General features: G+C 55.8%; 7 protein-coding genes across 11 annotated transcripts; 5 read left to right on the plus strand and 2 right to left on the minus strand.

Annotated features, from left to right (window-relative positions):
• The first annotated feature begins 907 nt into the window (after positions 1–907).
• On the plus strand, positions 908–2,454 carry CTXND2 (cortexin domain containing 2). The gene has a single exon (XM_090056014.1). The coding sequence runs from the start codon at positions 1,733–1,735 to the stop codon at positions 1,904–1,906; it is 174 nt and encodes a 57-aa protein (XP_089912140.1). The 5' UTR covers positions 908–1,732; the 3' UTR covers positions 1,907–2,454.
• Positions 2,455–2,726: 272 nt separating this feature from the next.
• SETDB1 (SET domain bifurcated histone lysine methyltransferase 1) lies at positions 2,727–37,633 on the plus strand. Of its 3 annotated transcripts, none has more exons than XM_090056012.1 (22): positions 2,727–2,893; positions 3,978–4,226; positions 4,957–5,117; positions 6,135–6,169; positions 9,308–9,407; positions 10,437–10,619; positions 15,067–15,268; positions 16,471–16,544; positions 17,174–17,364; positions 18,573–18,702; positions 19,413–19,551; positions 21,962–22,123; positions 23,448–24,062; positions 24,594–24,710; positions 24,817–24,986; positions 26,630–27,246; positions 28,233–28,261; positions 29,524–29,659; positions 30,825–30,984; positions 31,541–31,752; positions 35,732–35,820; positions 36,755–37,633. In XM_090056012.1, exons 1-22 carry the CDS (start codon positions 2,727–2,729, stop codon positions 36,870–36,872), a joined length of 4,056 nt encoding a protein of 1,351 aa, XP_089912138.1. In that variant the 3' UTR covers positions 36,873–37,633. The 3 variants fall into 3 exon arrangements, with proteins under 3 accessions (XP_089912138.1, XP_089912136.1, XP_089912137.1); XM_090056010.1 differs by having other exon boundaries at positions 2,802–2,915; positions 4,013–4,226; XM_090056011.1 differs by having other exon boundaries at positions 2,811–2,915; positions 4,010–4,226.
• Positions 37,634–43,221: 5,588 nt separating this feature from the next.
• On the minus strand, positions 43,222–58,473 carry CERS2 (ceramide synthase 2). The gene is made up of 11 exons (XM_090056013.1): positions 58,395–58,473; positions 48,455–48,628; positions 47,257–47,374; positions 46,790–46,908; positions 46,191–46,248; positions 46,052–46,102; positions 45,746–45,838; positions 45,398–45,526; positions 44,899–45,005; positions 43,958–44,111; positions 43,222–43,366 (listed from the first exon to the last, which is right to left on the minus strand). The coding sequence occupies exons 2-11, from the start codon at positions 48,625–48,627 to the stop codon at positions 43,238–43,240; spliced, it is 1,131 nt and encodes a 376-aa protein (XP_089912139.1). The 5' UTR covers position 48,628; positions 58,395–58,473; the 3' UTR covers positions 43,222–43,237.
• A 7,037-nt stretch (positions 58,474–65,510) lies between these two features.
• On the minus strand, positions 65,511–79,419 carry MINDY1 (MINDY lysine 48 deubiquitinase 1). 2 transcript variants are annotated; one of them, XM_090050977.1, is made up of 10 exons: positions 79,315–79,419; positions 69,970–71,567; positions 69,641–69,698; positions 69,280–69,344; positions 68,614–68,772; positions 68,194–68,296; positions 67,745–67,887; positions 66,938–67,117; positions 66,510–66,644; positions 65,511–66,129 (listed from the first exon to the last, which is right to left on the minus strand). In XM_090050977.1, the coding sequence occupies exons 2-10, from the start codon at positions 70,618–70,620 to the stop codon at positions 66,061–66,063; spliced, it is 1,563 nt and encodes a 520-aa protein (XP_089907103.1). In that variant the 5' UTR covers positions 70,621–71,567; positions 79,315–79,419; the 3' UTR covers positions 65,511–66,060. The 2 variants fall into 2 exon arrangements, with proteins under 2 accessions (XP_089907103.1, XP_089907102.1); XM_090050976.1 differs by lacking the exon at positions 79,315–79,419 and adding an exon at positions 78,350–78,811.
• Positions 79,396–91,060, plus strand: PRUNE1 (prune exopolyphosphatase 1). 2 transcript variants are annotated; one of them, XM_090050979.1, is made up of 9 exons: positions 79,422–79,543; positions 83,573–83,677; positions 84,167–84,271; positions 84,353–84,558; positions 85,995–86,179; positions 86,338–86,496; positions 87,314–87,408; positions 87,802–87,960; positions 88,669–91,060. In XM_090050979.1, the coding sequence occupies exons 1-9, from the start codon at positions 79,505–79,507 to the stop codon at positions 89,026–89,028; spliced, it is 1,413 nt and encodes a 470-aa protein (XP_089907105.1). In that variant the 5' UTR covers positions 79,422–79,504; the 3' UTR covers positions 89,029–91,060. The 2 variants fall into 2 exon arrangements, with proteins under 2 accessions (XP_089907106.1, XP_089907105.1); XM_090050980.1 differs by lacking the exon at positions 83,573–83,677 and having other exon boundaries at positions 79,396–79,543.
• Positions 91,061–99,159: 8,099 nt separating this feature from the next.
• LOC149861236 (uncharacterized) lies at positions 99,160–101,849 on the plus strand. Its single transcript, XM_090052249.1, has 3 exons — positions 99,160–99,681; positions 100,301–100,738; positions 100,889–101,849. The coding sequence occupies exons 1-3, from the start codon at positions 99,624–99,626 to the stop codon at positions 101,170–101,172; spliced, it is 780 nt and encodes a 259-aa protein (XP_089908375.1). The 5' UTR covers positions 99,160–99,623; the 3' UTR covers positions 101,173–101,849.
• A 3,684-nt stretch (positions 101,850–105,533) lies between these two features.
• Positions 105,534–114,258, plus strand: S100A10 (S100 calcium binding protein A10). The gene is made up of 3 exons (XM_090054261.1): positions 105,534–105,780; positions 112,401–112,553; positions 113,866–114,258. The coding sequence occupies exons 2-3, from the start codon at positions 112,422–112,424 to the stop codon at positions 114,025–114,027; spliced, it is 294 nt and encodes a 97-aa protein (XP_089910387.1). The 5' UTR covers positions 105,534–105,780; positions 112,401–112,421; the 3' UTR covers positions 114,028–114,258.
• The last annotated feature ends 10,212 nt before the right edge of the window (positions 114,259–124,470 follow it).

Consider the following 124,470-nt stretch of genomic DNA (forward strand, 5'->3'; position numbering starts at 1 on the left):
AAACATCTGTCCAACCTGCTCTTGAAAACTTCCAAGGATGGAGACTCCACCACTTCTCTAGGCAGCCTGTTCCAATGCTTCACCATCTTCAGAACCAGAAAGTTCCTCCTCATTTCCAACTTCAATTTCCCCTGCTGCAGCTTGAGGCTGCTGTTCCTAGTTCTGTTCCCTTTTTGTTAAGATCAAAAGTATCCATTAGATCAGGAGTGTCAAACATATGGCCCGTGGGCTTCAGCTCATAGCTGGAGGGGCTAAGAAGCTGGGGGCAAGGCAAGCCAAGTGTGGGGTCTGCTACACCTCATCTTGGAGGTGTTCAAAATGAGACTGGACAAGCACCTTGCTGAGCTTGTCTGAGCCCAATAACTTCCTGCCCATGGCGGAGGCCCGGACTTGGTGATCTTGCAGGTCCATTCTGGTCCTTCGATTCTATGATTCTATGACCCAGCGCTGCCGACCTGCCAGTTCAGATCCAGCCCTGTGCATGGGGTGTTTCAAACCCCTGCAGTAGATCATCTCTTCTGAACTTTAGCGTTACATCCTGGAACTCCTGCAGAGGTAGCAACACCTTTGGCTGCTTAACCTGGTCTTCCAGCAAGGCTCCAGTCTGGATCAGAGCCTTCCTACCCAGCTGTTGGTCTCAGGGGTCAAGCACCTTCACTGTTAAACCACTTACCTCATCTCTAACTGGAACATGCCAGCATTTAATAAACCAATGCCTGATAACACGATACTATCCAATTCAATCCAGTCTAATCTGCTAAGGATTGCCAAAGAAGCCCTAGTTATAATTAAGGATCAAGGAGATTTAGCAGCAACATCCAAAAGAGAACCAAAGTCCAACTCCTGCCTGGACTTCCCCAGACTCAGCCCTGGATGCATTGCAGCGTTGCCACGCTCACTGCTCACCTCTGGCCTGGGGCTGCAAGCAGCTGAGTGAAGGAGCAGCTTGAAGGCTGCTCTAATTTACCCCAATTCTCTCCTTGACTAAGGGGCGGGGAAGGGCAGATAGCTAGAGCAGGAGAGGGAGGCATGTGTAGGGCACAGGGCCATAGCCTAGCGGGTGCAGATTGGTGAGAAGCTCCCCACTCTGCCACTTTGAACTCAAGATGCTGTTCCCATCACCCATCTCCCATCATCTCAGCTGCCTTACCTGTCCCTGGTAACCCATCAGGGAACTTCACCTATTCCTGAGCACCCATGCCCATAGGTAAGTGCTAAAAGACAGGGTAGAGGTGCACCTTATAAGCTAATTCAGTGGTTCTCAACCTTTTTAGACTCAAGGCACCCCTTGACAGGCTTGAAGCCCTGCTCAAAAAACACCAGCTTTGTTTTCACTAATTTTTTAACTAAGGAAAAATACTACAGAGGGGCATAGTAGGTAGGGGTTGTCCCTTGCCAAGAGGCTGGGCACATGGCTGGCACAGCAGGCAGGGATCCCCTATCCCCTTGGGAGCTGCATCTGCAAGGGGCTGAGCTCACTGTCCTGGGAGTGCCAGGACATGCTTCTCAGCTGGGGCTGGAGATAATGGGCAATGGAGACAGTAGGCACTGCCACTTAGCTCTGTCACAATGCTCCCATTCCCATGATGACCAGGCTGTGGCAGGGACCTAATGCTTCCCCAGTACAGCTGTGTCCCACTCAACAGTGCTAATTTCCATCCCCTACTGTGCCCTGCAGGCATCAACCAGGCCCCAGGGGCTGCTCCAGGTGTGAGAGCACCTCCAGGGCCCTATGGAGACCGCCACTGCGCAGCCGTACATTGATGTAGACAAAGGCTTTGCCATCGGCTTTGTCGTGCTCATGTGCCTCTTCTTAATGGCCATGATGGTGCGGTGCGCCAAGCTGGTGGTGGACCCCTACCGTGCCATCCCAACCTCCACCTGGGAAGAGGAGCAGATCAACTGATCGGCAGCCTACACAGGTGGGTAGCTGGCAGTCAGGCTCTGTGAAGTGAGCTCTTCAGGCTCCTACCATCCCGGTCATCCCTGTTGCTACAGCAGAGGGATGATCCCCTGCTTTCAACTCTGCCTACAGTTGTGCCGGCTTTGAGGACAAAGCCTGTAGAGGAAGATGTCATGATGCCAGCTTTGTGCAACCTTGGGGAGGTGAGCATCCCCTGCCACAGCAGTCTGATGAGGTGGGAGAAGCTGGGTCTGGGCAGGGTGCAGGGACCTGGTGCCTTCCACTCTATTCTGCTGCACCCATTGCAATGGCAGCTCTGCAGGAGGTGACTGCATCCACCACACGAGGGTCTCCTCTTTCTCTGCACACGGGGCTCAGGTACTGCCCCACACCCATGACGCAGGGCCTACAGGGGCTTGCAACCCAGGACATCTGGGATGTGGAGTCCAGACCGCTTAAGCCCACAGAAGAGACCCAGCACTAGCAGCAGCAGTAGGTTGTTACCCCGGAGCAAGCCAAGCTCTATAGCAAGGGCAGGATGCACCCCTTGCAGGGAACCTACCCTGGGATCTGGTGTTTTTAGTCCTCTCCAGTGATTGGTCCCCAGCGACTTCAGGGAAGGTGCCTAAGCTGGCCGGCCAGGAGCTACTCCTGGGGTCCATTCCTGGCTCTACCACTGACTCAGTCTATCACCTTGAGCAGGTTATTTAACGCTCCCAATGCCTCGACCCCTACGCTACCCCTTCAAGAAGCCTCCTCCCTCCAATCAGACCGACCGACACCAAACATAGCTGCTACACCTTTAAGTCGCCGGCTTTGGCACATGCGCGCTGGCGCCGCGGGGGTATTTCCGCCCGAGCGCGCTTGCGTAGTGCTGTCCCCTGCCTTTGCGCCTGCCTCCCGGGGGGAGGTTTGGTCTGCTCGGGCCACCGTCGCCGGAAGTGGTGTCGGGGCCCCTCAGTGCAGCGCCCTGAAACAAGCCCGGCCCCTGTCAGCCTCGCTGCGGGGAGCGGTGAGCGTAGCCGGGGGCTGCGACTGGGCTGGCGGGGACTGGGGGGTCCGCTGCAGTGGGCTACGGACGGGGCCGGGGACTGTAGGGCACCCGAAGGAAATAAGAGGCGGGGCTGGGGGCGGGGCCTAAGGGCTGGGGGCGGGGCTTGGGGCCAGGGGCACTTGGGGGAAACGGGGCTGGAGGCGGGGCCTTTAACCAGGGGCCTGTAGGGGGCAGTCAGGGACAACAGGGGTGGGGCCTAAGGCCAGGGGCGGAGCTTGGAGCCAGCGGCTGCAGGGGGCAATAGGAGCCTGGGAGCACGGGTTTTGGGGGAGGGGGTGAGGGGCTTGGCCAGAAGGTTGCTGAGGGTGGAGAGGGCACAGTGGAGGAGGAAAGGGAGGGGAGACCCTGCCCAAGCTGGGACCGACTTCCTGGCTGTCTGCTATGCCCCCAGCTTTCTCGTTTGTCTGCCTACCCCCTGTTGTAGGCGTCTCCCTGGCCGTGGTGCTGGCCCTGCTAGGTGCTGCCTGCACCGAAACAGTGTTTCTCTTTGGAGGACTCCAGCCTGCTCTGGGGGCGCCAACTGCTGCTGTCTGAGCTGTCGCCCACGTAATGTGCTCAGGCACCGTTTCCAGAGTAGCCTCCGTAACTCCTGGGCTGGAGAAAAGCATTGTGCTGTGTAGCAGTATTAGATGTGTTTTGATTTTGTGGCCACAAATCATGCAGATCTCAGATTGAACTATTCAGTTGCACGAGACATTGCAAACCATCTGCGTCATAGGTTGCAGTATCCGCTGTCTCTCGTAGATGAAAGGATGCCATAAACAAAGCAGACTTCGTGGCTTGTTCCATCAAGTTGCTTTGAGCAGCAGTTCACCTTGATGCAGCAGCAGGCATTGCCAGGGCAGGTGGCTTTCACCTAGATAAAGCTACAAGCCTGGTTACCCAGACACCTTAAGTGAAGCACTTATCTGTTCCCCGTGAATGAGTTGAGGAGTCTGTGTGGTGTAGTCCATACAGCAGAGAGAAAAAATACTAAGGCTGCAGATCAGGGAATGTACAATGTAGTTTGGAAAGCTCAAGAGCTTCTTATCTCCTCCTGGCTTCACTCTCAGCAGAAATGGATTCCCAAGAGATTGGAGAGCTGCAGCAGGAAGTAATGGAGGAGCTGGGCATCTCCATGGAAGATCTCCAGCAGTTCATTGACGAGGAGCTGGAGAAACTCGAGTGTGTGAAGCAGCGAAAGAAGCAGCTGGAAGAGCTGGAAAAGAACGTTAAGCAGAAAGAGGCAGAAGTGGCTCATGTGGACCAGCTCTTTGATGATGCCTCAAGGTGGGCAGTGGTGGCTTTGTGCCGGTGTCTGGTGGAATGGGCAGAGCAAGGACTAGGGTGTCTGGACTCAAAGGGCATTTATACACGTGCTTAGGTGGAGGCGCTTTAATTGGAGCAGCTACAAGAGTCACTCTAATTAAAGTGCCCAGAGCATCTTGCACATCAGCATCCCTGCGCTTAAAAATGGTGGCAGGGGCTCATTCAACAAGCTTTAGATAAAGTGCCCCTGCCACCATTTTTAAGTGGGGGGACACTGATACACGAGATGCTGGAGGCTGCTGGGACGCAATAATTACCATGCTTCAGCAGACTCAGTCCAGTCTTACTCTGATGAGCTATAATTATAGCATGTCAGAGCAGCCTCACTGCTCGTATATAGGTACCCCCGGTTCCTATTTCCTGCTCTACCACTGACTTTTTTGGCAGTATTCCTGTAGCCAGACTTTTCCAGGAGGGGTTCAAGAACCATGTGGTGCAGTATTCAGCTGTCGGCATGCATAACTCTCAGAGATGGATGGCTAAGATCTCTTTGCCATGGCTTTGAATGTCCAGTTATGATTGAGGCTATGTCCTATTTCTGCTGAGTGATTTAAGGGAGCACCAGCTGCTGAGTAGCCCCAGATGCTGCTATGCACAAAATGTCTCCTCTTTTTGTGATTACTGGAGAGACAACAGCTGCACTCACCATGAATCGGTCTCTGCTTCCTCCTTTTTTCCCACTATACCACAGAGCCATCAATAAATGTGAGGTACTGGTAAAAGATCTCTACTCCAAGCTGGGGCTTCAGTATCGCGAGAGCAGCTCTGAAGATGAGGACTCGGCTTCCAAGCCCACGGAAGTGATCGAAATTCCAGATGAGGATGATGATGATGTCATGAGTGTTGATTCAGGTCGGAAACACAGTTCTGTGTTCCCTATGGCAGTGGGGTTTGTGGGGGGGGGAGATGTGAAGGAACAGTTTGATATACACTGACACCACTGTTCCTTACACCCAGGGGGCTCAGGAGGAAGGCTTTGTTGGGGCAAGTAAATAGGGTGGTGCTTGCAAAGTCAGTGCAGCCTGAACAGAATGGAAAGCTCTTATGTGCATCCCTTTTACCCTGCCTCCTGCTGCTCCTGGTCTTGCTAAGCTGCCTCCAGGATCCAGTGGCCATGGGGATGTTGAGTCATCTCAAAGGTGTGGCCTGCTGGGGAGCGGAGAGGGCAAAATAGGATAAAGCCTCACATCACCAAAAAAAGATTTTAAAAAAATCAAGGCAGAATCTGGACTATGACCTGCTATCCTGAGGGCTCAAATTCCCTTTGAAGTCAGTAAGGAGTACAGGCATTTGGCTTTGTGTTAAAGCTGTTTATAAGGTCTTCCTATGGCAAGGAGGTAGCTGAGTAGCCATCACCTCTGCTCAGTATATTAGAACTCCTTGGAACGCCACGTTTTAACCCTGGAAGGATTCACTCATCCTCCAATCCTTCTGCATGTTAAGTGGCATGCATTAACATGACTGTATAGTTGCTTTTTGGGGAGCCCGTGCAGGAAAAGATGCAGCCTGCACTGGTCCCAAATATTCCAAAGCTTGTAGGGTCAGAACTTGATTGGGTATCTTGCCTCCCTCCTGGTTGTCCCAGGTTTGTCTTCCCAAAACAGTGTCTCATGCTTCATAAGTGATTGTATTTCCATGGAAGTGCATACCTGGACTCCAGCAACCTGCTCCCCGAATCACAAATGTCTGGTTTAATTCAATGCTTTTCTGAATAAAGCAAGAGGAAAACTTAGAATCTGCCATTTTTTACACCCTTCCATTTGGTTTGATGTCTTTGCAGGAGGTGTTCTAATATGGTTTAGATTCCCCACGGGGGGATCTGTCCACATTTTAAATGGCTTTCTGCTTTGCTTTGTTTTTTAAACCCAGGTGATACAAGTAAAAACCTGAAGGATCAGACTCTGGTAAGTTGGAAAAGATTTCTGTTATAATATCACTTATTTGTATGGCAGTACCTTTTGGGGTGCTATTCATAGATGTTATGGTCAGAAGGGACCTCAGTAAGTCATCAAGTCCGCCACTCTGCCTTGGGGAGGAAAGAGCTCTGGGGTCAAATGACCCCAGCCATGTGCTTGTCCAGTCTCCCTGAAGACCCCCAAGGTAGGGGAGAGCACCATCTCCCTTGGAAGTCCATTCCAGATTTGGGTAACCCTTACTGTGAAGAAGTTCTTCCTAATGTCCAACCTAAATCTGCTCTCTGTCAATTTGTGGCCGTTGTTCCTAGTTTCTCCAGGGGGTGCCCTAGTAAATAGAGCATCTCCTATTCCATTGCCCTCCCCTGATGAATTTATAGGCAGCCACAAGATCACCTCTCCACCTTCTCTTACGAAGGCTGAAGAGCTCTAGGTCCCTCAGTCTCCCCTTGTATGGTTAGAGGCCTGCAGGCAAGATCCTACAAGTGGCCTCCTCTGAACCCTCTCAAGACTTTCTGCATCCCTCTTGAAGTGCAGTGCCCAAAACTGGACACAGTACTTCAACTGCGGCTTGATCAGTGCTGCATAGAGGGGAAGCATCACCTCCCTGGACCTGTTCATCATGCATCTGCTAACGCATGATAAAGTGCGGTTAGCCTTGTTGATCACTTCATCACACTGATGACTCATGGTCATCTTGGGGTGAACTATGACTCCAGGATCCTTTTCCGCTGCTGTGTTGCTGAGACAGTCATCCCCCAGCCTGTAAGTGTGTTGGTGGTTCTTTTGCCCAGGTACAGCACTTTGCACTTGTCTTTATTGAACTGTACGCTATTTCGTTTTGCCCATCTTTCCAACCTGTCCAGATCCGCCTGGATCCATTCCCTACTGTCTGGTATGTTAACTTTGCCCCATAATTTGGTATCACCTGTGAACTTGGACAGGGTGCTCTCCACGCCCTCATCCAAGTCACTGATGAAGACACTGACTGCACTGCCCATGTCTTTCCAGGTTGATATAGACTCACGTACCACCACTCTCTGGGTGTGACCCCCTAAGCCAATTTGTCACCCACCTGAATATGTAATCATCCACATCACAGCCTGTCCGTTTATTTAGGAGAACAGAATGAAATACTGTATTGAAGGCCTTCTTAAAGCCTAGGTAGATGACACCTACCTCGACTCCTGCGTCTAAGCAGTTTGTGACCTGGTCATAAAAAGAAACAAAGTTAGTTAGGCAGGATCTACCTGCAATGAATCCGTGCCGATTTTCCTTTCAGCATTATTTCCCCTGCTGGCCTCCCACAAATGTAATCCTTAATGATGTCTTCCCAAGTATAGAGGTGAGACTAACTGGCCTATAGCTTCCTGGTTCCTGTCTCCTCCCCGTCTTGAAAATGGGGACCACACTGGCCCTTTCCAGTCCTCTGGGACCTGACCAGAGCACCATGAGTGCTCAAACAGTCACGCCAGTGGTTCTGCTATGACGCTGGCAATTCCTTCAGTACTCTTGGATGAAGTTCATCCGGGCCCACTGATTTGAAAACATCCAGCCCCTCCAAGTGTCCCTTCACTAACTGCACTAACAGCTAGTGGGTTGGTATCTCTCCTGGGTCTGTCTATGATCCAATTGGGAGATTTGTCTGCAAAGAACTCATTGAAGAACTCAGCTTTGTATCCCCTCTCTGTCACCAACTACCCTAGTTTGTCCTGTAGGGGTCCTATGCAACCCTGCCCCTTTCTTTTGCTGCCTGTATACCTGAAGAAGGACTTTTTATTGTCCTTAATTTCTGTCGCCAGTCTATATTCTAATCCTGCTTTGGCCTTCCTAACTGATTCCCTGCAAGTGTGAGCCAGGGAGGTATGTATACTCCTCCTTGGTAGTTACCCCCTGTTTCCATAGCCTGTATGCCTCTTTCTTTGCCCTTAGGCTTTCCTGGACTTCCCTGTTCAGCCAAGAGGGCTTCTTGGCCCCTTTGCCCCTTTTATGTGCAACAGGATTGTCTCCTGAGCCCATAGGACCACTCCCTTAAGGAACGACCACCTTCCTGGACCCCCATTGTGCCAATGCTTTTGAGCTTTAACACCTCACTAACTAATCTCCTGAGCATACTGAAGTTAGCCTTTCTGAAGTCTAGCGCTTCAACCCTGCTGTTTAGTTTACCCACCCTTCACTGGATAGTGAATTCAGTCAATCAATGGTCACTGTCCCCTAGGTTACATTGTACCACGTCATCCCCTGTAGCTAACACCAAGTCTAACAAGGCGTTTCCCCTAGTGGGGGATTGTATACCTCCTGCATTAAGTGGAGGTCCTGTATGCAGGTTAAGAACTTATGTGAGCGGTTAGATTTGGCTGGCTGTTCCTCCCAGCATATGTCAGCGTAACTTAGGTCACCCATGACAACCATCTCTCTCGACCATACAGCCTCTGAGAGCTGTCTGAAAAATTCCAGGTCTAGCTCATCCTCCTGGTGTGGCGGTCTATAGTAGACCCCCACTACCAAGTCCCTTTCCCACCCTGACCCCCTTATATCCTGACCCACAATACAGGCAACCCTTACCATTCGTGGGGGATACGGTCTTGTATTCCCTGCAAATGGCGAAATCCACGAATAAGGCACTGTTCATGAATGCAGTGCCCCTGGGGTGGGGCATGGCTCTGGCGGTGGCAGCAGGAACCCAGCAGCAGCAGGAGCCCAGCAGCAGCGAGGGCAGAGCTGAGGAGCTCCTGTAAGTGTATAAAATGTATTTAAAATGTGGGTTCAGCATTCACAAATATTTGAAGCCACGAATAGCGAGGGTTACCTGTACCTCAGTTTGGCCCTCCTCTGATCCCATCTTGATTATAAAGGATGTACATTGTTCCTTAACAGAAAGAGCAACCCCGCCCCTCCACTCTATCCCATCTGTACAACCTGTAACCCTGTTGTATTGGCATATAGTAAAAGCCAGCTTTGTTTGCATTTGAGAGTTTGGTTTTTAAATTGTGTAGGGCTTGTTGTCATGTTTCCTTGAGAAACATGCAGGACAAGTTGGATTTGTAACTCCCAATTGCTCCAAAACTAGTTTTATAATATAGAAGAATATCTTTAGTGCTCTCTTACCCCGCCTGTCTTTCCCTGTAGCTTCGAGAAGCCATGGCCGCGATGAGGAAATCTGCCCAGGATGTTCAGAAATTCATGGATGCCATTACCAAAAAAAAAACGACCCAGGAAACGCAGAGAGGTTAGTGGCTGAGAGCTGCCCTCACAACTTGCCTTTTCCCCAGAGGTCTGTCCTAATGTCCAAAGAGGGAAAAATGATGGAGAATTGAAATTATAGGGCTGTTGGTTCTAGCTAGTTGGAGGAAACTAGCAGTTCTTCAGAATGGTAGAGAAAGGCCATCACCGGCTTGTCTTTGCTACTTTACTGCTTGAAAGAACTCTTGGGGTGGTTAATACTGAAGTGTGAGGTTGTGTCTTTTTACTGTTTCTCCCCAGCTAATATTATTAGTAGGGTTACCATATGTCCAAGATTTCAGAGGCTGGTCCCAGGTGAAAATTAAAACTAGTGTCGGGGGTAGGGGAAGGGGGGCACTACAGGAGCTGTGAAATAGGAAGACCTATTAACACTAATTGTTACTTCACAGGTGATTGTTAACAGCTGTGAAGTAGAGAACAATGTCTCATTAACAGGCCATTGATTCCCTGTAGCAGTGGAGGGCTGGAGGGAGGAGCAGGCAGTGTCCCAGGTACCACATTGTCCCATAGGGTCACCCTAGTTATTAGCAGCAGCATCTGGATACCTTTTAAAGAGGAAAGCCTTATATTTAATCCATGCCTGGCAGGTCTTGCCCCCCCCATACACTGTAGCACTGACCTGAAGTATGAGATACTGCAGGTGAGACTGACTAGAAGAAGTTGAGTAACTGACAGCTCCTCAGAACTCAGACAAGGTTCTTTGGGTAAATCTGATCTCTTTAATTAGACCAACTCAGACAGTTGGAAAAAAATATTTTGGCAAGCTTTCGGGCTCAAGCACACTTTGTTAGGCTTTGAAGGGCATTCATACCCGAAAGCTTTCTAAAAATATTTTTTTCCAACAATTTGAGTTGGTCTAATTAAAGATATCGGATTTACCCAAAGAACCTTGTCTTCCTATGACCTTAGATCAACACCGCTACAACCTACACCCCTCCAAACTCAGGCACTTGGTTACAAAGAAACTCCCCAACTTCTCTACCTGATGGCTTCTGATGTTTTCTTCTCTGGATAGATGGGGCTTCCTCTCAGCAGAGCTCAGCAAATGCATCCCAGCAAGCAAACTCTGGGGGCGATCTCAGCAAGGATGGTGATCTCACAGTTGGCATGCGCATCCTGGGCAAGAAAAGGACCAAGACATGGCACAAGGGAACCCTGATTGCAATCCAATCAGTGGGCGAGTCCCGCCGCCCTGGGGGTAAGTAATTTGGCTGCCTTTTACAGTGCAGGCAGCATGTTTGACTTCAAGGGGAAGTCAGCATCTATGATACCTTAGCTTTGCAGTGTTTTGTGCACCCAGCTGGTGCAGTGTGTGCTGTTGTTGTGCTGACTGGGGGGTGCAGTTACCTAGATTTGAAATGCCATCTTATTTGACTTGCAGGGGTTCAGTGAGCTGTGCACTGAAGTGCCAGCATTGCTCTTCCATGCCCAGACAGTCCTTGAGCTTGCCATGCACTGTTCTGTATTGCTGTCTGTTGCCACAGAATCAAAACTCCAGCCCTTCTGGAGAATGAAATGCTCTCTTTAAAAAGCCTTGAAATTAATTGTTTATTCATTCTCTCCAGCTTTGGAGCAGAAGAGCTTGCTTTGTTACTTACACCAGTCTAAGTTTCAGTGCAGGGTGGGCATTTATTGGGCTGGAAGGCCACATGAGGAGTTTTAATGAGCTGTTGTGGCTGAGTCAGCACCCTTCAACCCCCACTTCCCCTCCCATGACTCCCTATGGGGCTGCATGCAGGCGGGGAGCAGTGTTCAGGATTGGGGACAGGGGGTGAGGATGGGATTAAGGGGATGGGGTCGGGGGCATGTGTGTGTGTCTGGGAGGGGGGTGGGGGCTGCCTCGGTGCCAGGTCCCAGGAGCCTGCCATGGGTGAGGGGAGGGAATGGGGCATATGCAGCAGAGCTCACCCAGGCAGTATGGTCTGCACTGCCCCAGCAGCGCTCTGTAAGGCTGAGCCCAAACAAATGGCCAAAACAGACTGCTCACGTAGGTTCTTAAACTGCATGCAGGATCTCCACCTAACCCAGGAGGTGTTCAGTCTCACTGGGGCAATGCCTTGCTAGACCTGGTCTTAGCAACAGGGGATGATCTCATGGGTAACCTGTGAGTGTACAGTAACCTGGGAGATGGTGACCATCATTTGGTTGAATTCACAATCCAGCGAAGGGTGGGAAAAATAATCAGTGAGGCTAAAGCATTAGACTTCAGAAGGGTCAATTTTAGTAAACTTAGAAGGCTAGTTAGTGAGGTAGCTGAACTCAAGAGCATTGAGCTTATGGGGGGGTCCAGGAGAGTTGGCGGTTTCTCAAGGGAGTGATCCTTGGGGCACAAAAGAAGACTATTCCATTATGCAGGAAAGGGGACACAGGGACAAAAAAGCCCCCTTGGCTGAACAGAAAACTCCAGAAAAGACTGGGGGCAAAGAAAAGGATTTATAGGCAGTGGAAGTCGGGGGCAGCCACCAAGGAGGAATACACCTCCTTGGCGCGCTATTGCAGGGAATCAGCTAGGCAGGCCAAGGCAGGACTGGAGTTTAGGCTGGCTACAAAAATCAAGAACAATAAAAAGTCCTTCTACAGATACATAGCGAGCAAAAGGAAGGCACAGAGTAACATAGGGTCCCTGCAGGACAGATCAGGACAGTTGGTGGCCAACACGGGGAAAAAAGGTGGAGCTCTTCAATGAGTTCTTCGCTTCAGTATTCCTAAGTACTGACCAAGACAGTTCCCCCAATTTGAACATAGATAGATGTCCGAGAGGCACTAGTATGCCAATGGGTAGTGCTGACTTAGTTAAGTAGCACTTGGAGGGCCTGGATGGGTACAAGTCAGCAGGCCTGGTTGACCTCCATCCATGCGTGCTGAAGGAACTGGCCAGTGTCATAGCTGAGCTGCTGGCATGGCTGTTTGAGCATTCATGGTGCTCCAGCCAGGTCCCTGAGGACTAGAAGAGGGCCAATGTGGTTCCCAGTTTTAAGAAGGGGAGAATGGATGAGCCAGGTAACTTTAGGCCAGTCAGTCTTACCTCTATCCTTGGGAAAGCACTGGAAAAAATCATTAAAGAGCGCATTTGTAAAGGCCCAGCAGGGGAAATTATGTTGAAAAGAAACCAGCACGGGTTTATCACGGGTAGATCCTGCCTGACAAACCTTTGTAGCCTTTTATGACCAGGTAACGCACTGCCTTGACACGAGCTGAGGCAGATGTCATCTACCTGGACTTTAAGAAGGCCTTCTATACAATTTTGCATCCTATTCTAATAAGGAAGCTAGCAGGCTGTGGAGTGGATGTTTACACGGTCAGATGGGTGGCCAACTGGCTTAGGGAGCGCACCCAGAGAGTGGTGGTGGATGGGTTGTTTTCAACCTCGAAGGAGGTGGGCAGTGGTGTCCCACAGGGTTTGGTCCTTGGACCAGTACTATTTAATATCTTCATCAGCAATTTGGACGAGGGTGTGGAGAGCACCCTGTCCAAGTTCACAGATGACACCAAGTTATGGAGCAAAGTTAACACACCGGAGGGCAGGGATCGGATACAGACAGATCTGGACAGGTTGGAACATTGGGCAGAATGAAACAGGATGCAGTTCAACAAAGACAAATGCAAGGTAGTCCACCTAGGGAGGAGGAATCCCCAGCACACCTATAGGTTGGAGGATGACCTCCTCAGCAGCTGAAAGGGATCTTGAAGTCACAGTTGACTCCAGGATAAACATAATCTGGCAGTGTAACAAAGCCATCAATAAAGCCAGTTGCACCTTGTCATGCATTAGCAGATGCATGACCAACAAATCGAGGGAGGTGGTGCTCCCCCTCCAACTGCAGCCTGACCAATGCTGCATAGAGTACTGTATCTGGTTCTGGGCGCCACACTTTAAGAGGGATGTGGAGAAGCTGGAGAGGGTTCAGAAGAGGGCCACTCGCATGATTAGTGGCCTCCATGTAAGACCCTATAAGGGGAGGTTGAGAGATCTGGATCTCTTCAGCCTTCATAAGAGACGTCTGAGGGGGGAGACCTTGTAACCACGTATAAGTTTATCAAGGGAAGACAACAGAGAGTTGGAGATGTACTATTTACCTGGGCACCCCAGGAGCAACTAGGAATAATGGGTACAAACTAGTGGAGAGTAGATTCGGGTTAGACATTAGGATGCGATTTTTCACAGTAAGGGTGGCCAGAATCCAGAACAGGCTGTCAAAAGAGGTGATATTATCACCTAACTTGGAGGTCTTCAAGAGGAGGCTAGATAGGCACCTGACTGGGGTCATCTGACCTCAGTCCTTTTTCCTGCCTGGGGCAGGGGGTCGAACATGATGATCCTTCAGGATCCCTTCTGACTCTACAATCTATGAATCTCCCTCTGAGGCAGTTTGCACCGCATTCCTGCTGGCACCCACAGCCTAGCCTGGCCAGGTGCCATTCTGCTCCCTCAGCCTCCATGGCAGCTCCTGCCCCTGCTACACCATGCCGCACCCCCCGCCCCGCACAGAGCAGCTTCTGGTGAGGCTGTTCCCAGTGCAACTATAGCCAGCTGTGTTCTGCTTTGTTCCCCCTACCTCCAGTAGCAGCTCCTGCCCCTGCCATGCTGTAGTGTGCCGCTCCGGGGGGACTGGTGGACTGGCAACTTCAGCTGGACAGCTTCTCCCTCTGTGTGGGGCTCTGGCTTCAGCTCCTGGCCGTCTTCCGGTGGAAGGCAACGGGGAGCTGGAGCCAGAGCCCTGTGCTCTGGGGCAAGAGCCACCCAGCTAAAACTGCTTACCCAGAGCAGCAGGGGCAAAATCAGAAGCAGCAGCTGCCATTGGAGGTGCAGGGGAGCAGAAAAGTACCTGACTGGCTGCAGCCTCACTGGGAACAGCCCTATCAGAAGCTGTGCGTGCTGACTGGGACCAAGATGTGGACTTTGGTGGGCGCTTGGCATGGACTGCCCTGGCATGAGCTGGCAGGGCTTGGCTCCATGTGTAGAGCCATAGGCCAGATCCAGTCACCATGGGCCATATTTCGCCCACCCCTGTCTTAAGGTCAAGCAGGGGACCTGAACTTTTTGCTCAACATACCCTAGCTCAGCATTCATCACCACTTGGAATCCGGTCCCTTGTTAGAGTCTTGTGTGCTTGAGAGAGCTGAACCATGCTGTTAAGAATGGTGTTTCAGGTCAGAACAGCAGTTCCATTTCTTTCAGCATCCAGTATCGCAGGGACTGCCCAAGGAAAGGAGCGAGAAACTGCAGAATAATTTACCGTTGGAGAAAACTGCTGATTGAGTTAAAAAAGCAGCTGTCTTGTGCCCTGAAACAAAAGATTTTAGATTCTTCTAATCAGTGTTTTGGCAACTTAGTGTTCTTCCAGTTCAGCTAATCTCAGTATTGCCACGGTTTGGTTTTTAAATGGCTCAGGCTGCCAGAATGAAGTAGCCAGCATCCAGACTTTCTTGGGTTTATCTTCAACCTTGCACTAAATGGATGATCTCTTCCTTGTAGAAGCAATATACTATCAATATAACCATTAATGCCTCAATTAGTCTCTTTAAGAGAATCAGATTAATTTACTAACCTGGATTGCAGCCTTAAACAAGTTCTTTTTGGTCAGGGACTTCACATGTGAAGCAATAGCTGATCTGTAATTAGCCCTTTCCCAAACATCTTTCAGGTGCTGGCAAGAAGTATAAAGTGAAGTTTGACAACAAAGGGAAGAGCTTGCTTTCTGGCAATCACATTGCTTATGACTATCACCCCCTTCCCGAGAAGCTGTATGTTGGGAGCCGGGTCGTGGCCAAATATAAGGATGGAAATCAAGTCTGGTTGTATGCTGGTATCGTGGCTGAAACCCCCAATGTGAAGAACAAATTGAGGTAAAAATAAAAGTCTATCCGTAGCATCAGCCTCTGGCTGAGGGACGGATCTCTCTCAAATAGCCAAAGTGCTGTGAGAATGGCATCATGACTTCTAACCTTCCTGATAATCAGGGGTGTTAATTCTTTAACAGCCCATTTAGCAGCCTAGGGAGGAGAGTTGCATTCTGCTGATCACAGTCTGAATTCACATGTGCTGATGCTTCTTGCTAGGCTGTACACATCAAAGTCCCCACACAGGCCAACCCAAGAGATGTCCTAAACTACCAAAAATATGGGCTCTAATGCCCAGCAACATTTCCCATATCGCTTCCCTGTAAAATACTGGAGGAAGAGGCTGAACATAAAACTGAGTACACAAATGCACAGGTGTGGACACCAAGCAGGTCTCATACATATAATGCAGGGCGTTGCCTTTCTGAGAGATCTAAGGATAGAAAGCCCTTTTTCCATCTAGCCTTGTGCAAGAAATTCCTGCCAGCACAGGGCTGTCTGTCTATGTTCTCCTCCCCTAGACATGCGTCTCCCTCTGAGGATGGGGTACTGCAATGCTTGCTGTCCCTTGCAGCTTGTCTGGCTTAGGGGCCATTGCCCAGTCTTGAAAGATGTGCTGTGATCTCTCTGTTTCACAGAGATAAGGGGTGCAGCTGGGTGTTTCCCTACACCTCATTCACCTTGGTCTGTGAGTTATCATCATCATGATTTAGATGTATATCCTCCTTTATCCTGAAAGGCTCAGAGCAGCTTACAACAAATGAAAAACAACAGTAAATTCCACAAATCCCCCAGAACTAGAAAGCTCTGCAGCAAACCACCCGCTCCCGCTTCCCTGTCTGTCACCCTTAAGCAAACTCCCTAGCAAACTGTATGGCTGAGTGGGAGGTTTATATCCAGGGTCAGTCCTGGGGCTTTGCAGGATGTCTCTCAGATCCCTAATGGGGAAATTGATTTACCCAGTGACTAGTAAACTCTCCTGGGTAGAGATAATTGATTCAGGGCTCATCTGTACAGCACCAAAAAATGCTAGTCTATGGTTGGGACTCATCAGCATCCCATACTATAACTAAACATGCATGTGCTCTTCAAAACCAGTACTGCTGTAACACCAGAGGCTGCATATGGGGCATCTCCAGCTATTTTCTGGATTACTATCCCATCTCATGTAGCACTACCTTACACATGTCTCCTTTGCCCTGCTCCAGGTTCCTTATCTTCTTTGATGACGGCTATGCTTCCTATGTCACCCAGCCAGAGCTGTACCTGGTCTGCAGGCCACGTGAGTTAAGCTTGCATGTTCCCATGATTTTTTCTGGGGCAGGACCCTAGTGCTGGAATTCAACACTGCCTAAGACGCAGACTGGGAAAGTAACAAATAGTACATGGGGATGCAGCTGAAAGGACTTAAGCTTCCAGCTGCTATAAGCATTTCAAATACAGCTGCAGCAATTTTTATCCTTGCTCAAATGTAGTTGTGGACCATCCTGTAGGTTCCTCTAGTGCTAGTTATATAGCTCCAGCAGTGGAGGCTTTTGAAGGTCAGCCTGCATGACCATAACGTTCCCTTCTGGCCTTAATACAGAAGAGTCAGAACTTCCTACCTTCAAATCCAGTCCCTGATGCTGACTGTATGTGGCCTTGGAACAGTTGCTTCATCCTTCTGGTTCCCTGTGCCCATCTGTGAAATGGGGAAGAACAGTTTTTTCCTCTCACGTGGGCGAGTGGATTGAAGACAGGATATGCCAAACCAAATGTTTTCTTAATAATCCTTCAGTTACATGAGATGGTCACACTGCTGTGCCTGTTTGGTTGTTGTGTTAAAATCCATCTGGAACAAACTCCCAAGAAGAAGCTGAAAGCCTTGTGCCAAAACTCTTTTCTCTTTCTCTCTCTTCCTTTCCCAAACAGTGAAGAAGACCTGGGAAGACATTGAGGATGTTTCCTGCCGGGATTTCATTGAGGAGTACATCACAGCCTACCCCAACCGCCCCATGGTTCTGCTGAAGAGCGGCCAGCTGATTAAAACAGAGTGGGAAGGGACATGGTGGAAATCCAGAGTGGAGGAAGTGGATGGCAGCTTGGTCAAAATCCTCTTCTTGGTATGGTGCTGACATAGCTCCTGTCGGGGCCCACAGGCTGGCCAGCCTGAATGACCTTCCCAGCCTTGCAGTGCTCTGCAAGTCAGTCACCCAGGGCATAGGGCTAGAGGAGTCATAGCTTAGAGCCCGTCTGGACAGTTGTTGTGCTTTTGCCTAACATGCTCTAATATTGCCCAAGTAGCAGACTTGAAGATGTCACATGAGACTTCTGTTTGCACTGGGAAGTAGGTCAGACACTTCAGAAGTGCCTGGGTCACTTCTAAAATTGGGGTTTAACACTTGAGAGCAAGTCAGAATTGCTGGATGGGAAGGAACCAGAACATGGCACCTGGCAGAGTTGGTCTTGGTCTCGCACCAGCTGCAAACTCTGGTGGCATCTGGAATCCAAACACGAGCAAGAGAACAGGTTGGTGAAGCTGGGCAGAGGCTCTGTCACTTTCATCTTGTTAAGTGCCCTCTGCTTGCTCCCTTCTCAGCCTTCCAATCCCATCCCCTTCTTTGTTGAATCCAAGTAGTTCCATAGTGGGTTGTACTTTCCTAATGAGCTCGTTTACTAGTGAGTGTACTCTGGAATAGCAGGAAGTTTTCCTGTTTTGATAGATAGGCTGGAGGCCAAGGGTGACTGAGCTGCTTAAGGTCCCACTGTTAGTCAGCAGTAAAGCCAGGAGAAGCCAGCTCTCCAGGGGCTAGCCGGGGGCCTTGGCCCAGGGTGTTTCCTGGGCTCTGCCTTCACTTCCTCCACACACAGGTACATCTGTGGCCATGTGTGTCCTCTCCCAGATTTGTCATCCTCCACATCTGGAGAGCAACTGTTCTCTGGCTGTAGGGGACAGGACAAGGAGCAATGGCCTCAGGCTGCAGCAGGGGAAATTGAGATTGGAGATGAGGAAAAGTTTTCTTTCACTGAGGGGAGTTCAGCTTTGGAGCAGGCTGCCCTGAGGGCTAGTAGAATCTCTGTCCTTCATGATTACTTTTTCTTTTTAAGAGCAGGTTAGGTATGCATTGACTGGGCTGATTTGGTCAGGGCTGATCATGCCTGGATCAGGGGGTTGGACTAGGTGGGACATCCCGAGGGCCCTGGTAGCCCTGTGCTCTCATGATCCTATACTTCCATAGGATTGCTGTTGCTAATCCTTGGCCCCCATTGCATGTATGTTGTCTCCAGGCTGAGGTTGAGAACATGACCATCCCCCCTCTCTCTCCTGCAGGATGACAAGCGCTGTGAGTGGATTTACCGTGGCTCCACACGCCTCGAACCCATGTTCAGCATGAAAACCTCCACAGCCTCCACTCAGGAAAAGAAGCAGAGTGGGCAAGCGAGGACGCGGCCCAATGTCGGTATGTCAGTTGGAGCTCTACCCTAGGGCCTGATCCCACACTGTTTCTCAGGCCACTCCTGTAGAGATCTACAACCATCTTCATAATTCACAGCTTGGTCTAGTTGCCGCCTTAAAAGCAACATATGGAAGTTAAAATGGCATTAAATAGCTGGCATCTTTTGGAGATGGCCAGCAATGACAAATGTCCTAAGCAGTGGGGTTGTTGCTAGTTGCAGTGGACTAGATTGCAGGCAGGCTGACCCAGGGGGAGGGCACAAGCCAGACCACAGGCCCTGTCAAGGGGCTGACACTGGGGACCAAGTTACCAGATCCAAAGAGAGATCCAAAGTCAGAGTCCAAAACAGAGGTTGGGCCAAGGTCCAGGACATGAAGACCAAGTTACCTGATCCAAGGCCACAGTTGGGGAATCAGCTACCTGTTAGGGCAGGAGCAGAGACTTGACTTCCCTGAGGCCTCACATCTCCAGCCAGCTGCCAGACAGCTGTGAGCTAGCTGTTCTCTGTGCAAATGGAAGTCTGGAGCCTTTCCAAAGGGTGGATGCAGTGGGTAATGGCCTCGCTGTTCACCACTCTGCATGTACATCCTTCTGTAACAGGAATCCAAGTCCCATTTTGCAGCTAATGCCACAGACTTTGGTTACTGTAGAGATTATCTCCCATCTTGGTGTGTTTTTTTTCTTTGTTTGTTTGTTTGTTTTCTGCCAACCAGGCGCTGTGCGGAGTAAGGGGCCTGTTGTACAATACACCCAAGACCTGACAGGAACCGGCACTCAGTATAAGCCCATAGAACAGATGCAAGCAACAGTGTTGGGCTCTCAGCCTGTTTCTCCACAGCCTGCTGAGATTGAGTAAGTACCTCTTTCTTTCCTTGCTTGTTCTGTCTCTGCTGATGTCTCCTCTGCATTTCAGCTCTGGTTCTTGGCTGTTACTGGCTTCGTCCCTTCCCACATAGAGGAATCCTCTAACTGTGGGTTTCTTCAAGCGCTTGGCTCATTTCCTGGAGGCATGATGGTTCTTACCCCATTGTTGGGGGGGGAACTGTAGATGGATGAACATCTAGGGGTGGGGAACACTGACTATGCAGCACCCAGTGAGCCAAATGTCCTGGTTCTTGTTCAGCCCTAATGCTTCACACTTGATGTATTTCCAAGTTACAAAGTGCGCTGCTTCTCTTCTGAAAATCTGAATTGCTCCCTCATGTCACGATCCAGGCATTGGCCCCCTGCTGCCTTGTTCTCTTCACCCTGGACTGACCGGCTTGTGGACCCCAGTGACTTTGGAGCCACTGAGAGCTCAGGATCATTGTTTGGTCTTGATGGTTATGGACCAAACCCTCTAGAGCTAACGTCCGACATACCCAAACATGCACCTTACCACCCAAGAAGCATGGACTGGATAGTGTCCGAGGCATATACTGGTCCTGAGGGCAGACTGCATGAAGAAGGCAAAGAGCATTACAATGGAAGCCATATGCATGAGAACGCCAGCTCGCCCGAGCCAGTGTTTTGGGACTTTAAGATAAACTTTCTAGGAGAGAGAGATGCCATCCCAGTTCACTTCTGCCACCAGTGTGGATTTCCCATCCGAATATATGGACGCATGATCCCCTGCCAGCACGTGTACTGTTATGACTGCGCCAGCCTGTATGGGGAAAGGGGAAATAGGAAGTGCCCAGACTGTGATATACCTGTTCAGCAAATTGAGCATTACACACGAGAGTCATTCCAAGCATAGCAACATGCAGGAAGCCTAGGCCACTTGTTCTTCTCCTTCCCTGTCCATCTATCACTGCCCAAATGGCCATGTAGTGGGAATCTAACTGGCTCCTGGCTAAATGTTCCTGCTGAACTCTCTAATCTTGGCCCCTTTTCTTTGTTTTTAAGTAGCTTGACAAACGCAAATCTGCTTTCTCAGCTGTCTTCAGCCTGAGAAGGCTGCCCTGGGAATAAAGATCTTTGTTGCTAACACTAAAGTAACCTGAACTGATGAGGGGAAAGGAAGGAAGAACAAAGGTGCCCCCATAAATTGGGAAGTTGAATTACTCTAGTGACCAGGCCAGAGACTTGTGTTGTCTGATCCACAGTCTTCTGTTTAACCATCGCTGTGGCGATTGCAAAGATACCTTAAGGTTTTGCACTGTAAATCATTTTTTCAGGAGCCTGTTTTTGGTTCAGGTATAGGCACCTGGGTGGCTGGCACTGTCACTGTTCTTCCAGCCCATTTCTGGCGAAGCTGGAGTTTTATACATGGTTGTAATATTAACTGAAAGCCTCCCACGTTGGTGTTGCTGCTGTTAAAGTGGAACCCTGCTGGGTTCCAAAACTATGTTAGTGGAGGCATTTTAAAGTCACAATGCACTAGGCTATTAAAGCTAAAGGATTTGCCTTGTTCGCTGTGGTGTATGATTTACTCCTTGATGCATTGCTCTGCTGTTGTGTCTGGCTATGGGTGTCTTCAGGTTCTTGGGCTGAGATATATAATGCCAAGGCTATATGCTTCTGGACATGCTGCCCCTTTTCTTAGATCGGTGGAAATGTGTTAACTTGAAACTTCCCTCTTTTCTGAGGCAGATGCACTCCAGCTGCACTCCCTATCTCCTTTTCCCCCAAAACCACACTCGCATTCTAGATGTGTGCATGTGAAAGCCAGCAGTGCCTTCTGTTGGCAGGTACGAATGGATTGGAAGCCTTCACCACTGTCTCTGTAGAGCGAGGATTCACATCCTCCAAGCAGTAGTTTTCTTCCCATACAGTCATTGTGCATTTCACCTGGCAGCATGTGCTTTGTTGTAGAGCTGACTCTCACACAGGCAGGGTGGAGAGGAGATGTGCATTCCTCTCCTTTTGGTGCTTGCAGACCCTGGAAGACGAACATCCCAACTGGGAATCTCATTTGGATGTCTCTGAGCATCCACTGCTAAAGTTCAAGAGCTTTTCTTCATCTCTGCTATCTCAGGCCTTTTTCCATGTCTAGCTTTCTCCTGAACTACTGAAATTATTACTGTCAAACATGCGCATGAACCCCCCCCGCCTCTAAAATAAGAAACATCAAATGGTATTTTAAAACACCTGACTTTTGGCATTCATTGTTCTACATCCTATTAAAGTTGCACTGATTATATCACCCCACAGAGAAACCTTTGCTTGAATATTGCTGTGATGAGCCAGATCTTGGAGTGGGTGGGGGTACTTTTGGATGCTAAACCCTATTGGCACATACAGTCTCGAAATCATACCCCCTTCTTCTTCCTTTATGTAGAGGCTCTGACAGTCAGCTGGCTCAATCTAGGAAGCAAGTGGCCAAAAAAAGCACTTCCTTCCGTCCTGGCTCGGTGGGGTCTGGGCAGTCATCGCCTGCTTCTCCTGTCTTAAGTGAGACTCCCCCCATTGGAAGAACCGGAGTGAACCAGCAAGTCTACCGGTAAGCCAGGTCAAAGTCATCCGCCCTTAAGTGTTCAGCAGCGCATCCCTTGGGTCTCTGCATGCTTTGTGGGACATCTGTGCCTGTCTATGTAGTGCCTTCCATCTTGCATCCTGGTCCATGACTGATTCCGATGTTAATGATCATCGTTTGTACTATTGTATTCTCTTGCATACACACGCCCCTTGTTTTTGAAAGGGAGAATAAAGAAAACAAGTTCTTTCCCTGTAGTAAATAACTGAGTAGCAACAGCAAGGGATTGAAGCCTGCTCATTGTTCTGCCCTCTGTGGATTGTGTGCAGACTTTACTATTGCCTTTGCCCAGTAAGCGGCAGAAATGAGTCTTACAGTATTTTCCTGTGTATAATATACACTCCAGTGTCCAGCAGATGCTCTTTTTTAAAAATGCATTGTATACAGAGAAATATGGTAGCAGCTTTTCTAACACTCAAAGAGTGGATTGATGCACAGCTCTGCAGCTTTTAGAGGGTTGCCAGGGTCACCTGCTGGATTAGCTGGTCTGTGCCTGTTCTGCTGAAAGTGAAGCAAAACCTCAAGAATTTATCCCTGAATGAAGTGGAGGGAAACGTCATTATATCAGTTTGGCTTCCACATCTGGCAGATCAGAGTGGGCAGATGAAGTGGCTGTCAGTTGGAGTGGAAGAGTGGTAAGCTCCCTCCCTTTGTGTTCGAGGTGATGATATAACTGCTCAGCAGGCCACACCGTTGACTTAGACATGGATGATTTGTGACCTGCATGATAAAATGGCTCTGAGTCTGGCCTAGAGAAGGCTGTGGGGTGGGTAGGCACCAAGTACTTGTTTCTTTCACCTTCTGCTCAGCCCTGCACATATTTGTCCTCTTGGGTGGGAACAGTCTCATCGCTCTGTCTTCAGTGGAGCTTATCTCCAAAGGAGCCTCTGACAATCTCTACATTGTTACAGAAAGCTGGGAGACTTCTAGTTGGGTTATAAAAAAAGGGCAGGGGGCCTTTTAGTCTAACTTTGTACAGCATAGAGCACAGGAGGGACTTAGTTTGTCACATGGGCTCCTGGAGACTACTTCAGTCTAAATAACATGAGTTTATTTGTATCTCTTCACAATGGCACAGTGCATGTGAAGCAGCTCCCAGTGCAAAGGTTTTGTTCCTCTTCGGCCACCATATAGTGATCCCCATGCCATTTTGGCTCTTATGCAGCGTGGTTGATGCTGCTTCCCTTAGGAGACCCTTCTTGGTGGAGTGAACAAAACCCTTGGTGCTGTCTGGCCTCCACTAGAGACTGCTAGGTGTAATCTTACCTGCTGGACATCTCTTCCATGGCAGGTTCCCAAGCACACCTCTTCCATCGCAGCCAATCAGTGGGGTGGCACCATCATTCCATGGCATAATGGACCGGGTGCCCAACGAGCCCTCGTACCGTGCCCCCATGGAGAAGCTCTTCTACCTGCCCCATGTGTGCAGCTTCACCTGCTTGTCACGTGTCCGCCCCATCCGCAGCGACCAGTACCGCAGCAAGAACCCTCTGCTCATCCCCCTCCTCTATGACTTCCGGCGCATGACAGCCAGGCGCCGCATCAACCGCAAGATGGGCTTTCACGTCTTGTACAAGACCCCATGTGGGCTCTGCCTCCGCACCATGCAAGAGATTGAGCGCTACCTCTTTGAGACAGACTGTGACTTCCTCTTCCTGGAGATGTTTTGCCTGGACCCTTATGTGCTGGTGGACCGCAAGTTCCAGCCCTACAAGCCTTTCTACTACATAGCTGACATCACCAAGGGCAAGGAGGATGTGCCCCTGTCCTGCGTCAATGAGATTGACAGCACACCACCCCCACAGGTGGCTTACAGCAAGGAGCGCATCCCTGGGAAGGGTGTCTATATCAACACCAGCTGGGAGTTCCTTGTTGGCTGCGACTGCAAAGATGGCTGCAGAGACAAGTAGGTGACCTGTCCTATCACTTGCTCCAGCCCCAGGGCTTCCCTCAGTCACTGAGAGCACCCAGTTCTCTCTGATCCCTGCAGGGACTACTACCAAGGCCCTTGTGTCCCCCAGCTCTGGGATTGCTTATCTCATACCTCCCTAAGATGAAGCCCTTGAATATGTGCAACATCTATGAATTCTGTGTGCACCTGGGGCTCAGAGGATGACTTGGATCTCCAAACAGGCGTCTTCCCTTTAGGATGGGTCCCTTTTAAGGCTACGTATAAGACCCATTCAAAGCAGATGGGCAAGCCAGGAATAGTGTTTTGGACACGTGCAATGAGCTTTCAGGCTCCATTGTAAGCCGGCCTGTGTAGGGAGCCTGCTCCCAAGACAACTGGTGACCCTTGAATCCAAACTACACCTGGTTACTATGAGTTCGATCTCCTGACCCAGCCCCAGACCCCCAAATGCCTTTGCCCCCCGACCCTTGTGTTGATGCAACGTATCTGTAACAGTCAGTCTTGGGTGGGGGAATCTTTCTTCAGATCCAAATGTGCCTGTCACCAGCTGACAGTCCAAGCGACAGGCTGCACTCCTGGTGGGCAGATCAATCATAATTCAGGCTACCAGTACAAGCGGCTGGATGAATGCCTCCCAACAGGGTGAGTAGAACAGCCTTGGAACTTAAAGGCACTTCCATGGTTTGGAAGAGCTCGCTCCGGACTTCAAAGCTTGCAGAGCTAACGGCCTGCTCTCCCCCACTTCCAGGGTCTACGAGTGCAACAAGAGATGCAAATGCAATGTCAACATGTGCACCAACCGTCTGGTGCAGCATGGGCTCCAGGTCCGGCTCCAGCTCTTCAAGACACAGAACAAAGGCTGGGGGATCCGCTGCCTGGATGACATTGCTAAGGGCTCTTTTGTCTGCATCTATGCAGGTAGGACACCTGTCCTGCGAACACTCTAGTTCAAATAGTGTATGATTAACGCAAGAGGATTCCTCAAGGTGTGTCCAGAATTTTCCACCCCCTACTTCTTTCCCACCATGGTGGCCTTTCAGAATTGATCATCCTCTTGGAAACGTTAGATTTTTCCCTGGAAAGCAATGCTTCTTGTGAGAGTACTGGAGCCAAAACTTTTTAGATGGAAAAGCTCTGACCAGTCTCTCGGAGACAGGGGGCCCTGAGCCTACGCTCTACCAGTCTCATACGTTGAGGACATAAGAATGGCCACTTCCTAGGTAGACTATAGCTCCATGTAGCCCATAATCCTGCCTCATATAGTGGCAGAGTGGATGTGGAGAAGAAGAGTGAAGAGGGCATGCCCACAATTTTCCACCTGCTTCTCTACCTCTCAAGGCTTAGGAAGTTGTGATTTCAGAATCTGCTCCCTTGTTGACCACGTCCAGTGTCTCCCAATAGACCTTTCCTCTCACTCCAAGTATGAAACCAGCCTTTTCTTTTTATATGTTAGTGTTTTAAAATCTGACGGTATTCACTAGTCTTGGCCCAGAAGTGTGGTTTTGAAGTGGATAACAGTGAAAACCCGATCAGAATCTCTGAACTTTTCCCAGGCATGTTAAACGGTATTGTTCAGCCTTTGTGAGAACGTTACAATTTCACCATCACTTCTCCTTCCAGTGAAACAACACAGAGACCCCGGTCTGCAAAAATCTAGCTGTCTGCTTTCGAGATGAGGGCTTCTAATGTCATCTGGTTGCCCACATCTGCTTCCTGTTTTGCTTCTAAGGGCTGTGTTGTTGGCTGACATTGTAAAACACGGAAGCTGTCCACTGGGGTGGAGTCTGGCACTGAAGAGATGCCAGCTTGCTTGCTTGCGTAGAGAGTACTTACCCTTGTCCCAATGATAGCTTCCCATATGGACTTGTTCTTGGCCTATTGAGAGAACTGTCTGAGTCTGGAGGCTAGTTCTTGGGGTCAGGTCCTTCCTGCTGGCTGTGACACCTCTGAGTGACCTATCAGTGGTGAAACTGGGAGGAAGTGATGCTGTGGTTTCCTGGCTGTAGTCTTGCAAGACTCTTGTGTCTCTGCCCTTGAGCTGGGCCACATCTCTCATGGCCTCTTAGCTGACAAGGTACAGTGTGGCAGATGAGGCACACAGGGGGAGGAATCCCAGCCACCGTGGAGAGCAGGACATGAGGCACTTAATCCTACAGCTTTAAGGAGGCACCATGGTGACCTTTGAGAATTGATGATCCTGTTGAGAATATCAGGCTGTTCCCTGAAAAGCGATACTTTTTGTGAGAACACTGCAGCTGAAGCCCTTTAGATGGAAAAGCTTTGAGTCCCTGTCAGCAAGTTGCACAATTCCTGGTCAGAGACCAGGTGAACAAGGGCCAAGGTAGCCCTGCTAACTAACCACTCCCCCCCTGCTGGCCTGTGGTCCCACGTTGCCTTAGATTTCAGGATGGCATGGTTTCTTGTGAGAGCCCAGTTTGTGGTAGAGTGCTTTCTGTCTGGGTCAGCTTCCCTGAGCTCTCGGGGGCAGCAAACCCAGTGCAGAACTCCCATATCCCTTTAAAACAACTCTGTGCTCTTTTTATTCCTCCTCCTGCTCCCAGGGAAAATCCTGACGGATGACTTTGCCGACAAGGAAGGACTGGAGATGGGTGATGAGTACTTTGCCAACCTGGACCACATTGAGAGCGTGGAGAACTTCAAGGAGGGCTATGAGAGCGATGCCAAGTGCTCTTCTGACAGCAGCGGCGTGGACCTGAAGGATGATGATGATGACAACACGGGCTCAGAGGAGCAGGAGGAGTCCAACGAAGACAGCTCTGATGACAACTTTGGCAAGGATGAGGACTTCAGCACCAACTCAGTGTGGCGCAGCTATGCTACTCGCCGCCAGACCCGAGGACAGAAGGAGAATGGCCTCTCAGAGACAGCTTCCAAGGACTCGGGTCTCGCCCGGCAGGTGAGTCACGAGGAGAGCGCCGTGGCAGTCTCCTGTAAGCTGCCCGTGTCCGAAGAGACCTCCAAAAACAAAGTGGCTTCGTGGTTGAACTCCAACAGTATGGCTGACAGCTTCCAGGACAACGACAGCGCATCCTCCTTCAAGATGAACGAGGCTGGGGAGGCAAAGGCTGCCAAAATGGATGGCCCAGGCGAAAGGGAGCGAGCTTCCACCTCAGGGCTTGGGGGCTTGGATGCGGAAGGGAAGGGACAGAAGAAGGAGGTGAGCAAGAGGCACTTGGAAGGGTCAGTCTACCAGAGAGGTAGAATACCCTCCTGTAGCCACATACAGATGGGGAAACAGGCAGAGGAGGGACTTGCTTTGGCCAGAGTGCTGCAGCAGGTCTTGCTGTAGTCCTTTGTGCTGCTGTACTATCACACTTCTGAATTTCAGGGCTGTGCTCAGCTCTCCTGTGGGACCAGCCCTTACAGCCTTTGTAGCTAGTGTCCATTGAGGCCAGCTCTGTAGGCAAGGCTTCCTCCTGCCAAATTCACTCCTTTGAAAAGGCTTCCAGCCAAGATAAGAGCTTCAGTCCTCAGCACAAATCCCTTGCTAAGCAGTGACTGGGGCTATAGCAGTCCACAAGTACCCAAGCAGGAGGAGGACTTGAAGCCATACAAGAGGCATAACCAATACAGGAAGGGGGAAACTAACAGGACTTTAGGAATAGTGCCCTCTCCAACACTTCAGCCCTTGAGCAGTGGCTCTCAACAAGGGTCCGTTGAGATCCTTTCAAGGGTGCCACACAATGTTGGTACCAAGTTGTGCAAACATGATTCACAAGATAAACCCAGAGATTTCTAAGACAAATCCCATGTCCCAAACACTCTACCCTGCTGTGGTCTGAGTTCTTGCCACAGAACACTCACTTTATTCTTTTCCCTTGTCAAAAGAAACCAAGTGAAAAGGAAGATCCATCACTTTCCAAGGGAGCCTGGAGCCTTAAAAAGTGGAGAACCACTTCCCTAAAGAATGGTCATGGGGGAAGGGGTACATCACAGCTGTGCAGGGTGAGGATGGGCTGCACTGAGACCTACCGTCACATTCAGCCCATCCAGAAGGCCAGGAGATTTTGGACTCTGTGGAAGCCAGGGTCGGAGATGGCCTGTTTGGGGCATCTAGGCTGTACGAGTGGTTGTGGGGTGGATTTGCTGAAGGAGACCTGACACAGAGGGGGTTCTGATGGTCTCTTCCCTTTTGTTTTGCAGGAATCAGAAGAAGCAAACAAGTTCCCGCTGTGAGTTTCCATCCACCCCTCCTTTCTCCCCCCTTTGTTTAAATATTTGCATTTGAGTGAACTTTACAGCTCTCAAGTGCCTCCCAGGTCCTGGCCCCTGCTTAGCCAGCAAGCTCTGTGTTCTACCATCAAGCACATGCCATGTTAGAAACAAAAGCAGTAGGTCCAGAGACCAGCGAGGCCCTGGTGTGCTCATCAGTTCAGTTCTGTGGTCTGCATTGGCCACTAACCCCACTGGCCATGACAGACTTCCCTGCACTTCTTGGGAGTGGGACGCCAGCTACATGGCAGAGCTATAATATAAGCAGTGCCACACCAGGGCATACCCATGGTCCATCTAGCCTAGTATCGTGGTCTCCAGCAGTGGCAGAAGTGGGTGGTGTACAGGAAGAACATCAAAATGGGTATCTGGAGCTCAACTTCTGACTTGTAGGGCCAGATCTGGTCCACAGTGCTGTGTCATTTGGCCCACAGGGTCTGGAAATCTGGCACTGCTCCCCTCCTGCAAAGTCACTAGACTTGCAGGGGCCACAGGCATGGTGCACTGGATCTGACTTCCAATCCTAGCATGCAGGGGTAATCTGTGCAGGAGCAGTGCCAGGCCTCAGGGCCCAGTCTTGGTGTGGGGTGTGGGAGGGGGCATCACCTGACCCCCAAGATCCAATCCTGGTGGGAGAGGACAGTGCCAACCTCTTCCCCCCCTGCCTCCAATCCCAGGGTGATGGGGGTGGGATGCAATCCTGGCAAGAGGGGTGGGGAGAGAACAGTGCCAGCCTTGCTCCCCGCCCCCCAACCCAATCTCTGTGCATAGAGAGCAGGAGGGTGCGATAGCAGCCCCCTCGGACCCAATCCCAACAGCAGGGCAGGGAGAGGTGATGCCAGGCCTCTGGACCTGATCTGGCCTGCAGATGGATTCTGGGCCACTCATTTGACTCATGGGGCCAAAGCATTGAACGTCTCTGTTGTAGAGTGATCTGCCCCCTATTTAACACCCTCCCAGGCACCTATCATTTATTGGGTTAAAGGAAGCATCTGCAGCCCTTCTGTCCAGGAGCTATTAACAGATCTACCAGCATGAATCTGTCCAGTCCTTTGACGCTGGTTGTGCTGTCTACCTCCACCACCTCCTGTGGCAGTCAGTTCCATGAGTTAACTACACATGACAGTGAGGTATCGCTGCTAGCTTGCAAGCAGCCCTCAGGCAGAAGGAACAAGCCTGCCAGGAAGCAGCCTGCATGACCCACATTGTTCTTACCCCCTAGGCTGAGCGAGACGACAGGCAGGCTGTACGGCTATAATCCCAGCCCACCGAAGCTGGAGGGTGTCCGCAGGCCCCTGAGCAAGACCACCCTGCATCAGAGCAGGCGGCAGTCGGCCCCCCTGCAGCCCTCCACTGACGTAAGACTCCTGATCCCCAGGCAGTTTGCATTAGCCAGTGTCAGCCCCTTCCTGCAGTCCTCCTGACAGTGCAGTGGAGGCTGTTCATTCGTTCTTTCGGGGAGTTACCTTGCTTCCAGTTGTGGGCATCCTTGGTGTTGAAGGATTTAGCTTGGCAGAGGGAACTGGTGGGTTGGTTGCAATAGACTTGGAGTGCAGTGCTTATCTCCAGGGGTTCACCAGTTGCCAGAGCTGGAGTTAAAGCATTGCTCAGGACAGAGGCTGCTACTTAAGAATAGGCCTGGCTCTCTGAACTAGTTAGGGCAGGGTGGCACCATAAGGACTGCCTTCTTCCAGGATGCATGGCACCTGAGACACTGCAGCAACACTAAGCAGGACATGAGTTTCTGGGACCAGGTAGGCATGTGCCCCATGTCCTGTCTTTTCCAGCTTCAGGGAGGGGGGGTCCTTGTAGTGACCATGTTATCTCCTCTTGCCTTGTCCCATTTTCCAGATGATGGTTGGTGCCAGTGGTGCAGGCTGCCATGCTGTCCCACGACACTTAGCTCTGCATATGTAGTAGCTTCCTTCCAACATTGTATACTGATACGCCTCTCTAAATCAGAGCTTCCTGCTTTGTTGCCCTGGTGAAAGTTGACTAAGCCAGCTGGCTTGGGTTCTTTTGTTGGCAAGAATGGATGTCATCATGTGGATTATGAAACAGCCTCCCCAAGTTCCCCAGCTATTTCAAGGGAACACAGTGGGGTTCTCTCTGTTCATAAGCTGAGCTTGTTCATTTGCCTCAAACACCTGCCTTGTACTGCCCTGGAAGTCGCAGCATTGTTGGTAGAGAGGCTAAAATAATTCCTGTCCAAATCAGCCTTCAAGCCGAACAATGCGGTAGATGACATAAGGATGTCAGTACGCATAGGGGTTCCTGGCTTGGCCACTGACTTCTGCTTAGTTAAACAGCATCATAGCCTTGGTGCCTCTGCCTTGGCTTTCCCTGGATGTAGAGTTCACAGGGCTTTCCAGCACATTCATGAGCCTTTTCAGGCATGAAAGGGCTTTGTTCTGTAGATATGGGTGCTGTAGAAAGGCAAAATGCTGTCATCAAAGCTCAGTTCCTTGGAGAAAGGCCCACAACCTCCTTTGCAGCCCCTCTAACCCCACCTGGTCTTTGTAGGACGTATTGACACTCTCCAGCAGCACCGACAGCGAGGGGGAGAATGGGCAAACAGCCTCAGGACAAGCACAGGGCAATGCCAATGACAGCGATGACATCCAGACCATCTCCTCTGGCTCGGAGGAAGAAGATGATAAAAAGAACCCCTCTTCTGGCCTCGGTAGGCACGGCTGCATTTTGGGGGAGGTGCTCTGATGTGAGTGGAGATGGGACTCAGAAGCAGGTAGGGGGAGGCATTGAGAACACCAGTTAAATATCTGTAGTGCCATGGGCAGGTCTCAGTATTGCCACACATTGCTTCCTTCCTTATCACAACCCATTCTCAATGGGGACTTTACTTTGAGACACTTGGCTTCCCACAATGCTCTGGCAATCGGGCTTCCTGCAAGATGAGCTCTCACGATGACTGCTCACCCCAACCAGAAACTGAAGAAAAACAGCTGCCTTCTGTAGACTTCTGGGCACTGTTTTCAAGTAGTGCTAGTCCCCCAGCTTTGCTCCTGTTTTCTGCCCAGGGGAGTATTTGGGGCTCCCTGTCCATCCTCGCATGGAGTTTGTGAGGTTTAGAGGAAGCAGGGCAGCTTGTTGGTGGAGTTTGAAGTCAATCTAGCTCTGTCTCTCCCCAGCTGCCTCCTACAGAACACTGTCGTGGTCCATTAACTCTTTCAGGAGCAAATCCAGCAGTGTTCGTTTCCATCCCCCTCTTTTTTTGGCAGGTCCTGTGAAGAGACAAGTGGCAGTGAAGTCTACCAGGGGCTTTGCCCTCAAGTCAACACATGGCATTGCCATAAAGTCAACCAACCTTGCATCGGCTGACAAGGGTGAGAGTGCACCAGTGCGAAGGACCACCCGCCAGTTCTATGACGGGGAGGAATCCTGCTACATCATTGATGCTAAGCTTGAAGGAAACCTCGGCCGCTACCTTAACGTGAGTTGCCTGTTCTTATGCTCTTGCTGTGCACAGACCACAGCCTCGAGCCAGCATCTCGCCTATTACCATATTTTCTAACATACTACACATCTCCAAATAAGACACACATCTTGCTTCAGGGAATGAAGAAGAAACATTTCTAGTCACTGCCCAGTGCTGACTGCAGGGGGTCCTAGCTGTGGCTGTGAGAGGGTTAAGGCTAGCTCTGACCCTGAAGGATGAACTCCTCTCCTACCCTGCACAATGGCAGTCATCTTGCAGCAGTGTCTCCCTGCTTCTCTTCCAGCAAAATAAGAGTAGCTTCTCCACTTAAGCCATGCCCTTCAATTTTGGAGGCTGATTTTTGAGGGAAGAGCGTAGTATGTGGATAATTACGATAGCTCAGAATCAGCTACGGGCCTAGGTTTCTCCTTTATCCTTGCCTCAGACTTCACCCCTACTCAGAAAACATTACTCTTCCTGCTACTACACATCACCACAGGGGTCCAGAAGCTGCCTGTCGTTATCTTGTCAACACCTGTTCACAACACCTGGCACTCTAAGCCTCCATAAAAGAGGCTTAATTGTGTCTGGGTAGGATTTGAACACACTGTTTAAGGTAGTGATCCTTAAGAAGGGTACTAAGGCACTCTGGCATGGTGCAAGATCCTTTTTAAGGATGCTATGAAGCTTTTAACACTGCATGGTGTGTGAACACTTGCACATCATTCACAGGACACCTACAGACTTCCAGTAGGAATCCAGAAGGTTACAACCATCCTGCTAGCTGACTTCTTTGCAACAGAAGAATTGTTCTGGTTTTTGGTTTGTTCTTTTTTTTTTCTATAGTTGAGAAACAAGCAAAAGTGAAGAGCTGGGATTTTCAAAGTGGGGTCTGGAGTCTAAAAAGGTTAAGAACAATAAGTTTTATGCTCTTTCCCAGACGAGAGTGTTTGCAGCTTTCTCTCTAGTTTGTCTGCTCTTTCCCAGACAAGAGTGTTTGCTAATGATCTAATCGGCTCTTGAGTTGGAAATGAATGGAGGCTTGTCTGTGAAGCTGGCTTGGGAATACAGGAAGTAAAAGGTGGGCATCAAGCAGAGGTTAAATTCACAGTTCAGAACCAAGATCTTTCTGGAAACCCAGTGAGCCACATAATAGAGAACCGTTCCTTTTGAACAAACCTCACTGCTTTTGCTCACTTTGTGCCTTGTGACAGGCATACTTAAGGAAGAAGCAGATTGCCTCTGTGACACAAACTGGAACATCAATTAGCAAGGGGGTAGAGGGGGGGCACTCTGAGGTGCTCTGGGTTAGAGTAAAAGGCAGTCCAGGGGATAGAGACTTAACGGTGGGAGTCTACTATAGACCTCCCAACCAGGGAGAAGAGCTTGACCAGGAATTCTTAGGTCAGCTCACAGAGGCAGTGAGGACTAAGGATGTGGTCATCATGGGGGACCTGAACTTCCCAGACATCTGCTGGGAAGAGCAGTCAGCCAAGTCTGACCGCTCACGTCAGTTCTTAGCCAGAGTGCAGGACCTCCATCTAACCCAGGAGGTGCACAGCCCCACCAGGGGAGACGCCTTGTTGGACCTGGTGCTGGCCACGGGTGATGACCTGGTGAGGGGGCTGCGGGTGATGGGCCACCTGGGAGACAGTGATCATCGCTTGCTGGAATTCATCATCTAGCGTAAGGTGGCAAAGGGCTGCAGCAAGGCAACAGCCCTAGACTTTAGGAGGGCTGACTTCAACAAGCTAAGGAGGATCGTTGGGGAAGTGCTGAGGACCCAGAGGGGAAGGGAGCCAGATGTCCAAGGTGAGTGGTTGCTCCTTAAGGAGACGATCCTCCATGCCCAAAGGGAGGTAATCTCAACAAGGGTCAAAGGGAGCAGGAGGGCACATAAACCCCCATGGCTCACTAGGAGCATCCGGGAATGTCTCCTTGCTAAAAGGGAGGCATACACCCAATGGAGGGATGGGGTCATCACCAAGAAGGACTATGTTACAGTCGCCCGAGGATGTAGGGGGGCAGTCAGGAAGGCCAAGGCAGAGATGGAGATAGGACTAGCTTCCCGGATTAAGGACAATAAGAAGTCCTTCTTCAAATACATAGGGGGTAAAAAGAGGGTCCCGGGTAATGTGGGGCCCCTGCAGGACACGATGGGCAACTTAGTCATCATGCCAGATGACAAAGCTAACATATTTAACGATTTCTTTGCCTCTGTCTTCCTAAGTAGGGACCAGTTCAGCCACCTCCCTGCTGGGCCCCCCTCGGGCCCCAGGAGAGACACGCCTGGGCCAGGGGTTAGCGAGGAGTTAGTTAGGGTACTTCTGGAGAGGCTGGACGTGTTCAAGTCCGCTGGTCCGGACGATCTTCACCCTAGGGTTCTACAGGAACTGGCCGAGGTCATTGCGGGACCCCTGGCGCGGCTCTATGAGCACTCGTGGTGCTCTGGTGAGGTGCCGGAGGACTGGAAGAGGGCCAGTGTGGTCCCTATCTTCAAAAAGGGAAAAAAAAGAGGACCCGGGAAATTACAGGCCAGTTAGTCTTACCTCAATCCCGGGTAAGCTCTTTGAAAAAATTATCCTGGCACACATCCAGGAGGGCCTTGCGGGGGAATGCGTGCTCAGGGGCAACCAACATGGGTTCATCAGTGGCAGGTCTTGTCAGACCAACCTGGTGGCCTTTTACGATCAGGTCACCAAATCATTAGACGCAGGGGTTGCTGTGGGTGTAGTCTTTCTGGACTTCCGGAAGGCTTTCGACACTGTCTCTCACCCTGTCCTCATCAAAAAGCTGGGAGACTGTGGTGTCGATGCCTACACGGTCAAATGGGTCGCCAACTGGTTGGAGGGCCGCACCCAGAGGGTGGTAGTGGATGGGTTCTTCTCGACCTGGAAGGACGTGGGCAGTGGGGTTCCGCAGGGCTCGGTCCTCGGGCCCGCACTGTTCAACATCTTCATCAGCGACTTGGATGAGGGGGTAGAAAGCACCCTGTTCAAGTTTGCTGATGACACTAAGATGTGGGGGGATGTGGGTGCACTAGAAGGGTGCAATAGGCTACAAGCTGACCTTGACAGGTTGCAACGGTGGGCGGATGAGAATAGGATGGGGTTTAACACTGATAAGTGCAAGGTGTTGCACATGGGGAAGAAGAACCGGCACCACACTTATAGGTTGGGGAACTCCCCTCTTGCCAGCACGGAGACGGAAAAGGATCTTGGAGTCGTCATTGACTCCACGATGAACATGGGCCAGCAGTGTGGGGAGGCAGTCAAGAAGGCCAACCGTACCCTGTCATGCATCCACAGATGCATCTCGAGCAGGTCCAGGGAGGTGATCCTCCCCCTCTATGCGGCACTGGTCAGGCCGCAGCTGGAGTACTGCGTCCAGTTCTGGGCGCCACACTTCAAGAGGGACGTGGACGATATGGAAAGAGTCCAGAGGAGGGCCACTCGTATGATCAGGGGTCAGCAGGGCAGGCCTTATGAGGAGAGGCTACGGGACCTGAACCTGTTTAGCCTCCACAAGAGAAGGTTAAGGGGGGACCTTGTGGCCTGCTACAAACTGGTCAGGGTGGATCAGCAGGTATTGGGTGAGTCCCTGTTCCCCCGTGTGCTGCCAGGAGTGACCAGGAATAACGGTCACAAGCTGGCGGAGGGTAAGTTTAGATTAGATATTAGGAGGCGCTACTTCACAGTCAGGGTGGCTAGGGCCTGGAACCGGCTTCCAGGGGAAGTGGTGCAGGCTCCTAGCCTGGGGATTTTTAAAAGGAAGTTAGATGAGCACCTTGCCGGGGTCATCTGACCCCGGTGCTCTTTCCTGCCAAGGCAGGGGGTCGGACTAGATGATCTACCTAGGTCCCTTCCGACTCTAGCTACTATGAAACTATGAAACTATCACTGCCTGAACCAAGGTCCCAGCTTCCAGCTTGAGTCTGCTCCGCTCAGGGTCTGGCTCTAACTTGTACCTCTTGGCTTCTCTGGTCTCTCTGCAGCATAGCTGTAGCCCCAACCTGTTTGTGCAGAATGTCTTTGTGGACACCCACGATCTCCGCTTCCCCTGGGTCGCCTTCTTCGCCAGCAAGTGAGTGAGCTCGCACTTGGGTCAGCTGTGGGGATGGGCATGTTTGGGGGATGCTTTTAGTTCCTGATGGTTCAAGAGGTTTCAGGCTTTGCCAAGGAGGCAGGCTGCTCTGTCCTGGGCTTGTAGCAGGGGTGTAGGGAGTCAGGGTTAGCTCTGTTGCTGTCTTTCCAGCACATGCTCCTGGTGGAGAGGCGCTTGATGCCCTTAGAAAGGCTCCCATGGGGCCTACACCAGCTTACAGTCACAGAGGCTCAGCTCTCAAGGATAAGGCTCTTGAGGGAAGCCATAGTAGCACTACCAACACTGGGGGCGCTGCCAGGGGTGTGGTGAGGCCATACGTCTGGGGGAATCCAGCTGCAAGGTACTTCATGGCCCCTTTGACCTTAGCCTCTCAGCATCATGCTGGCCTTCCTTCATCCCCTCTCTGAGTCAGGGCAGTGCTGTTACCCACCTAGTACACAAAGGACCCAAGGCTGTGGTAGTAGAGGATCTGAGCAGGGACCCCCTTAGTCCCTGCTAGTGCTACCACCCCTCTGCCAGCCTCCCTAGGACTGAGAGAGCTGCCCTTCAATTCTCAGTTCATTAGGACTTTCTAGCTCAACCTACCCATAAGCAAATGCCGCACACAGCAGAGCTGGAAGCCACTTCTGTCCATAGCAGCCAGGTTCCAGCCTTCCCTTCCTACCTGCTGCTCCTAACACACACCGCTTGCTCTCTCCCCTCCCTGCCCCACCTCCTCCTCCTTGCCCCCAACCCCCCTTGCAAGAGGAGCTGGCACTACCAGAGCTGCTAATCTCTCAGGGCAGGGCAAAACCACATGCCTATCTGTCAGCCAGAGGGACGCGGTCCTTCAACGGGCCTAATCTCATCTTGGCTGTACAGCATTTCTTTCAACATGCCGCTGAGATGCCGGTCTCTTGCCCTGTCTTCTCAGGAGGATACGAGCTGGCACGGAGCTGACATGGGACTACAACTACGAGGTGGGCAGCGTGGAGGGCAAGGAGCTTCTGTGTTGCTGCGGGGCTATTGAATGCCGAGGCCGGTTGCTGTGAGCCTGCTGGGAGGCAGATTAATGCCCCCCCAAAGGTCATTCTCGCTGCCTCTGTCTGGTGGGGGAAGCACTGTATTCCTTCTAGGCTGGAGCCAGGAGGATTTCTAAGCATCCCTGTCAGACGGGCTTAGAGCTCTTGTTTCTTTACAAGGACTAGCAATAGTCCCAGGTGTAGGGGCAAGGACAGGTAAGATGCTGCCCTAAGCATTGCCACCTGTGATCTTTGCTCATGAGCCCAGGCTCAAAGAGACTCCATTGTAGGGGGCAGACAGAACCACTCCAGCATGACACACACACACACACTCTCCACCCTTCCATAAATGGCCTCAATTTCGCTGCCGCTATGACCAGGCTCTGACCTCAGAAGTAGCATCTGTTCCTACAGATACAGCCCTCCACCCACCCCAAGCAGCCAGAGGTAGACCCTAAATGCTAAACTCACTTTGACAGAGGGAAGCGTTTGGGGTGGAGACAGGCAAATCTTTCCTCATGGCAACTTGAGCATTTGCTCTCTCTCTGTCTCTCCCCCTCTTTCTCTATCCCTGTGTCTAAGGAAGCTTTTAGTAGCACTGCTGGAGGGTGTTGTCTGGTAACTCCAAGGCCTAGTCAGATTGGACCAGCACTGGATTTATGTCAGGCCTTTTGGGCTTAGGGAAAAGATAACAGCTGTGCTACTTCTTGGAGACTACACAAAGAAATCTTGCCAGTGTTTAAAAAAAAAAAAAAAGATGAAGCAATAAAGTCTGGGTTTTTTCTACCAAAGCACAATGTGTGGTGTTGGAGTGGTTGGAAGCTTGTGTGTAGAAGACTCCGGTTTATAAAACCCTTCCTGCTACTGCGAACTTAAGGTGCTTCTCTCTTGTTCCGACACATTGAGTCTGATGTGTTCATGACAGCTGCCCTCCTTTCTGTTGTCACCCACAGTCTTGCCTTGCTGTTTGCTGGAGCCCTTGAGCTTACCTGCCCCTGTGGTCATGCAGGCATGAAAGGATGGGCTTCTTCCAGAAGGGAAGTAAACTCTGAGAGAAACCAGGCTGGCAGGGCCCTCAGGATGTCTGGTGTAGTCTGTCCCCCCCCGCACAAGGCACATTCTGGGCTGATTCAAGCAGAGCCAAAGTGATGATTTAGCTCAGTGCTGGCTGACTTCTAAGGGGCCAGAGGCTGTCCCCAGACCTCTCCTCTCTGCCCTGTGCACCTCACACCTTGTTCAAGTCCTCTGCCATGGGCTCTCTCATTGTATGAGTATGCAAGACTGCTAGGTCCCCTGGCACTGCAGGCTGTGCTGCCCTTGTCCTGAGGTAGCAGCATGCAGCAGAAGGAGAAAAGTGGAGCCCCAAATCCTATTACAGCTGGCTTGATGGGGGTAGGGACTTCCTAACCCCAGTGGGGCTGGCTCAGTTATCACCCTCCCCTTCCCAGAGGCCCTGATAGTTATACAGCAGGGAATAACACGTATTTCACATGGGGGATGAAGGGTGAATTATTTCCCCTGGCTTTCAAGGCAGCAGTGACACCAGGGACTGAAGATGCCTCACTTGTTACTTCATTTCAAACATCTCCCAGGGTTTTATCAGCCTCCTGCACTTGGCTCTGTCTGACCTTAGCATGCAAAGTTTTTCCTGCTTTTTGCCAGGGGGTTGTTTAGTTTGCAGCCAAAATCCAAGCCATGCTGAGAGCCGTCGCTGGTAACTGTTCACTATAGCCGAGGCCAGCTTGCGTACAAGACACGTGGCCACTCAGCTCAAAACACACTCTTAACAAGTTTCCTGCCCAGCTCATTTCCTGCTTGAGCTCAGGCTCATTTCCGTGAGCAAACACCCACTTCGTGCCACCAGTGCTGGAGCCCTGGCTTGCAACAGCTGGCAAGAGGCTGGTGTTCAAATCTTTCAGTTCCTCTTTGAGGACAGACACTCAGATGGAAGATGCAAAGCTGAAAGCTCATGGCTTCTTGGCGAATCACTGAAGCTACTTGGCTAGATTTCACCCCCTTCCATTATCTGGATCGACTGGTACAAACTAAACTGGGGAGGGGAAATCCATGGCATGTCCCCACTCCGAAGGCAGGGCTCCAAAGCTGTGGCAGACTCTCCCAGCTGTGCTGAAAAGGAACTAAATACACTGAGAGGACATCTGTGTTTCTCAATTAGTCCCTGTGTCATTGGTTGATGGTTGATGAGTGGGTAAAGCAAGCCTGAATGTAGCTTCCTTTTTATGATGAGCTCTTCTTCAGCCTTCTCAGGGCAAACCTACAGCAGCAGATCTACTCGTCTTACTCCACCAAGCTCCTTGGATGAGAGGCACTTCAGGCCTGGGTGGTCCCTTCCCCCATATTTATCTCAGGAGGAGGTAACCTTGGCTACTGAGCCCGTGTTTGGACTTCCTGAGTCTGTCATGGATCCTAGTCAGCTCCTCAGGCAGCAAAGCACTGGGCACACAGACTGCACTCTGCAATCAAATGTTCTCCCTGGCAAGGGGGTCCAGACAGGCCAGGTATTGTGCCTTGAACATGCAGTCAGCCTATGTGTGGCTACTTCATGCCTCCAGTTGAGTTGCATGCAAGTGTCCCTGCTCAGACCAGCTGTACAAGCAGCCTCCCGTCTCCAAGCCAAGACAGGGGCCGCCTGGGCTGCATTTTCCTTCTCAAGCCAGCAGCTTCCTGCTAGGTCTTGTGCACCATGACTCACCCTGGAAGAAGGCAGCCGGATGGATGGATGGCTGCCACCTCCATAGTGGCCTGGGCTGTGTGCATCAACTCCTGTCTGAGCTGCTGGGAGGGAAGAGTTTATGGAAACTTCTCCATCACAATACAGAAACATAGTACAGTTAGACTGCCAGGACACTGCAGAGATCACATCTCATCCAGCCTTCTCCTCAGGGAGGATCAGTCAGATCTGAAGCATGCTAGACAAAGGCTTGTCCCGCCTATGGCATGAACTACCCTGTGCTACAAGCTGCCAGACATCATGCCCCAAGACACCTGTAGGGGAAAATAACCTCAATTATACGTGCACAGCACTGGGTTCTGAGGCAGCTGTTACGACTCTGGTGACAGACCTCAGGGTCCTTGTAGGTAGTTCTCTAAAAACCATCACCTCCATGTGGAGTGGTGAACTAAAAAGCCAATAAAATGCTGGGCATAATGAAGGGAACTGAAAACAAAGCCGAAATCATCACCATGCCAACATACAAATCCGGGGCGTGGCCACACCTGCGTGCAATTCTACTATGTCCTTTTTGAGACATGGGCACCAAAACTAGGAAAGGCAAAGAGGAGGACAACCAAAATGATCAGAGGCCCAGGGGAGTTGCCAGACACAGACTAAAAAAATGCTAAGAGTCTTCAATTTGAAAAGGGGAAAGCTGAAGGGGGAGAGAAGAGAGGTCTGTAAAATCATGAAAGATGTGGACCAAGTGACCAGGAACTTGTTCACCAAGTCCCAGAACACTAGAGCACTGCTCAAAAGAGTAGATGACCGATTTAACAGAAAGGACTTTCTTATGCAGAACATAGTTCACATGTGGAGCTCACTGCCACAGGACACTAGAGAGGCAGAAAGCACAGCTGGGCTCAGAAAAGGATTAGACAGATTCATGGAGACTAGATCCATTAAAACAGAACAAGCAGAGACGTTTCCTCTGGTGTCTCTAAACCAAGGACAGCAGGCGCCGGGGGGGTGGAGCCCTCTAGGAGCAGCCAACCTATTCAGATGCTGTCCCTCTAAAGCAGCGATTCTCAAGCAGGGCTTAGCACGCTGCAGCACAAGATCCTTTCAGGGGTGCTGCTGCACGCTGCTGGTACTAAGAGGCCTAGCAAACAAATTGCACAATAACCCCAGAGGTTGCCAATAGGAATTCTTAGTGTGAAAAGCACGGCCCTGCTGTGGGCTGAGCTCTTTGCAGCAGAACAATGGCTCTAGTGATTTGTGCACTTAAAACATGAGTGAGAACCAGAAGCCTTAAGGGGGGAGCCTCAGGTCCAGCAAGCAAAACCGCTGCTCCAAAGCACCTGCTCCTGCTATGGCCAGTTACTGGGTTAAATGGGCCATTGGCCTAACCCAGCACAGCTCTGCTTTAGTCGTATTCACCTGCCCCGGGTGAAGCAGAGACACAACAGCACTGACAATGTCCTGCCCCACCAAGGAGTTTGTCAAGACACAGACGGGTGCTGCTGCTGTCTCCATAGGACTCTGCTCAGGGGAGACAGGGCAAGCGCGCATGCATGTTTTAGCATCTCACGGAGGCAGACAGCCCTGAAATCCCAGGGCTCCTGTTCCCCCCCTCGCTCAGGCTCAGCCAGGTACTCTGTGGCACCGGGGACTGAACCTGCTTTTGAGCTAGGAGAACCCATTCCCGACCATGCCAACTCCCAGCTGCAGCCAGGGCCCGCTCCAGCCCCCAGCACTCACCTTCCTTTGGATCCTTCTGGGTGGGCCAGGCAGGGCCTGTGTTGCCCCCTCAAGCCTCTCACGGACCCGCATGCTGGGAACCTCCCCGTGGAGCTGGCCAGGGAGATCCGCAGCTGTGCCTGCAGCAGTCTTGCAAGGTGCCAGCTGCTGCCATTAGCTTCTCACTCAAAGCAGGGGAGCCGCCTGGTCCAGATGAACTGGGCTCCACCTGCATGAGGACAACTGAGGCAATGAAGCCACCAGCAGCAAGAGGTCTGATGAGTTAGTGGAGACCTACACCTGCCCTTCCAGGGCCTTCAGGAGGAACACGGGGATTTCTGCTACAGGAACACACACACACAGATGTACAGGCACCCACATGCATGCACATGAAAGGCAAACGTGCACACATACACTGCTAACACATAGGTGTCCACACATAAATGCAAACAGGCACCCACACACAAACCCAAACACACAACCAGCCACCACTCACATACTTAAGTGCAAGCACACAGGCGCACACACAGCCACCTACCACACACAAGCAAATGCAAACACACAAGCACCCCCCCATCCCCAACATGTACATGCAAACATACACAAAGGCACACAAATGTGCAGATGCAAACACGCACACACATATGTGCAGACACGCTGGGTCCATCTTTACACAAGTTTATTAGTTTCCATTCTAATATATTTAAACTTTAAAAAAAAAAAAAAAAAAAAAAAAGGAAAAAAAAAACCAACCAAAAAACCCATTTTGGTCTGCAGTTCAGTTACTGGTCCATTCTCCAACCCCTCTGCCCACCGCGAGGCAAAAAAACTCTCCCCCCACCCCACCCCTCCCGCCACCCCACTACTGCCTGGCCCCTTCGTTCCTGTCTGCACTCAGTCCTATATCAAAATAAATAGAAAAAAAACCACGTCCATCGCAAAGGTGTTTGTCCTTTGGCAGCCAGGGCAGGGCAAGGGACAGGGTGGGGACAGGAGGGCACCGGAGGGCCTGGCTTTTAATGGATGAGCCCAATTTGCTCAGCCAACAGGGGAGGCAAAGGGATTCTCTTTCTAAGGAAGCAGGCACGGGGAAGAGAGCGCAGATGCTCCGGCTCCCCCCACCGCTGCCTTCACTAGTGTTCTCGGCTATCCCGGCCGCCACAGCTTATAGCAGAAGGGCGACAGGCACTTGGATCCGCAAGCCAGCAGGGAGGAGGGAAACGAGGCCACGTTCCCAGCGTTCCTGCTAAGGGCAGCTGGCGGGAGGCACTTAGGTTTGGCTTTCCTACCACCAGTGGAGAGCCCGTGGCTGACCCAGGAGCTGGGCACAGCCCGGGTCTGCAACACAGTGTGGGGGTGGAAGGAGAGGCCAAAAGCCCAGCCCCGCCGTGGGCCAGACTCTAAGATCTCAGGCACGCGGAAGAAGCCGGGCGTTGGCTGCTCCGACAGCCTCGGAGCCAGGCGGCTCCACAGCTTCCCTGTGATTTCAAACGGGCCCCTCGCTGGAGCTTATGCCCAGGGAAGCAAGGGGAGCCTGCTGCAGGGAGACACGCAGTGCTGGGCCCCATAGCTGACTGGGGCAGGGGGAAGCCCCACGCCAGGCTCAGGAGTGGAGGGGGGGAAAAAAGGGATGTAAAGAACCAGGATTGAGAACATCTGCCTGGACCTGATCCCTGCTGCCAGGGGGGAGGCCTTGCCTGTGGGGTTGACATTAAGGCAGATGGGTGAAGAGGAATGCAAAGAGGGGGGCAGGAGCCCCCTCCCCACCGCCAGCCAGGCTGCACAGGGGAGGGGGCCACCTGGGGGCCGGTAACGAGCCGGCTGTTCCTGCTAGCCCGGGGGCGGGAGGGGGGGGGTCTTTGCCCTACAGGCTGTGGCAGGCTGGAATCAAGAGTCCTTGTGAAATCTCGGGCACCCGGGACGTGGCACTGGGGGGTGGATGGGGCGGGGCTGGGGGGGGTGGGGGGCCGGGCCGCACTGCTCAGTCGGTCTTGCGGTGGTTGTTGTTGAGCACAGGGTGGCCGTTGGAGACTGGCCCGTTCTTTGTCACGTCCTCCTCCTCCTCCGTATTGTCTGTCTCTTCCCGGTCACTTCGCTCATCCTCCACCACCTGGAGAAAAGGGACGGGTGGCGGGGAGCGGATTCAACATCAAGAGAGAGTCTGGGACCCAGGAGTCCGGGGGCACCACTGTCGCTTTGGCATCTCTGTTCCCTGCAGGTCAGGACCCCCTACTCTTTAGCCACCCCCATGGCAGAGACGGGACCACGTTCCATGCCCCCACCCCACCTACCACTCACCATATCTTCTTGCATACAATAAGCTTCCCCTCCATGAAAACTCAGCACCTGGAGCTTGGAGTGCACGTTACGTGCAAAGAATAAAGAGCCGGTTCTGCCTGGGCCACAGACCAATGAACAGGCTCCGCTCTCACTGCTGCTACTCAGTTACACACTACAACAAAGTATGGGGTGCCTCAACTTCTGCTTTTTAAAAGCAAGGTGCATATTATATTCTGGGGGCGTATGCGTGTGAGAAAATACAGTAGGAAGCTTTTCTCCATTGGAGACCTCTGTGCCAGTCCCATCCCCCCTCACCCTGCAGCAGCAGCTGCCATGTGACCAGTTCTGCAAGGAGGGGCAGAGTGTCCCCAGACACCCAATGGGAGGTTGTGGGGAGGGCTCCCCAACTCTGCCAACTCACCTTTCCAGTTATGAACTTCTGGGCCATGCGGATGATGAGGTAGGCCCAGAAGACATGGAGTGTCAGCAGCACAGCCATCATGGTGTTGAAGAAGTAGTAGCCGAAGAAGGCTGGGTACAGGTCCAGGGGGTACACCACCGTGCAGTGCATGATCCTGCGGGGGGAAGGAAGCAGTAGGATGGTCACCCTGGGGTGTCCCACCCCATCCCATCCCCTTAGCTGCCCACAGCACAGGGATGGGGCTCCGGAGGTCTGCCATGGTGGGCCTGTTGCTTTGCTGTTTCAGGCCTCAGTTTTCCTGTCTGTAAAATGGGCATGCACAGACCCGCAAGCTAAAGATCATCAGCATTCATACAGCCCCCGCTTTGTTGCAGGGACAATGAACTACCAGATCGCTGCCCTTTACCCCAAGCCTCACAGTGGGCTGCTCCCCTCATCCTCTTAAAGGAACCCCAAGCCCATAGCCTCAGAGGCCCCTGTGCTCTCATTCAGGTCAGGCTCTACCCTCCTGCAGGCAGAGAAGGCCAGAGCTGCCCCCAGGAGGCTCAGAGCCTGGGTATGAATAGCCCAGAGCTGGTGTTTGAGCTGAATTTCAGACCAGCTATTGGTCTGTGCAGCCAGGTTGGGGCAGAGCCCCCATCTCCTGGGGATATGGTGGAGGGATGGGAGGTATTTCTGAGCAAGCATGGGGGGTCCTGGAGGGGACAGGGAAGGCACAGACCAGTGTGGGGGCTCAGAAGCCAAAGCCTCAGAGGCTTCCAAGGGGATTTAGGCACCCGTACAGCTGCCAAAAACAGGACTCCGCCATTTGGATAAGCCCACCCACCACATGCTTCAGGGCTGCAGGGGTCAGGAGGGAACAGACCAGGATCCTCCCTGATGCTTTCTTCCCGCCCATCTCTGGGGCTGCCTCTCGCAATTGGTGCGGGGCCAGGGCTCACCAGAAAGGCAGGATGACCAGGCGGGTGACAATGAAGACGGCGGCGAAGACAATGAAGATGTTGTTGCACGTGTTCTTCCAGCCAGCATAGTTGAACATCTTGGCAGACTGGGAAGCAAGGGGACGGGTCAGGGGACCAGGGTTTGGTCCTCAGCTGTGCTGGGTCCCAGGCCCAGTCTCTTCTGACCACTGAAGCCGAAACCAGGACCTCCCTCCCGCAACCCTGAGGCTGCACAGACCCAGTGCACCAGGTGCTGTGCACGGCAAGAGATTCCCCCCACCAGTCCAGCCCAGAAGAGGCCGAATAGCCCAGGGATGGGAGTCAGGACTTATGGGTTCCCTACCTGGCGCTGGTGCTGTCATACCCTCTCCACCCACCCCCAGGTGCCCAGCCTTTGCCAGGAGGCAGCTTCCGGGCCTGGGATCTCCACGGCCTCCTGGCTATAACTGATGGCTGGAGGCAGCAAGCTGGGGAACCCAGGAGTCCCGGCAGGGTGTACCTCCAGCAGGTAGTCGGAGGCGTCATGCAGGGCCATGATCAGGGTCCCTGCTCGGATGTAGTTGGCAAACCAGGAGAAGCTGATCAGGATGATGGTTGCCACGTGGTGGATGATCTGCTCTTTGAAGTCCTGCCATGAGGGGAGAGGGTTAAATCCTGCCAAGCCTTGCACCGCCAGGAGGACCCAGGAGCAGGTTCTGGACACCAGCCTGGCTCCTGTCCTACCCCAGCACAAGGTGGGGGTATCAGATAGCACCAGCCATAGGGTGGGGCTGGTTTGGGGGGGCTGGCAGGGCCAGCCAGGAGCTGCCGGATCTCAGCCTCCTGCCCCGGATCAAGGTCTCCCTACCTTGCGCTTGACGTCGGAGGCAATGCTGAAGAGCAGGGACCAGTAGAAGGACAGCTCGATCATGTAGTACCAGTATTGGGAGGGCAGCATGCTCTGCAAAGCCAAGGGTGCTGGACTGAACCAGGCCTGGGTCCCCCAACACCCCAGCTTGTGAACCTGTGGTTATGTATCCTATACCCTGCAGTGCTCCATCCCATGGGGATTCCCCAGCTGTATCCCAGAGCAGGGCAACTCCATGGGGGGTGGGGCCTGCAGGCACTCACCTGGATGTGGTGGGGGTATGGGGGGCATCCTGCGGGCACTCACCTGGATGGGGTAGCCTTTCCACACCTCCCGCAGGTCGTAGAACCAGGGTTTCTGCCAGGGGAGAAGCAGAGACCAAGGTTGGCGCACAGCTCTGCCAGGCTGTGGGAGCCAGGGGCAAGAGGGGCAGGGTCCTACTTACATCCACTATGACAGCCATGCCAGCAATGAAAGCAAGAAGGTAAAAGGTGAATCGCCAACTGGAAGAAGGAAGCAGATGGTGCTCAGACCCGCACCAGCCAGGGGGGAAAACAGGACTCTAGGAAAGCCCCCACCCAGGAGCAGGGCCTGGAGCCGGAGGTAGTGCTGACTTGGACATCCCTGATGCCGTTTGCTCCCTATGGAGGCCCAGCCCAGGCTGTGGGGGCTGACATGGGGCAGGGAGAAAAGTGCTGGGGGCCCATGGGTGCTTCCTTCTCTCCCTGCCCCCGCTGAAGCTGGGGGCTGGGAGCCAGGACTCCTGGGTTCTCTCCCCGGGTCGGGGAGGGCTGCAGGGCCGGAGCAGGAGAGCCAGGACTCCTTGGCTCTTTCTCCGGCTCCACTCCCACTGCCTTGTCCTGTCTCTGCTCCTCCCCATGCCTCAGTTTCCCCAGCAGGGCCAGGCCCTTCTCCAAGATGCTGAGAAATTTCTGTCCTGCCATGCCCCAAGGGCTGGTACTGGGAGGGCTCTAGGCAGCTCCCTGCCCACCCCTGCAGCCCAGCTGGGCCCCTGGCCCCCCCAACCACCGGCCCGGCTCCTACCTGGCCTCCCGAAACTTCTTGAGCAGGCTGGGCCGGTCCTGGTTGCGCCGGCGCCGGAACCAGCGCTCCACCTGCCGCACTGAGCAGCCACTGCTCTTGGCCAGGAGCTCCACGTCCGTCTAGCGGGGGGAGACCCCAGTGGCTTATCATCCGTCTGTCCGGCTGCTGGGGCCGACTTGGAGCCCCGGGGCTAGGTCTGAGCCTCGATTTTTTTGGGTGAAACCAGACCCTGCCCCCCACATCAGTGCCCCTCACTCCCGACCCATAGCCCCCTGCCCCCTCCCATAATCAGGCCAGCCCAGGGGTCCTGCAGTGCCCAACTGCCCGGGCACTGGACCCCTTACCACCCCTCCTCCCCAGGGCTTCACTGCATGTGGAGACCCCCAAGTCAGACCCCCCCCAGGGGCTCAGGGAGGTGGGGAGGGACCCCAGCCTGCTCCCCCAGAGCCGGCAGGGGCCCCCCGTACCTGCTTGGGATGCTTGGAGGCCGTGGCGTAGAACTGCTCCAGTGTGGGGTTGGGGGTGGCTTTCAACCGCACCTTCTCCTTGACGTTCAAAAGTCCAGCCAATGGGGTGGCCACGTACCTGGGGGGTTGGGAGAGAGGTTAAACATCCACATGGCTGCCCCCCACCCCTGCAGAACAAGCAGCTCCTGCTCCCTTCGGAGGCAACGTGGCCTAGTGGAGAGTACCCCAGGTGTCCAGGATCCAAACTCGGGAGCATTACTGCCACTGCCCCGTGCTTCAGATTCCCCCGTGGCAGCACAGGGCACAGAGACCCCTGGGGAGCACTCGGAGACCTGCCGGTGGGCTCCTCATCCCCCCAGCCCTGAAATCACCCATGACAAGGGATCTCTGCACCTGTCCCCAACTGGGACCAGCTCCTGGGAGCAACTGGGAAGAGCCATGGAGGCCACCAGGGTGGGGGCAGGAGGGGGGAAGGATCAAGGAGTTACCCTGGGGCAGATCATGTGCAGTTATCCCAGGGTCACTGATATTTACCCCGATCCTGGGGTGGGGGGGCAGTCAGTCCAGACCAGCTGGGGCTTATCTGCCTGTGACAGAGGCTTTATCCCGGGGTACTGCTCCCACCCCTGCCCCAGAGGGCCCAATCCTGGCTGGGAGTGGAGTAATGGGGGGGCAGTGGGAACACCCCCCAAAGCCAACTGTTCTCAGTCTAGAGTGGGCAGAGCTCCCAGTGCCCCCCTCCCCCCCCAGCGGTGTCCTACCGTAGGTGCCCAACAAAGCTAGTCTGTGCCCATGGCGACACGCCGGCCCCCCGGCACTGCCACCACCACTGGGAGGCACAAAGCGCCCCATTGTGCTGCCTGCGGCCTGGCCCTACCCCCATGCGGGCTGGGGGGGATAGACTGCAGCTCAGTCCAGGGCTCAGGGCAGCTTGGGGATGGGAGGAAGAGGGGGTGTGCTGGTCTGGGGGGGGGGTTCAGGTACCTGGGTTAGTAACCTGGGTTACACCTGGCTTGGTGGGGTGGAGCAGTGGAGTGGAGCCCGGACGCCTGGGTCCCATCCCCAGCTCAAAGGCAGGGGGAGGTCTCACGAGGAGCCCAGACACCTGGTGCCTGGTACAGCCCGGCTCCTACCGCACCCCAAGATGGGTCCGCAGGACACCCAGGAGCTGACCCCCCGCCCCCTGCCCCATACTTACATCTCAAAGAGGTGCCGGACGAGAAGGAAGAGGAAGGCGAGGGGTAGGGTGATGTACAGGTCGGCCGCCTTGGCGTAGACCCGGCCATCGCGGTCCTCCAGATCGGCCCATGTCAGGTTGGCCGGCAGCCACAGCCGGTCCCACCAGAAGCAGTTGTACAGCATCTGCAACATCCTGCGGGACAGCGCGGGGTCAGCCGTGCCCCAGGCCCCCAGCCTGGCCTCGACACCCCCTGGCCCCCCAGCCCCACCTGTCCCCAGCTGCGGCGTGGAGATGCACGGCCGCGGTGAGACCCGCCAGCCCCATCCCTGCCCGGTGGGCGCAGATCCCCGTCCCCCAGGCGCCCTCCTGCCTGCCCCGCGGACGCGGCCGGAACGCTGCGGCCGTTTGAAGCCCAGCGACCGTTTGGGACGGGAAGTGGGGGTGGGGCCTTTGGGACTGGGTGCGAGGAGATGCCTCCGGCCTGGAAGGCACGATCCAGGGCCCCTGGACCCCATTTCACTCCTCTCCCCAGTCGATGCCTCAGTTCCCGCCTGATGGAGGGGGCAGCTCGTGGCACCAAAAGGCCACGTTCCCCTCGGTGTCCCTGCAGTCGCCGGCATCGGGGCTGGGAGCCAGCACGCACGCCCCCCAGCTCCACGCTGCCCTGTCCTGGCAGGGCCCACGTGAGAGGGAGCCCTGGGGAGAAGCGATCAAGGCATCGGCCCGCCCAGCATGGGGGCACCCGGGCCAGGGCCCGACAGCGCCGGGAGGGAAGGAGGCTGCACGTGGCTGGGACGAGCGCCCGGCCTCCCTGGAGCTCAATGGAGGCATTGAGACACCGGCAGCTGGAGCCAGGCTGGGGGCTCGGCCGGCTGCACCCACAGACGCCCTGGCTGCCCAGAGCCCGATGGGGTCCAGCCAGGGAAGGAGGATGCTCCTGTAGCCCTCAGCCACCCGCCAGCCTCACCGAGGTCAGCCTCGCCTGGCAAGGCCTGGGTGAGGGCAACCCGGTCCCTGCACGGCCCCGTCCCCATAGGCCCAGGCGCTGACGGCCCCCAGTTCCAGCCCCTTTGGGCCTCAGGGGGTTCATCGGCTCGCACCAGGTACTGTTCATCCCTCCCAGGTGGAAATGGGCGAGGTGGCAGCCCTGAAGCGGAGCCAGGCGTGTGCTGCGAATCCTCCCTCCGCCAGCGCTGCGTGTTGCAGCACAGCCCCAGGCAGCCCTCTCCCTAGTGCGGGCGGAGAGGCTTCATGGCAGACAAGCCCTGGTCCCTTGGCAGGGCAGGAGCTGCAGGTGCCTCACAGGCTGGAGGGGATTGTAGAGCAGCGGGATGGAGAGACAGACGTGGGAGGGGAAAAAACAATTAAAAAAATAAAAATCAAGTGCCTGCAGCCCCACAGAGCCTTCATCAGATCTACCCGTGGATCTGATGGCCACTCCCAGACATCACAGTCCCCGCAGGCTACAAGTTCAACCCATCGTGCCCTGAGCGTGGACAATGCTTGCAGCCGGGCAGACCCCCGATGCCGGCTGAGCGAGCAAGTTTGCTGTGTCCAGGAGATGCTGGCGCGTTGCTGGGAGAGGATCTGGGCACAGGAGCAGCATGCGGATCCAGAGAGACCTCGGGGGTGGTATCACTTGCTGGGACAGAGCCAGACTCCCAAAAGAAGGGACCGTCCCAGCTGCCGCTGGTCCTCTCTGTGCCAGGACAGGTGCCATTAGCACTGGTACTTAGGCTACAGAGGTCACCTTCATGCCAGGAGAAGCCTGAAACAAAGCCCGAGCACACAGACATCCGTGCCCGTTGCCCCAGGACGAGGAGCACTGTCTGCCTCGGGATACCGCAAAATGCTCTTACCCCTTCTCAGGGTTTCATAGTGCTATGAAACACCAGTCTACAACCTGGCTCACGTCCTGCCAGAGGTTTGCCCCCCTGTGTTGCTCATAGCCCAGCACCAGCATCTCACCAGACCGTCACGGCCTCCGGGTCCAAGAGGTGCAAACCTCTTCCCCAGCTGGGAGCATCTGCACGGCACCCCCAGCCTCCTCATCCTCCTAGCTGGCAACCAGCCCCTTCCCCCACCAGAAAGGCTCCCAAATCCCCACAAAGGGAAGCAGCCCAGGGTGGCGTTAGTAGCCCTGATCCAGATGGAGATGGAGACTGGAATGTGGCCTCCCAGCCGGTGCAAATCCCAGAGAGTTCAGACCGGGGGCACTGGGTGTAAGCGTGTGTACACACACATGCAGACACATGCAGGCCGACTGGATTAGGACATGGCCCATGTCAGGGCTTGTCTCAAGTACCACCCCTGGAAAACAAAACACCCCTGGGTAACCATGAACAGAGAGGTCTGGACAGCAGCTTGGGATTGGGATGCAGGAGTGTGGCTGTCTGGGCTGCAGCTGCCCCTGGCTCTGTGGCAGTGGGGACCTGCGGGCTGTATCACACACGTTTCACACACACGCACACAGAGGAGGGGAGGTGGCAGGGCTCGGTAGGGGGGATTTACCGGCAGCCCAGGGATCAGGACCCCCGGCTCTGCCCCAAAAACAGGCCGGGATCCTAAAGTCAACTCCCACTTTCCTTCTGCTCCCTCTGAGCCATGCCTGGGGGGCAGAGAGCAGAGCACTGGGCTGGGGCCAGGCAGGCACATGAAGAACCCCCATCTCCACCTCACCCCACCAGGCAGCTGGAAGCCCTGAGATCCTGGGCCCGAGACCCTCCAGCACCCCCAGGAGCTGGGTCCTGTGGCTGTACCCCCACGAGCTGCGGCCCCAGACCCTCCCCCCCACCTCCAAGCCCCGCAGACTGTGCTGGCCTTCGAGTACAGACTTTGCCCTGGCTCTGGTCCACTGAGTCAGGGCGGGGACACAGCCGGCAGGGGGTCTCCACAGCCCAGCACAGCCCCTGCCTACCCAGAGCAGCCGCAGGCCTGGGCCGAAGCCTTGGGGTCCTGGCCTGGCTCAGCCAAACCCTCTCGTGCATGGGCTGGGCGCCACTCGAACCCAGGACCCCAGCCCCATGGTGCCTGCTAGAGCCCAGGGCTGGTTTGGGCACAGCCAGGGTTAGGGCCCGCGAGGCAGGTGCCTGCAAAGCCAGTGAAGGAGAAGCTGGGAGGGATCAGGACCCACTGTGGCTGGGCACTGCTCCCCGCCCTGCCACCAGCAGGGACAGCCAGCCAAGCAGGCCTGTATCCCACCCATCCGCACCTGCCCCCTCCAGCTGGCTGGTCCAGCTCTGCTACACTCAGCCTGGTGCCAGGGCCTCCCAAAGGCACGTGCGCATCTGCTGCCAAGCCCAGGCCTGGTTGACGGTCACTAAGAGACGTCACCATGTCCCTAGTAGCCACGGTGCCAGCATGGGACCAAGTCCCCCAGTAGCACCCCCCATGGCTAAGATCAGCTCACCCCACAGTGCTAGGTGCTGCACAGACCCAGGACAAGAGATGGGCGAGACTGGAGCCTCCCCTAGGCTGCTGCAGAGATACAGGGAAGAATTCAACCTGTGCCTCAGAGCAGGGAACATGGGATGGCAAAACCCCCTGGAGGCTGCCCCATTTCCCAGCCCACCCTAAAATGCAACCACCTCTGGGTGGGACCAGGGCAGTGGCTGCCATGGATGTGGGAGCTAGGGAAGGGTTTTGTGGGGTGGCACAGAGCTCCCCTGACCATGAGCATCATGATGCAGCCGGGACTCTAGACACTGCTGGCAGAGGGGGAAGGGGGGACACTTGGCCGTGCCCTGTTCCCTTGAACTACCGTCTCCTGGAGCATCCAGCTCCCCCATTTCAGCCACCCAGCCAGCACCTTACAGTTGAGAAATCCTGACCTGCCAGCTGGGCCCGAGCTCCAGGACTTTGCCCCCGGCCCAGAGAGTCACAGAGATGATTAACAGACAACCCGACTCTGGGCAAGGAAGGAAGGGGGAAGGGTCCAGGGTTATCTCAGGGCCTGGATCACTCGGTCTGGCTCCTGCACCCACCTCCTGCCATGACCCAGGGGAGGGCGATTCCCAGGGCTCCCAACACCAGGATACAAGATACCCCCACAGGTGCCAGACCTGCCCATCTGCAGCTCAACCCCAGGCAGACCCAGCCCTGGTATAATCCACGCCCAGCACAGAGCAGAGGGGCAGGGATCGGAGCCAGCCAGTCTCATGGGAGGAAACCCCTGGCTTGCAGCTGGCCTCCATACAGTAGGGCTTCCCCCACCTAGCCTTAAATTCCCATCTCCTGGAGTCAGGGGAGAAGTCCCAGCCTCCACAACTGCAGAAGAGGCGGGTTTCAAGTGGAAAGGGAGAAGCCGGGAGCCGAAATCTGACAGCTGAGGCTGTGACAACTTGTGTCCATAGCGGATCAGCACAGAAAGGGGAGCAGGGCATCTTGTAACCCACCCCCCTGCAGCTTCATATGCAAGCCTGACCCTTTTGAGTCCCAGGGAATGACTGAAGTGCGAGCGACTGAAGATGCCTTCCAGATGACTAGGGTGTGAGGGGAGGGAGGACAAGGCAGGGAAGTCCCTTGGGGTTTGTCCGGTGCCGGCGTGAGGGGACCCGGAGCCATTCAAGAAGCACAAGGCCGCATGCTCGGGAAGGGGACGAGCTGTCCCCAGGGCAGGGAGCCTGTACTCAACCGTGTGTCCGACTGCCACCGCCTGGGTCAGAGAGGGTCCCCACAACCGCCCAGGCTGGGCCTGGTGCAGACTCCCATCCCTTCCCCCTGACCCATGGGTAACCAAGGAAGGTTGAAGCACCAAGGAGATGTGGAAACCCTCTGCCTTCCTGCTCCAATGCAGCCGGGCTCACTGGGGAGCCCCCCGCCCGATCCACATGGCCCCCTGGGATGGTGGTACACGGAGCCGTATGCCCACCTCCACCCAGCCCCTGGCATCCAACCTCCTCACCCCCCAAAGCCCACACACTGGGGTCAGCACCTCCAGTCTCACACAGAGGGAAACTGAGGCAGGTGAGTACTTATCATGCTCAGGGGCAATAAACTTTTTTTTGGGGGGGAGAGGGAAGGGGGAGGGAGGGAGAACTGCCCACCAAGGGGGCTGGAGCGGAAATCAAGGGGCGAGTGCCCAGCGTGGCAGGGCCAGGCTTGGCACAGCTGAGTGGGTGCTGGGCAGGGGGAGGGATTAGCAGGGCACTATGCTTGTGCTCCCCCTCCCCGTGCGAGATACCAAAACCTGGAAGTGCCAGGCCTGGCAGAGGCAGGGGAGGAGGAAGGGGCTGGGCAAGTCCCTCCCAGGCAGGCAGTGCCTGGCGTGGGGCTCGCCACCCCCCTCACCAGGCGGAAGAGGGAAGCAGATCATCTGACCAAACAGGCTCGGGCAGGAACTCAGACAAGCCCCAAGCGGCTCAGGTCCCAGCCGGGCGCTGGGACTAGGGGCACCCGCCTGATCCCCGACGGGTGAGGGGCCCCAAACCACCCCCAGCAGCTGCAACCTAGTAGGGAAGCTCACAGCCCAGGCCTGAGCACCCCCTCTGCCCAAACACCCTGCAGCTCTGACAGGTGTCCCATGCCACTGATTGCAACCCCACAAAGGGAGAAGGGCCCCCTGCATCCATTATACAGATGGGAAAACTGAGGCAGGACACCTCAATTCCACCACTGCCTTAGGCAGGCAATTCTCCTCCCCATACCTCAGTTTCTCCACTACCCAACAGCCACCTGGGACAGGGGACATCTCACTATCGCAAAGATGCAGCCCCACTCTGTGGGGGATGGGACCTGTTCCCCCTCAGGACCCTGACTCCGGGGTTCCAGAAGCAGCTGAGATCAACCCCTGCTGCCGAAGCCTGAGGCCAGTGGCCATGATGAGGATACACAACAGGCTGGGGCAATCAATATTTCCTTTCAGAAGCAGGCTGGCCCAGAGCATGGCGCCCCGGCAGCCCTGCCAGACCTAATATTAGCTCGTCTACTTGAAGAGGTAGCAGTTTCTATTTGCCTTCATCCCCTCCTCCTCTTCAGGCAGACAAAGCAGCTCTGTTGGGCTCCCACTCCAGGCCATAACCAGAGAGCCAGGGCAGTGGGCAGGGCTGTCCCCGCCCAGAGAAGGGGCCCAGGGTGACTCTTGGGGCTTTTAAAGGGCTGGGGGTGCCCGCTGGGCATTCAAAAAGGTCTCAACCCCTTCACACTGGCCTGCAAGTTACAGCCAGGGGAGCACATGGTCTCCGTGGCATGTTCATCCAGCGCCCGGCACTACCAAGGGGCATGTGGGGAAGGGCAAAGCAACTGGCCTGAAGCCAGCTGCAAGCGTGTAACCCAGGAGTCCTGCCTGCCTCTGCTAGCTGTAACCACTGCGCCACGCTCCCTGCTGTCTTCACAGGGCAGGGGGCTGTCCGAGCTTCCCTGAACCCTACCAGGAGGGTTTAACATGGCATCTGCCCCCTAAGATACCTGAGGAGGAGTCACCACCTCCTCCCCAGACACCAGCTGAGCTGCTGCAGGCAGCCTAGGAGATTTGGACACCCACTTCCTATAGATCAATGTAGGAGCCAGTGGCAACCCCTGAAGCATCCTGATCGGGGTGAAGCAACACAGCCCCCTAGCACAGTATAGCTGTAGGCCCAAGGGGGCTGGGGCTGTAGCAGCCGCAGAGAGTGGGTAGCAAGCCCAGTTTACTCTCCCACCATGGGAAGGGGCTTTAACATCCCCCCACCACTCACCCCCACATTTTTACCCTGGGGACCTTGCATCAGGGCCAGGCAGAAATCCCAGAGCAAAGGTATCAGCTGGGTCATACAAGGGTTAATGAATGCTGCCACCTGGGCACGAGGTGGGCCAGACGCCCCACGGCACCCACCCACACAGCCCCGACGAACCCCGAGCCTGGCGTGGGTGGGGCAATGGGTTTGCTGCCCTGTGTGGAAGGAGAGGGTCAATCCCACATGCCACCCCTTGCCCTGCAGTACATACAGCCCCTAGCACATGGCATCCCCCTAGCAAGCCCCACCTCTCCTGCAGGAATGGCATGTGGTCAGACTCTCTTAGTGGCACCCGGACAGGGCCCTGCCATCACCCCCGGCGGGTCTAGTTATTAGACGAACATACCCGTATCTCCCAGTCCTGAGCCGCAAGCCAGGCCAGGGCGGCCACTGCGACACACAAGTGGCAGGTGATGGATCACAGAGGAGATGGGCAGCACAGTGACAGGTGAGGCAGGGAGCAGAAAGCAGAGCAACGGATCAAGTAGGGAGCACAGGGCAGAAAGAAAGCAGAGCAACCAGTGGGGCTGGAAAGCAGAGGAACAGATCAGACAGGGAACAGAGGGCAGGAACAAGAAAGCAGAGCACCTGGGGGACACAGAGCAAGAAGCAGAAACCAGAGCAACAGATCAGAAAGAAGGCAGAGCAGCCGATGGGGCAGGGAGCAGAAAAAAGAGCAGCCGATAGGACCGGGAAAAGGGACGGCAGTTGCAGTTGGGGAGGAGACAGGGCTGGTTTGCCCCTACCCTGAGCTATGCCCCGGGCTCATCTGCAAACCGAGAGCCTTGGACGATTCCCAGCAAACGGGACCCGCGGCACGGGACGAGCTCCCTGGCCTGGACCCCCAGTGCGCCCAGATGGGCCAGGGCTCAGCTGAGCCATGGTGCCAGTGCCGGCCCCAGTACCAGGAGCTCACAGGGGGATGTTGTGAACCCACATGCCCTGTGCTTGGCTCCTGACTGCCCGACTCAGGGCCCAACAGCAGGGCAATGCGGGGAGCAGGACCCGGGAGGGGCGACACACATGCTGCACCTGGTAGGCCGAGACAGGCTGGGGTGGGTATGTCTCCTGGCATTGCCATCCCATGCAGATAACCGTGCAAAGCAGGCTTCAGCCTAGGCCATGCCAACCCACCCCGGCCTGGAGGAGCCCCCCAGAGACAGGCAAGCTGGGCCAGGACCCCCGCCAGTTCCTTCCCCTCTCATCCACCCAAGCACAGAGCCCCACAAACAGCAGCAGTTACTCTGAGAAAAAGGCTTTGTTACTCCCCCGCTTTGAAGATCACCTAGAGATTGTATTTTAATTAAAGCTGCTTAATTAACCCCAAGGAAAACTGACATCAGCCACCTCACACTAATTACAAGTGCAGGAGATCCTGCAACCCTGCCCATCCAAACCCACTGCTGAGAAGGGCTTTAAAATGAAGAGGCCTGGGAGGATTTCACCCCAGGATCAAAAGCAGGGTGCAATTATCAGCTGTGCCAAAGTGAGACACGAATGCTGCCCACCTGCGGGAACCTGGCTCCCCACAGGCGCAGCCTGATGGGAGATAAGGACGGAGCCCAGCAGGATCCACCGATTCAGCCATGGGAGCCGGCTCCAGTGCCAGCAACATGCCAGGTCCCGTCTCGTTCCTCACATGGCAGCCCTGGCCTAGCACATATGTGCACATGCACACGCACCCCAGGGGAACAAGGAGCCCATGAGGCCATTGGGCCCAGGCCGCTATCGTCACCCTGGCTCCATACAGCCGCATTCAGGATCATCCCAATGCTTTCAGCTCGCGCCATGGCAGCAGGGGAAGCGCGCGCCTCTGCCATTCCCCAGCTACCAGGTTTCTCCATCGCACCAGGAAGCCAGGGCAAGCAGAGCAGAGACGGGGAACCCGAAACCCGAAAGCCCTTGGGTTTCGCCAGCATCAGAAGCAAGTTCCGGGTCTAGAAGTCAATGACATGCCATTGTACGCATTAGAGGAGCATTACCCCACACACACGTGTGCTCAGGTTAGTCTACAAGGTGCCAGCCTACTCTGACTTCTACTCAAGCCACTACCTATGTCTCTTCCCACCTCCCCTCCTCCAAAACCAAGGCAGAAAGAAGCCAGCCAGAGCGGCTGCATAAGTAGCAGCAGGTCTCCCAATACCCCCTGCCCCTCAATTAGAGGACAGGTAGGGGCTGCACCGAGCTGTTGTCATCCCCCAAGTCCACCCTCCTCCCTTGCCAGACCTCAGCGACTCTGCTCCCAGCTGGAGGATGACCGAGGTTTTCCAAGCAATCCTGGAAGCCGAGCGCAAGAGGGCTTGGGTTTCAGGAAGCGCTGAGCGCCCGCCCCAAAAAACGCCCCCCAGCTCTTTCAGTGACCCACCTTGGGCTCTCTCCAGCACCTGGGATAATCACCCCGGGGTCTCCAACCCCTCTGCACCCTCCCTGCCCCCTGCACCAGGCAGCAATGCATTCACATGGGGGGAAACTGAGGCACACGGACAGCAACTAAGGGACTTGCCCTAGCGGCAGCTGGACAGAGGAAGGGAACCAAGCCTGGCACTTCAAGCCCATCCTGCCCTCACCCCACGCCCTGGGCTAGGCACAGCAGTAACACCCTTTGGCATGTCACCCCTTGGCTCCAGCCCAGCCAGCTCCTAAATCTCCTCTGTCTGGAGACCCCAGAGACCAGGGGCCTCCATCCAGGAGGCTGGGAGCGGGACCTCACCCACACCCTGGGTGCCCGCAGGGCCCAGCCTGGCACATGGAGGGGCAGACATCCCTGCTCCCCCTGCCCCTTTACACCCTCCGGGCCTGCTGCATCCCCCTCCAGCCCCAGAGAAACCTGAGGGGAACAACAAAGTTGCTTGGGAAGAAAGAAAAACAACCACCCCAAAAAACAAGGCAAAATGTAAGAGTCCCGGCTTCCCCGCCGGCCCCAGGCACGGGGTGGGGGCGATGCAAAGCCGTGGCCCCGGGACAGCTCCCAGCCCAGCTTGCACTAGGCAGGCGCCATCAAAGCAGCAACCCGCCCCCGCCTCCACCTTCCGTCTCTGGGGAGTTTCTTGCAAGGAAAACGAAGCCCCCCCCGGGGGCAGGCCTGAGGCAATGCCGGGGGGAGGGGCGGGGGCAGAGCCCCCCCCGCAAAGTTTGCGAAGTCAGATGGGGCGGGAGGGGGGGACACGCACCGCGACCCCCCCCCCCCAGTGCACCGCCTGGTCAGCTTCCCCCCGCCAGAAACTGGCGCGGCCCGCGGGACTCACTCCGGAGCGGCTCCGGCGCGGCTCGTGGCCCCTCTGCGCCTCGGCCCGGGCCAGCTCTGCCGCGCCCCGCTCCGCCCCGCCCGCGTCACGGCCCCGCCCCGCCCCGCGCGCCCGCCCCGAACCAAACCTGAGCAATCGAGGGCGGAGCGGCGGATGCGGCGCGGGCAGACGGGCGGCGCCGCGGGGTAAGCGCCGGGCCGCCAGCAGGCAGGTGGAGGAATAAGTAGAGTGGAAGGCATGCCTGGAGGGGTAGGTAGGTAGACATGTATAGGACTAGATAGAGGAATACCCACAGACATGGAAGTCGGTGGGTAGATGTAGGAATAAATGGAGTGGTACGGATGGGGGGGATAGAGGGATAAATAGGTAGACAGGTAAGTCGGGTAGGCAGATATGTATAGGACTAGATGGATAGGTACGTTTTGGTATAGATGAGTGTATATGGATGTATGGAAGTATGTAGGTAGGTAAATAAGTAGGTCAGTAGATATGTATAGCTATAAATAGAGGGATGGGGATGGAGGGAGAGGAGGATGAAGAGATAAATAGGTAGGCAGGTAAGTGGATACGTATAGGACTAAATAGAGTGCTATAAAATAGATAGATATTGTGTGGGGACAGACGGATGGCAAGAGCCCGCCTTTCTACCAGAGGAGATTCACTGCCTTATCCCAGAGCCAGGCCAGCCCGGAGAACCTCCCGCCTCCCAGAAAGCCCTGTGCCCCGACCCCATCTCCCGTAGCCAGGAAGGCCAGGCCGTGCCCCCTCAGCCCTGTCCAGCACAGCTGGTCAGAGCCCCTGGCACGTGCTGCCTGCACATCTAGCAGCCCTGGCTGCTGCGGGGTGCCTGAGCGCACACGCACAGGCCCCCGGGCAGGCGGCTGCCAACCCAGGCCCACAGCTCTCATGGCATCAGGACCCAGAGCATGGCCGGGGGGAGAGCTGGACACCCAGAGCCCCAGGGAAAGGCTCTGGAAGCTGTGGCTTGAACCCTGAGAACCAGGCAGGCCTCATCAGGACCCCCAAGGGCCATCCACCCCTTTCACACTCAGGTCCTCGGTGCATGGGGCGGGAGGCACATCCCGTCCTGGTGGGGCTAGGCAAGATCACGCTGTGCCTGGAGACTGGAGACAGCTGAAGTCCATCCATGGCGCTAGGCCAAGCTGAGACACCTGCTGCCTCGTGCTAACAATCTCAGGCTAGTTCCTGCTTGTTCCCAGCTGGAAGTAGCTGCTTCCCCTTATGCAATCTGAGCAGGGGCAGTGGAGGTGGGTGGGATGAACATGTCAGAGAGCACGGTCTCACCCTGGCATGGGCTTGAACCTGGGATGGAGACCATGAGAAACCTCCAGAGGAACCAAGCGGGGCCAGACACTATCCTGTGAACACACCCATGGGGTCTAGCTGCATCTTGACTGAACACGAGAGCCCTGTGGACCAGGGCCTCTGCACCCTGTGACATGTAGGAAGTGAGGAGAAGCAGCAGCTAGTGCAGGGGACGCTGCTGGGGGTCAGACAGGCTTCATCAGGCCCCGCTGCTCCATGTCCCAGCCCCTGCTAGGACACCCAGGCTTTCTTTCCCTCTTGCCTGCCCCATGGGTCTCAAAGCAAAGAAAATTGCTGCCATTTAGCCCCATTTTACAGATGGAGAGACTGAGGCACAGAGCAGACAAAGCAGCAGCAGAAGTAGGAATTGAACCGCAGAGTCCCTGGTCCCATCTCTGGGCTGCTGGGGTCAGAGCAAGGGAACCTCGCCCATCCACAACACAGCCCCCCCACAGGGTCCTCAACCTGAACCTCCATCCTGGGACTCCACATCCATGCCTGGATCTCCTCCTTGAATCAGGCTCTCTGGCACAGGCCATCCCTTGCCTGGAAATCAGCAGGGCAGAGGTGTCTAAACCCCCTGGGCAACAGCCTCAAGCAGAGTGGGAGACTGTATTGGATTAGCTGTGTAGTGGGCAGACAGCCTAGAAACACTTCTGGGCACCCTGTAGGTTTAGAAACCGCTAAAACTAGTGTCACTGCCTCCAGCAGGAAGATAAGTGCAGGCATTAGGTGATGCCAAGGGCATTCATTGAGCTTACTTGATCCAGGCTTTGCAATAGCAGATGCCTGTGGAAGGTTGGGCCGCCACCCGTGTGATACCTCACCGGACCGGATGTTTCTCCCCAGCACTGCACCGGGTTTGGGTGCCTGGGAACAACTGCATCGTGGCAGTGACACGTGTGTCAGTGCGTGATACATGTGATGCCGTGGGTCCTGGTGCTGCTCCGGCTCCTGCCGCGGCATGCCCTGCTCTGGGACAGAGGAGGTGGCTGGGCAGATTCAATGTGGATCCTCCACCTGCGGCTGGGAGGGGCCCAGAGACCCCGGCTTGATCCGCGCTCCCAGCCGGGCCGTACAGCACCACAGCGCCTGGCACAGCCACGCTGCGGACGGAGGAGCAGGGCTTGGGGCAGCACGGCCGGGGTTGCTGAGTCGCTTCTTTGCCTCTGTGCATGTGCGACTGTCTACGTGTGTCTGTGCACATGTGGGGGGGTGCATGTATGTGTTTATACATGTGTGCTTGTGTTCAGGTTTGCATGCATTTAGACATCTGTGCACATGCTTTTTATACTTGTGTTTTTCGTGTGTGTGCGTACATGTTTATGTATGTGTGCATGCTTATATGCATGTTTTGTGTGTTCGTGCATGTGTACATGTTTATGCTTGTATCCATATTTATGTCTGTTCATATGTTCGGATATGTTTATATGCTGTGTGTATTTATGCATATGTGTCTGCATGTATGTTATTGTGTGTTTATGTGCATTTTTATGTGTGTGTTTGTTCATATATTTATGTGTTCATACACATGTGTACATGTGTGGTTACGTACTTGTCTCTGTGTGTTTATGAATGTGTATGCATCTGAGCATGTGCGTTTATGTATGTGTGCTTGTTTGTGTGTGTTTATTTGTGTGTTCATACACGTGTACATATGTGGTTGTGTTTTGTGTGTGTTTATGCATGTATCCTTGCAAGTGCATGTTTATGTGTGTGCATATTTATATGTGTGTGTTTATTTGTGTGTTCATACACATATATGTGTGTTCATATCATACATGGGTGTGTGTGTGGTTAAGTATGTGTGTTTTGTGTGTGTCTGTTCACATGCGTCTGCATGTGTGTGTGCATATTTATTTGTATGTTCATATATGTGGGTGTTTTTTATATGTGGGTGTGTTTACGTGTATTTACTTGTGCATGTTTATGTGTGTGTGCGTGTGTAATGCAGACATTCCTCTGTTTACTCTCCTGCCACCTGCTGTGCTCTGGGAATACAAAGCCAGGAAGCCGATCATCCTAATTACCTCTAATTACAAGAATAAGCATTAGGAGTCTGACTAATGACCTGCCTGGCACTCGCTGATCCCACATGCCTGTTACAAACAGAGGGTAGTGTTCTGGTCTCACACTCGTACTGACACTCATGCACATGCACACACACGCACACACACTCCATTGAATCAATGAGGTTGCTGGGAGCTAACAGGCACGTAGGGCTTTTGACGGTCAAAGGGACATCAGGGCTGGGCCCTGGCATTGCTTAAGGAGGAAAGATTGTAGCCCAAGGGGAGGTGCCATGATAAGGCTGCTGCAACAAGCCAGAGCACATGTGCGTGTGTGTGCGTGAGCATCTGTGTATGTGTGTGTTCATGTGTGTATGCATCTGTGTGCGCATGTCTGTGTGCGGATGTGCGTCTGTGCATTCGTATATGTGTGCACGTGTGCATGTTTGTGTCTGTGTGTATGCTTCTCTGTGCGCACCTGTGTATGTGTCTGTATGCATGTGTGTGTGCATGTTTGTATGTGTGTGCATACCTTTCTGTGTATGCATATTGGTGTGCTTGTCTGCACGCATGTATACATCTGTGTGTGTTCGTCCGCGTACGTGTTCGTGCATGTGTGTATACATACATCTGTGTGTGTGTGTGCATGCACCAGTGTGTATATGTAGACTGACTGCTCCCCCCCGGTTTCTTTGGCAAGGAATCAAAACATGCATGTGTCCAATGCCCCGTCATGCTCAGAGATTCCCCTTGGGCTCAGGCCACAGCCTGGACTGCAGGAGGCTGGAGCTGAGCCCCTGCCCCGTCTTGGCCTCTGATGCCTTCAGCCCCAGCCTCAGTCTGCCTCACAGGGGCTGGGAGCAGCCTCCCCTGCATGATGGTGCACAGCCCCTGTGCCAGCCGGTGCCGGCCCCGCCAGCGTGGGTCTCCCAGGTGCCAGCCACCTAGGCAGAGGCCCCATTTCCCCACCCCAAACCCTGTTCTCTCCCCACCCAGCCCAGCGGGCAGATGGGTTGGTGGGGGCATGCCCATGCCCATATACCCCACAACCAGCCTGGGAGGTCTGCCTTTGCTGCTCCTCAAGCCCTGTGTGGTGGGGGCAGAAGGGCACGGAGCAGTGTGGTCCAGTGGAAGATGTCCCCCGGTGGCAGCTAGAGGTGTCGCAACCCGCTGTTGCACTGCCCAGCACCCCCACTACCAAGGGCATCCCCAAAGACCCTGGTGTGAGTCCTGCTCCTCAGCCAGCGAAAGCATGGCTGTCATCTGACCAGGCTGTCCTCCAAGTTAGGCTTGGAGAGGTTTGGCCAAGCAGCACAGCCATTGTTAGGCTCCAGAGTCAACAGACACGGCAGTGTGAATCTGGGCAGGCTACGTAGGAGTTCGCGGGCTTGGCACCAACCTGGTGGCGGTCGGGGGTAGGTGGGAAATTCTCTCGGGACCACTCACTGCCCGCCTGGTGACGGGAAGCAGGGACTCTGACCCCTGCCCTCCCTGGCTGCGCTAGGGAAAGCTGGGCCCAGCCCCGGCTGTATCATACTCCAAGCTCCCCTGTCCACACCACGGCTCCCCTGGCGCGGCCTGCCCCTGCCTGGTGCCCCCAAGCAGGGAGGCACCGTCCCTCCCCCGCTGAGCCCTGGCTCTGGAGGGACCTGCTGGACAGGTTTGCTCAGCTCTTATCTGAGCGGCTCCGTGCCAGGGCCTGCCCCCCACCCCCGGACCTCTACCAGTACCAGCCAGCCTGGCGCTCCCCCCACCCCCACCCCAGGGACCCAGCACCTACCAGCCCAGCCTCACAGCAAGTAGGGACCAGTTCAGCCACCTCCCTGCTGGGCCCCCCTCGGGCCCCGAGAGAGACACGCCTGGGCCAAGGGTTAGCGAGGAGTTAGTTAGGGTACTTCTGGAGAGGCTGGACGTGTTCAAGTCCGCTGGTCCGGACGATCTTCACCCTAGGGTTCTACAGGAACTGGCCGAGGTCATTGCGGGACCCCTGGCGCGGCTCTATGAGCACTCGTGGTGCTCTGGCGAGGTGCCGGAGGACTGGAAGAGGGCCAATGTGGTCCCTATCTTCAAAAAGGGAAAAAAAGAGGACCCGGGAAATTACAGGCCAGTTAGTCTGACCTCAATCCCGGGTAAGCTCTTTGAAAAAATTATCCTGGCACACATCCAGGAAGGCCTTGCGGGGGAATGTATGCTCAGGGGCAACCAACATGGGTTCATCAGTGGCAGGTCTTGTCAGACCAACCTGGTGGCCTTTTACGATCAGGTCACCAAATCATTAGACGCAGGGGTTGCTGTGGATGTAGTCTTTTTGGACTTCCGGAAGGCTTTCGACACTGTCTCTCACCCTGTCCTCATCAAAAAGCTGGGAGACTGTGGTGTCGATGCCCACACGGTCAAATGGGTCGCCAACTGGTTGGAGGGCCGCACCCAGAGGGTGGTAGCGGATGGGTTCTTCTCGACCTGGAAGGACGTGGGCAGTGGGGTTCCGCAGGGCTCGGTCCTCGGGCCTGCACTGTTCAACATCTTCATCAGTGACTTGGATGAGGGGGTAGAAAGCACCCTGTTCAAGTTTGCTGATGACACTAAGATGTGGGGGGATGTGGGCGCACTAGAAGGGTGCAATAGGCTACAAGCTGACCTTGACAGGTTGCAACGGTGGGCGGATGAGAATAGGATGGGGTTTAACACTGATAAGTGCAAGGTGTTGCACATGGGGAGGAAGAACCGGCACCACACTTACAGGTTGGGGAACTCCCCTCTTGCCAGCACGGAGACGGAAAAGGATCTTGGAGTCGTCATTGACTCCACGATGAACATGGGCCGGCAGTGTGGGGAGGCAGTCAAGAAGGCCAACCGTACCCTGTCATGCATCCACAGATGCATCTCGAGCAGGTCCAGGGAGGTGATCCTCCCCCCCTCTATGCGGCACTGGTCAGGCCGCAGCTGGAGTACTGCGTCCAGTTCTGGGCGCCACACTTCAAGAGGGACGTGGACGATATGGAAAGAGTCCAGAGGAGGGCCACTCGTATGATCAGGGGTCAGCAGGGCAGGCCTTATGAGGAGAGGCTACGGGACCTGAACCTGTTTAGCCTCCACAAGAGAAGGTTAAGGGGGGACCTTGTGGCCTGCTACAAACTGGTCAGGGGGGATCAGCAGGTATTGGGGGAGTCCCTGTTCCCCCGTGCGCTGCCAGGAGTGACCAGGAATAACGGTCACAAACTGGCGGAGGGTAAGTTTAGATTAGATATTAGGAGGCGCTACTTCACAGTCAGGGCGGCTAGGGCCTGGAACCAGCTTCCAGGGGAAGTGGTGCAGGCTCCTAGCCTGGGGATTTTTAAAAGGAAGTTAGATGAGCACCTTGCCGGGGTCATCTGACCCCGGTGCTCTTTCCTGCTAAGGCAGGGGGTCGGACTAGATGATCTACCTAGGTCCCTTCCGACTCTAGCTACTATGAAACTATGAAACTATCACCCCAGGAGGAGGTGGGCCACGGGTCCACCCAGGACTCCCGGGCTCCCCACTGCAGGAGGGAGGGGGTAGGGCAGAGAGAAGGCAGGACTCCTGGGCTCTGGGCAGGAGCCAGGAATGGGCAAGTAGGACAGCTGGGTGCTGCTGGGCCTCTCCTGCCCCATACCTCAGTTTGCCCACGAGGCTGCCATGCATTAGGCCAGTTGGAGGATCAGCCCAGGGGCTAATGGGAATCAAGCAGAGTGGGCAGATTCCTGTTGCCCCCTCCCTTCCCTTCCCTCCCTTGGACAGACAGACACCTGCACTGCTGGCACCCTGGGGAAAAGAAACCTCTTTATTCCCAACCCCCCAAGGGCCATGATACAAAGGAAAGGCCCAGAAACCACAGCAGAGACTGGAGACCCCCCACAAGAGCTCCAGAGCCCAGCACCCTTGCAGGGGGGCACACAGCACCCAGGCTCAACCCAGCTCATGGGGCAGGGCCAGCAAAGCAGCATGTGCATCTCATCCCAGGAGCTCCCGTACCGCCTCCCCACACAGGTGGAGACCTCACACCCTGCACCATGCCCCCCAGCCCCGGTCTAGCACTCTGTGCAGGACAGAGAGAAGAGGGTGGTTTGGTCCCAGTAGGGGCCAAGTCCTGGATGCCAACCCTGATAGGGAACCCAGGGGTCGGAAGTGGGGAGTGAGGCTGTGGGCACCGGGCATCTTTGGTGAGAGCTACAAGGCACGAGAGGTACAGTATGGGGAAAGGGGAGCCACAATGTCTGGGCTGGGAGCAAGGTCCCCTTGGGGCAGATCCTGGCAGCTGGGACCCCATGGGTGGGGAGGGCAGGAGCTCCAGGGGTCCAGCACAGGCAGCTCTACAGGAGGGTGCAGTCTGACTCAGGCTTCGGCCGGTGCCGGCGTTCACCACCTGCTCGCCCACGGGCCTGCGAAGAAGGGATGAGTGGCACCAACAGGCACCAGACTCAGCCGAGCCCACCGCCAAGGGTGGATCCCAGGAGTCCTGGCTCCACTCCCAACACCCCCCGCCTTGCAGGGGAGACCCCAGGTGTCTGAGGCTCTGCCCCATGCTGGCCCCAGTTCCTGGGAACCCCCCTCCTTGGGGACCACAGGATGGCAGCGCCAGCTGGGAGCTGGGGGGTGGCAGAGGCTGGCCTGGAAGCACCCTGTACTGGTGGGTTGAGCATTGCGGCCCACCAGCTGGACCCCCCTCCCAGCAGGTAGCTGGGACTGGGGGAGGGGTGTATTTGCCCTGGAGGGGTACGTGGGGGGGCTCATCGCCCCAAGGGGGATGTGGGGGAGTTACCTGCCCCAGGGGGGCTGGGGGGGGCCGCGGCGGAGGCTGCTGGTATTCTTCCTGTTGCAGCTGCTGGGCCAGCTCCAGGTCGCTGAGCGGGGGTGGGCCCTGCTGCTGCTGCAGTGACAGGGCCATGATGTAGTCCTGGGGGCAGGGGCAGCTGTCAGCACTAACCACTGGGCAGCATGTCCAGCCCAGACCCAGGGCAGGACCCCAGGACTACCCTGTGACAGAACCCAGGAGTCCTGGCTGCCCCAGTACCCTGCCCTGGCCCTGCAACTCTGCCCCCTTCTTGGAGCCTGGACTCCTGGGTTCTCTCCCTCCCCCTCCGGACTCAAAGGCAGCAGAGGAGGGAACTCGGGAGTCCGGCCCCCCCAGTATCCACCCCTGCCCACCCACTTGCTCTAACCACTGAACTGTGCTGCTGCCAGCCACACCTGATCCAGCTGTTGCTGGCCTTGTGGGGGGCTGGCAGGCACCTCCCTGCCGGGCGAGTGGCTCAGGTGGAACTCAGTATCGCAGAAGCAGCTGTCGCCATCCACTGTGTGCAGGCTTTCCCAGGCCACCCACTCCTCCTTCAGGAAGCCCTGGTCCGTCACCAGCAGGTACAGGTGGCCCTAGATGGGGAGGGGGATGGGGGAGACATTAGAGTCAGGCTGGAGCCCCCCATAGTGCATGAATATTTTTTTTCTTTACTGACCACCTGCCAGCTTTTAACCTTTTTACTGACACATTTTTACAGACATGTGTTTCACATGATGTAAATTGAGCTCTTTTTGCTACCTGGCCCCAGGTAGAAAAATTGGGTTAAGTCTTAGGGGTTAAACCACAGCAAAAATAAAACAAACATAATAATGTTAGGTTGTCAGTAAAAAAAAATTAGCTGCTTGACCACAGTGATGATTTGTCTGTGCTGCCTTCCCAACCCCTGCCAGGGGCCCCCTACTCACCTCCATACCCTGAAGCCCCCCACAGCCTTATTGCCTCTAGCCCTGCTCCTTCCATCCCAATACAGACCCCCAAAGAAGCGTATCATCGTCCTAGCAGTATTACAGGCAGCCTGGGATGCAGCAGCAGCAGCACATTGTTGAGAGAGTGCTTCCTCCGAAGCTGCTTAACAATTTTATCTTTTAATGACACCTACATTTTGTTTGTTTACTGACAGCCTCTCTCACCTGTTTTTTTTTTTTTCACTGACAGTCAGTTACTTGACTGACACTTGTTAACCCTGCCGCATGCCCTACCTGATGCTTGGTCATGGTGCTGAAGTGGTTGTTGCGGAAGAAAACGCCAAGTTCACCCTCCCGGACAGCAGCCGTGAGCTCACACAGCCCGTGGTATGTCAGCTGCGACGCCGTGGCCTCTAGGAACTGCTCGGCAATCAGGCCTGCGCCCACAGCCGGGAAAGGGGCAGCATAAAGAAGGATATTGAAAAGGAAATGGAGAACACTGTCGTGCCATTACACAAATCCACGGTGCACCCGCATCTCAAATACTCTGTGGTCTTCTGGTCCCCAGGATGCAGTGGGACTAGATAAGGGCCGGAGAAGGGCCATTAATGTGATTGGAGGCCAGACCAGGAAAGAGATGTGTGTGGGTGTGTAGGGATGGGGGGGGGCTAGGGGGAGCCCGCCAGGCACTGGTTTTACTGGTAGCAATACAGGAACAGGCTGGTGGGTAGGGGCCGTGTTACCTTCTGTGACCAGGTTGGGGTCCGGTGAGTGCTTGCAGGTGATGATCTTCTCCACCAGCTGGTTGTAGCTCAGCTTGCCCACGGCCTGCACCACCTCCAGGCTCTGGGGTGTGGGAGGTGGTGCTGTGAGCCTGGGAAGCACTGGGGGGGGCCATATTCAGACCCCCAAGGGGAACCCTGGGGCCAGGTCTCCTGCCCACCCCATCCTCTAAGCCCCCCATATCCACCCAAAGCCTGGTCATGGGCAGTTGTCCACCCCCCAACACACAGCACCTGGCATGTGGTGCCTAAGCTACCACCCCCTGGCCCGTGTGGCATTTCCACCCCCATTGCCCCTAGTAGTCCCAGGTCAGACCCCCAACTCCTCCAGTCCCCCCACCCGAATTTCACCCCCAGGGGCAGGGGGTTGTGGTGGGCGACCTGGGGGTCCACGAGCCAGCCGTGGTAGAGGGGGATGCCGAGCAGGTCAAAGACGATGCACTCAGGTGTGTACTCGAAGTCAGCAACTCCAGTAAAGCGCACGTTGACATCCAGGCCCGTGGCCAGTTTGGGCAGCACCATCATGGCATCACTCACGTTCTATGGGGAGGGAGGATGGCATGATACCCCTGGGGCACTGTGGAGATCCCCAGGCACCATCCATCTCCCAGCATGAGGGGTGGCTGGAGTAGGCAGCGCTGTGGGGACAAGTGAGGGCTCCTGGGCTCTCTCCAGCTGCCCAAGAGGACTGGGTCCACTCTCTTCCTGGAGCAAGGAGCAGGAGTCCAGTAGCCAAGGCTGAGGTGGAGGGGAGGGAGTCAGACCCCTGGGTTCCCTATTTGAGTCCATGAAGAGGAAGTTGCACCTGGAAGGGGGTCTGTATTGCACACTCCACCCAGGGGTGTTGCAGGCTCCCTGCCCAGGGGCAGGTCGGGCACTGTGCTGGGCACGCCTGGCTCTAGCAGGGGCTCAGTCCCATTCCCTCCCTAGAGCTGGGGCCTGTGGGCAGGAGGGGGGCACAACACACATTTCATGGCTGGGACCAGGCTGGGCAGTGCCCTGCAGATGCAACCCCTCACCACTGTGGGAGGCACCCCAGCTCCTCACCTGCTGGAAGTTGAGCTGCAGCCCCTCTGACGGCTCCTGGGGCTTGATGGACAGGAGGCAGTCGCCTTTGGAAAGAGAAGATAGTTCATCAGGGGCCGCCAAGCTGTCCTCGCTGGGTAGGGGGTGGCAAAGGGACATGACCAAGGCAAGGTGTGGGGGGGGCAATAGGAGAACCCATTGCTGGGCTTCCTCAGCAGCCACCGGGTTCATTCAGGACTGTGATTACAGCCTAAGGCTGGGGAGAGGGTGCAGGCCCAGCCACCACAGCTGGTAGAGACACAGGGCAGGTGGGAGATCCCTGGCCTGGCCCCCATTGCCCACCCCGTCTCCTCAGCCCCAGGGGAGTTCCTGAGCCGCTTACCAAGGTGCGCCATCAGCTCCTCTGACGTGATCACCTCCTTCTGCAGCGGCAGCTTCACCTGTGAGCGGGGGAGTGAGTATCTGGATGCTTTTCTCAACATGCATTGCAAGCCCCAGGGCAGGGGGAGCAGCCTCCCAAGGTCTTTCTAGGTCTTGTCTCTATGGCAACAGCCTCCCCTCTCAAGGTCCCAGGGACAGGGGGACATGACCAGGGCCACAGGTGGGAATTCAGTGGCAGAGACAGGTCACAATCCCTGCTCTTCCCCCCCCAAACTGATGCTCTAACTTCCAGGCTGTGCTCCCCCAGCTCAACCCTGGGGCCTGCCCTACCTTCCACTGGAGGAAGAGGATGTTCATGATGGCCAGGAGTGGGCAGGGCCCATTCTCACTCTGGGTGATGACGGGCGTCCGCTCGCCCTTCCATGTGATCCACTTCACGCAGTAGAAGTCGGGTTCGGGGTCCTGTTCCCTACTGGGCGACCCGGCCTGGCGGTCCTCTGCCACCTGCGCTGCAGCACTGGGCCCAAGGATCTCGGAGCTGCTTGTGCTCGCGCCGGGCTCGTTCGGGGAACACGGTGCCTCCTTGGCATCTGGATCTGGCCCCTCCACAGCCTTCCCAGGCCCTGCCACTGGAGCCGGAGCCTGGCATGGGGAGCCCCCCTGCTCTGGGCTTGCCCCTTCCTCCTGGCTCAGGCTGCTCAGCCCAGAAGAGGCCTCTGTGCTGTCCATACACCTGGTACCTGGCAGGACTGCGGGCTCCAGTTCATCCCTGCCACCAGCCAGTGCCACAGCCCCTTTGCCATCAGCCATGCCAGCCACCTTTCCATCTGCTGCATCCTTATCTGCCACGCTGGCCGCATTCCCATCCGCCGCATTCCCATCCACCGTGCTGGCCACGCTGTCCTCCTGAGTAGCTCCAGGCTTAGCGCCTTCCACATCCACCCCATCGCTCTTGGCTGGCTCAGCCTCCACCGGCTCCATCAGTGCAGACAGGCCGTGTCTCTAGCACATCCACTGAGGCAGATCTCCCCTGCTGCCAGCTACGACAGTGTTCCCCCCAGCCACCAGCTCTGTGGGGTCTTTTGCTCCTGTCCCCAGCTCCCCCAGGAGGGAAAAACAAATCCTTCTTGATATCCAAACACGCCTTTTAAAGCACCAAGTCTCCCCTGCCAGGAAGAGGAAACCAGCTTCTTTCAAATAAATACCTAGAGCTTATAATCAGCAGGTTCAACTCTTCCTGGCTCACGTCCCCAGGCAGTGATGTGGGTCTCAATAAAAACCAGCACGTGGAAGTAGTCTGGCAAGTAGTCTGGCAGTGTAGAGTCAGCCTCAAGTCACATTCCCGAGGCTATTGAAGGAGATCCCAGTGTGGGATATTTAACGAGATCTTCGTTAGGCACTGGGAGGTTTCAGCCGGAGTCACACTACCCAGCACCTGATGGACACACAACCCCCAGCCTGGCTTTTCCGATGCGTTTTACGTTCACTTCTTGGGCACGGACCGCTCCAGACAGCCTTGGAAACGACACGCGTTACTTGCCTTTGGGGGCTTTGAAGGAGGTAGAAAACTGATGGTTTCCCAAAGGAAAGGGAAGATGGGACTCCTGGAAGTGGCAACCCCCCACTGGATTCCCCTCGTTGCAAAATATATGTAAGGAAGAAAGGCAAATAGGGCCAATATAAGCCTGATTTTGAAGCTCAGGGGTGGGGAGGCTGGCAGCTAATTGGCACCTTATCAGTCACTGGGGATCTCCAGCTTGTTACCCACAGTCCTGCGCAATCCTGCCTCGAGGCAATGCAGGCACGAAGGGTGGCTGTTGTCTGGTCTTGGCCTGCAGGTATTTCTGCCGTCTGTCCGGTTTTTCTCCTGATCCCTGGTCAGGGCTGTGCTGATCTTGTAGCAGGTGGTTTCAGGAGTGGGATTGAACCTAAGCAGAGAGGGAGAGACTCTGATGAGCCATTGTTCACAATAGCCAGGCCTCGCACCTCTAGGCCACCAAGGTCTCTCTCCAGAGAGTCCAGTGATCCCAGGTGCTTAATTTCATGGTCCTGGGCTTTAAAAGGATCCCCCTGAAGTGAAGCCACCTCCAAACCCCATCACCACTGGGAGATTGATTCCATAAACCTCCATGCCATAAATTCGTTCTCATCCCACCCCCCGCAACTCATCCTACCCCCTTCCCCTGCAGGGCGGTGTTCGCTATACGCTCTCCCTGACATTGCCTTCATTTGGATCCTTCTATGAAACTCCGGGTGAGTTTTGCATGGATACGTCTCCACTGCCTGGCACAGACTTCAGCAAATGCTTCCCGAGCCCATGGATCATTGTCAACCCTCCGTGCTAGATCTGCAAGTTGTGGTGAGTAGTTCACTTAAACCCTCAGCTGCGCTCGCCACCATCAACAACACATTAGGGATGGTTAAGAGTGGGATTGCGAACAAGAAAGAAGGTATTGTGGTGCTTGTATATAAATCCATTGCCCATCCACACTGTGAATCCTGTGCAGTAACTGTCCTGTGCATCTCACACACACACACACACACACACATGCGTAGCCAGTGACCAAGCACTAGTGTGCACACATGCCTACACACACAGGGTCCATGCATATGCAGAGCCAGTAACACACATGCAAAAACACATCTACACAGCCTGTAACACCCACATAACCCATAACACACATCCATGAACACACCCACACACACACAGCCTGTTACAGATGCATGGACACACCCGCACACACATCCCATAACATACACACAACTGAAAACTCACATGCACAAACACGTACACAATCCATCACATACACCCTGCTGTGCACAGACGTCCAAAGCCAGCTGTGGAGCCTGCAGCCTTTTCCCCAGGTCCTCCCTTTGCCCCCAGATGTGTGACCGATGGTGCTGCACAACCCCAGCACTAATCCGAATTCCTGCCTTATCCAAATCCACACTGAATGTTTCCTGCTGTGTCCCCGGGCATGTGCCTGCAGGAGACGCCAGAGCCACTCCCCAGGGTCCAGCCCTGCGGCTACGGCGGTTCCTGACGTCCCCATTGCTCACAAGCCCACGGGAGGAGCTTCAAGCCCTTGAGCCACATCCAGCTAGGGTCGCCCCAGCCCAGGGAGGCAGCTCCAGGCTGGAACTTGGACCCAGGGTCCTGGTCCCCCTGTTCCCAGCCTCTGCAGCAGCCCTGCCTCGTGGTGACTGCAGTTTTCTGCCCACTGGTAGCCCCTGATGGGCACTGGGTGAGCGGGGCAGACGGCTGTGAAAGCTGGGTCCGTGTGTGCCATAGGACATGGGCAGCCACACGCGTCACCCCTGCCTGCTTGGCAGATGCATTGCTTAGGCCCTGGTCTTGGACATCCAGGCCCAGATCTCCCCTTGCCTGCCAGCCAGTTGGCAAAGGAGGCTAGGAATCCAGTAGATCCCTCTGGGGACTCAGTGATGGGTCTGTGGCCATCCCTGCTTTCCACACAGTGCCGAGGGCTCATTGTCTCTGTGCTCACCCTCCTCCTCACTCCCTGCATCCATCCACTGCCCTGTCACACGAGGGCAGCAATTGCCAGGGCCTTTGGGGCAGCCCCAGGTCTTCTTTGGCAAAGACCAAGGTGGGCTGCGAGGAAGCACAGCAGGACCGGGCACGAGGGAGGAAAGGGGCAACTGCAGATGGACCTCAGCATCGCTCTGTGTCCAGCGATGCCCCTGGGCAGAAGTATCCGAAATCCGAGCTATGCTGGGAGAGGCTCTACACCGGCTGTTACCTGCGTGCATCAGAGCTGGGCGTCACCGTGGGCAGTTCACTAAAAGAAGCAGTTCTGCAGTCACCAACAAGGCAAATAGCACATCAGGGATCCATGAGAAGGGAATCGTGAACCAGACAGAAAGCATCATCATGCCCCTTTACAAACCCACGGGGCATCCACACCTTGAATCCTGCACCCAGCTCTAGTCCCCGTGGCTCCAAAAGGATCTAGATGAGCTGGAGGAGGTCCAGAGAAGGGCAACAAGGGTGATGAGTGCTACAGAGGGGCTTCCAGAGGAGAGACTGCAGAGGCCAGGCCTGGGCACTTTAGCAAAGTGCCGGAGTGGGGACAGGAGAAGGGTTTACAAAATACTAAATGGCAAAGAGAAAATCAGTAGGGATTTAGTATTGACTGTCTTTCCTCATACAGTATCAGCTCTCTCTCTCCATACATACCTATCGTCTACCATACATGAAGCTGGTAGATGATAAGTTTAAAACGAACACTAGGCAATTCTTTCTCACCCAACGTGGAATTAAAGTGCAGCACTCGGTGCCACCAGACACGGGAGAAGCTGAGAGTTCGGCCAGATTCACCAAGGGGTTGGACACATGCTTGGAGGAAAGGGGCATTGGTAGCTGTTGAGCACGGGGGTGACGAGCACGGCCCCTGAATCACAACTTCCTAGACCTTCAATGCCGGCGGCTGCAAGGGAGAGAGGAACAGGGGAAAACCTCTGGTCAGACCCAGTCACTCCAGCTTCCGCTCGCTGCTGCCGTGTAACAGGAGACCAGGCACGACAGACCCAGTGTGACCCAGTCAATGGCAGGTCTTGTGCTCTAGGACCCTCACCAGAGCCTGGCACAAAGAGGGGGCCGATGCCACATTTACAGACCACAAGGATCCCCAGACCCCAACTCGGAGACCCTCAGGCAGACTGGTTTAAACGATACCAGGGGAAGAACTCTCACCAGTATGGTGTAAGACACCGGCGGGGAAATCAGGCTGGTCAGTGCCTGCGATGGGCATTTCAGTTAAGGCCTCTGTGATAAAGGAATCGGACCAAGTGGCCATGGCCCTTGGTTCCTTTCAGTGTCCTCTCACAGCCCCTTCCAGAAAGGCCCTCCTTAACCGAGCTGCTGCCCCAGTATCTTACTGGCTATACCCACAAAGCAACTGGGCAAGGAGAAACAACTGGCAAGGGCTGGAAATTCACAGGTACATGGTACAGAAGTGCCCAGACCGGACTGCTGCAGCCCGGCCCGCAGATTTCCCAACACAAACACACCCTCTGCGTGCTCACCTGTGTGTTTCTACCGCCTCCCCCAGCCCAGCTCCCATCCTGCTGAGACCGACACTGTGTGCAAGGCCCCCGATCGCAAGAAGAGCCCTCCATGCTGGGAGCATTGCTGCAGGGTCCTGCAGGCTGTTATCCTAGGAGCCCGGCTGGGAATCTGTGATCAATGGGCTGACAGCTGTGGGGGGAAGGAGATGCCCCATGTGCCCGTACAAAGGCCAAGCCAAAGGCAACCTGCTCTCAGTCCGGGTCTCAGGGCTCTTTCTTCAGCCTCCTCCAGGCAGATTTTAAACTGACCCTGCCTCTTACCCAGAAGCCAAGAAAGAAAGCTTTTAGCTCGACGTTTCCTCTAGCGCAGCATTTCTCAGCCTGTGGATCATGACCCAAAAGTAGGTTGCAAGAATATATTAAAGGGTTGCGCACAAACGTAAAGAATAGATTCTCCTTTAAAGGAGAAAAGGTGGGAAATGGTGGCTTTTCCCTGGCAGGCTGGCAGAGCTCCAGCCTGCAAGGTGCTGCTTAGGGCCCCCATGCCTCCCACACACACTTGGAGGTTGGGGCAGTGGGCCGGGAATGAGGGGCACTGGGTCAGGACTGGCCACCAATGTTTCCAAATGGGTCCTGGTCCAAAAAAGTTTGAGAAGCACTGCTCTGGAGGAGCCAACAGAGCAGCAGGGGGTCCGGACACCTGGGTTGTGTCCGTGGCTTGTTTCAGGACCTTCCCGGTTGAATCCAGCAGCCTCCCGGCCTCAATTACTCCCATGTGAACATTAATCAGATTAATCCCCAGGGCTGTCAGAGTCGGGAGACTGATAAGAAACATCACTGGGTCTGCTCACCCTCATCAGCTCGTTTCTTCTGGGGATTTTGGCTCTGTCTCCTGGGCTGGTGGCCGGGGCATGTGGGGTGGGTTCTGGGTTTGCACTCTGTTGGTGTGGGGCATCCCATGGGAAATCAATGGCAGCCTGGGGATGCAGGGCCTGGGGGACCCTGCCAGGCTTAGCTTCAGGTTGCAAACAGATTAGCAGCTTGAAGTGGGTAGCAGGGACAGGGATTTGCAGGGAAGTTTGCTCTGTGTGTGTGTGCGTGTGCACATCCACGTGTGCCTGAGCCATGTGAGGTGGTGTTTGTGTGTGTACCTGATCAGCTTGTGTGTCAGTACCTGTTCCACATGAAGAGGTGTGTGTATTTGAGCCATGTGAAGGGGTGTGTGTGTGTGTACCTGAGCCACGTGAAGGGTGTGTGTGTGTACCTGATCTGCCCCTTCGCCTGTTCCTAATCCACATGAAGGGGGGGAGTGTGTGTGCATGCATCCACACACGCATGCTCCTGGTCCCCATGAAGGGAGTGTGTGTATGAACCTGATCCTCATGTATCTGATGTGTGTACCTAACCTACATGAAGGTGCACCTGATACGAGTGTGTATGCGTATACCTGATCACTTGCAAAAACCTATGTGTGTCTATGTGTGTGGGTTTCTCTCATGGGGGATGTGTAGGCGTCTGCACGGGGCTGAGATGCCACAGCACCCTTACATGGATCTCACACAGCCCAGGCTGAGAGCCACTGGCTCAGGGACTCCACGCAAGAGAGAGATGGCTGTTGTCACCAGCTCCAAGCAGTATTTCCCAGCTCTGGTTGGCACCAGAGGCTCCATTGTCAGCCACGGATGCAATACCTAAGAGACCAGACTCCTCTGCCTGCTGTGCACATCCGATGCACGCACGTGGAACAGTACGTCACGCGTGCTCCTCTCCAGCAGTGACCACCGCCCTAGAGCCAGGTCGCTGAGGCCTCAGGGCCAGGAAAGAGTTCACGCCCAGGTCTGATGTCCAGCATAGACCAGTCCTGTCCAAAGCCAGGGGTTTAAAAGCCTCTGCAGTGCCCCAGCCCCCGTCCCTGCAGGACACGCATGTGAGGAGCAGCCAGAAGGGAGTGAGAAGAGGCCGAGATGCCTTCGTGTCAGAGCCGGGCTGCCCCATCCACCACCAGCGCAGTGCTAGGGTGAGGTGGGGCCAGCCTTTTGTGGCAGGGGGCCACAGAGCAGCCCAGCCCCCTCCTGGAGCGCTGCTCTGGTCCCCTGTCCCATCTGCTGCTCTGCTTTCTGCTCCCTGGCCTGTGCTGCCCTCCTGGTCTGCTTTCTGCTCCCTGCCCCGTGCTTCCTGCCCCAGCTGCTACTCTGCTTCCTGCCCAGGGATCCCTTCCCTGTCTGTTGCCCTGCTTTCTGCTCCCCACCCTGTGCTTCCTTTCCTCATCTGCTGTTCTGCTTTCTGCTCCCTGCCCAGTCTGCCCCATACCACAGGCTGCCCACGCCTGCTACAAGGCATTGCCGACTGCCTTCATGCCAAGCATGTGTGGGGGAACGGAGTTAGGGGGTGATGAATTGCATGCGCGTACACCATGGCCCCAGTTGCTCATGCACACACACAAGCACACACACGCTGTCCGGCTGCTCACAACAGAAACCTCCTGTGTTCCTCTCGGCCCCTGCTTCCCAAGGGCCTGGAAACACACTCCAGATGGCACTGGGATTAGTCCCCGGCAGATCTCTCACGCCCGCGCAGCCAGGGCACAGACACCAGCGAGCCCTGGGTCATGGCTCATGTCCCCGAGCCCTGGGGACCTTCAGCCCCAGCTCGTCTGGGCTGGGAGGAGGTCAGGGAAAGAGGAGTGCCACTCCGATCCCCTGCCCCATCTGCTCCCTGCACAATCTGCCGCTCTGCTTTCTGCTCCAGCACTGCCCAAGTTGTAGCCACTGTTGGAAGGGGGCACTGGGAGCCCTTATAGCGTGAAATTCTCCCTTGGAAACACAGTCAAGGAAAGGAGGTGGGAGCCCCGGCACTGCCAGCCCCAGGCACTTGTAACAACGCACAAGCAGAGCAAACCCATAGTAAGGGGGCAGGGTGCAGGCAAGGTTCCCCAATGCTTAGGGTCACAGCCCAGGACCAGACAGGGGCTGAGGGGACAGAAGCCAGATAGAGGCGTTCCTGGAGCCGGGGCCCTCCCAAAGGCACCGAACAGGATTCCTGGGCAGCACCGTGCCCCAAATGCAGGCACGCCTTCCCTCCATCCCGCCTGCCCCAACAGGCCTAGCATCACCGCCTCCGCAGGCAGCTCACTGGGAGCCAAGCCTGCCTCAATTTCCCCAGATCTCAAATGAGGGGCCCAGCGCCCCTGGCTGGGGCGGCCAGTTCCGGCTCCGAGCTCCCGGGGGTCCTGGGAGGGGATGCCAATGGATTTCCTCTGGAGGCCGTTCAGCAAGGCCGGGGGAGTAGGGTGCGCGGCCCCTGACCCAGCTGCCGGGGTGCCAGGAGCTGCTGGCGCTGGAGGCGCTGCCCCAGGGACGGGCAGCGAGATGCTCTGCTCCACTCGGCGCGCGACAGCTCCCAAGACTCTTCCCAGGCCCGGCCAGCTCCGCCTGGGACCATGTCACCCCCCAAAGCTGCCTGATCCAGCCTGTCCAGGCACAACCATCCTGGGAGCCACCCCGCTCAGGAAAGGATTCGTGGCGGAAGAGGACGGGGGACCCTCCAGAAACCTCCCTGGGGGACTCGGGCAGCTCAGGAAGAGCCACACACGGCCACGCACCCATGGGAAACAGGGGTTCAGAGGCCCCCCTCCCTCTCCCCTAACTTCAGCAAGCCCCAGCCCCTGCAAACCCAGCGGTACCTGCCCGGGGAGGGGGAAGCACCCGCTCCGAAGTCCCCCGTGCCCGGAGGAGCTGCCCCTCGGGTGCTGCTCCGTGTGGCGGTGCCCGTGGGTCCGGCGCAGGCTGACCCGGGGCACCGCTGCCTCCTGCCAACTTCGCAGCCTTGTTTGTGCTCCGGCTGGAGGAGACGATTCCCCGGCTGGGCCGGGCGCAGAGCAGCTGGGCTCGGCCTCCTTCCAGAGACTCCTGCTGGGTGGAGGACGTACAGCAAGAGGGCCGGGCCGGCAGAGCCTGAGCTGGGCCTGGGGGGGGAGGCTGCTGCGCCCCCGGGCCTGAGCCCGGCCTCACTGTGCCCGTCCCCAGCTCCCGGAGTCCTGGGATGCGGGGACGGCGTCTCCTTGCTGGGGCGTACGGGAAGCCGTGGGCTCCAGGGGGGAGAGGAGGGGACATGATCCACTTCACCAGCCCCCCTCCTTGGCCTCAGCTGCACACACATGCACACACCCCGGTTGCTCCCCCCCTCCCCCGCGGCCAGGCTCACGCCTGCAAGTCCTCTTTATTGACCTATGACCCCTTGTACCCCCCCACCCATGGCCTAGGGACACGCTCACACCCCCTCCTTGCACACCAGCCCACGCTGCCCTCACGCTCCTTGCACACCCACCCCTTTTCCCACCCTTGCATGTGGACCGCCCTGCAAACCACTTGCACACACCCATGCACACGCTTCCCCTGCTCCTTGCACGCGCCCCTCAAAGCCTTGCAAGTGCCCACTCCTGCACACCACCTCAACCCTCTTGCACTCAGATGTGCTCACCACCCACCTGTTGTTTGCATGCACATGTGCACACCCCCACCCCCTGCACCCTCAAATGCCTTTGCATGCTGGTGTGTACACCCCCCCGGTCCCTTGCTCAAATGTGGGCACACCCCTATCACTCCCCACAGAAGCACCCCCATTCCCTTGCACAGGCCTGTGCATTACCCCGCTCTTGTATGCATGCGCGCGCACCCTCCATTCCGTCGCACACGCATGTGAGCCCACTGGACGCGCACATGCGCAGCCCTTCGCCCCCTTGCACACGCGTGTGCGCCCCCCCGTCCCGCGGCGCCGCCCCCTTCCCGGCAGCCCCGCGCACCAGGCCGGTGGCCCCGGCCCCGGCCCCGGCCCCGCCATGGACCGCTTCCTCGCCGCCTGCCGCCGCGCCCTGCAGGTGCCGCCGGGCCGGGCCGGGCCGCCCGCGGGGGGGCGGGGGGCTCCGAGCGCGCGGGGGGCGCGGGGGGCCCGAGCGTGCCCGGGCGCCGCAGGTCGCGTCCCGCCGGCTCCAGGCTCCCGGCTCGCGGCTCGCCTCCAGCCGCTGCACGTGGGCCGGGGCCTCTGCCAGCACCACCCGGCCTCTGCACGACCCCTCCCCCCCCGCAGATGCCCTCGAGCCCCTGCACACGCGTGTGCGCAACTCCTCGGCTCCCTCGCACGCGTACGTGCGTGCACCCTCCCTCTCCCCCTCACCATGCGCGCAGATCCCCCCACCCCCTGCACACAACTCCTCGACCCCCTCGCATACGCAGGCGTACACATTCCCCCAATGCCTTGCACTGCCCTACGCTGTGCACGAGGGCGTACAAGCCCGCCGCCCACCCTGGGTGACGGAGCCCAGCTTTGGACTTCGGACCAGGTCCTCGTTGCCCCGTGGCGGGCAGAGCCAGGCGGCTGCTTTCCCTGCTGGCCGCCACCGCTGAACCCGGCTCTTTCTGGAAGTGGGTGGGTATTGCCAGGGCTTCACCCCGGCTTCGGCCTGGGGCTGGAGTTGTGGGTGCGACTCCCAGGGCCGGCGGGGGGCGGCTGAGATGGGCGTGCCATGTTTCTCCCCGCGCCGGTGGCTCCGGAGAATCTGTTGCCTTTGTCGTTGGCATCTCCTCCCCGGCCGTGTCTGCGTGTAGACCTCTCCTTGGGGAAAGGGGATACATGGTATTTAGGTCCCTGCCTTCAGCCCCCGGCTCCGGCAGATGCTGACATGAGTCCATCCAGGGAGCTTCTTGGTTGTCGCCTTTGGCTCTGGCTGCAGGGTACAAATCAAGCTGAAATGCGGAAGCAAAGATGACTCGGTGTCTTGAAGAGCAGCAGCATTCTGGTCACAACGTAGGCGATTGCTTTAGATGTTTCTTTTAGAGGATTGAGCTAAAAGAAATTTCCCAAAGTTCAAGGACAGGTGCAAAGTCCTGCGCTCAGGACGGAGCAATATCACGCACGTGTGCAGGCTGGGGACCCGCTGGCTGGGCAGCAGGTCTGCAAGGAAGAAGGACCTGGGGGTGGCAGTGGACAAGAAGCTGAATATGGTCCAGCAGGGTGCCCGTGTTGCCAAGAAGGGGAACGGCATCCTGGGCCGCGTTGGTAAGAGTGGTGCCAGCAGATCAAGGGAAATAATTATTCTCCTCCGTTCAGCACTGGGGAGGCTACATCTGGAGTCCTGTGGCCAGTTTTGGGCCCCCCACTGCAGAAAAGATGTCGACAAATTGGGGAGTCCAGTGGAGAACAACAAAAATGATTTGGGGGCTGGGGGACAGGACTTGTGAGGCGAGGCTGGGGGCACTGAGCTTATTTAGTCTGGAGAAGAGAAGACTGAGGGGAGATTTAATAGGAGCCTTCAGCTCCCTGCAGGGGGTTGCAAAGAGGATGGAGCTGGGCTGGTTTTAGTGGTGGCAGATGACAGAGGAGGAGCAATGGGCTCCAGTTGCAGACAGGGGAGTTGAGGTTGGATATTTGGAAAAACTTTCTCAGTAGGAGGGTGGTAGCAGGCTCCCAGGGAGGTGATGGCGTCTCCATCCTTGGAGGTGTTTAAGCCCCAGGTAGACAAAGCTTTGGCTGGAACGATGTAGTTGGGGCTGGCCCTGCTTTGAGCAGGGGGTTGACCTAGATCGGGGGTGGGCAAAATGCCATTCTATCCAGCCCGCGGGGCCCCTAAAAAATGTAGAAAATTAATATTTCTCTGCCCCTGGCTTTCTGCCATGTGGCCCTCAATGGCTCGCCAAAACTCAGTAAGCGGCCGTCCGCTCCAAATAATTGCCCACCGCAGCCTAGATCCTGAGGTCCCTTCAGACCCTAATGTTCCCTGATGCTGTGCAGTCTCTACTGTGACAGTGAGTTCCCGGGAAGGATGGAGGGGACGGACTGGAGCTTTGCTGCCTCCCATCAGGAGATGAGCTAGGGCACAGCCGTGAATCTCCAAGTTCCCCTGGAAGCCAGCGGCTGCATCGCACGTGGGTGATCGGCCGAGGAATTAAATGCCCTCTGCCAGCAGCTTTTCAGTGGGGCCAGAGACTCAACCCTAGTCCAAGCCCTGCTGCTGCTGCCTTGCACGACCCTGGGGAAATCACTTAACCTCTGCCTCAGTTTCCCTGTCTCAGAGGTGCAGGGGAAGGGCTGTGCTAGCATGTTAATCCTTTGCAGAGGGGGGAATTGGCTTCATAGAGCACCAAGAAGGAAGACTTGTAAGGGGCTGCCCTTAGGTCAGTGATTCTCAGCCCAGCTGCCGCGAGATCCTCATAGGGGCTCACAATATGGGCACCGTTATATTGCACCCATGTGCAATTCACAGCCTGCACCTGGGGCTTGCCCATAGGACCCTGCCGTTGTCCCAGGCATCCTGCCTGGCTCTGGGCTGGCTGACTCTTTTTGTGACACAATGACTTCAGCATTTTTTTTTCAATCTAGTCAAGAAAGGAGGGAGAGCAAAGAGCTGGGGTTTTCCAAGTGGGGCTGGAGTCTGATGAGCTTTGAACCCCTGGCTTAAGAGTTTATCCTGGCATCAGCTTCTGTCTTTCGAAGCTCTTTGCTTGGTCAGTTTAGGTAGGAGTTAGTCAGGCCAGGCTATGCCCTAAGCCGCTTGCCTCTGTTTTAGTTGGTACGCTGCTGGCTCTGGAGTCTTAGTGCGGGGTGTGGATGCCCATGGAGGACTACCTGTTCCTTGCCGGAGAGATGGGGGGTAGGCCCGATACCTTTGCCAGCCCTGAAATGTGCCAATAAATCCAGTCTTCACTAGCCAGCCAGAGCAAGCAGCTCTGTGAGCAGCCCCCGCGAGCCGGCTTCTGTCTCAAGGCCTGAATTCTCCTCTCCTCTCCATCTCTGCATCTGGAAAAGCATTTTCCCTTCCTCCTTGGATTCAAACAAGTGAATAAGAGCATGTGGAGCTGTGCTAGCTGGGTAGAGGATGTGCTGTAGAGATGGGCACCCTTCGGGAATGCTGGGACGGAGATTTTGGGGCAAATATGTTGGGAATTTTGGGGTGCTGATGTGTCTTGTCTGCTAGGAGATTTAATGGTGTTTCTTCCCTAAAGAGCGCTGATCAGCTGGCTGCGGCACAGGGCAGTGACACGTCTCTGGCTCTGGGCAGTGTAGGCCCCCATGTCCTGGGCTAACGAAGCCTCCAGCTCTCCCCTCCTCTGGGGAGTGAGTTGAGTTGCAAACCCCAGCCTGGGTTCCCCTTCTTTGTGCCTGTGCAGGGGTGACCGGTGCTCGCAAAATGCAGCCCTGAGGCCCATTCGCGTGGCTGACTTGTGTCCCCAACTTCCCCTCTCAGCCTGGCCGGGCTGGCATTTCCTATCGCCAGTCCTCCAGAAGCTAATGCTTTCCCCCCAGTGCATTCAGTAGGTCCCTAACCTTCAGCCCCCAGCCTCTCAGATCCCAGGTCATACCAGTCTGAGCCTCACCAGCTTAAATACATCTCCTCCCAGCCCTATCCTGTAAGGAGGGTGGAAGGGAAACTCAGGTCTGGTGAACCCAGGGCTGCAGCTTCTCCAGGTGATTTAGGTTCCACGTGCTGCTGTTCTGCACCGTCACGCCTGGCTTCTAACACTGCCTCCATCCATCACCGACATGGCAGCTCTTATCTCTGGCATCAGCCTGGGCAGCACCGAGCGCCCAGCTGTTCCTCTGGCCGTAACCAGGAAACCCCTGCTGCCTTCCAGCGTGGAGGGGCGGGGGACTCGCTGTGAGGGGCCTGGCTTGTTTGATATCTGGCCTGGCTCCAGCCTGGGCTTTCTGGGCACTGAGGCACGTGCTGATCAGAGCTCTGCTGGGGGATCTGGCATCGCCCCACTGAGCTCAGGGACAGGATCTGGCCCTGCATCGTCCCTTTGGGTCCAACCTGGAAGCAAGAGTCTGCGGGGTCTCGGTCAGTGCCCACCCACCAGCTGACGGATGCGGGGCATGGGGCTGAGATGTGCCTACTTCTGCTTTGTCATAGGTGGCCGGACACCTTCCCCTTGGCACGCTGCGTGTGAGGGGCTCCCCCTGCTCTCCCAGCCCATGGCTGCCCTGGGGCAGCCTGCTACCAGCCCAGCACCCTCCTGTAAGTACAGGGCCAGGGTGCTGGTGATGCCTGCCCTGTGAGACGGGCACAGAGCTGCCTCTGGGTCCCAGACGTTCGGACATCTGGCCCTCCCCGGGCAGGGCTGTGGGCTTTGCTCCCCTCCCCAGAGCTGCAGGAGGAACCCAGGAGGAGTCCTTGTTCCCACGACCCTCCTCTGATCTCCGAGAGCCAGAGTTAGAGCCTGGGGCAGGTTTTGCTCTGACCATTGTGCAGTGCTGCTACTAGGCGAGCCCGTGGCCTCTGGGGCTGGGCTCAGTCACCGTGGCCTGGCTTCCATCTGGCCTGGCGCCTCCAGTGCCGGATGGGGCTGGAAGCTGGCAGACCCAGGTCAAGCCTGCTGCAGAGAGATGGGGTGGTGGCTCCTCACCAATGCAGGGCGGGATATCACAGCAGGGGGGAAGGGGGTGGCTGTGGCCCAACCCAGGGGCGGTGGCACCATGCCCAGTTAACCCCTTTCTCTCCCGGAAGGACCATGTGCAGCACCACCAGGAAGTCCACGTGGTGCTGGGGAACGAAGCCTGTGACCTGGACTCAGTGGTGTCAGCCCTCACCTTGGCATACTACCTGGCACAGGTGGGTGTCCTGGTGCGGGAGCTGGGGGAGGGAGGTCAGTGTCCTCATGGTGCCTCTCATCACCCCTTCCATCCCCCACAGACTGCGGCTGGGGGCCAGGCAGCTATAGTGCCAGTGCTGAACATCCCACGGACTGAGTTCCCGCTGCGCTCGGAAAGCATTTTCCTGCTGCGGGAGCAGGGCATCCCTGATGGCTGCCTTGTCTTCCGTGACGAGATCGACCTGGCTGCGCTGCACCGTGCGGGCCTCCTCACCCTCACCCTTGTCGACCACCACGTCCTGCCCAGGCAAGTCCCAGAGGGTGGGGGGAACCTGGGGTTCACTCCTGCCTCCGCCACTGACCTCCCAGGGAGCCCTGGACATGTCCCTTGCTGCTGGCAGGGCCTGGGCCCCAGGACCCATGGCTTCGGGGACCTGTGGGGGCCTGGCTTGATACCGGGGAGGTCTAGGCACCAGTGGCAGCTTCTCTCCAGCTCTGGGGGGATCCCTGAGGCATTGTCAGGGCCCCGTGCCTTGTCCCCTTCCCTGGCTTTCCCCCATCTGTGTAGTGAGGCCATAAGGCCCCTTCTTGTGGGAGGGCAGAAACTGGGATCGGGGCAGCGGGTGATGCCCCAGGTTGGGGTGGGTGATGTGACTTGGATGAGGGGGTAGAAAGCACCCTGTTCAAGTTTGCTGATGACACTAAGATGTGGGGGGATGTGGGTGCACTAGAAGGGTGCAATAGGCTACAAGCTGACCTTGACAGGTTGCAACGGTGGGCGGATGAGAATAGGATGGGGTTTAACACTGATAAGTGCAAGGTGTTGCACATGGGGAGGAAGAACCGGCACCACACTTACAGGTTGGGGAACTCCCCTCTTGCCAGCACGGAGACGGAAAAGGATCTTGGAGTCGTCATTGACTCCACGATGAACATGGGCCGGCAGTGTGGGGAGGCAGTCAAGAAGGCCAACCGTACCCTGTCATGCATCCACAGATGCATCTCGAGCAGGTCCAGGGAGGTGATCCTCCCCCTCTATGCGGCGCTGGTCAGGCCGCAGCTGGAGTACTGCGTCCAGTTCTGGGCGCCACACTTCAAGAGGGACGTGGACAATATGGAAAGAGTTCAGAGGAGGGCCACTCGTATGATCAGGGGTCAGCAGGGCAGGCCTTATGAGGAGAGGCTACGGGACCTGAACCTGTTTAGCCTCCACAAGAGAAGGTTAAGGGGGGACCTTGTGGCCTGCTACAAACTGGTCAGGGGGGATCAGCAGGTATTGGGGGAGTCCCTGTTCCCCTGTGTGCTGCCAGGAGTGACCAGGAATAACGGTCACAAGCTGGAGGAGGGTAAGTTTAGATTAGATATTAGGAGGCGCTACTTCACAGTCAGGGCGGCTAGGGCCTGGAACCGGCTTCCAGGGGAAGTGGTGCAGGCTCCTAGCCTGGGGATTTTTAAAAGGAAGTTAGATGAGCACCTTGCCGGGGTCATCTGACCCCGGTGCTCTTTCCTGCCAAGGCAGGGGGTCGGACTAGATGATCTACCTAGGTCCCTTCCGACTCTAGCTACTATGAAACTATGAAACTATGAAACCAGCCTTGGGGCAGGGCTTTCCCCAGCTAGTGGGGCCTGTTCCTGGGGTAACTTCAAGGTCCCTTACATTTTGGGGTCCAGGTGGGCTGATGCCACTGGGGGGGTGCCCCTCCCCCAGCCCTGCAGCTCACCCCCTCCCCTCCCTGTACCCAGTGGCGATGCTGCACTGGAGGAAGCCGTGATCGAAGTCATCGACCATCGGCCCCTGGAGCGGGACTGGGGCCCTCGACGCCGGGTCACGGTGGAGCCCGTGGGCTCCTGCACCACTCTGGTAGCAGAGCGGGTGTTGGAAGGGCCGCCGGAGCTGCTGGACAGACAGACGGCTGCATTGCTACATGGTGAGGGTGGCACCCATTCAAGGGGGGCAGGTTTGGGCTGCGGGGAAAGAACAGAGATCCCCATTCATTGACATCATGCCTCTGTCACCAGTTGGTGTGTGCCGGGCACAGGGGTCTCAGGCTCCCCCTGCCTCATGCATGGCTCCCTTTGCCTGCAGGTACCATCCTTCTGGACTGCGTCAACCTGGCCCCAGAAGCCAGGAAGGTCACCCCAAAGGATGTCCAGTATGTGGCCCTGCTGGAGGCTAGGTTCCCAGACCTGCCGGCACGAAACATCATCTTTGAAACGCTGCAGAAGGCCAAGTTTGATGTCACGGGTACGTGGGGAGTGGGGGGCCATTGTCCCAGCTGTAGCAAGAGGGAGACGGGGGCAGCTCTGTGGGAGGGGGATAAAGTGGGGGGGCAAGGAATGAGAGGGGAAATTGAGGCACAGAGGGCCTGGGTGCAGCCCCTGGTTAGACTCCAGCTTTATGGGTTATGGCATAACCTGACCTCATCCACTTCTTTTGCATGCTCTGTACCAGCAGACGGAGCGAAGAGCAGGCCTGGGGAAGCCAGGAACCGATGCCAGGATACATTACTAAGGCCATGGATCGTGGCCTGGCCAGGCTCCGAGCCCCTCTCAGAAAATCTCAGCTTTTCGCTTTTGCTCGTTTCCTGGCTACAGAAAAATCCTAGGCCTAGGGCGATTCTTCCATGGCAGAAAAGCCAGCCCTCCCAGGATGGGGGAGAAGGGGTGGGAAATCTCTGGGTTCAGCCTGTGAATTGTGTAAGAGTTTACCTAGTGTTTTGTGGCACCCTTAAAAGGATCCTGGGAGACCCTGGGATCTGGTTGCACCTGGTTGAGAATCCCTGGGCTGATTTGACCTCGGAGAAGGGGCTGGGCTAGCCCTGGGGGTGCCTCGTCTCTGCTGTGTGTCCCTGCCTGCCAACCTCCTTGCTCACTCCATATGTCCTGTGCCTACCTTGTACTAGACCTGGTGATGACATGGGGCCCAGCTGGCATTTCTACTCCAGTGAGCCCTGGAACGGATCTGGCTGGTCCGAGCCAGGTCTGAGACAGGCAGGGTGCCACGGCTCCCATCTCCTGGCCAGAGCCCCCATGGTACATTCCCCCCGTGCTCACACCCCCAGGGCTTACCACGGAGCAGGTGCTGCGGAAGGACCTCAAGGCGCTGTCAGGCGACCAGCTCATCGTGGCCATCAGTGCTGTGTACATGACCTTGGAGGTAAGTAGAGCCCTGTAGGGAAACTGAAGCACAGGGCAGTGATGGATCTGGGCATACAGTTCCATGTGTCTCTGCATTTCCAACAGGGCTGGGGGTGGGGGTCCTTTGTATGTGTTGCTGAATGCGTGGCTTCCTGGTCCAGGCTGTGTCAGCTCTTTCCCACCGCAAGGCCAGGAGGGGAAGCAGTGGTAGTGTCTGAAGTGAACAAGCAGGGGAAACTGAGGCACAGGGGACAAACTCAGGTGCAGCTTTGCTCCGCCTCACAAGGCCCAGGGGGTTTAGAAGCGAAGTCTCCCTTCCAGAGGTAGCTGGATGCTTGGGGTCAGGTCTCAGTGGCTGGGAAAGGGTGGGGGGGCCTGGCCTAGCCCTGACCCTTGGCCTGCCCCTGTCCAGGAGTTCCTGCAGCGGCCTGGCCTCCAGCACGACCTGCCCACCTTCTGCCAGCAGCACAGCTACGCTGCTGTCGTGGCCATGACCATCTCCTTTGGGGAGTGCCACAAGCCACACCGGCAGCTGGCTGTGTACAGTCCCTGTGCTGGGCTCCGTGCTGCAGTGAGTACCCTCGGGCATCTCCCCCCAGGCCCAGCCAGCTCTACACTCTCCTCCCTGCTCCCTGCCCCCAGCACAGCTATCCTACCCCTGCCTGAGACCCGGGAAATCCAGCGTCCCGCACAGGTGCCATCCTGCCCTGAGCTTGCTCAGCACCCGTCTCCAGGGGCTCTGACCTCTGGATGTGCAAGGTCCCTGCACTGACCACAGCAGGGGAGGGGCTGCAGGCTGGCATAGCATCTCCAGCTGCTCCCTGACCTCCAAGGGATCCCCAGTTCTTGTGGGTGGAGGCAAAGGCCTGGCAACTCCTGCCGAACCAGAAGCTGCCTGGCCTGCCAGCCCCATGTCCCTCCCCAAGACCTCCTAGCCCACTTCTAGCTCCATTCCCATCAGGGCTGCCCCCCACCCCAACAGGCTGGGTTTGTCCAGGTGTTAGCAGGGCTTGTCCAGGCTGGAAGGTGGGGAGGGGGTAGGGGTTGTGATGCTCATGTGCACACATGCACGGTGTGTGCGTGTACTCGGCTGTCCCCCTGGTTACTCATTAACTGAGATCTAAGGTTCCAGGTGGGGAAGGCAGGATCAGGAGGGATTAGAGACCTGACCATTAAGTTAGAGCCCACAAGCAGGGAGCAGAGGACACGTGGGGTGGCAGGTCAGAGGACATGGGGGCTCCCAGGATCTGGCCTCTCACTGCACCTCTCCCCCCTGCAGCTGTGCAGTGCCCTGGAACGTGCCAGCAGCCCCCCCCTGGACCTCTCACCACTGCCCAGCCCCTGCCCCGACCTCTGCGCCTACCATCAGGGCAACGTGGCGGCTTCCCGCAAGAAGGTGCTACCCATCCTGCGGGAGCTGCTGTTGCAGGGGGGACCTGAGCCCTGGGGCTGCCGGGCGGGAGAGGAGGCGATGGCGGAGGACGAGGCCCTGCTGCCCCCCACACCCATGAATAGCCTGGTGGATGACTGCCCACTGGCCCGGGGACTGCCTGCACTGTCACCTGAAGCCGTGTTTGAGCAGGTCAGCCGCCTTGCTGTGGTGCGCCCTGGCCCTGCTGGCAGCCCCAAGAAGAAGTGAGGGGCTGGGAAGGGCATCTGCAGAGCAACTCCCTTCCCTCATGCATCCATCCACCCCCTGCAGCATGGGGCTTTCCTCAGGGATGCTTCCACACGCTTGGGTGCTTAGTTAGCCAGAGCCAAAGCAAAGCCCCAGCAGCAGCCTGGGCTGGGGCACGGGGTGAGATTAGGCTCTCCTGAAGCTATGGCGCTGGGAACATTGCAGAGCCAGGGGTCTTTCGTGACCATCACACTTGAGCAGGGAGTTCCCCAGGCCATGGCACTCTGCTGGGCGACAGGGGGGAGCAGGCTGCTGGGGTTTGCTTCTCCTTGGACAGTTCCTTTGCTGCTTCCTTGCCCCCTTTATACTCAGTCCAGGCCCCATGGGAGAGCTGCTTTCATCCCGAGCTTCAGGGGTGCAAGAGGCAAGACAGCACCAGGAACCAGGCTGTAGCACCCCAGCCTGGGCACAAGTGGCCAGTGCCTCTGGTCATGAGTCTGGATGATTTTGGATGCAGCTTTGCCTCTCCCGGTCCCTGCACTGCCAGTGTCTGAGGCTGCTGGTTCCCTGGGGGAATCATACACCAGTTCAGCCTCTAAATCCCCTGGGTGGGCTCCGTTTTCTGTGGCTCTAATGTCACCCCGCCCCCCATTTGACTCCAGCTAAACCAGAGGAAGCTGCTCTCAGACCAGAGCAGAGGCCATCAGTAGGTCCTCCCCATTTGTCGGGGCTCATGCATGGATTTCCAAGGGCTGCGGAACGGGAGGCGATGCCCTGTAAGATTGGCCCCCCACTTTGTCCAGGGCCAGAGCTGAGAGCAGAGCCAGTCCCAGCCTGGTTTGGTGGAGGGCTCCAGCTGCTGCATGCCCTAGTTGCAAGCAGGCATGACTCCCACCCCACAAAATGACAGGGAAACCCCGAGCCAAAGCATGCTGTCTCTGGTTCACCTCCTTTGGCTGCTTCTGCCCCCACTTCCGCAGCGGGTGAGCAGTTTTTGAGTACTGGGTGTCCCAGAAGCTCCAGAGCTGGGGTCTCTGTGCACGAGCTCTGTGTGCTCTTAGGGGGTGACCAGCAGGGTCCGGCTGGAAGGTACAAAACACCCAACAAGCAGCAGTTATGGCCCAAACTGCAGCCAATAAGCAGAGACCACCCCCCTCCAGCCCAGCCCCTGGTCCGTCCTCGGTACGTCACAACTTGGTGTGAACTTCCCTTCTGGCAGTGGTCTCTCGGGGGGTTAACCAGGGACTTCCCCAGTAGGTACTGCCTCCTTTGAGTACCTGTGGGGCTCAGAGGGGGCTGGAAGGTTGCTGTCATTTGGGCTCAGACTCGGGCTGACTCAGGCTATTATGGGTGACCATTGGGGACATTGCACAGCTGTGACGTGGGCATGGGAATCCTTCCCTTGGGGGGGATCCAGGGAGGCAAACCAGAGGCTTAGAGGTAGTATGAATCATAATGCAAGGTATGATCCTGTGGGACGGATGTCCAAACTGGGATTAGTAATGGCAGCCTCTGGATGAGGGTGTCAGACCAATGGATTGGGGATGGGGGTGGGCATCACCTCCTCCCAGATGGGTTTATCTGGGCAAAATACTATGCAGTAATACGAGCAATACTTAGCCAGGGTCCTGGGTGGGGCCTCTGGCTTACGGTACAATGAGGAGTGTACGTTGATTGGGTATAAATCACACGGTCACGTGAGGCCCAACAAGAACCTCTGAGCTGGTGGGGCTGTTGGCCTTGTCCCGCGCAGAGCTGTCATTACCTCGGCCTCTGCTTTCAGCAGGCAGTGCTTTCCAGCTGCGAGCTTCTGTGTTACATTAATAATGTTACTTTTTCTAATGATCCGGGTACTTTGCCTTCTAGCACTTTTGGGAGGCGTGGGGATCCTTAATTTTATGTCCAACTGTATGCAAACTTGAATCGTGGTAGCAAATTCAGAGCTGGTTATAACGAGGGTGGGGTGATGTTCTACAACCAAAGGGCCTGTGGGTTTCTTTGTGATCTTGAAATTTCTTTTGATTTTAAGGATTAAATGCACATGCTTTCCTGAGTGTTGTGATTTTGTCTGTGAATCTGCATGAACGCATGCGCGCACACGCGCGCACACACACACTCCGCTTCCCTCTTGATGTTTGAACCCATGATGAAACACAAAAAACAACTGTCTCTCCTCTCTATGGCAAACTGCTTTTCTATGGATGTGGTGGAACTTAGACCTCAGCCATAGCGGTCAAAAACTTCCCCTTGCTGCAACCACTGCTAAAGGATCAAGTGAGGAATGGCCATACAACCTGCAGTCTCCTCCAAATTCAGCTGCTGGAAATTGGGGTGCATATTATAAGCGAGGAAATATAGTAACAGCAGTTTCTGCCTCTGTCTATCCACCTGCTGCCACTGCTGCTAAAGGATCAGGTCGGGAATGACTGGCTCTTGCACACAGTAAGCAACCCCCTCCAAAATCAGCTACTCGGAACTGAGGTGCCTAATCTATGTGAGAAAATATGGTAACAACAGTTTCTGCCTCTGGCTGGGGATGTGGGAGGGAGCAAAAGCAGTGCTGTTGGCTATGGAGACTTTTTTTTTTCCCCTTGAGGTGCTGCAAAAGCTGCTAACTTAGTTACTAAATAAGGAACTTGGTAAAAGATCTTCATTCTGCCCTTCCAAAACAAGGTGTGCATCTTAATCCAGGGCATGTTGTAGGCGAGAAAATACAGTAAAGGGACTGTTCCCATCTGCTGCTTGCCTCTGTGTGGATCAGGTCCTAGGAGGCACCAGGAAGTTCCAACTGTGCCTTTCTGACCTCAGATGCCAGGCTGAGGTCAGTGACTGAGCTCCACTCTATAGTGCCCAAATCGGGAAGTTATTTCCACAATCGTCTGCTGGGACACGTAACAGGAGATACATTACCAGGACCAGCAAGCAGACAGTAGAACTGCAGAAGAATGGCTGGCTTGATTGATGGAAGGTCAAGACCATTCACAAGGAGAGAGGGTTGTTAATGTGTGGAGTTGAGAAGGAATCAGGTAGATTATAATGAGCCAGGAAGTCCATTTGACACCGTTGCTGCTGCCTGAATAGAAATGCCACTGCCAGCTATTAATTATACAGTTTGGGTGGACCAGGAATCACTGCACCTCCTCTGGATCCACCCTTGCCTGGAGCTGGCACTTTCACAAAGAGAATATTCCTCCTGCCTGTTGGTTGCACCATGGAGTTGAAAGAGGACTTGGACAAGGATGGTGATTTCACTCCCTTAAATAGCTGGGTGCTCGTTGGGTCCAGCCTTGTCCTGGCTTTTTCATTCACCCCAGGAAACTAAACCTCCTGCACTTCCCTTTCCAGCCCTGGTCCCCTTGCAAGGAGGATAATACAGGTTTGATTTTACAGTGGGCATGTCTACATGTGCATTTACACCAACTTAAATTTACTGCGCGGTAAGTGGGAATAGGTTGGGATCTACACACGCAGGCATTAAAGAACATTAACGCTGTGTGTGGATTTACAGTCCACACATGCTGTTACTGCACAGTAAAGTGTTACACATGTGTTACTGCTCAGTACCTAATGACACAGGTATCAAATTTACACTCAAGTTGGCATGTCACCATATTTACTGCTCAGTACAGGCGTGCACATGTAGGTGCATGTCCATACTGCACAGTAATTCTGGGTTCTGCACGGTAAATGTGCACATGTAGACATGCCCAGTGTGAAGGAGAGCACACAGCAGCTGGGCAAGGTCTAGTGGGGTGCCCTGGTGAACAGACGTTTTCCCAGGTCCTGATGTACCCCCTAAGTCGGCCTGAATCCTCAGCCTGTCTTCCAAGTGTAACTGCGCTTCCCCACAGTTTGGTGTCATCTGCGAACTTAGCCAGTTCGCTTCTGATGCCTGAATCCAGATTGTTAACGAGTGGAGAGAATGATGGGAGGAGAGGGGCAATGCTGGCACAAGCGAAGAACCAACCCATCAGGGTCACAAAAGCCAATCCAGGTAATGAGATGAGTCACACAGCTTGTCACGATAGGCTGTGTGATATGTTGAGCGGAGTACATTCATTACCTACAGTCCCTTGGGTATGATATTCAAGATACTGAGCTAGTTAGTCTATAAGGTACAAAGCTAACCTGCCTTGCGCTTGACTTCAGACTAACACGGCTGCCTACCTGCATATCTCGGCTTACGGAAATTCTTCCCAGTATCTAACCTCAATCTCCCTTGTTGCAATTTGTGCCTCCCTGGCCTGTCCCCTGTGGACAGAGCAAAGCGTCTATTGTCCTGTTTTTATAGCAGCCCTTTGTGTGTTTGCAGACTTATCAGGTCCCTTCTTGTTTTTCTCCCTAAAGCAGTGGTTTTCAACCTTTTTTTTTCATTTGCAGAACACTTTGGAAATTTCAAATGGAGGTGCGGAGACCTTTGAACTGGGTATTCATGTACAGACCCCTTAGACATAGTCTGCAGACTGGACCACAGGTTGAAAATCACTGGCTTAGACCAGTGGTTTCAACTTTTTGCACCTTATGGCCTACCTACATAAGGCCAAAAAATCCTTGTCCCACTGGTCAAGGAGCAGGGGAGTCCCCCACAGGCCAGTTGAAGCCCACAAAAGCGAAACCAGAAGTCTCACTGTGGCACTTTCAGTTTTGCCGCTGTGACCCAAGTCCCACCTAGAGGACCTTCCTGTCTCACCAGTGGGACATGTCCCACCGGTTGAGAAACGCTGGTCTAGACAGTTAACCCAGCTTCTTCCAACCTGTCCTCTCATGCCCTGTCACTGGGACCTAAGAACATAAGATAAGAGCTGCCATTGGTTGGGTCAGACCCTAGGTCCATCTTGCCTGGTCTCCTGTGTCGCATCGTTGTAGAGAGCAGATGCTGTGAAAGGGACAGTGACCTGGGTCAGAGCAGTGTTTTCCCCACTGTTCCCCTCTCCCCTGCAGCCTTCAGCATTTAGGGTCTAGGAAGCTCTGATGCAGAGGCCATGCCCATCAGTCTGGCGCTCAATAGCTGCTGATGCCCCTTTCCTCCAACAACAGGTCCAAGCCGGTGAATTGGGCTAAACTCTCAGCTTCCACCACATCTGGTGGCAACAAGTCCCACATTTTAATTCCACACAGGGTGAAAAAGAACTGCCTGGTGTTAGTTTTAAACTTCTGACCTTCCCATTTCATGGTGTGACCCCTCTTTCTTGTATGGAGAGAGACATCCCTATCCCACACTAAATCCCTATGGACTTTCTCTTCTCCACTTAGTATTTTGTAAACCTTTCTGTCCCCCCTTAAGCATTTATTTTTTAAGCTGACCAGGCCTGTCCTCTGTCATCTCTCCTCCTATGGAAGCCCCTCCATAGCACTCACCATCCTTGCTGCCCCTCTCTAGCCCTTATAGATCCTTTTGGAGGTGCAAGGACCACAACTGGGCAGTCATCAAGGTGCGAATGCCACGTGGATTTATAAAGGGGCCTCATGATACTTTTTGTCTTGTTCACAATTCCCTTGTTTGCTTTTTTGATGGCTGCTGATCACTGAGCTGATGTGTTCCCTGAACTATGCACAGTGACTCTGAGATCTTTCCTGTGTGGTAAAGCTCATGTAGAGCTCAAGCCTTGCTGTGATCTCATCATGGCTGTGATGGTCCAGGAAAAATGCAAACAGCAAGATGTCCTCGGTAATGCCTTATTCATTCACATACCAGGCTCTCTTTTTTTCCTGAAAACGAGCCATTGAAAACTGGCGTGCGGGTCTCAAACAAGGAAATGTATTTTCCCTTTGTTCTGCTGTTCCAAAATAAAGTGTGTGTTTTTTTGGAGGGGGCTGTGAAATGTGAATAAATATGGTATCTTTTCTTGGGCCAACTTTCTAGTCAGGAGAGAGATGAGATGAACCTACAGGTTGAGCAGGGAAATCCAGGAGATCCTGGAGGGGAAAAAGAGGCTTACAGGCTGTGGAAGCAGGGGGCTGCCCCCAAGGAGGAGTATACCTGCTTGGCTCGAGCTTGCAGGGAAACAGCGAGGAGAGCCAAAGCAGAAATGGAGCTTAGGCTGGCAGCAAAAGTTGAGATAAAAAAAAGTCATTCTTTAAGTACATGGAAAGCAAAAAGAAGGTCCAGGGTAACTTAGGGCCCCTTCAGGATGAACTAGGGCAACTGGTAACAGATAGGATGGCCAAAGCAGAGCTTCTAAACAATTTCTTTGCATCCGTGTTCCTGGACACGAATGCAAATACTCATCCCATTGGGACTTTAGGTAAGCCCAGTATTGATACCAACCCACAAACTGTTCGAGCTGACCTAGTAAAGGGGCGCCTGGAGGGGTTGAATGTATTTAAGTCAACAGGTCCTGATGATCTTCATCCTAGGGTACTTAGGGAATTGGCTGGAGTCATAACAGCCACTGGCACAACTGTTTGAGCACTCGTGGTGCTCAGGACAGGTCCCAGAGGACTGGAAAAGGGCCAATGTGGTCCCTGTTTTCAAGAAGGGGAGGAAGGAGGAACCGGATAACTACAGGCTGGTTAGTCTCACCTCTATCCTTGGCAAGACCTTTGAGAAAATAGTTAAGGATCACATTGGTGGGGGACCAGCGGGTAAAATGATGCTAAGGGGCAACCAGCCTGGGTTTGTAGCAGGCAGATCCTGCCTGACTAACCTGACTTCATTTTACAACCAGGTCACAAAATGCTTGAATGAAGGAACAGAGGTAAATGTTATTTACTTAGATTTTAAAAAGGCCTTTGACACAGTGTCGCACCCAGTTCTTACAAATAAACTAAACAGTTGCAATGTAGATTATTACACAGCCCGGTAGGTAGAAAATGGGCTTACGGGACACAGCCAGAGTGGTGGTGGACAGGTCGGTTTCTACCTGGAGAAATGTGGGCGGTGGAGTCCCACAAGGCTCTGTCCAGGGACTGGTACTGTTCAGTGTCTTCATTAGTGACTTGGATGAGGGAGTAGAAAGCACCCTGTCCAAGTTTGCTGATGACACCAAACTATGGAGGGAAGTACACAAACTAGACAGCAGGGAGTGAATCTAGGCTGATTCGGACAGGCTAGGGAAATGGGCCGAACAGAACAGGGTGCAGTTTAACAAGGATAAGTGTCATGTGTTGCACCTGGGGAGGAAGAATCATCAACACTCCTACAGCCTGGGAGGCACCACTCGAAGTAGCACAACTGCGGAAAGGGATCTCGGAGTCGTAGTAGTCAACTCCAAAATGAACATGAGTCACCAGTGTGATGAGGTAATAAGTAAAGCTAACTGCACCCTTTCTTGCATAAATAGGTGTATCTCAAACAGGTCCAGGGAGATGATACTTCCCCTGTATGCGGCATTGGTTAGGCTGCAGCTGGAGTACTGTAGTGTACAGTTTTGGGCACTGCACTTTGGGAGGGATGTGGATGGCCTGGAGAGGGTTCAGAGGAGGGCCACTCATCTGGTTAAAGGCCTACAGAAAAAACCCTATATGGACTGATTGGGAGACCTGAACCTCTTCAGCCTCTGCAAGAGGAGACTGAGAGGTGATCTTGTGGCCACCTACAAACTCATCCAGGGGGACAGCAGGAAATAAGGGATACAATTACCAGGACACCCGTCGGGGTAACTAGAAATAATGGCCACCAACTGGAAGAGCAAATTCAAATTGGACATCAGGAAAAAATTCTTTGCAGTGAGCATTGCCAAAATATGGAATACACTTCCAAGGGAGGTGGTGCTGTCCCCTTCCTTGGAGGTGTTTAAAAAGAGATTGGACACACACCTGGCTGGGGTCATCTGAGCTCAGCACTCATTCCTGCCCACGGCAGGGGGTTGGGCTCGATGATCAAGTACATCCCTTTCGACCCTAACATCTATGAAACTATGAAATCCTCTTGGTTCTCATGGGAGATGCGATGTGGGGGGAGCTCCTTTTTACATTGTAGTAAGTTTCTGTAGGTTATTTGGGTGGCTCTTCTGAAGTTAAGGTCTGTTTTTGGGGTGCATTGTCTGCCAGCAGTGACAGTTTTCAGTGACTGAAAGGGACATCATCAGTGTTGTCAGAGTAGATATGGGGGTATCTCAGGGACTGGCTGCAGATTATAGCTTTCTTGGCATGTTTGGTGTGGTTCCTGGTTTCACGGAGGGAAGTGGAGGAGGGTAGTAAAGCACTGGAACTGGCAGTGGAGTCTCTATCCTTGGAGCTTTTTAAGACCTGGGTAGACAAAGTCCTGGCTGGGATGATGTAGTTGGGGCTGGTCCTGCTTTGAGCAGGGAGTTGGACTAGATCTACACAATGCATAACATGTACAAGTGTCCAGTGTGACCTCCTGAAGTCCCTTCCAATCCTCAATTTGTAGGATTGTGTGATTCTAAGTGTGGCGATCCCTGGGGCTGTTAGGTGCAGCTAGTTGTAGGGTGTCATTTGAGAAGTGGATCATGGTATTTAGAGAGTTGAGGGAAATATAAGGCTATTCCATGGAACAGCTGGATGGGTGGGGTAGCTGCTGAAGCCATGGTAGAGAGAGAGCCCAAACCCAGGGGTTAGGTCCAAAGGATGAAGACGTCTCCTATGTACAGTGAAAATGGCCTATTGAGAGGCCAGCTATGCCCAGGGCAGCGCCTGTGGTTTGGAGGAGGCGCTGCTGGTTGAAGGCCAAATTGTTCTGAGTGTGGATAACACAGTTGATTTGTGCAATGTGTCTCGGGTCCAGGAGGAGCTTGCAAAATGCTCCCAAAATGGTTGTTTTGGAGATTTCCTGAGAAACTCGGGGATGCTGACACACCAGTCATCAGCATCTGCCTTCCGTGCCTTGTAGCAGTCAGCATCGGAGAACTGGGTGCTTGCCTTGGTGATGTGTCCTGAGTCATCTCCAGCCATTAAGACTGTATCAACAAGGTTGACAGCTGAATGTGATGTACCCCACCCAACGCATTGTGTGTGCCCTGGGAACGATGTGGGTGCAGCACAACACCCAGGACCATCCTGGGTGAGCTCCTGGGGAAATAAAAGAGGACAGGCACACCCCATCTCCAGCATAACATCAGTATCGCTTACCCATTCCCTCTGCCAACCACTCTGTCCTTTTGAATGGTCTTATTATTTCATGGAATCATAGAAGAGACAGGCTGGAAGAGACCTCCAGAGATCATACCTAGTCCAACCCCTGGCCTGAGTCAAGATCAACCCTGTCCAAACCATCCCAGACAAACCCATTAACCCTTCTGCATCTTTCAATGGATCTGCGCACAACTCACAAGAGAAACCTAGAGATTTCCAATGGGAACCCACAGCACTACAGTGTCTCGCTGCAGGCAGGTTGGGTTCTTTGCCCTAGAAGAAATGCCCTAGTATTTTTCCATAGCCAAGAAATGAGTGAGAAATCTTTTCCCCACTAGAAAGCTGGTCTCAAAAGCTACTACCAAGTGGTTCTTGTCTCCTGGCCTCAGATTCTTTGCTCTCCAATTTCTCTGCATCTTTTTTTGAAGGGGAGTGCCCCAGTGGGAGCAGTCCTCCAGCAGAGGCCTCACCAGTACTGGCCCGTGCACAGAACGCTCTTCCCCAGGTTTGCACAGGATCCCTCTATATCATGGGATCCCATGCTCTTCCATAGCGCTCTATAGCTCTTCCATAGCCTTCCAAACATGGAGCCCAGAGCTGCTTGCCATGCCCTAGCTGAGACCTTGCCAGTGCCAAGCACAGCGGTACTATCACCTCCTGCATCTAAAATGTAATATCCTTGTCCCAAATTAGCTTAGTGAGATGCTTCTCAATAGGGGATTTCTCCCCTGAGCATAGCACCTTGCATTGACCTGTCTCCCTGTGCGCTCCAGGCAGGTCTCCGATCCGCCCAGACTCTTCTGCGTTCAGCTCCTGCCTCCCAGCCCCTTTGCCATCCCTCCCTGCAGGCTTGTCCAGGAAGCCCTCCACTCCCTGACACAAATGGCCAGGTTAAAATGCCCCAGATCCAGGACAGACCCCTATTAAGCTAGAGACCAATCTTCTCAAGTCTCTTGCTGCCCCTGTGGTGTAGCTGTGGCTCTGCTCTGCAAAGCTTGGACACTGACCTTGTAAAATGATTAGGTCAATTCCCTTGCAGTTTCCTTGGGGTCCCTTCAGTCACCCATCCCTTAATCTATTGAGCAACTGCTCAGAGGCAGCTTCATTTTAGCAGATGGTGAAATACTGAGGAGTGGAAGGAAGGGGGCAGGGGCTGTGTCAGATGCTACTTCACTTCCTGGCATTGATCTCACCCCTGCCACTGAACCCTGATGATGGTGGTGAAAGAGGGAAGTTGTGGTGATTCACTGCTCATGGACATAAAGCTCTGGGCCAGCACAGGGCTCCCCTGGCTAGCTGCTTCCCTCCCCTGTGCTGTCTTGGCACAGTGCTCTCAGGGTGGGTCTGGTGATGGGGCCAGTACACCCCCAGCCCTGCTGCTGCCCACCTCCAGGTCTAGCTTGGCTCCTCTCATTGCTGTGAAGCCTGTGGCACTTCTGCCGTGGACAAGGACACGTTTTGCCCATGTTAGCTCATCAACTGAGTCACATCAGCCAGGGGAATTTGCAGAGTTGATGACAGGCCAGGTTCCTTTATAACCCCAGGTACTTCTCCACCAGACTCAGCCCGGTGCTGCTGGAATGAAGCGGGTTGCTCTGCCTTCCTTCCTCTTCCTCCTCCTGCTTTTGCTGCCTGGAGGTAAGTGGCCATCACTCCCAATGGTTACAGTTAGACAGCATGGCCGATTGGGACTGGCAGATAGGGCTGAGATGAGTTGGCATTTGTGGATACAGCCATAAGGAGGATGGGGGTTGTTTGCTGTGTCTGCAGAGGCCAGGGTGCTGAAATGGCACTGGGGGAGATGGAGGGTGGGCATGGGGTTGTTTGCTGTGTCTGCAGAGGCCAGGGTGCTGAAATGGCACTGGGGGAGATGGAGGGTGGGCATGAGGTTTGGGTTAGAAATCAGCCCCTGGAGAGAGGGTGAGATCTCTGCCGTAGGACAAACACCCCTCTGGGTGCTATAGACCAGGATGTCCCTGCCTGGGGTAGGGGCTGGAGGAGAGGGCCCTTCTTCCCACTGCTTCTAGGTGCTGAGTAGCCCATCACGGAGCTTCCCAGCGATCTTCATTTTGGGGTCTCATGCTTGAAAAACCAAGGCAACATGGCTGGAGCTGGAGAGGGGACTATTCAAGCCAGTATCTGAGAGAGTTTCCCTCTGATGTGTGGTCGGACGGGGGAAACTACTGAGACTCAGGATCCAGCAGGTCTAAGTCCTGTCTGCCCCTGAAGACCCCTTTCCCCAACTTCTCTCCTGCAGGAGCTTCAGCAGTGAGTGATGCCCCCATGGAGCTGACAGGGATTGTGGGGAGGTCAGTCTTCTTCCCCCTCAACATCCCCACGGAGAGACAAGGCAATGCGGTCATGTGGCGGGTGGGGGACCACTATGCCCCCCTGGTCAATGTGACACTGAAGAGGACCCTCCTAGCATGTGAGGTGGCTCCATGCTATGCCGGGCGCCTGAGCTGTGCCCATGGGAGCGGGGCAGTGACCCTCAGCAGCCTCCAGATGAGCGACGCAGGGCTCTACACCGCCACGTCCCTTGAGGTCGGCAGCTTCGTCCCCACTACGTGGCGCTTCCAGCTGCACGTGATCCATGAGGACCAGGGCACGGACACTGGGCCCTCCAGGGGCCTTCTTGTCCCTCTGACCCCTTCTCACTGTGCCCCAGAGCCTGGGCAGGGGGGGTGCTCAAATGGTGCGTTTGGAGAAGGAGGAGAATATAGGGGCTGAGGGAGGACGGCAGCTTTGGTCCCTATGGGTGTGCTTGGCATGCGGGCTCAGTGCTCTCAAGGCACTGACCTTCTTCACCCCCATGCCCTGACCCCCATCCTATGCGTTCCTCCAGGCACCCTCCCAACCCCGATTCAGGCTACGTTGCTCTCCTACTGCCAAGCCAAGGGGCTCATCCTGCTGGGGACGCTGGCATGCCTGCTCACGGCCCTTATTGCCACGCACGTCATCGCCAGGAGGCAGTCAAGGCACCCTGCAGAGAAGAGGAGCCATGGGGATACCTCTGCCCACATTCTCCTGCAAGTGTATCCGCCCCGCCGGGACTTGGGCACCAGCTGCCGGGGGGGCTCGTTGCCACCCTTACTGGGCAGAGGGGCAACAGCTGGGCACTATCAGTGATCTCTGGGTGCGGGGGCACTTGTCCCAGCTGCTGAATGCACTGGGAGATGCCAGAGAGATGCATTTCTGTGTGCAGCCAGGGCTGGGCATTAAAACAGGGGAGCATGGGTACACCCTGGCTCTGGCTAGGGGCTGCCCGGCCCAGGGTCTCCAGGCTAAGGAACTGCCAGGGGATGAGGGTCCAGAGTCCTAGGATCGCTCAGAGGTTCAGCTCATGGTGCCCTCACTTCTCCCCGCTTTCCAGCACCGTGTAGGGGGAGATGCCCATGCCTGCCTGCAACAACACCCACCTTCCCCCAGTGCCAGGGGAGTGGAGCGTGAGGGGGCACAGTAGGGCACAACTCCTACCCCCTGGGCACCCCCAGGGCTCCTCCGCCTACCCCCACCCCAGGGGACAGGGGGATGTGTGTGCTGCCATCCAGTGGCTGCCGGGGGTGGCTGCACCCTGTGAGGCACGAGCTGGGGCAGGGGCCGGCACCCCAAGCACCTACAGACGTGACTCGTGGACATGGTCCCACATGGGCACAATACAGGCCTAATCCTGACTTCTGCATCCATCCAGAGCACCCCAGGACTGTGGGATAACTCTGGGGCTAGCTAGACCAGCCCCCAAGGGAGAACTCAGCATGTTGCTTGGGACATCGTGCTTGTGGCCATAAATATATGGGAAATAAACTGCAAACCCAAACAAAATGCTTTCCTCGGGTCTCAAATTCTTCCCCCATTTCTGTCTGCTCATCACTGGCTCCCACGGGCCTGACACAGTTCTGACAGCTGATCGATCAAACCAGGCGCATTCTGGGCAGAGCCTGTGGCGGTGGCTATGCTCTCATCCAGCTCATGCTGATGTCCTGGCCCCTTCCGTTCCCTGCTCCTGTTGCCCAGGGCCCAGATGACAGCAGTCTCTCCTGGATGCAAGACTTGAGACCCGCCCTACCCTGGTGCCCTCGCTGCCCTGAGGCCAGGTGTCTGGCAGTGAGATACATGCCCCCCCACCCCGCTGGGAGCTGCTGCTGGCTGAATCCTGAGTCAGGGTCTAGTCCCTTTGGTCTCCCTTATCTGGGGAGCAGCAGGGGCTGAGCTGGCCTGGAAATCCAGTTAGGACCTGTGTGCAGGGTAAGCCTGTATGCCATCTCACACATATGTGCAAATACATGTGTGTGCCTGAGAAGGGAGCATGAGTCACTGCTTTGTACAGCAGCGAGGTGCTCAGAGCAGTCACTAATCCAACCACCCTTACCAGCCCCTTGCTCACCCCCAGCTCTGCTGGTGCCCCTCACTCCTGCCCACTCAGCCTTCCTGCTGCTCCATCCTGACTCACTGTTGTTACCCCTGGACCCACCTCTTGCCCCACCGCCAGCACTGTCCAAGGGTATCCACGGGGCCAGAGGGGCAGGCCCTGTGGTGGCAAGGGGTAGGGGTCTGGGTGGGCTGGTAGTAGGATCCAATTGTCCTTCCAAAGATGAACAGCAGGTGGTGCCAGGAGACAGCGCAAGCCCCCCTGCTAGCTCTTAGGCAGGGCTCCCCACTTCTAACCCTGCAGGCCTGGCTTCAAGATGAGGAAACTTAGGCAGGGAAGGGCTGTATCCCAGGCCAGCTCCTGAATTCATGGTGCAGCCAGGGCTAGGACCCCGGTGCCCCTGAGAGCAAGGATCCAGCAGCCCCAGGCTCATATGAGCCAGGCTGTGTGTGCATGCAGCACTGAGCACATCAGGGCCCCTCAGGGCTGTAGGTACCACCATGCTTCCAGCCCCCACAACATCACAGAAGCCCTGGGACACACCGGAGTCTGCCTCCCTGGCCCACTAATGCCTCACTTCAGGTCCCCACATTCTGGGATGGAGCCAGGGAATTTCAGGCTTACTCCTCCCATCTTTTAATTATGTGTGGAAATTGTATGGCTAATATCACCCCTGCAGCTGCGTCAGGCTTGGCACTAAGCTCCCTGCAAGGGCAACCACAGATGCTCCAGGGCACCCAAAGCTAATTGCCCTAATGAGCCTTGTTATCTAATTAGAAGCTGGTAAAAGGCCCATAATACATCCAGCTGTCCCAAGGTCCTGCTGAGGTTAGTGGGACGGTGGTTTGGGGGAGAGGCTGCTGGAAGGGATGACTCCCATGGCCTCCCCCAGCTAGGCTTGGCCCAGAGGGATGAGCTGTAGAGAGAGTCAGGAGCAGAGCCTAGCAAAGAGCATGAGGGCTGCAGAAGCTGGGTGGACCCCATACTGGCAGGCACTGCCTTTCCATGCCAAGGCGGATGCCTGGGTGAACAGCCAGGGGCAGGGGAAAGGACTGGGCCTGCACTGAGTCAAGCCAGCAGGCCAGGAAAACTGCTGGAGTGGCTGGAAGTGGCTGCAGCCAGTAATAGAAATGAGGAGGGCTGCACATGCATGGGGCAGGGCCCAGACTCTCTCATACCCCAGTATCCACTGTAGAGGCTGATGTCTTGGTGCAGCATCCCGAGGTGTGCTGGGTTTCAACATGGATAGAGGGAGAGGGTGCATGGGGATACACAGCCAGACAGAGGGGTATATGGGGTTGGATGAATAGAGGGTGTGTGGGGATGGAGGGAGAGACAGACAGACAAACAGAGGGAGTATGTGGGGGGATGGGTAGGATGGATGAGAATGGATGGAGTAATGAGATATATGGAAATAGATGGAGGATATGGGGATGGATGGATAGATAGAGGGAGGGTGTGTAGGGAGAGAAAGAAAGTAAGTGTGGGGATGGATGGATGTGTAGATACACAGAGGAGGTATGTGGGGATTCACAGAAAGAGTGCTATATTGGAACAGATAGATGAGATGTGTGGGGATGGACAAATTCATAGGATGTATGGGATCACATATACAGAGAGAAGGGCTATATGGGGAGGGAGGGATGGACAGACAAAGTCCCACCCCCAAAGCATGCTGCATCAGGGGGTGATGGGCCTGGACAAACAAGCTCTGCTCCCAGCTCTCCAAGCAGGCCAGACCGACGTCCCAGCACTGCCCTTTCCCCTTACCACAGACCTGTGCAACACAGAGGAGCTGGCAGTGAGTGTGGTGTGGCCTGGTCTGGGGGAAGCTTTCCACATTTGTCCCCCAAAGTTGCATCTCCCGGAGTCCCGTGATCAGGGGAAGATCTTGGCTGCTGCAGCTTTACAGAAGAAACTTCCTGGCTCCCACAGTCACAGAGGAAAGTGAATGGACCCCAATCTGGGAGCCAGTTACTGCAGGCTGCTTGGGGCTGGATCCCTCACCCCTGGGGCTCGGGACCCAGCCAGGCCAGGTGCTGGGGCAGGGGCCTGATGTCCGAGCTGCTCCTGCTACGCCCTGGGCAGAGCCAGCTGGGAACAGCTTCCCAAGGGCCCTTCCATCAGCCCTGCTGGTTTTCCAAATGCCTTTATGCCTACAAGCCCTTGGATGCAGGCAGCTTGCCAGAGCCCTGTGGGAACAGCCCGGGGGCTGGATGTGGCATGCTGGGGTCAGCAGCCAGCCCTGAGGCCTTTCCAGCCTCAATAGTTCCCTTCTTTTCTCCAGTGGGGCCAGAGGTTGCTGCTGACGGCAGAGGCAAGTCACACTGCCAGCTCGGCTGGGGTTCAAAGGAGGCTGAAATACAGGCTGCCACGGCAAAGAGCATCCCCATAGCTCTCCCCATAGCACCCATGTCAGCAGGACGGCATGGGCAGAGACCACACAGAAAGGGTCTCTGTTCTCTGTCCACACTGCCAGGGAGCCAGGGGTTGTTCCCTGGTGCCGGCCCTGGGTCTCCAACCACCCAGTGCGAGTACCAGCAGGGGAGGAAGTGTCTGTCCCAAGCAAGAAAAGGCCAAGGTGGTATCACGTGCGCAGCTGCCCATGATGCCAGATTGTGTGCACGCAAACATGGCAGGTGTGTGCTTGTATCTGGGCATTGTGTGCACTCGCGGGAGGCGTGCTGGTCCACCCGTGTCTCCCTTCACCAGGCTGGCAGGGATGAGCAAAGCCGTGGGGGCTCGGAGAGGCCTTGTGCCTCCTTGCTTTGGCCCCACTGCCTGAACCCTTCTCAACTCGCCTAAAAATCAGGGCCCTGCCGGAGTGCCGTGGTCCAGTGCGCTCCGGCCACGGTCCCTGCTGGACCCCCGCGCGCGGGAGGAAGAAGCCCACAGCTGCCCCTCCAGCGAGCCCCGTGGCCCGGCCTCATGCCGACACCCCTCTTGCTTCTTGGGCGGCTTTTGGCAGGCAGGTGCCTGGGCCCTCCTGTCCCCGGGGTTGCGAGGAGGACCCAGGCGCCTCAGCCGGCCTCTTGCCCGGGGCGGGGGCTCCCTCGCGTCACCAGGTTTAGCTCCAGACAAAGCCCGCTTGTGTCTCCCTTCCCCGCTTCGCTTGGGGCCGCCCGCTGCTCGCGGAGACGCTGGGCCGCGGCAGGACACCCGCCCGGGCGGCTCGGCCGTGGGGCGGTGGCGGCCGCGCCATGTCCGGGGGCGCGAGCCGCGGGCGGGGGTGGCCCCGATCCGGACCCGGGCGGGGTCTGATCCCGCCCCGCCCCGCCCCGCCCGGGTAGAGCCGCCCCCGGCCGCCGCCGCCCGCACTCGCCAGCGCCGCTCGCGCCGACCCGACAGCCCCGCTCCGCGCCCGCCCGGTGAGTCCGGCGGGGCTCGCTGGGGAGGGGGTTAGCACTAGCCCCGGGGCCCGGCATGAGAGGGGTTAATGCCACCCAGCCCTGCTGTCCCGCGGCAGGCACAGGGCAGGGAGGCGGGGGCACTGCCCCGTGCCTGCTCCCCGCGCGCGGCGCTCCTGGCTCAGACCTGGGGAGCTGGAAGCACTTCATAGCCCAGCGCGGGGCAGGGAGTGGGGGCAGCTGCTGCATTTGTGCACTGGGAGTGGGGGGCACTGCCACCTATTAGCTGCAGGGCAGAGCGATGCCCCCCTCTGCGCCCGTGGGGGCTCCCCTCACAGCCAGCTCTGGCAGGTCGTTGCCTGTGGCGTGGGGCGTGGGGCGGGGCACATGCGCGTGCGAGAGCTGCAGGCTGCCAGGGTGCTCCGGGCACCGCCCTGCCCCTCTGATTTATTCGCTTCTGGGGTGGGTAGCCCCGCCGCTGTGGGTGCCAGGAGCAGCTGGCGGTGGGCTCTGAGCAAGGGCGGTGCCCGGGCTGGTTCACCGCTGGTCTGAGGCTGCTGCAGCATTTATGGCAGGGGTGCTGCCCTGATCTCTGCCCGTCTAGCTGATCCCTGACCCAGGGGTTGGGTAAGAGCTAGGTTGCCGCAGTGCCATGCCGGGAGCTTGGGGGCAGCTTGGCTGGGCTTGATCCTCAGAGCAGGCCCTTGTATATCACGGGGAAACTGAGGCACAGATATAAATAGAAGTGCAGCTGCCATGATCTGTGGCTCCCGCCCCAGGGAGCTCTCTCTCACCCTGCTCCTGAGGGAACAGGACCCAGGCATCCTGGCCCCCTGCTGTAGCCACCATGAGTCCTCTCCATGGCTGCAGCCTGGGCTTGGCGGGATCCCGTGTCCACTCAGATCCCTGGTGCCTGGGGTCGAGGATGATCGGAGCCTGCATTGGAGCCGGCGTGGCGTAGGGCACTGCACCAGCCCACAAGGCACCAAGAAGCTCTGCAAGGGGTCAGGCCGTGGGCGACGTCGGAGCCTGATCGATGCTGCAGAGATGGCCTCTCCACCCATGCCCGGGCGCGGCCGCCTCTCTTCCCAGCAGCTGCCTTGTTCCTCTGTTTTTCCTGTATTGATTGTGGGTGCACAAGATTTTCCATCACTGGGCCAGGACTCCTGGGTTCCTTCCCTAGCTCTGCCATCCGCTCCCCGGGCTAATTGCAGACTAATATCCTCTGTTATGTCCTCCTGGCGGGCCTCTGGCGTGCCCTAGCGCCACAACAGTAGATGGCTCTGGATTTGTGCAGCACCTTGCACGGAGCAGACCTGTAGCAATCCAGAGAAACCGTCCCCTGGTAGCGTGCCCCTTTCTCCCATGGGCTTTTATCTACCCCTCCCCGCCGGTCCTGTGAGAACCACGTGGTCTTTACCATGTTTATGCTCACGGCAGATGGGGAAACTGAGGCATGGAGCTTCCTAGTGACTTGCACTTAATCCTGGTGGTTGCCCTTCCTCCCCGCTGGCTGGGGTGCCTGCGACTGCCATCTGCAGAGGGAGCTGTGCCTTCAGCTGAAGGGAGCAGAGATCGGTGCTGCTGCAAATGCTCAGGTTTCGAATCCCACAGAGGACATTTGTGGGGGGAGTGGGGACACATTTGTAAGTGCCTGGGTAGGGAAGGGGTCTCCGTTTTCCCTCCCAGGCTGGCTGGTGCCCCTATGCCCCGGCAATGAGTGTCAGGGAGAGAGCTCCCCTCCTCCACCCGGTCCAGGAGACACTCCTGGCGTAGCTGACTCATCCCTCCAAGGCCCCGGCTGGAAAATCCTCGCTCACGCTGGGCGGGGGCGACCGGGGAGCCTGGCCAGGAGCAGCCCAGCCCTGTTTGCTCTCCCCATAGCACCCATGTCAGCAAACAAGCTGGAGGGTCCCCCCATCTATGGAGGATGGGGTCTCTGGCGGTGCCCAGCTGTGCCCAGAGCTGTACACTGCGTTTAATGCTCTTAGGGGGCCAGAGAGAAGCGGGCAGCCCCAGGTGACACATAAGGGTGGCCCTGCAGGGAGAGAAGGAGCAGGCTGCCCCCAGGGGTGGGGTCCCAGGGTTTGCCTCCGGCTGGTGAAGCTGGTACAGGCAGAGTCGGGGTGGGCAGGAGTTTGCAGCCTGGACACACTGCCCAGCTCACCCCTGACCTGGAGTGTGTGCAATGATCCCGTCCGGCCAAGAGGCCGCAGGCAGGGCCCAAGACGTCCAGGGCGTGGGGTCCCTGTGGCACCCCGGCAGAAGGCTGAACGGGTGATCGTGGGTGGGGCAGGTGTCTGGGATGGGGGAAGAAGGAGCTTGGATATGGCCAAGGGCTGCCATCTTGGGTGCAGTCAGATGCCACCCGCTCAGCCCTGGTGCTTCGCACAAACCATGGAGGAGACTGCAGGAGGGAAGGGCAGTAGGATGGCACGGGCCAGTGCAACGGAGGGGTGCCATGCTGGAGCCAGCCCTGGAAAGAAGCCGGTCCTGTGGGGAGTGCGGGGTGAAGGGCCACCTGGACTCGCATCCGCCTCTGCAAAGGAATGGCAATGACTGGAGGCAGAGAGGATGTCTGACCACGCCCAAGCTGGAGGCATCTGACTGGGCCCGAGAAGGCAGCGTCTGACCACATCTAAGATGGCTCGTGGATGGCAATCTCTGACTGGGCTAATGTGGCCCAAGGTGATGACCTCTGACTGGGGCCAGTATGGTAGTCCCTGACTTGGTCTAAGATGGCTGATTGGATCCAAGGTGGTAGCCTCTGACTGGGTCCAAGAGGGCCAGCTGGACCCACTAGGTCTCAGATGGCTGACTGGGCCCAAGATGGCGGTTCCTGACTGGCCCAAGATGGCTGACTGGGCCCAAGATGGCGGTCAGCCCCTGACTAGCCCAAGATGGCTGACTGGATCCAAGATGGCGGTCCCTGACTGGCCCAAGATGGCTGACTGGGCCCAAGATGGCGGCCTCTGACTTGGCACAGGATGGCTGAGTGGTCCAAGATGGTTTAGTGCCCTCACGCCCAGGAATGGGCCTGTCGCTGCTCAAAGGTGAACCCAACCCATGTTGATATTCAGGCGTGTGGCTGACCAACATGCAAACAAGTGAGGCACAGACACGGCGAATGGCGCAGTCTGTGTCCTGTGTGCTGGCTGCCTCCCGGCCTGTTTGTCCTGCTGCGACATCGGAGAAGCCGGCCCCAGCCCCAGGGTCCTCAGGATCCAGATTGCTTGGACTCTTGGGTCCTCCAAAGACGGCGCTGCTCCGGGCAGCACAACTGGAACCAGTTAGCGTCCGGCCGGGGGCGGGCGAGGTACAGGGAGGAGCTGTGCGCCTGGGGACTGTCGCTGTTTAATTCCTGTCTTCACCAGCATCAGAGCAGCTGGGGTCAGCGCATGGCCCGGGTCTGTCCAGCCCCTGACGCCTGGCCCCCACGGGCTTTCCCCACTCGCCACACCCTGCCCTGCTGTCCCCCGGGGCCTCATGCCAGGGCGGGGATGCTGTACACGCCCTCGGGCCCCGCCAGCTGCTCGTGGTCGGCAGAGCATCTGCAGACAGGGTTGCCCATCTGTTTCCCATCAGGCGATGACTCTGCCAAGGGGAGCGGAGGCCTTGGACTGAGTCCCTGGCTCCCCAGAGAGGGAGTTGGCAGCTCAGCCTTCACACGAGCATTTTAACTTCCACGGTGCTGGCAGCACCTTCTCCCTAGTGAGCTCCCACGTGCCCGCCCTACTCCGCACCCCAGAGGATGCCCCCTTGATGCAAGAGACAGCGGCCCCATCTCAGGACTTCTCTCAACTCTCAGCTTTGAGACGAGGGGCAATCCTAGACTCGTGGAGAAGTCCAACTCTAACCCTTTCTCAGCCAAACTGGCAGCAGCTCTTGGCTGCTGAGCCAGAAGCTGGAACGCTAGCTGATGAAGACTGGACTCTGGGGACAGAGCTAGGATTTTGAAAGAGCTGAAAACACTCGGCAGGGCTGTGAAGACTGGTAGTCGCCAAATGGCAAGTTCTTCAGCAAAGTCCTGAAGGAACGAGAGCTTGATCGGTGGACCCTCATATTTACCAGGTAAATATGGTATTTTAGCATGAAGCAGTCTGTTGACTGGGGCTACAGTTCCCCCCTCCCCAGTGAAAGCTGTTGTGCAAGGGGGGAAAAAGACCCCAATTCTGAAGGGGGCTGAGACCCAGCCAGCTCGTTTCACATAGCTTGCTCTCAGCAGCAGGGAGCCGCAGGCTGGCATTCAGTAGGTCTTGAGCACCCAGAGCCGGGAAAAGAAGGAGGATCTGGGCATCCCGGTAACCTGCTGGCTACCTGCCCACTCTTCTCTCTCATATCTTTCATGCCTTCATAAAGGAACAACCCCCCTCAAGGCATGCATGCATGTGTACACGGGAGATAATTGCTGCAACGAAGGCCTGGTGTTGTAAAACAACCCCGCGCCCTAGCAAGTGGAGCCCGGCAGGGACTCGTTCCACCCCCAACAAGGTGGCTCCAGGGCTGAAGGGCGCGTGCTGGGGAGAGATACATCCATGACTGTGCCAGCCATTCGCCTACAGAGCCTGCCGTGGGCACCTCATTTACAGCTGCAGTGCATGCGGGGGCAGGAGATGGGATCTTTGCAAGCAATCGCAGGCCCCTAATCACAGGTGCAGAGTGGAGAAGAAAACTGCCCTGCTCCTTCCCCTTTCTGCTGGGTTTTCTGCCCCCTGCCCGGCTGCGTCCTGTTGTCCGTTCTGTCTCAGTGCAGAGGGCAGGGCAATGGGGGACGTTTCCCTCAGCAGCTGGGCTGGAGACCTGGGAGAGCTGGGCCAAGCTATTCCAAAGCAGAGTGAGACCTCCCCAGTGCCATACAGAGTTCATGGCAAATATCTCCCCATGACAGCAGTTGTCATCAACCTCTTGTCTCAAACTGCTGCCAGACACAGAAGTTAGGTCCATGCAAGAAGGGCTGTCCGCTAACATTTTGCTAGCATGTTGCCACAAGCTAATAAACAGCTGCCCTGTTCTACCCTAGAGGTGGCTGCATTTTAGAACAATCCAATAGATTCAAATGTGCCATGAAGTCAACTGATTCCCTCATCGCTGCCTGAATAGAAATGCTGCTGGGCAAAAAATCAGCTTCCCTGCCAAAGACACCCACCCCAAATTTGGAATGGGGGGGGGAGGTTGGACTAGATGACCTCCTGAGGTCCCTTCCAACCCTCACTTTCTATGAATCTGGGAAGGAAGATGCATGGGGTATGTGGATAAATACGGTCTTTTTGTTGCCAACGCACATGCAGACCAGAATTCCCCGCTTGGTGGCTGCTTTGGGCCCATCAAGTGTGTCAGTCGTTTGCACACTCGGGTGGATTCCTGGCTACGCCGTGCTTGGGTGGGACCATTAGGCATGTCTCTGCTCGCCGTGTTATGACGTTTGCCTCTGAATGGGGCTCTCAGAGGGTTTATACCACGCGGCTGTTTTGGGCAACGATCAGTGCCTCTAACCAGAAGCATCTGGGAGTGGCAGGGTGCGATTCCTCTTCTGTGCTAGCTCTGAGCCCTGCTGACTTGGAGACCAACCTACACACTGCTGTCACTCGGCTGTGACTGGTTCCTCAGGTGTGATCAGGGCTTTCCTCTGCCCCAAAACCCCCTCCCAAATGCTGCTGTGTCAGGAATCCTGGACAGATGTGACAAGGAGATGCATTATTTGCTCCAGCATTTAGGCTTGAAAGAAGAGATCAGTTCTCTTTTCCACTGGCTTAGAACAACCACCTTTTTGTTCAGAGTTGGAGCAGGGAGATGCCTCCGGGGCCCCAGTACCGGGGTTTTAGATGGAGGATGGCGATCCAGCATTCTCCACGTCCCCTTAGGTCAGGACAAGAAAGCTTTGGCTTTTTCTGCAGCAAGGAGGACCAGGGTAGATGCAAAGCAAAGCTCCCTGACTAAGAAGCGATGATCATACCCCTCCCCAACACACATGTTGTTATATCCCACCCCCATCCGAAGCACCGCTCAGGCCAGCTGTCAGTGGTGCTGGTACATTGTATTCTCCTGATGCTAAGAACATCCTTTTTCTGTCTTTGCGTCCCGTGGCTCTGCTTTTGCTTTGATCTCCGAGCTGAGACGGTTTCACAGTGCAATGGATTCTTTCACCCTGGAGACACCAGACGATGACTGCTATCCCTGGCAGAGGCACAGTGCTGGAGAACTGGGGGAAGGGCATGGGAAGGATGCCAGAGGGTTGGATGCTGCTCTGCCCTTCAGCCCAGCTTTTCTGGCGTGTCCCCGGCATCTGCCTGGCTCTGGCCCAGCAGTTTCCCGTGCCAGGAACAGAGCAGTGTTGGGGGAAGGGGTCTAGACACCCGGGGAGCCGCCTATGAGCTGGAAAGATTGGCTGTGGGAGGGTAATGGTCCATGGAAATCCGCACTGGTGGTGTCTGGCACTTGCTCCGTGTCTTGATGGACTCAGGTGGAAGCTGGAGGCATGTCACCAGGCTCAGGCCACAGGGAGCCGGGTGGGAGTCTCAGGCCTGTGGGGCCAATCCAATAATCTCACAGTCGACTCCAGCCTTCAGACCCACACATCTGGGTAGACCAGGGCTGAGAGCCTCGGGCTGACGGCTCCATGCTCTTTCTCTGCCCCCCAACAGGCTCCAGAGACCAGCGCCAAGATGCCGTCTCAGATGGAACAGGCCATGGAGACCGTCATGTTCACCTTCCACAAGTACGTGGGGGAAAAGAACTTCCTCTCTAAAGAAGACCTCCGGCTTCTCATGGAGAAGGAGTTCCCTGGCTTCCTGGAGGTGAGGCCAGTATGTCTACTGTCCCCCCTGCCACCCGCCTTGGTTGTCCTTGAGGGGCTCTAGGCTGGGGGAATTGCTTAGGGGGTGCTTTTCCAGGCGGGGCAGGAATAGAGGGGGGCCAGTTTTGGGCTCCATCTGTTTCCCAAGGCTCCAGGAACGGGACAGTGCAGGTGGGATGCATAAGAAGAGGTGGGCCAGACGGGGTCTTGGATCCAGGGCATGGGATGCATGTGAATGCCAGTTAGATTACAGGTCACTGACGTGCACCCAGCTCAGCTCAGCAAAGCTGTGCTCCCCTCCCAGAGCAATTAGTGCAGCTCCATCCAGCCAGCCTCAGCACAATCCACCCTCCAGCCCTGCCAGGAAAGTCCTCACCTAGAAGCTTGGCCTTGGGAGCTTGGGCGGTGGGGCAGAAAGGGATCTTCTCCCTGTCCTTTACCCCAAAGTCCTTGGGGCTGTGGAAGGGACTGAATAAGGGTTTATATCCCCTGCTCAGGGCCAAGACAGGCTGTAGGTGCTGGCAGGCTGTACCCAGCAGGGCTATGCTGGTGGGCAGATGGGCTGGCTGGGGCTCGGCACACTTTATGCCCTGAAGACTCCATGGCAGCCAGCGCAGTCATTCCCCCACCCACTATTGCAACCAGGGCAGCAATGGGGTGCTGGGCTGGAGGGGGGCACGTCTGGGTCAGTCTTGCCTGGCATAAGAGAGGAGCTGGCAGCTTCAGGGGCATCACCAGGGTGGCAGGGAGGGCAAGGCTGGAGCAGCAGGGGGTAGGCAGCACAGCCAGGCCTAGAGGGGCATCCCCCGGGGCCCTGTTCCCCCGCGGGGGCTCCGGGCTGGATGCCAGGTGTCGATGGGTCCTGCACTGAGGGCAGCTGTGAAAGCCACTGTGCTGGGAAGTGACCACAGCACTGACCATAGCACCGCCTTGTATTGCAGAACCAGAGCATCTCAGGGCTGCAGGGCTGGGTGTTTCCTCGGCATAGAGCTGGGATCTAGGGTGGGTTTGGGGTACAGGGAGTCCTGGTGGAGTGGGGTTCACTTTTGCTAAGAAGCTAATTGCTAGCAAACTACTCCCGCCATGTAACAAATTGGGGGATCCTTCTAGCTTTGCTGAAGGGGGTGGTATCTCTTTAAAAGAGCAGCCAGCTGCCTCGTTTACCCACCTTAATGTGGTCCCAGGGGCTGGGGGGGGTCCTGAGAATCCCAGACAGCAAGGGGCAGCATGTGAAACCCCTCCCGGGGGGCTGCGGGGTGGAGAGGGGCAGCTTCCCGGTCAGCTTTTGTGACCCCTGTCTCCTGCTCTCCCAGAACCAGAGGGACCCTATGGCTTTGGATAAAATCATGAAGGACCTGGACCAATGCCGGGATGGCAAAGTTGGCTTCCAGAGCTTCTTCTCACTGGTGGCTGGGCTCACCATTGCCTGCAACGACTACTTTGTGATGCACATGAAGCAGAAAGGGAAGAAGTGAGGGGGGTCATGCCAGCTGTCCCTCTCGCCGCCGCCTGCCCAGCCCTGAAGGCCGGCACCAGGCCTGGATGGAGGGCATCGAGGCCCCCTCTGGACATGCAAGCACTTGTCCTGCGGCGGCTGGGAAGGAGCCACGCTCCCTCCCCCTGCTTTTGGCTTCCCTCATGTCCCAGGCTCCCCCCTCCCCGCCACCTTCCAATAAAGAGCTGGGGTTTTGTTTTTTATATCCTAACGGCATCGTTTGTCCCTCTGAGCTGGGGCTGGGGTTTAGGGAGGGGTGGGTTAAGGGAGTTTATTCCAGGCTTTTAGGGTCTCTGCCAGGGGCTTTGTGCTGCTCACTGGGCTGAGACCCATTGCACTCATTGCACTTGCAGGTCCTGAGATGCCCAGCTGGGTTGGCCCAGCCTTGCTGCCATCCCTGCACTGAGCTGGGCTGTGGCTAAGCAGGCAGTGCTGGGACCCCCCCAAGGCAGGCACAGAGACCAGAGCCAGGGGTGGCTGTGCCCTTCATGGCCCTGGTAGGCTGCTCCTGCCCTTGATGGACATGAGCGGCCCCTCCCCCCACCAGTGCAGGGGCCCAGGTATCATGCTGTGCCCTGCATGCCAGGCAGACAGGGCGGGGAGCAATGAAATGCTGGGGTGCTGCTGGGGAATGGGGGGGGGGTGGTACCAGGTGCTACACGGTGGAGCCCTGCATCTTGGGCAGGCCATGACCAGACACATGGCACCAGGCCAGCATACAATCCCTCGTCCCCACCCCCCAGTCTCCTGGAGGGCTCCAGCATCCTCATTTACTCTGGACTCAACCCAAGTTTGCTCCCGGTCCCACCAGAGACCACAGGCTGGAGGATAGCAGTGGGGAAGGAACCTGGAGCAGCCTCATGAGGCTCCCAGCCCTCTCCTTCCCAGGCCACTGCTGCATAGAGACCAGTCCTGAGCACTGGACTGGGGCACAGTCTCTGCCAAGGGTACTCAGAGCTGTACAGCAGGCAGGGCTACAGAGGGGCTCTGGCCTGGGACCACGGGCTGAACCCCACGTGGTTGGAGGTGGAGAGGGGGATTGCTGGGGCACGAAGGACATGGGTTCTGCTTGCTGCCAGGACACAGCAGGGGTAGGTGAAATTGCCCCCAGCTGGGCCTGGTTAGCCAGTGAGCCTGGCTGCCTGGGGCCTAGCAACCCCCAGCTGGACCCACTGCTGGCTACTCTGAGAGGCAGATGCCTCTTTCTAGCCCTGGGGCCAGCCAGGACCCTTTGGGCTCTAGCCATCATCCCTGCATCTAACAGCCGCCCACATCAGCCTGGCGATTGTTCACATCTCAGTTCCACAGCTATAGTTACTCACTCTGGCCTGGCTCCCTGATGCCCTGCCCAGCTGTCCTGCCTCCACAGGTAAGTGTGAGATGCACACATTTTACAGACAGAAATTTTACAGACCCTGGATGAGGGTGTGGAGAGCACCCTGTTCAAGTTCGCTGATGACACCAAGCTGTGGGGTAAAGTGAATAATACACTGGTAGGCAGGGACTGCATCCAGGCAGACCTGGATAGGTTGGAGAAGTAGGTGGATCTGAACAAGATGCGGTTCAACAAGGACAAGTGCAGGGTGCTGCACCTGGGGAGGGGGAACCAGCATTATGGTTATAGGTTAGGGGCTGCCCCTCTCAGCAGCACAGAGGCAGAGAGGGATCTTGGAGTCATAGTTTCATAGTTTCTAGGGTCGGAAGGGACCTGAGCAGATCATCTAGTCCGACCCCCTGCCATGGCAGGAAAGAGTACGGGGGTCAAATGACCCCAGCAAGGTGTTCATCCAGCCTCCTCTTAAACATCTCCAGGGTAGAAGCCTGCACCACTCCTCTTGGAAGCTGGTTCCAGACCCTAGCCGCCCTGACTGTGAAGTTGCGCCTCCTGATATCTAACCTAAACCTACCCTCTGCCAGCTTGTGAGCGTTATTCCTGGTCACTGCTGGCGGTGCTCGGGGGAACAGGGACTCCCCCAATGCCTGCTGATCCCCCCTGACTAGTTTATAACAGGCCATGATTGACTCCAGGATGAATATGAGTCGCCAACATGACGAAGCAATAGGCAGAGCCAACTGCACCCTGTCGTGCATCAACAGGGGCATCACTAACAGGTCCAGAGAGGTCTTGCTCCCCCTCTGTGTGGCGCTGGTCAGGCTGCAGCTGGAGTCCTGTGTCCAGTCCTGGGTGCTACACTTCAAGAGGGACGTGGAGAACCTGGAGAGGGTCCAGAGGAGGCCACTCGTGTGGTTGGGGGCCTCTGTGGCCAGCCCTATGAGGAGAGGTTGAGGGACCTGTATCTCTTCAGTCTCCGCAAGAGGAGACTGAGGGGGATCTTGTGGCTTGGGGAAAGTCTGTTCACCAGGGCCCCCCTTGGAGTCACCAGAAACAATGGCCACAAGCTGAGGGAGGATAGGTTTAGGTTAGATATTAGGAAGAACTACTTCACTGTGAGGGTGGCCAGAGCCTAGAATAGGCTTCCCAGAGAGGTGGTGCTCTCACCTTCCCTGGAGATCTTCTAGAGGAGACTGATAGGCACCTGGCTGGGGTCTTATGACCCCTGCCACCCCCAGTGCTCCTTCCTGCCCATGGCAGGGGGTCGGACTCGATGATCTGTCCAGGTCCCTCCCGACTCATTGATTCTGCGATTCTATGAAATTGAGGCATGGGGCCAGAGAGGGATAGACATGCTCTGTGCTGGTTTAGCAGCATCACCAGGTCTCCATGATGCTACATAGGGTCAGGAGGGATGATTTGGGGGCTGCTTTCTGATCCCCTGGGGTCATGGAGAAGCTGAAAGGAGCACCTTTGAGACCGTGTATCATTGCTCCTCCCCCAGTGACTGGGGGCAACCACTCGTGGGAGCACGTTAGGTATCAGTACAAAGGGAACTGTGAGCAAGACCAAAAGTATGGAGGCCCCTTTATGGATCCACAGGGTATCCACACCTTGTAGACCATGTCTATTTCTTGTTCCTGTACCTCCTAACCTAAAGGATCTAGACAAACTAGAGAAAGTCCAGAAAAGGGCAGCAAGAATGATTTGTGGCATTTTTCTGTGCCTGTGAGCAGGTCTGGCATTGAGCGCGGAGGCTGTGTGGCCACCCAGGTTAGACTGAGAGGCTCTTGCAGCTGGCCAGAGCTTCCCACTCCACCTTCTCCTCTGGATCATGAGGCAGCCGTGACCGCTGGGCCCTGGCTGGACTTTTAGCTATGTGCTGGAGCCACAGCAGGGAGTTGACTGCAACTTGCTTTAGTCACAGAGATATGGAGACACCTTTCCAGGACAATGAAAGGCTTGGACTGGGTAGAAGTGTGGGCAGTGTGTGTGCAGTGCATGGGCAATGCGTGTTCAGTGCATATGAGTGTGCATGGGTGTGTGTCCAATGCATGGGTATTTGTGTAATGTATGTACAGTGTAGTGCATGTTCAGTGCAGTGTGTGTAGGTGTGCAATGCACAAACAGTGCAGTACATGTGGGGGTGCAGTGGGGATGAGTGCAATGTATGTGTGGTGCCTGAGCAATGCATGGGGGTGTATGTGCAATGCCTGTGTAACAAGCATGGGTATGGGCACACAGGCGTGAAATCACACGGGGCCCTGACAGGCAGGGACGCCGGGCCGTCTGAAACGCACGTGCGTAGTGTGTACACAAGGGCGGGGTGGCACAGAGCCAGGCCAAGCCAGACAAGGGCTCTGTTGTGCAGGGTACAGGCGTGAGAGGACATGGACAGGCCTGTCCCTTCCATCATGGGGTGGGCGGGAAGTGACTGATGCCTGGGAACAAAAGGCACTTGCTGAGTTGGCGCCAGCCAGATGCCCCTGGGCACTGCTCAGCCCTCTCACAGGGCACCAGGCCCTCCCAACCCCAGGCCTTCGCTGAGCACTGATGCCCAGTGGGTGAAGAATGGGGATGTCAGGCTGCAGGGAGTGGGGTAAGGGTCCGTAGGGGGCACTGGATAGCTCCAGCCCTGCTCCTTTGAGGCCAGAGGGTTCAGGGGCTTCCACCCTTTCCCGGAGGATGCTGCTAATACAACATCCAGCCTGCTGAAGCTGCCCCCTGCTCCCATGCCTGGCTTCAGCTCCTGCTCTGGCTCCAGGATGATTTTTTTAAGAGGCAAAAAGCTGGCTAGTTAAAAAAACAAAGCAAGATCTGTTGCTAGTGAGCGCAGAACGCGGACAGCATGGGTGCATGCCGCGCCCCCCCCCCCCGAAACCCTCCAGGGCCAGGCCTGGGACACAGGATTCCTGGCAGCCGGTTGTACCCTTTTAGGACTCCCCAGGCCAGCCCTGAGGCAGGCGGAGAAGGTAGAAATCCTGCCTCCCACCCTCTGCTCTAAGCTCTAGCTCTCCTGGCAGTGGCTGATGAGACCTGAGCAATGGAAAAAGCCTTTAATAAAGTTTCCCAAACTTTACTGAAGTCGGGAGGAGCTGCAGGGAAAGGGTCTGGTTGGGAGGGGATGGGATTTAGGAAGGAGGGGAAATGTTTGTTCTGTTCCAGGGTCTCCAAATCCCACAGCTTGGCTCCATCCTCCCCTGGAAGCCAGAAGTAACTGGGCATGGAAAGGTTCCCCACCAGGCTCAGCCACCGCGGAGGCCTTGCCACACCGCAGGCCCCCTTGCCATAAACATACTGCCTTTTACTTTTCCCCTGCTTGGACCTAGGCTGGGAGCCATTCATATCTTGGAGGTGCCTAGCTGGTGGAAGAACCCTGCTCTGTGTACTAAGAGACCAGCCCCCCGGCCCCCTCCCAGGCATGATTCACCCTCCCAGTGTTTGGCCAAAATATGGCCTGTTGCTGCAGCAACAGGCCAAATCCCCGGCCAGGGGCTGGGCGCGGTGGGAGCGTTGCTTGCGGCTGGCGGTGAGCTCTGAATCACAGGCAGGAAGTGACACCCGGGCATGTACAGCACCGAGCACGGGGCGGTGGTGGAAGAGCTCCGGCTCAGGGAGGCTGGGACAGGGGGCCGGGCTCCTTGCCAGGGGTGGGGTGCAAAGAGCAGGGTGACCCCCCTCTAGCTGTCCCCCTGCTCCCCAGGGGCTGCTCTTATTACCTCAAACCACTGAGCTCCTGGCTATTCAGCCACTCCCTGCCCCACTTCGGTGCCAGGCCCTGCAGTGCTCGGGGTCCCTCCATGGTAGAGCGCTTGGCTCTGCTGGCAGGGGGGACGTTCAGGGCGATGCTGTCTCTGCTCTAGCTGAGATCACCCACAAAGCCGGTGGCAGCACTTGGAACGCAGCCCCGGGCCCTGGCTCCCTGTGCTTGCTGTGGAGGGGCCCTGCCCCCAATTAACCGCAACTTCCTGCCCGTGTCTGCCGCCCTGTGCTTTTATTGTTATATCTTATAGCATACAACACACTCCCCCCCCACAACCAGCTGCTGGAAATTGCAGTGTGTTCGCTGTCTGAGGAGGGGAGATGTAGGCCTGGCTGTCTGAGCCCAGGGCCTAAGCGATGCATCTGCCAAGCAAGCAGGGCGATGCATGTGGCTGCCCATGTCCCACAGGGACTCGGCTTCTGCAGCTGTTTGCCCCGCTCACCCAGTGCACATCAGGGGCTACCAGCGAGCAGAAAGCTGCGGTCACTGTGAGGCAGGGCTGCTGCAGAGGTTGGGAGCAGGGGAATCAGGACTCCAGGTCCAAGTTCCAGCCTGGAGCTGCCTCCCTGGGCTGGGGCGACCCTAGCTGGATGTGGCTCAAGTGCTTGGAGCTCCTGCCATGGGCTCGTGAGCAATGGGGACGTCAGGAACCGCTGTAGCCACAGGGCTGGACCCTGGGGAGTGGCTCTGGTGTCTCCTGCAGGCACATGCCCGGGGACACAGCAGGAAACGTTCAGCACGGATTTGGATAAGGCAGGAATTCCGGTTAGTGCTGGGGTTGTGCAGCACCATCGGTCACACATCTGGGGCTAAAGGGAGGACCTGGGGAAAAGGCTGCAGGCTCCACAGCTGGCTTTGGGTATCTGCACGTGCTGGGGTGTGTGTGTGATGGGCTGTATGCACGTGTTTGTATATGGGTTACATGTGTTCCAGGCTGTGCGTGCGTTGATGTGTTCATGTATGTGTCTCACAGGCAGTCTGTGCATATGTGTTTTCGTGTGTGTGGGTGTGTCCATGCGTGTTATGGGCAGTGCATGTGTTTGGCGGTGTGTTGGTGTGTTTGTGCGTGTATGTTATGGGCTCTGTATTACAGACTTTGTGTGTGTGTGCTCATGTATGTGTATTATGGGCTGCATGTGAGCATTCATGCATGTGTATTACAGACTGTGCACGTGCATGTGTGTTATGGGCTCTGTGTGCGTGTGTGTGTTCATGTATTTTTGTTACAGGCTCTACATGTGCATTGTGGACTCTGTGTGCATGTGGGCGTGCACACTGGCTATGCATATACGTCTGTGTGTGTGTGTGTGATACAGGCTGGTAACTAAGACACATGGCTGTGCTCTGGGCGAAGAAGACTGCTTGCAGTCTGTGGCTACAGCCCGAGCGGCTTGTCCGCACCTCCCTTCCCAGCCCCCGCCATTCCCCTCTCGTACCCCCCCAAGCTGTGATCCCCTGTAGCGTAGATACGGAGCAAGTGGGGAGGCTGAAAAGCAACAGCCCTCAGCCTGGAGAAAAGGGAAGGACTTTCCCATGAACAAGCCCCTGACTCATTCCAGCAGAACGGCAAACCGCAGTGGTGAAATGGCCGTGTGCCGGCAGCCGAGGGCGGGAGAGCCTGGCGCACTCTGCACTGCAGGCTTCCCTTGCTGCCAGCCAACAGGAAGCGCAGCCAGATGGACTCTGACCTGGGGCCCAAATGCACCCCATTGGGAGGTCGAGGGGAGCATAAATGCAGCAAAGTGGCTGGAGTTGCAGCATGGAGCTACGGGTGCGGCTGAAATAACACTGCAGCCTTTTCCCCGCTGGCTTCCTCCAGCAGGGCGGGGTCACTCTGGGGAGTCCAGGGCTGGACTCTCATGGAGGGAAGCCAAGGAGCAGGAGCCCGGGAGCTGAATTCCAGCCTGGGGCTGGGCCCGTGCACGGAAAACAAACCTGCTCCACTTGGCGGCTTCTCCGTGGCTGGGCCCAGGGGAATCCAGGCCTTGCAGTCCCTACCCCCACGCCCCACCCTGTCCATCCCCGCCCAGTGCCATGCTGGCAGGTGAAGCGAGGGGCATGCCGGAAATTCCAGGCACATTCCTAGATGACGGTGCAAAGCTGGTGACACCCGTGTCCCCCCACGTCCCAGGCAGTTCTCTAGCTCCTTCTTCCTCTGATCCCTACCAATGCCAGGGACGCAGGAGAAGGAAATGCAGATCCTGAAAGCCGTCAGGTTCATTTCTTTCTCAGATGGATCGGCTCTGAGCTGCTTGCAGCCTCAGATTTGACTCAGCCAGGCAGGGCCCGATCCCTCTGCAAAGGAAGTCAGTAGGACATTAGTATTTGCTCCAGAATTAGCCCCCCAAATGCTATTAGCCATCCAGGGCAGCATCAAGGCAACTAATGCAATTGGCATCCAAAGTGTGCAGTTGACACTTTCAGTTCCCCGGGCTTCTCCTTTCTGCAAGGAACACTGCACTGCGGTTGAAATAGAGGACACTGAGTCACGACATGTGGTATCTGTTTCTGGCCCTGCAGCCCCTTGTGATAGAAGAACCATCAGCGGTTATCACTGCCTCCTTTTTGACCTTGTTCGGAGGTAGGGTGCTTGTCAAAGAGAGCCTCTTATGGGGCTGGGGGTGGAAAAGGGAGTGTTAGGAGAAGAAAGGCAGAGCAGGAATTCCCCATGGATTTGCAAGGTGTGGAGAAAACTAATTGGGACCAGCCTCCTTAAGGCATGATAAGTATTTACCCAGGGTTAGCAGGAGTTGCCTGTCTTTTTCCTAGTCTAACAGCAAGGGAAAACCCAGGGCAAGATAGGAATGATGGATTGGAAGTGTCTGCAGTAGCCAGTCATATTTTTAAGCCTTGGACACGGTACGTTCTTGCTACTAGGGGAAGGTAATGTGAACAGGCCCCGTGCCAGAGGCTGCATGGGCAAAATGTTCCATCAACTCATCTCCAGTTACCGGACGCAGCTGTCTTTTCCACAGGCCAAAACGTGCCCGATCCCACACCTCCCTCTTGTGTTAAAGCAGCGCATAGGCAGAGATAGTCCTGGTGCCTGTTCATCTCTATAGGCGTTCTCCCTCGAAAGCTTCTGTAAGTCATTTATAAAGTTAAAATGCTGAGAAGTTAAACATGACAGGTTTTACCTCTTGCCAAGATGCAGCTGCTTCTGGGATGGAACTTGACAGTGGAACAATGCTAACGTATGAACAAGAAGGGGCTGTGGAGCATTGCTTTGAGCTGTGAAACACTGTGCATCTGTGCTGCGCTTGTGATGAATGTAGCTGTTACCACACAGGAAAAAAATCTGGTTGTCGCTGTGGGCAGTTCGCTAAAAACATCAGCTCAGCAGCTGCCAACAAGGCATGCAGTGTGTTAGGGATGATGAAAACGGGAATCGTGAAGCAGACAGAAAGCATCGTCATGTCTATGTACAAACCCCTGGAGTGTCCACACCTTGAATACTGTGCCCAGTTTTGGTCCCTGCACCTCCAAAAGGACCTAGAAGAGCTAGAGAAGGGCCAGAGAAGGGCAACAAGGATGATGAGTGCCACAGAGGGGCTTCCAGAGGAGAGACTGCAGAGGCCAGGCCTGGTTAGTTTAGCAAAGAGACATTTGAGGGGGAACAAGAGATGGGCTTACAAAATAGTTGAAGGGCACGGCCCCTGAATCAGAACTTCCTAGACCCTACCTTTTTTTTTTTTTTTTTTAAAGGAAAATTGTTTGTGTCCCAGGTTAAATTAGCCAGATCAGGTCCAAGTCTGTTTGAATCATTCAGGACCCATGCGTGGCCCTGCTATGGGCAAGTATCCTTCATCCCAGCCTGGGGCTTCAGATGCTTCCAAATCCTTTGGCAGACATCTGACATGCAGGCCCAAGCCCGGAGGCTTGGGGTTTGGTTGCCCCCAAGTTTTGCTTGCCCTCAATTTAAAAAATAAATAAATAAATATATACACCCACACCCACACGTACACGCTCTCCACCTCCAACACTGCAAAGTGGCCCTTGTGGTTCACTTGGCAGCTCAAAGCACACTAAAAACCCATTACATAGTTTGCACCATGCCCGCACACCTATCTCCATACCTGTACCCCCACTCACTGCCCGCCTCACAGGGTCTACTCCTGAAAGTCTATGCCAGACCTTTCTCCACCATTTCTTTCCCGTCATCCTTTTCTGTCTTCCTGTTGCACCAGTGTATTTCACTTAGTCCCATTTTAATACAGTTTTGCTTGCCCTCAATGCTGCAGGCTGCAAGTGAGAGAGGAACAGGGGGAAAACCTTGGTCAGACCCAGGTTGCTCCTCTCAGTATCTGTTCTCTGCCTCACTGGTGACCGAGCCAGGGACCAAAACATCCTGTCTAGTAAAGTTTTTTGCAGGTCACCTCCTGAGATGGCAGGGGGTGTATGCACCAGCCAACGGAAGACCGTGGACCATGGAGCACCCCTGGTTCTGCAGGGTCCTAAACGAGTTCTGGAGCGAGCACAGGCTACAGAAGGAAAGCCCGGCAACTATGTCCAACCACAAAAAGATACGGAAGGCAGTCTGGGACAGAGACAGACTATCAACCGTGGAGACGCTCCCTGATGAGGACTGCCAAGCCATCTGGAACCAGATCCCCCACAAGGACCTCCGCAAGGACCACAGGAACTTGAGTTGGTTGATAGCACACCGAGTACTCCCAGTGAGGGTGTGGAGGTACAGGGTGGGATGAGGGATTTGACCCAACTACCCCAGGGAAACCTGCCAAGAAGCAGCAGAGACCGTTGACCACCTCCTATGGCACTGCCCGTATGCCAAGGGTGGGTGGGGAAAGGTAAGCTGGCTCTTTGAAGGAGTGAGAGGAGTCAGGTTGATGACAAGGGAGGCGGTGCTGCACGGATACCTGACTAAGCAGCAGAGGTCCCAGACAACACGCTTTGACCAGTTTGTGCCCTGTGTCAGGAGTGCCCTGTGGCAATGCAGGAACCTCCTGTTACACAGGCACGCGAGCTCAAGGAAATGGACTGTGTTAAAAAGTTTCTGAGCAAACTTCAGGCCTACCACCATGAGAGAGGATGGAGAAGACACAGCCAACTTCCTCTGGACAAGTGACACCTGGAACAGGTTGTTCAAAGACCCCCGGAGAGGGGAAGTAGACAGAGCCCCAGCTGGACCTGGAGACAGTGACAGCGAGAAGGGCTACAACAGGATCAGCAGCAGCAGAAGTGACAGCGACCGAGACACTGAATAAACTGAGATTGTGAACCCCCAATCGGGGCTTGAACTAAGAGATGGCATGTGGGTTAAGGGAGGGTGGAGGGTGGGTGCGCAGGGGAGTGGGCACGTTCATGGT

This window comes from Crocodylus siamensis, chromosome 6, assembly GCF_052110815.1.
Source record: "Crocodylus siamensis isolate JL-2025a chromosome 6, ASM5211081v1, whole genome shotgun sequence".
In the NCBI taxonomy this organism is placed as follows: domain Eukaryota; kingdom Metazoa; phylum Chordata; order Crocodylia; family Crocodylidae; genus Crocodylus; species Crocodylus siamensis.

Bases quoted from the DNA above. Each gene is read 5' to 3' on its own strand.
- CTXND2 (XM_090056014.1), top strand. From the start codon at position 1,733: ATGGAGACCGCCACTGCGCAGCCGTACATTGATGTAGACAAAGGCTTT.
- SETDB1 (XM_090056012.1), top strand. From the start codon at position 2,727: ATGCGCGCTGGCGCCGCGGGGGTATTTCCGCCCGAGCGCGCTTGCGTA. The intron at 16,545-17,173 runs GTGAGTTAAGCT...TTTCCCAAACAG, and splicing joins GTACCTGGTCTGCAGGCCAC to TGAAGAAGACCTGGGAAGAC. The intron at 22,124-23,447 runs GTAAGCCAGGTC...CTTCCATGGCAG, and splicing joins GTGAACCAGCAAGTCTACCG to GTTCCCAAGCACACCTCTTC.
- CERS2 (XM_090056013.1), bottom strand. From the start codon at position 48,627: ATGTTGCAGATGCTGTACAACTGCTTCTGGTGGGACCGGCTGTGGCTG. The intron at 46,909-47,256 runs GTACGGGGGGCC...TCCCCCCGCTAG, and splicing joins CCTCCAAGCATCCCAAGCAG to ACGGACGTGGAGCTCCTGGC. The intron at 44,112-44,898 runs GTGAGCCCTGGC...TTCCCCCCGCAG, and splicing joins CTGGTCATCCTGCCTTTCTG to GATCATGCACTGCACGGTGG.
- MINDY1 (XM_090050977.1), bottom strand. From the start codon at position 70,620: ATGGAGCCGGTGGAGGCTGAGCCAGCCAAGAGCGATGGGGTGGATGTG. The intron at 69,699-69,969 runs GTAGGGCAGGCC...CCCCGCTCACAG, and splicing joins TCCTCTTCCTCCAGTGGAAG to GTGAAGCTGCCGCTGCAGAA. The intron at 68,773-69,279 runs GTGAGGAGCTGG...CCCTCCCCATAG, and splicing joins TGCAGCTCAACTTCCAGCAG to AACGTGAGTGATGCCATGAT.
- PRUNE1 (XM_090050979.1), top strand. From the start codon at position 79,505: ATGGACCGCTTCCTCGCCGCCTGCCGCCGCGCCCTGCAG. The intron at 79,544-83,572 runs GTGCCGCCGGGC...GCTTTGTCATAG, and splicing joins CCTGCCGCCGCGCCCTGCAG to GTGGCCGGACACCTTCCCCT. The intron at 87,409-87,801 runs GTAAGTAGAGCC...GCCCCTGTCCAG, and splicing joins CTGTGTACATGACCTTGGAG to GAGTTCCTGCAGCGGCCTGG.
- LOC149861236 (XM_090052249.1), top strand. From the start codon at position 99,624: ATGAAGCGGGTTGCTCTGCCTTCCTTCCTCTTCCTCCTCCTGCTTTTG. The intron at 99,682-100,300 runs GTAAGTGGCCAT...TCTCTCCTGCAG, and splicing joins CCTGCTTTTGCTGCCTGGAG to GAGCTTCAGCAGTGAGTGAT. The intron at 100,739-100,888 runs GTGCGTTTGGAG...GCGTTCCTCCAG, and splicing joins GCAGGGGGGGTGCTCAAATG to GCACCCTCCCAACCCCGATT.
- S100A10 (XM_090054261.1), top strand. From the start codon at position 112,422: ATGCCGTCTCAGATGGAACAGGCCATGGAGACCGTCATGTTCACCTTC. The intron at 112,554-113,865 runs GTGAGGCCAGTA...CTGCTCTCCCAG, and splicing joins AGTTCCCTGGCTTCCTGGAG to AACCAGAGGGACCCTATGGC.